This window comes from Leucoraja erinacea, chromosome 10, assembly GCF_028641065.1.
Source record: "Leucoraja erinacea ecotype New England chromosome 10, Leri_hhj_1, whole genome shotgun sequence".
NCBI classification, from domain to species: Eukaryota; Metazoa; Chordata; class Chondrichthyes; order Rajiformes; family Rajidae; genus Leucoraja; species Leucoraja erinaceus.
In genome coordinates this window covers 50,530,499-50,674,677 of record NC_073386.1, presented here as the reverse complement: position 1 = coordinate 50,674,677, position 144,179 = coordinate 50,530,499, and the positions used below count along the sequence as shown (strand labels likewise).

Below are 144,179 nucleotides of genomic sequence, written 5' to 3'. Positions count from 1 at the left end.
ATCGAACCCAGGTCTCTGGCGCTGTGTGGCATGAAGTGCTGGAATAACTCGGTTGGGTCAAAGGTTTAGAGGGATATGGGCCTAACGCAGGGGAGGTAGGACTAGTGTGGTGGAGATGGGGCATCTTGGTTGGCATGGGCAAGTTGGGTCGAAGGGACATAGAAACATAGAAACATACAAAATAGGAGCAGGAGTAGGCCATTCGGACCCTTCGAGCCTGCACCGCCATTCAATTTGATCATGGCTGATCATCCAACTCAGTATCGTGTACCTGCCTTCTCTCCATACCCCCTGATCTCTTTAGCCACAAGGGCCACATCTAACTCCCTCTTAAATATTGCCAATGAACTGGCCTCAACTACATTCTGTGGCAGAGAATTCCACAGATTCACCACTCTCTGTGTAAAAAATTATTTTCACATCTCGGTCCTAAAAGATTTCCCTCTTATCCTTAAACTGTTTCTGTGCTGCATAAATCTATAAATCGAATAGAAAAGTGCCACCCAGCAGCCTTCAGTGCAATAGTTGCCCAGGTAATGATGTCTGATCCTTTGAGAGTGTCAGTGGAAATGAGTCCTTGGTGTAGTTTTGGAGATGCAGCGTGGAAACAGGCCTCTCAGCCCCAAGTGTGGAAAATTTACAGAAGCCAATTCACCTACAAACCTGTGCGTCCTGAATGTGGGAGGAAACCGGAGCACTGAGGAAAACCACGCAGTTACAGGGAGAGCGTACAAACTCCGTACAGACAGCAGTCCACCGCTGCGCCACTGTGCAGTCTAGTGCAATAATAAGCAGCAGAATTTGGTGCTATGATTCAAATTTCACCCTGATATCTCTAAAGGATGTTGCTTTCCTCACGCATCCTCTTCACAATTCATAAGTTCATATTCATAGGTTATAGGAGCAGAATTAGGCCATTCAGCCCATCGAGTCTACTCTGCCATTCAATCATGGCTGATCTATCTTTCCCTCAACCCCATTCTCCTGCCTTCTCCCCATAACCACTGACTACTAATCAAGAATCTGTGAATATCAGCCTTAAAAATATCATGGCAACATAGAAATAGGTGCAGGAGTAAGCCATTTGGCCCTTCGACCCATTCAATATGATCATGGCTGATCATCCAAAATCAGTACCCGTTCTGGCTTTCCCCCCATATCCCTTGATTCCCTTAGCCCTAAGAGCTAAATCTAACTCCATTGACTTGGCCTCCACAGCCGTCTGTGGCAATGATTCACCACCCTCTGATAAAATAAATTCCTCCTCATCTCCTTTCTCAAGGTATGTCCTTTTATTCTGAGGCTGTGCCCTCTGGTCCTCGACTCTCCCACTAGTGGAAACATCCTCTCCACATCCACTCTATCCAGGCCTTTCATTATTCGGTAAACTTCCTTTTCTTCACCATTGGTGATATTTAAGATGAGTTTGGGAACTCCCAGGCAAACTCGCCCCTCCCTGTACAAGGCAATCTGTAATTAGACCATGATTCTTTGGCCACCGTAACCTCTCTTTACACTGTTCAATGTCTAATTTTGGCTGGCGGTAGTCCTGTGAAGTTTCTTGCAGGATTTCACAGTGTTGACTGCAGTATGTTCAACAGCTTCAGGTACAGTTTCTCCCAACCTGTTATCAGACCACTGAACGGTCTTGCACTGTATGGTCACAACTCTCCCACTCTGCCACTATGCCGTCTCTGAAGGATGTTATATCGATCTTCCAACCTACTCAATTGCAGACCTGACATTTTTGAAAAAACCTGCACTTTCTTCTTCTTCTTCTCCTTCTTAGGCCCCCTTCGGTCATGGCTGACCATGGGTGTCTCCGGGGTGCTATTCCCTATACGTAGGACACGGTGCGTGACTTTGTTTAACATGGGGAGACTGGTGCACAGACACCCAGATCTGGGTCAGGATCCAGTGGCATGGAGTCCAAGACGACCGGAGACCCTTTTCTGCTGCAGCCTTCATCCGCCATCCCAGCCGTTGTGACGCTCCACTTAGGTCAGCCATCATTCTCCGCTTGTTCCACCGTTGAGGTCTTGGTTGGATTGCTCTTTGTCAGGGACCTCCCCCTCGACCTTTCTCTGTGACTGTAACACTCTAACTCTCACACAGTATATTCTGCGTTCTGATTTTTTTCTCTTTGCACGACCCAATGTACTTGTGTATGGCTACATTGTTCTCATGTATGGTGTGATGTGACCATATAGCATGCAAATAAACCCCTTCACAATTTCTCAGTACTTGTGGCAATATTAAACCAATACCAATTCCGATGTTATTGCGAATGTAATTGCTGCCTCTATATTGGATGGATCATTAAGAGTATATTTGATGGACGTTTCGACAATTGGTTCTTCCACTGCATGGTGGCGCAGCGGTAGTGTTGCTGCCTTACAGCGCCAGAGACCCAGGATCGATCCTGACTACGGGTGCTGTCTGCACGGAGTTTGTACGTTCCCTCCGTGACCTGCGTGGGTTTTCTCCAGGATCTCCGGTTTCCTCACACACTCCAAAGACGTGCAGGTTTGTAGGTTAATTGCCTTTGTTAAGAAAAATTGCAACTTGTTCCACATGTGTAGGATAGTGCCAGTGTATGGTTGGTAGCTGGTCAGCATGGACGTGGTGGGCCGAAGGGTCTGTTTTCGCACTGTATGCCTAAAGCAAAGTCTAGAGTCTAATCGAATGTGGAATAGAGAATAGAGATAGGAGAATAGAGTGTGTCACAGCACTAGGGTTGCCAACTGTCCCGTATTAGCCGGGACATCCCGTATATTTGGGCTAAATTGGTTTGTCCCGTACGGGACCGCCCTTGTCCCGTATTTGACTGCTACTACTCGGGTCGAGGGGACTGTCGGGTCGGAGCGCCGCGTCCAGCCCCGCCTCACCCGTCCCGACGTAGTGCAGCCCATGGAGCGCAGCAGCAGCGCCTCGCCCGTGGCCCCGTCGGTCGGCAGCCCAGCCAGCTGTCCGATCCTCGAACCTTCGCTTACTGCCGACACCACCACCCCTCCTTCTCATGGCCGATCATCGGTTCATGAGTTGGACGGGATGCCGGACTTTGCGGCCCGGGCCAAAACTCCTCAGCTGGCCCGCCGGCTGGGCTTTGTGTGCAGTCCAGCACCCGGGCCAACTCATCATTCACCCAGCCACGAGGAGTCGGTCAACAGATTGCCGTCGGGAAATTGTTTCGTATTCTGTCCTTTTGTCCCTTATTTGGGAGAGAGAAAGTTGGCAACCTTACTTAGTACCCTATAGACTGCTGTCTAGAATGAGGGAGTTTTTAAGTGTAGGATGCCTAAGGATCACTTATATTCACTTTATTAATCAGGTTTACATCTCATTGATACTGTGCTAATGATGCTGGGTGCAAATGCAGCAACTTTGCAAATTTCCAAAGGTTTCTCCGTGAAGTAGAGTGCTCTGCTGAGAAGAAGTGTGCCACCTTGTGGACAGGAGGTCACCTCTCCCATCTGTTCCAAAATATGTCTGAGGCAGTTGGACAATCTAGGACTTTATTCCTTGGAGCGCAGGAGGCTGAGAGGTGATCTTATAGAGATGGGCAAAATCATTACCGGAATGTCTTTTTCCCAGGGCAGGGGGATCAGGAAGTAGAGGGCATGGGTTTAAGGGAAGAGGGGAATGGGTTAGGGACAACTTTTTCACACTGAGGGTACTGGGTATATGGATCAAGCTGCCAGAGGAGGTAGTTGAGGCAGGTACTATCACAATATTTAAGTCATTTGGACAGGAACATGGATAGGAAAGGTTTAGAAGGATAGGGCCAAATGTGGGCAAAATGGGTATAACACAAAGTGCTGGAGTAACTCAGCGGGTCAGGCAGCATCTCTGGATGTCATGGATAGGCGACGCTTCAGGTCAGGACCCTACTTCAGTCTCCAGAGATGCTGCCTGACCCACTGAGTTCCTCCAGCACTGTGTTCTTGGCAAGAATCCAGCATCTGCAGTTCCTGTGCCTACACTGTGGGGAAGTGAGACTAGCTGTGAAGGGGCATGTTGGTCAGCATGGATGGGTCGGACTGAAGGCCCTGTTTCCATGCTGTATGACTCTACCTAATTGTAGATCAGTGTGAAGAGAACCCAACGACACTAATTGCATGTTGGATAAGGGGGAAATCAAGTTTGTTGTGCATAGAATCACAACACAAATACATTGAAGAGAGAATGTTCCATGTTTAAAGACTTTAAACCCAGCATGCCACCTCAGTCTGAAGAAGGGTCTCGACCTGAAACAGCACCCATTCCGTCTCTCCAGAGATGCTGCCAGTCCCGCTGAGTTACGCCAGCATTTTGTATCTATCTTATGCCACCACAATGCTGTGTCGCATAAATGATCCAAGCGACTAATAGGTCCAGTGGCTAAATCGCCTCTTGATTAATGATCCTCATTTGCATTATTGAGCTCTGTCCCAGGCAGTCTGAAGACCCGGACGCACCAGTTCTGCTTTCCAACGCTCTCATCCACTCCCTACACACTATAGGGCACTTTCGGAGTGCAATTAGCCTACAGACCTGCACGTCTTTGGGATGTGGGAGGAAACCGGAGCACCCGGAGGAAACCCACGCTGTCACAGTCTACACACAGTCTATCTAGTCTTAAGATCGCATGTATCAACCCCTTGTTCTTGTTTTAGAGGCAGTGTTTTACCCCAGGAGACGAACTGAAGTATGAAGTCCTTCACGAGATAGAACGAATGAGGAGTCTACTAAGTGGCCAGAGGCCTGTTTGTGAGAGGCATCGTGTGGCTGGTCAGCTGCTCAAAGCCAGGTATGTCGCACCAAGACCCCCCCCCCCCCCCCCCCCCCCCCCCCCCCACCCCCCCCCACTCTCATGGGATCTTGTTTCAATTTTAGTTTCTTGTCACGTGTACTGAGGTAGTGTGTAAAGCAGTAACTATCTATTGATACAGGTACCACTATTGTTGGACGAATAATAGGCAGGGATATTGTTAATGTGATTGAATGGTGCCAGGGCAATAATCTTGCTGTCAATGTTTGCAAGACTGAGGAACTGATTGTTCAGTTCAGTTCAGTTTAGTTTAGTTTATTGTCATGTGTACTGAGGTACAGTGAAAAGCTTTTGTTGCGTGCTAACCAGTCAGCGGAAAGACTATACATAATTACAATCGAGCCATTCACAGTGTACAGATACATGATGAGGGAATAACGTTTAGTGCAAGGTAAAGCCAGCAAAGTCCAGTCCGAGAGTCACCAATGAGGTAGATAGTAGTTCAACACTGCTCTCTGGTTGTGGTAGGATGATTCAGGAAGAAACTGTCTCTGAATCTGGAGGTGTGCGTTTTCACACTTCTATACCTTTGACCCGATGGGAGAGGGGAGAAGAGGGAGTGGGAAGGGTGCGACTCGTCCTTGATTGTGCTGCTGGCCTTGCCCAGGCAGCGTGAGGTATAAATGGAGTCAATGGAAGGGAGGTTGGTTTGTGTGTAAGAAAGAACTGCAGATGCTGGTTTAAACCAAAGTTCTGCACAAAAAGCTGGAGTAACTCAGCGGGACAGGCAGCATCTCTGGTGAGAAGGAATGGGTGACATTTCAGTGTCGAGACCCTTCTTCAGATTTGTGTGATGCTCAGGGCTGTGACCACAATTTGCTGCAATTTCTTGTGGTCTTGGACGGAGCTGTTCGCAAACCGAGCTGTGATGCATCCTGATAAAATGTTGTCTGCGGCGCATCTGTGGAAGTTGGTGAGAGTTGTCGGGGACATGCCAAACTTCCTGAGCCTTCTAAGGAAGCGGAGGCGTTGTTGTGCTTTCTTGGTCGTCGCTTCAATATGGGTGGTCCAGGAGAAGTTGTTGGTGATATTGACTCCAGGGATTTTCTCAACCATCTCTACTTCAGCGTCATCATTGCAAACTGGGATATGCGTATGGCTTCATGTGTAAAGGATATATTACTGCATAGAAACATAGCAAATAGGTGCAGGAGTAGGCCATTCGGCCCTTCGAGCCTGCACCGCCATTCAATATGATCATGGCTGATCATCCAACTCAGTATCCTGTACCTGCCTTCTCTCCATACCCCCTGATCCCTTTTACCACAAGGGCCACATCTAACTCCATCTTAAATATAGCCAATGAACTGGCCTCAACTACCTTCTGCAGCAGATTCGCCACTCTCTGTGTGAAAAATGTTTTTCTCATCTCAGTCCTAAAAGATTTCCCCCTTATCCTTAAACTGTGACCCCTTGTTCTGGACTTCCCCAACATCGGGAATAATCTTCCTGCATCTAGCCTGTCCAACCCCTTAAGAATTTTGTACGTTTCTATAAGATCCCCCCTCAATCTTCTTTTTTATTACACATTTATTATGCATTTATTATGCATTTAAGTTACCTCTACAGATATTTATTTATTTGCTCAGTACTATGGAATGACTAGAGATTGTGAGGAGTGCTGTGTGAATTCTGGTTCTGGGACGTCATTCATTGATTGAAAGGTACAGCACGGAAACAGGCCCTTCGGCCCATTGTGTCCACTCCGACCATCGATCACCCGTTCACACCAGTTCTGCTTTATCACTTTCTCATCCATAGGCATGGGCCATCATATTGTTGTGAAGTGGGAGGAAACTCCACGCAGGCAGCACCCGAGGTCATGATAGAACCCGGGACTCTGGCGCTGTGAGGCAGAGGCTCTACCGGCTGCACCACTGTGCCGCACAAATTTAGAAATGTGAATGGGAATGATACATTTTGGCAAAGGAACGTTTTTCCCAAGAGCACAAAGTGCTGGAGTTTCTCAATGTGACAGGCAGCATCTCTGGTGGACATGGATAGGCAACATTTTGCGTCGGGATCCTTGTTCAGAGATACTGCCTGACTTACTGAGTTACCCCAGCACTTAGTATTCTATGCAAGATTCCAGCTTTTACATTGCATCTCCATGCTTTGTGTCTAGCAGTTGTCAAATGGCTGTTAGTTACCTCCAATCAAAAGGACAGAGAGTCATAGAGACATAGGGTGGCATGGTGGCGCAACGATAGAGTTGCTGCCTTGAGGGCCTGCCCCAAGTCACGAGGATTTGTGTCGCTGGTCAACGTGGCTTGTCGTAGCTTGTCGTAGCTTGTCATCGACTAGGTGGTAGCTTGTCGCAGACATTGTTTTGGGGGGGGGGTCCAGAGACGCCGTCACACTACGACTGTGACTGTTGACAGCAGTTGCCTAAAAATCACCTAAGTGGGACAGGCCCTTTACAGCATCACAGACCCGGGTTAAATCCTAACTCCAGGTACTGTCTGTACTGAGTTTATACGTTCTTTCCTGTGACCGCGTGAGTTTTCTCCGGGTGCTCCAGTTTTCTCCTCCAACACTTGAATTACGTGCATGTTTGTAGTTTAATTGTCCTCTGTAAATTGAAAATTTGAGTGTGTAGGATAGTGCTGGTACAGTGGGCTATCGTTGGTCGGCGTGGACTCAGTGGGCCGAAGGGCCTGTTTCCACACTGTATCTCTAAAGTAAAGTCTAAAAGTAAAAGTCATAGAGTCATACAGCACGGAGACGGCCCGACTTGCCCTTGCCGACCAAGTTGTCCCATCTACAATAGTCCCACCTGCCCATATGTGACCCATATCCCTCACAACCTTTCCTGTCCATGTACCTGCCCAATGTATGTTCATTTATTAGTGACATGAGAGTTTAGTTAGTTTAGTCAGAGGGTGGTGAATCTGTGGAATTCTTTGCCTCTGAAGGCTGTTGTAGGCCAAGTCAGTGGATATTTTTAAGGCGGAGATAGACAGATTCTTGATTAGTGCGGGTGTCAGGGGTTATGGGGAGAAGGCAGGAGAATGGGGTTAGGAGGGAGATCAGCCAAGATTGAATGGCGGAGTAGACATGATGGGCCGAATGGCCTAATTCTGCTCCTAGCATGTGGGGGGTGCTAATAAAATTGGTGCAGCAATGAGATGATTTGATGTGGGACGGGTCCTGGATTAGACATTAGCTGGTCCTGTATTGCCTAACCATCTTCTCCTGAATGGCAGACTGCAGGAGTGGAGCGCCATTGTGTATCGCAGCTCTCCCTGCAGTCCCCCCTTTCACCCTTCTTTATTTTTATTTTTAGTCCTGTCAAAAAACAAATGTTAGTTGGAGGTCTTTTATGTGGTGGGTGGGGGAGGGGAAGGGGGAAACTTTATTTCTTAGTCCCTACCTGGTCGGAGAGGCGGCTTCCCTCCGAGCTGCTTCTTTGCCTCTTCCTCACGGCCTACCGTCGGGCTGGAGCGGCGTTTCCTGTAGTGACCGGCCGGGACTACAGCTTCGGTGGCAGCACAGCACTGGGATACCAACACGGAGCGGGCGATGCCTTAACTGGTCGCCGTGCGGTAAGATCCGGAGTGCGGTGAGTGCCGACTCCAACATCGAGGAGCTGTGGCTGCGGATTTAAAACACCGCGGAGCCTGGGATCCTGGGATCCGGATCGCCAGAGTTGGCCTGAGGACTACAGGTGCCGCGATCTCCGGGGGGGAGCGGCCGCTCCAGACATTTTCCAAGCAGCTGAGGAGTGTTTACCCGACGCCGGAGTTCCAGCTTTCCAGCAAAGAGGGCCTGAAAACATCGGACTGGCTGTGGAGGCCACAAATAGGCCCCGACCTCGGGTGATTAACAGAGGAAGAAGACTTATCTTTTTGTTGCCTTTCCCCACAGTGAAAAATTTTGATTCTATTGTGGGGGGACGTTCTTGTTGAATTCTATAATGTGTTATGTCATTTTTCAGATTTTTTAATTTTTCTATGGATGTACGGAAACTTTATTATTTCTTTTATTTATTTTATGTAAAGCACTTTGGTTTCAACGCGAGTTGATTTAAACGTGCTATATAAATACAATTTACTTACTTACTTACTTACTGAATATTCTTGTTCATCAGACTGAAGCCACTTCTCCCAACAACTGCTGATGGACCAAGTATCGATCAGTGCACGGGCATTTTACCAGGTTGGTTCCACATAGTTTGGTTCAGTTTAGTTTATTGTCACGTGAGCCGATGTGCGGTGAAAAGCCTTTTTTTCTTTTATTTTCTCTCTCTTTTCTATTTTTTTTGTCGCGTTACTATACATGATTATTATACACAACTCTGGCAGGTTGAGTTCAGTCCTGATCTTAAATGCTGTCTGCGCGGAGTTTGCATGTTCACCCTGTGACCGCATGGGTTTCCCCTGGGTTTCGTCCCACATCCCAAAGACATGCAGGTTGGCAGGTTCATTGATATCTGGAAATTGCACCTAGTGTGTATGTATGTGTGTGTGTGTGTGTATGTGTGTGTGTGGGAGTGTGTGTGTGTGTGTGTGTGTGTGTGTGTGTGTGTGTGTGTGTGTGTGTGTGTGTGTGTGTGTGTGTGTGTGTGTGTGTGTGTGTGTGTGTGTGTGTGCATGTGAAGAGAGTGTGTGTGTATGTGAGTGCGTGTCTGTGCGAGTGTGGTGTCTGTGCGAGTGTGTGTGTCTGCGCGAGCGTGTGTGTGTGTGCGATTGTGTGTGTATATGTGTGGGAGTGTGTATGTCTGTGCGAGTGTGCGTGTCTGTGCGAATGTGTGTGTGTGTGTGTGCGTGTATGTGTGTGCGAGTGTGTGTGTGTGTGTGTGTGTGTGTGTGTGTGTGTGTGTGTGTGTGTGTGTGTGTGTGTGTGTGTGTGAGTGTGTGTGTGTGTGTGTGTGTGTGTGTGTGTGTGTCAGTGTGTGTGTGTGTGTGTGTGTGTGTGTGTGTCTGCGAATGTGTGTGTGTGTATGTGAATGTATGTGTGCGAGTGTGTTGTCTGCGAGTGTGTGTGTGTGTCTGTGCGAGCGTGTGTGAGTGGTAGAAACTGGGGAAAGTAATGGGAATGTGGGGGAACAGGTTACAGGGAATTGCTACGTGAGCTCATTGTCTTAGTTTAGTTTAGTTTAGTTTAAAGATACAGCATAGTTCAGAAGGATGAGGGGCAAACTTCATTACAACATGAATAGTGAAAGTGGATAAAGTGGATGCGGGGATAATGTTTCCACTGGTGGGAGAGTCTAGGACTAGAGGTCATAACCTCAGAATAAAAGGATGTTCCTTTGGGAAAGATATTTCTTTAGTCAGAGGGTGGTGAATCTGTGGAATTCTTTGCCACAGAAGGCTGTGGAGGCCGTCAATGGAATTTTTTAAGGCACAGATTGATATATTCTTGATTTGTATGGGTGTCAGGGGTTACGGGAAGAATGGAGGAAAATGCGGTTGAGAGGGAACGATAGATCAGCCATGAATGAATGGCAGAGTAGACTCGATGGGCCGAATGGCCAAATGCTACTCTTGGAACTTATGAACATATTGAATTGAATAAATTTTATTGGCCAAGTACGTATACATACAAGGAATTTGCCTTGGTGCTTTGACAATAGACAATAGGTGCAGGAGTAGGCCATTCGGCCCTTCGAGCCAGCACCGCTATTCAATGCGATCATGGATGATCATCCACAATCAGTACCCCATTCCTGCCTTCTCCCCATATCCCCTGATTCCGCTATCTTTAAGTGCTCTCTCTTGAAAGCATCCAGAGAACCGGCCTCCACCGCCCTCTGAGGCAGAGGATTCCACAGACTAAGAACTCTCTGTGTGAAAAGGTTTTTCCTCATCTCCTTTCTAAATGGCTTACCCCTTATTCTTAAACTGTGGCCCCTGGTTCTGGACTCCCCCAACATCGGGAACATGTTTCCTGCCTCTGGGTGTGTCTGAGGAGTTAACCATATACTTTGTATTTCCAGCATCCTGGCCCTAGAATGTCAATGGAGACAACGAGATTGCTGCAAGGAAATCGACACTGAAGATCTCAAGTACTCCTCTCTCAGTATCTCTGATATCCCCCTCAACCCCAATGCTTGTTGCATGGTGCACACTTAATACTGAGGTGCAGAGACCCTGGTTTCACAGACTGTGGGATTCTTGGTTTCTCTACCAGAAAACTTAACTGAGAATAGTTTCATTTAGATTAGTTTATTATTTTACTATTATTATTAGCTTAGTTTATTTTTAGTTTAGAGATACAGTGCAGAAACAGGTCCTTCGGCCCACCAAGCCCTCGCCAGCCAGCGATCACCCTGTACTCTAGCACTACCCTGCACACTAGGGACAATTTACAATCTTAACTGGCTACCTGCCCTACAAACCTATACAATGTGGCTTTGGAGTGTGGGAGGAAACCGGAGCACCAGCAGAAAACTCATGCAGTCACGAGGAGAACGTGCAGACTCCATACAGACAGCAAACTTGGTCAGGATCGAACCAGGTTTCTGGCCCTGTAAGGCTGCAAGTGGAGCAAGGAGATAATTAACCACAAATGTTTTTGGTTTAGAAGTACCCCCTCTTCTCCCCTCTCCCATCGGGCAAATGGTATCAAAATGTGAAAACGCACACCTCCATATTTAGGGACCTTATCAGGGACCTGAGCCATCCTACCAACAACTAGAGAGCGGTCCTGAGCTACCATCTACCCCATTGGAGACCTTTGGACTATCATTGTACAGACTTTATCTTGCACTAAACGTTATTCCCTTCAACATGTATCTGTACACTGGGCACGGCTCGATTGTAATCATGTATTGTCTTTCTACTGACTGGATAGCACGCAACAAAAGCTTTTCACTGTACTTCAACAATAAACTAAACAAATTAAATAAATGACAAGGAAAAGAAACAAGTCTATCGGCATCTTAAGGTTGAAGTTCAACAGGAAAGCTAGGATGTATAGAACAGTGGAGTCAGCACCAAGCTCTGCGGCACTCTGCTGGACTCAGACATCGAATCAGAATGATACTGAACCTGGACTAGGGTTGCTAACTTTCTCACTCCCAAATAAGGGACAAACGGTCAAAATATGGGACAAGTTCCCGACGGCAATTCATTGACTGACTCGGCCATGGCTGGGTGAATGATGAGTTGGCCCGGGTGCTGGACTGCACACAAAGCCCAGCCGGCGGGCCAGCTGAGGAGTTTAAGCCTGCGCGACGTCGCTCGCAAAGTCCGGCACCCCGTCCAACTCATGAACCGATGATCGGCCATGAGAAGGTGGGGAGGTGGTGTCGGTGGTAAGCGAAGGTCAGAAGGTTGGACAGCTGGCCGGGTTGCCGACCAACGGGGCCACGGGCGAGGAGCTGCTGCTGCGCTCCATGGGCTGCACTATGTTGGGACGGGTGAGGCAGAGCCGGACGTGGCGCTCCGACCCGAGAGTCCCCTCGACCCGAGTAGTAGCAGTCAAATACGGGACAAGGGCGGTCCCATATGGGACAAACCAATTTAGCCCAATATACGGGATGTCCCGGCTAATACGGGACAGTTGGCAACCCTAGAGTTCGGTGAGTCGAGGATAGGCTGAGTGGGTGTTGAAGGTCGGTGGGTCGAGGACGGGCCGCATGGGTGGGAGACGTCGGTCGGTCCTGGATGGGCTGCATGTGCCGGAAGTCGGCCGAGGATGGGTTGTCAAGAGAACACAGATGGGCCCGGCGGTGGGGGGGGGGGGGGGGGGGGGGGGGGGGGCACTGGACAAAGAGGGACCATCAGGACCCCAGTGAATACTTTAGTAACTTTGTCAGCATCCTACAGCATCCTATAAGTGGTGACCCTACATACTTGTGCAATGTACGCAAAACAAAGAATTGCACTGAACCTAGGTACAGGTGGCAATAAAGTTTCTTTAATTCATTCATTCATTCAATCATTCATTCATTCATTCATTCAATCATTCATTCATCCATTCATTCATTGAGTATTTCTTGTCCCATTTATTTAACTGTGTCAAGGCATTTTAGATTCTCATGTGATATTGGGATTATTGATCTTGGTTAGACATTTAAACACTTAGCTTGTGTGTTTGTTAACATGTAGATAGCTTATTCCTGAATATGAAGTTAGTTATTGTCCTCTTGTACAGTATGTATAGGTAGTTATGCTGGAGGACAACAACTGACTTCATATTCATACGGGTAGTTTAGATACTACTTTGGCTTTGGGCTTGGTTGGCTTGTTTGATCGCTTATCCTGGTGTTACAGCTCAAGTTCATTTGTGTTTTAGCAGTAATTCGAACTGAAACTATGCTGACCCCCTTTGGTAGATCGTTGAGTGAAACTGAGCAACACAGACCGGACATAATACAAATATAGAAACAGTGACTCTCACTAATCTACTCATTCCCTTTCCCAGTGTGACGTCTATTTCGATCTGTGGTCACCAGTTGATTTTAGTTCGTGCCTGTAACATAGACACATAGAAAAATAAGTGCAGGAGTAGGACATTCGGCCCTTTGTGCCAGCACCGTCATTCAATATTATCATGGCTGATCGTCCAAAATCAGTATCCCCCCATTTCTGCTTTTCCCCAATATCCCTTGATTCCTTTAGCCCTAAGAGTTAAATCTAACTCTCTCTTGAAAACATCCAGTGAATTGGCCTCCACTGCCTTCTGTGGCAGAGATTTCCACAGATTCACAACTCTCTGGGTGAAAACGTTTTTCCTTTTCTCAGTCCGAAATGTCTGACCCCTTATTCTTAAACTGTGACCCCTGGCTCTGGACTCCCCCAGTGAGGGGGACTGACTACTATCAGGGAAATTTGCTCTCCTGAAACGTCTTACCAATTCCATTGCCCTAATTAAAATCTGCAAGGAGGAATAACAATTATTTAAAATGTAGATAGACAGGGCTTGAGGCCTATATATATATATATATATATATCTCACATATATGTATAAACATATATAACACACACACACACACACACACACACACACACACACACACACACACACACACACACACACACACACACACACACACACACACACACACACACACACACACACACACACACACACACACACACACACACATATAATATACATTTATAGAGCCATTAGTTTAGAATATAACAAGTCTAGGTTCATTTGGCATGATTCCTACAAAGGCATTAATTTCAGGTTATAAATTTCCTTCAGATTTTTTGTGTCATTATCACACTAAAAATAAATGCCCGGTTCAAGTATCCTCTGTCATTTATCTGGTATTTGTGCGGAGTGTATCCTGTAGGTTTGCTCACAGGATGCGTTCTATCCCCTGCCAAGTCTTTCCGGAATGCCACTGGAATTTGAGCCGTGATACTCCTCAGATTTAGTCAGCGCGTTGAATCTGCTGCCGGATCTGCTGAAGGATTAGATGTTTCCGCTGCACCACCTGACCTCACCCATTTGCACATAGTACCAGTGTGAGTCAAATGACACCACCAACAAACCGTGATAATGAATCGATAGAAAGCTTCCTGTTTGAGATATGGTGCAAAAGATGATTGCTAAAGGTTACTCTTTCGCTCTAGTTGGCATGGAAGAATACCCTGTATTTAGTCATAGTCACACAAACATACAGATGTACAGCACGCGGGGGGGGGGGGGTCGGGGCAGCATGGAGGTGCAACGGTAGAGTTGCTACCTCACAGCACCAGAGACCCGGGTTCGATCCTGACTACGGGTGCTGTCTGTATGGAGTTTGTACGTTCTCCCTGTGACCACGTGTATTTTCCCGGGGTGCTCCGGTTTCCTCCCAAATTCCGAAGACATGCAGGTTTGCAGGTTAATTGGCATCTGTAGGAATTGTCCTTAATGTGTAGAATGGAAATAGTGTACGGCTGATCGCTGGTCGGTGTGGATTCGGTATGCTAAAGGGCCCGTTTCCACGCTGTATCTCTAAACTAAACCAAACTAAAGCATAGAAACAGGCCCTTCGGTCAAACTTGTCCATGCTGAATAAGATGCCCCATTTGCCTTCATTTGGCCCATATCCCTGCAAACCTTCCCTGTCCAAGTATATTTTATATGAAAGATATACACAAAATGCCAGAGTAACTCAGCGGGACAGGCAGCATCTTATTATATACAAGATTGTTTACCTATCTCAACCACTTCATCTGTCAACTTGTTCCATATATCCATCACCCTCTGTGTGAAGAGGTTGACCCTCAGATTCTTTTAAAAACTCTCCTCTCTCACAAACCCATGCCTTCTACTTTTCCATTCCCCTTCCCTGGGTCTATAATATAAGGGACTATGCTATTCACCTTATATTAATAATAATAATAATAATAATATTTATAATAAACCTTTATTGTCATTGTACTTAGAAATACAATGAAATTAGGAGAGCTACTCCTGATCAGTGAAACGAAAACAAGTCCAAACAAGACAAAAGCACAAGCAATACATTATTTAAGGTACACAAAAAAGGTGGAGAAACTCACTGGGTGCAGCAGCATCTATGGAGTGAAGGAAATAGGCAACGTTTCGGGCCGAAACCCTTCTTCAGACTTCATACATTATTTAACTGCTTAAAATAGTAGATACATTGTATTTGTCACACCTAGGTAGAACATTGCACTGGGAGAATATTACACTTTAAAATTTAATAAATACTTTAAAATATTTTTTTAAAAAAGAAGAAATATTAGCTGTGGTCTGTTTTATAGTGGAATGGATGACAGCATCTCTCATGTCGTGTGGATATTTGAGGAACTTAAAAGCTCTGATGGCCCAGGGAAAGAAACTGTTCTTGAGTCTGTGTGCCCGGCTTTTGACACACCTGTATCGCCTACCAGAGGGCAGCAGATTGAATAGGAACTATCCAGGATGGGAGGGGTCTTTGATTATTTTCCTGCCTCTACAGATGCACCGAGAGCTGGAGATTGTCTTCCATGGAAGGCAGAGGGCAGCCGATGATTTTCTGGGCAGTTTTGATCTCTCTTGCCCCTCATGGTTTCATACACCTCCAAAAGGCCAGCCCTCAGTCTTCTACACTCAATGTCAATTTTCCACAGTTAAAGGGCTTTCTCACGGTGTGACCTGACCCAGGACTTAACAAGAGTTTAACATCGTGGGAACCTCCTGCGATAACAGTACGGCATTCGTGGACCACCGAGGACCTCCGTGGCGCTAACGGCAGGTAGTCGTGGAACTTTGTAAGGTCGGGAGAAAATTCAAACATTTTTTAATTTCTCCAAGAGTGACTTGAGCACTTTGTGGTGAGCGTTGCAACATTGTATGAACGCAGATGCCAGTACGATATCTGTGCGATATCAGTAATGACTCTTGCGGGTATCGTGGGAACTCCTGCGAACGGTAAACCCGGAAGCTTGACAGAGGGGACATAAGGTGAGTAAAAAAGGTGGTCTCAATATCGCCAATGGACCATGTGTCCATCGAGGACGTCCCACCTAATTGTCATTGTTTGAGAATCTTTTTCACAGTAAGACTTGCAGATAAATTAATAGTTTAAGAATGCATTTCGTTGTCTAATGCATTTCGTTGTCTCTGTACTGTACACTGACAATGACAATTAAAATTGAATCTGAATCTGAATCTGAACTCAGGATAGCAAACTGAAAACAAAACTGCAGGGTAGAGAAACCATAGGGATTAGCAATATATTCATGTCATTGTAACATTCTCTATATATGTTTTTGTTGCAACATAGGAATAACAATATACACTTATGAGTTACTGAGTAAAACGGCGACTCTCTCTTGATCAGAAAAGCCAACGTTTCTGAGATGAATTGGTTCACTGTATCTAAGAGCAGAAAGCCTGAATCTGGCAAAATGAATAAATTCACAGTTGTTTTTGAGACTTACAACAGAGAAAGTTGCAAACTGTATTAAAGAGTATAATTGGACATATACTGCAAAGAATTAGGCTGAATGTATTATTTTGTTTGTGCAGCAGATGCCCTTGGAAGCTGTATGCTCTCAGTAATTTTCATATTTCCTTAGCTCATCTCAAATCTGTCAGCATATGTGGAATGTAAAAATGTTGTTTTTTTAAGCTGTTTGAGTATGTACTGTATATGGATAAGTGAGGGTGTAATTTCCTACACACTGATTTAAATATATACGCTTAATTCCAATGTAGATTTGTGTGTTTTTTTACTTTTAAAACCATATGCAAAATGTTGTAGTTGGAATAAGGGGATCTTGTAAGCTTTTACAAGACCCAACGATGCACACCATTGTTTTTCAAAGACAAAATGTGTAGGAAGGAACTGCAGATGCTGGTTTAAATCGAAGATAAACATGAAATGCTGGAGTAATTCGGCGGGACAGGCAGCATCTCTGGAGAGAAGGAATGGGTGACGTTTAGGCTTGCGACCCTGGGTCTAGACCCAAAATTTTCTCAATGGTCTTAAACTGAATACTGAAGAGGGGTCTCGACCCGAAACATCACCCAATCCTTCCCCAGAGATGCTGCCTGTCCTGCTGAGTTACTCCAGCATTTTGTATCTATTTTTCAATAACATTTTGTTATAGGATTCTTCTGTCAATAACCATATGAAACACATAGTTGAAAGCAGGCATCTCATTGAAGCTTCGACAGATACCTGCAGGGATTTCTGGATCAAGGATATTATCAATGCCACCTTTATATTCTTTAACTGTTAAATATCTCGCCTCATACAACGTTTTCATCTGTACATTGAGTATATGTTCCAGTATATAGATCATTCCAATACAACCCACTGTTTGCAAGCAGTTTCAGTTTAATCTCATGAAACAGTGATATGATAAAAGTTGATTGCTGAGTATATTTAAAATAGTGCCAAGGCTTGCTGCATAAATCTTGCCCAAGGGAAAGACGCTGGCTTCTTTTTTTATTTGCTGACTATGTTATTTTGCTGCACCAACACACTGCAGTATTTTGTCCATCTGGGTTATTCTTCATTTAACCCCCGGCGAACGCATTACATGATTACATCCTGCAGCATTCTGCGGAGATCTAATATTATGGAGGGGCAAATTGCAAGTTTATTTTTGGACAATTTGTTTTGATATCACCAAATATTTATCGTGCTGCAGGTCGCAGATTGTCTTACATGACTCAATGGGCTTGGAGATACCTTGTTATGTGAATAAATGTATAATGTGCTTCTATGTTTGAATGCCTTCCTTGCATCTATTTGCACTGTGCTGCATTAATACTATTGCCATGTCTTCTAGAAAAGTACTAAAATTACATTTACAAATGAAGTAATTGATTTAATATAATGTAAATCGTAACACCCAACGATCAATATTTGAATGAACGTATTTCAAGTATAAAAGTAATCTTTTTTTTGCATTTTGTGACAGGAGCACAGCAACGCTAATAAAACATGGAACTTATTGTTTCCTTCAGTGTTTGTTATTGTGTTATGTTATCAAAAGAAATACTGCGCGGTCCATTGGCGATATTAAGACCACCTTTTTTACTCACCTTATGTCCCCTCTGTCAAGGGGATGACCTTACAAAGTTCTCGACTATCTGCCGTTAGCGCCAGTCTTGGGTCAGGTCGCGCAGGAGGTTCCCACGATGTTAAACTCTTGTTAAGTCTTGGGTCAGGTCGCACCATGAGAATGCCCCATTAACGACCCCTGTAAAACACTTCAAAACATTTTACTTGTTGAAGGCATTATATGAATATACGCTATGGCTTGAATATCTATTGATACCACTATTGTTCGACGAATAATAGGCAGGGATATTGATAATGTGATTGAATGGTGCTAGGGCAATAATCTTGCTGTCAATGTTAGCAAGACCAAGTAACTGATTGTTCAGTTCAGTTCAGTTTAGTTTATTGTCATGTGTACCGAGGTACAGTGAAAAGCTTTTGTTGCGTGCTATCCAGTCAGCAGAAAGACAATACATGATTACAATCGATCTATTTACAGTGTATAGATTACACGATAAGGGAATAACCTTTAGTGCAAGGTAAATCCAGTAAAGTCCAATCAAGGATAATCCGTGGGTCACCAATGAGGTAGACAGTAGTTCAGCACTGCTCTCTGGTTGTGGTATGATGGGAGGTTGGTTTGTGTGACGGTCGGGGCTACATCCTCAATTTGCTGCAAATTCCTGCGGTCTTGGATGGAGCTGTTCCCAAACCAAGTTGCGATGCATCCCGATAAAATGCTTTCGATGGTGCACTTCAATTTCATCTATGTTGACTTCACGAAGCAAAATTCATGAACCTGTCTTCATCGGTGGTGGAGAGTCAACAGCTTCAAGTTCCTGTGCATGATCTGTTCTGGGCCCAGGATGCAATCATAACGAAAGCTCATCAACGCCTCTACTTAGAAGATGGAAGGGGATTGGGTGTGTCAGCCTCCACAGGTGTCCAGTGGAGAGCACACTGACATTTTATCGGAATGCATCACAGCTTGGTTTGGGAACAGCTCCATTCAAGACCGCAAGAAATTGCAGAGAATTGTGGACGCAGTCCAAAACAACATTTCTTCCATCGAATCCATTTATCGAATCCTTACTCTGCCTCGGCAAGGCCAACAGCATAATCAAGGACGAGTCACACCCCGATCACTCCCGCTTCTCCCCTCTCCCATCAGGCAAAAGGTATAGAAGTGTGAAAACGCACACCTCCAGATTCAGGGACAGTTTCTTCCCAGCTGTTACCAGGCAACTGAACCATCCTACCACAAGTAGAGAGCAGTCATGAACTACTATCACTGGTGACCCTCGGACTATCGTTGATTGGACTTTGCTGACTTTACTGGGGTGGCCTGTGCTCACCACTCTCTGCAGGATCAATAGTCAAGTGGCCCAATGTCAACCATCAGCAAGAATTGTGGGATATGCACAAGAAAAATAAATTGTTGAAACATAATTTGGTATTCAATAAAAATGTTCCAAGTTCCTAGATAGATTGGCTACAAGGATGAGCAAATTTAGATTGTTTTCTGTGGAGCATTGGATGTTGAGGTGAGACATGATAGAAGTATATAAAACTAGGAGAGGAATAGGTAAGGCAGACAGAACCTTTCTCCCATGTGGAAACGTCAAAGATTAGGGAGCGTAACTGTGAGAGGGGCTAAGTTTAAAAGAGATGAGCGGGACATGTTTTTTTTTCCAGATTGGTGGGTGTCTGGAATGTGCTGTCAGGGTTAGTGGTGGTGGTGACCAGAGAGCAGTGCTGAACTACTATCTACCTCATTGGTGACCTTCGGACTATCCTTGATCGGACTTTGTTTGCTTTATCTTGCACTGATTGTTATTCCCTTGTCATGTATCTATACACTGTAAATGGCTCGATTGTAATCATGTCTTGTCTTTCCGCTGACTATAGCTCGCAACAAAGGTGTACCTCGGTACACATGACAATAAACTGAACTGTAACTCAAAGCAGATATGATAGTGGTGTTTAAGAGGCTTTTATGTAGGGAAGGAAGCCGCTGAGGTTGTTCTCCCGTTCCGACGTCGGAGTTCCACCATCCCGGCAAGCGGGCGGGCCTGAGCATCGGGCCACACATAGCAGCGACAGCGAGGGGTTCGGGAGCCCCCCTGACCACGAGTGAACAACAGAGGACAACAGAGGAGGAGGACTGGACTTTGGTGCCTTCCCTCACAGTGGGAAACTTTGATTCCACTGTGTGGGGATGTTTATGTTAAAGACTATCGTGTTCTATGTTCTTTATTTTATTCATATGGCTGTATGGTGACAAATTTCACTATACCAATTGGTACATGTGACAATAAATGTCTCTTGTCTCTTGTCTTGAAGGGCTATAGATCACATGCAGGAAGAGGAAATTAGATAATTAGGCATCGTGTTCAGCACAGCCATTGTGGGCTGAAGGGCCTGTTACTGTTCTACGTTCTATGAAAGCTATTTGGTGGCTTCAGAAATACTAGCATTTGGGAAAACATGGATTGTGCTGCCACCTAGTGCCATTAACATTAAATTACAGATTTAAAAGATAGTTGAAAACTCTTAAGTCTGAACCAATTGGGATTGAAAGTTATTAGGAGGTGGCTAGCTCAGATTTCAAAACACGTTTGAATTGAAGTGAACTTGTCTTATTCTTGCAACAGGGTGAGCCCATTTCCAAATGCTGTCTGAAGAAACCAAACCCTTTTGGGTGATCACTTTGCCCGTGTTCAGTCAACAGGAGTGACCCAACCTGCAACTTTGATGCACCAGCCCACTCCCATTTTGAACGTCGTGTTCAGTTTTGTCACCCTATTACAAGAACGATGTTGTTAAGCTGGACAGAGCGCAGAGAAGATTTCTGAGGATGTTGCCAGGACTCGAGGGTCTGAGCTATAGGGAGTGGTTGAGCAGGCTGGGACTCTATTCCCTGGAGTGCAGGAGGATGAGGTGTACAAGATCATGAGGGATAGCTAGGGTAAATGCACAGATTTGTTTACTCAGAGTAGGGGAATCAAGAACCAGAGGACATAGGTTTAAAATGATGGGGGTGGGAAGATTTAAAAGGAACCCGAGCGACCATTTTTGTTTTAACACTAAGGGTGTTAGATGCACGGAATAAGCCACCAGAGGAGGAATTTGTGGCAGGTACTATCACAATGTTTAAGAAACATTTAGACAGGTACATGGATAGGACAGGTTTAAAGGGATATGGGCCAAACAAAGGCAGGTGGGACTAGCATAGACGGTGCACGTTGGTCAGTGTCGGCAAGTTGGGCCGAAGGGCCTGTTGCTATGCTGCATGATTCTATGACTCCTCCACTATCATGGGTCTCTCAGAGCTCCAACGATGAAGAATGTGAACCTCTCTTCATAATGCCAGCAGTGACGAAGAGGAGAATTTACATTGATATTCAGTGATATAAACTAAAACAAGAAACATAGAAAAATATAGGAGTAGGCCTTTCGGCCCTTCAAGTCAGCACCGCCATTCAATATGATTATGACAGGGCTGCCAACTCTCATGCTTTGAGCGTGAGACTCACGCCCTCAAGCAAACTCTCACGCTCATCAGAAATTTCTCACGCTCAGTGGTGAGAAATTTTGTGATCAACGAAAATTTCAAAACTCGGTTAAACTGCATGCGTTGGAGAGCAGGGGCTGCGGGAGGGATGGGAGCTGAACCAGCGGCGGGAACAGATGCGGGGAATCGGGACTTGCGAGTGTTTGCGGCGCTGTCGAGTGTTTGCGGCGCTGCGAGTCGCTCGCTGCAGCTCCGGCCATGGAGCACTCTGGACAGTGCGAGTGTCCCGGGCCGTCAGAGGCGTTGTACCGCTGCCGCGAGAGTCTCTGTGCCGAAGGGACAGACTCTCAAAGGGAGGTGGAGAGAAAGAGAGGTGGAGAGAGAGGGGAGAGAGAGAGAGGAGAGAGGGGGAGAGAGGGGTGAGAGGGATAGAGAGGCAGGGCTGCCAACTCCCATGCATTGAGCGTGAGAATCACGCATTTCACCAAATTCTCACGCTGATCACAAATTTCTCTCGCTCTGTTGTGAGAAATTCTGTGATCAACGAAAATTTAAAAACTCATATCAACTGCATGGGCCGCGGGTGTTGGAAGCGGAAGCAGCGGCGGGGACAGATGCGGACGGGGAGCGGGGCTGGAGAGTATTTTCCAGGCTGGCGAGTCGCTCACTGCAGCTCTGGCCATGGTCCCGGGCATGAGTCCCGGGCCGTCGGAGGTGTCGAAGCGTTGCGCCGCTGCCGTGAGAGTCTCTGTGCCGAATTCGCCCAGGTGACCAGCATGGATCAGGCTGCGGTTCGGTGCATCCTGGAGGACAACCAGTGGCTGCTGAAAGTAAGTATCAAGCACTGGGTAGATACGGTGGAAGATAGTGGACTTCAAATGGGGGTGGTTGGTGAAAGCATCCTGCTTGCCTGCTAGATTTTCACTTACTGTAACTGCAGGAAAAATGTTCCCGATGTTGGGGGCGCTCAGAACCATGGGTCACAGTTTAAGAATAAAGGGGGGGCCAGTTAGGACTGAGATGAGAACAAACTTTCTTCACACAGAGAGTTGTGAATCTGTGGAATTCTCTGCCACAAAAGGCAGTGCAGGCCAATTCACTGGATGTTTTCAAGAGAGAGTTACATTTAGTTCTTGGGGCTAACGACATCAAGGGATATGGGGAAAAAACAGGAAAGAGGTACTGATTTTAGATGAATAGCCATGATCATATTGAATGGCAGTGCTGGCTCGAAGGGCCGATGGCCTATTCCTGCACCTATTTTCTATGTTTCTATGCTTGAGTATATGGCAATAAAACTCGATCACTTGATTTTGAAGCATTCATGCATGGTGGAGGTATAATGTAGTCATAGAGTGATACAGTGTGAAAACAGGCCCTTCGGTGCAACTTGCCCACACCCGCCAACATGTCCCAGCTACGCTACCTGCTTTTGGTCCATACCTCCAAACCTGTCCTATCCATGTATCAGTCTAACTTTTTCTTAAATGTTGGGATGGTCCCTGCCTCAACTACCTCCTCTGGCAGCTTGTTCCATACACCCATCACCCTTTGTGTGGATAAAGTTACCCCTTAAAAAGTTACCTCTTAAAAATACTTCATACAAAAAACATTGAAATCATACTTCTACAGTGCACTAAAACATGATTTTAATACATCAAATTTCAAAAGGTTCCTACCATGGGAGGGGGGACACCCTTCTTCCACACCCTCTCCCCACTCGGTTGCTCCACTCCCTCACCAGGTACCCCCAAGGCCAGTGATCGCACAGCCTCCCCCCTTTCAAAAACGCTCCAATCCAATTTAAAGCATATATATTGCATTCAAGTGTAAGTTAAAAGACTCGTTACAGTATGCACCATATTGCACAATTTCAAGCTGAAAAATGCAAATGTTCCGTACCAATGGGAGGTGGACACTCCCCTCCCCCCGGTCGCTATGCTCCCTCGGGCTTGGTCTCTCGCAATTTCTCACTCCCAACTGTCACTCAATGTTGGCAGCCCTGTTATGATCACCCTAAATCAGTACCCCGTTCCTGCTTTCTCCCTTGATTCCGTTAGCCTTGAGAGCTGTATCTAACTCTCTCTTGAAAACATCCAGTGAATTGGCTTCCACTGCCTGCTGTGGCAGAGAATTCCATGAAACTATTGCGACAGTGGGCAAACTAGCCAGGGCACTGTTATTTGCAAGACCACTCAAGTACCAGTAACGTCAGGAACACTGCTGTTACAGTTGCAGACCACAATTAGTGCCAATGGGTGTGTTACAGTGTACGTTGCTGCAAGTAAAAATGTTGTTTTGTTCAACAATTGAATTACAATTAAACACTGTTGACTCTTGATTCATACTGCATGGTGGCGCAGCGGTAGACTTGCTGCATTACAGCGTCAGAGACCCGGGTTCAATCCCAACTGCAGGTGGTGACTGTTCGGAGTTTGTACGTTCTCCCAGTGACTACGTGGGTTTTCTCCGGGTGCTCTGGTTCCAGCCCCCACTCGAAAGACATACAAGTTTGCAGATTAATTGGCTTCTGCAAAAATTGTAAATTGACCCTAGTATGTAGGATAGTGCTAGTGTACGGGGTAATCGTTTCCACGCAGTGTCTCTAGAGTCTAAATTACTAAAAGGAATCAACAAGCACCACTAAGTGGCTGCCTTTCCAGAGAAAAAAACTGCTTAAGCACCCGTCTGTCCATCTCTCTCCACGGATGCTGCCTGACCCGATGCGTTTCCCCAGCAGTTTCTTCACTCAAGATTTCAGCATCTGCAGTCGCTTGTGCCATAGAACTTGGCTGAACTGTTTCTATGTGAAATAAATGATTGAAATTATTCTGCTGGGGCTGTCCATAGCAATGAAGGTATAAGAGACTGAAAGCTGTTACTTCCACGTTGAGGAACAGCTTCTTCCCTACACCCATTAGGCTATTAAACACTGCAATATCCAACTAGGCTCCAAACTATAGACTTAGGAGCATTTATTTTTACTTATTGAAAAAAAAATTGTTGTTGTTGTTTATTGTGAGTTTTTACAGAGTACCATGTTTAAATGTTAGTTGTGCGGCTGTAAGAATTTCATTATGTATGAAGGAACTGGAGATGCTGGTTTACACAGAGGATAGACATAACTGCTGGAGTAACCCAGTGAGTCAGGAATAGGTGACGTTTCAGGTTGAGAAGAAGTCTCAACGCGAAACGTCACCTATTCCTTTTCTCCAGAGATGCTGCCTGACCTGCTAAGTCACTCCAGTAAGAATTTCATTGTTCCATTTCAGGGCATAAAAATAAAACATTCTTGACATATAATCAAGAAACCCACTGTACAATAAACCAGTTTTTAGCTCTGAATTTCTTTTTATTAAAATTGTACACAAAGGTCAAACAGGATTAAGTCACTTTATTTGAAATGCTTGAACTCTTACAAACAGTGCATTTTGTTCATTTACCACAAAGCACACGGTCAAAAGATTTGTACATGGCAGTGAACAATTTTGTTGGTGTTAATGGCTCAGTCTAATTAACAATGCTTCAGGGCACCGTCTGCAATTTATGAACTTGCATTTATGGACAAACATCAGAAATGTTCTGAAACAAACATTTCGAACTTGTGGAGGTGGGCTTCACAAATTCAAAGCTGTAATTACACCTGCAAATGTACATAACATGTTAAACAATTAACGGTTTTAAATGGAGAAAGAGAAAAAAATGCCAGGCTTTGTTCAGTTTTCTACGTTAATGGTGCAAAACACACACGAGATGCAAGAATCTCTCGATCTGTCAAGTGTGATTAATGGAAACTGGCAAATAGCACTTGCATGGGTTACTAGCAAATTTATAATTACATGTCACAGTACTTGGTCAATCACATATCGATTTGGGGAGATTATTGCCTGATATACCTTTTAAATATTTAAACCGATTCATTCCAGGTAACAAATTCATTCGTTCGTTGATCATTCCACTCTAAATGTATTTCCATCCCTCTGGTTTGACTACATTTAACATGATTCCATTTAATGATTCAATGAATGAGGAATTTTCACTCCTCTGGTTTCAATACATTTAACATGATTTGGTTGAGTCATATGTAGATGTCAGATATATTCCATGATACCAACTCTATGCTTGCCGATTATTTAGCGGACATGTTGCACAAAACGGATCTCTGGAATAAATCTACAATATTTATAAACATGTGCAAAGTCTTCTGTGGACTTCCAGCCAATCAGTTGCACCTAATGAATGGAGGATTCGATCTAGTTCCAAAGCATCAACAGGATCATTTAAAAAAGTTAGTTCAGATAATAAAACATCACAATCTCAGAAGTTTAGTTAAGGTTCGGGCAGCTTTTCAATGTAGGCTACTGGTCCAATTATGTCGTTGGACAGAGGGAGCTTTTAGGCAAACAGGGCAATTGGGAAAGTTGGCACATTGCGAAAAAAAGTGCTGAAACTACGATCACATGGAACTTTGAAATGTTAGCTGCAATTGTGTTCTATGAAGATGCTGCTGGCTATCAGAACCCATCAGATAGTTTTGTTCAGCATGGATCTGTATGTGGCAAAATGGCAACTGGATTGTAGATTTGACGATGCATTTTCCATCCCATTACACTTCACACCAATCAATGATCGGTGTAAAGTGATATTATAGGTTCTTTTCGGGAAATTGGGGTCACATTGTCCCAGGACCTAACCATGTTGCATTCATGCCGCGTGGGATGAGACCGCGGTAGGTCCATACATTTTGATCCAGACCGGACCGGACCAGATCCACGTGGAATGGATCCAACCACCTATCCCTCGTCCCCACACCCCCAGGTTGCCCGTCTGACTCTTGATCGCACCATCACAGTGTATCACAAAACCCCAGCCACATCCCCTAGGTTTGGTATGTACCCCGTCCTCCCATTCACAAACTCTCCCCCCCCAACTTCACCAAGAGCCTTCACGGACTTCCAAACAGCTTTAGTCAACCGCCTTCAGTGCTTCCCAATATAAATATGTTAGGGTTCCAACCTAACCCGTAGGCCCATCACATCACTTGATTTGTATACTGCTACCGTGACATTCTCCAAAAACTGGGCTAAGATTTTTTTTTTTAAACCTGTACATAGCACAACCGTGCCCTTTTATAGCCCTAACTGTCCTCATAAGTAGTACTGCTACATGGACATTATGTATGGACAAGAGTTTCTTTTTATACAGTCATTAGTTAGTCTGATACAAACCATTTGTTTTCGAGTAGTGGATTGTGCAGCTGTAAACGTTCAATTAAACAAAACTATGCACGAGTAGACTGTCAATTTGTTAATTTGTGGCTTGCTTTCCTTGGTCAGGAGGAGAGATGACACCAGTGAAAAGTGCCCCAAAGATGTTTAAACCAGTACATTTAATAGCTCTACCATCTAGTTCCATTGTTCAAATTGGTTGCTAGATCATTAATGAGGTGGGGGGGTGGGGGAGAATTTGGTTTAATCACATCAAAATTATTATAGCGATGCTTTGAGGTGGCCAAGAAAAATGTTTCAACATTTTTTCATGGGAACAAGAACAAAGATATTTATAAATAATCCTGCTTCTACAAATATGCACATATACTTAAGACGAGTGTCTATGAAACTACAATACTGCTCTGAAGCCACAATTTATGGGATTGAAACACTCTAAAGCATTTCTGATAAGTAAGGCAGATTCTAATAATAATAACAACCATCTCGCCAACCAACAATTTGCAAGATAGTTGCAGAAAGTATGCCCATAACAAATAAACTCAGATTATTGTGGGCTTCTCGATGATGGATCATAGAATAGAGTACTCCTGCTGTCCTGTTCACTCTGTACGTCCACTTTATGTTAGTTTCCTTATATTTTGTCTTCAAGTCTTTTTATTACTTTACTTTAGAGATACAGCACGGAAACAGGCCCTTCGGCCCACCGATTCCGTGCCGACCAGCGATCAGCCTGTATACTAACACTATCCTACACACTTGGACAATTTTACCAAAGCCAATTAACCAACAATCCTGCACGTCTTTGTAGTGTGGGAGAAACCGGAGCACCCGGAGAAAACCCACGCGGCCACAGGGTAAACATGAAAATTCTGCCCCTGTGTCAGTGTGCCGCCCTTTTTTTATGTGAAAGAATGGACAGTCAGGAATTGAAATGAATTGAATTATTAAATTACTGCGAATCACTGGATCATATTATAAACATTTACAAATTCTACCATAACAGGTCATTATGAATTCAGTATCCTGTTTGCTCTGCATGAAAGCTAGATGAAACATATCACATGATTTCTACATTGTGTAAACTTAGTTTGCAAAACACTTCATAAACAAAAAGGCGGACCCAGTGATTAGAAAGATGATTTGTTCTTTGGACCACGTCACCACATATTGTCACTGTGGACTATGAAACGTTCATGTACAACTCAGTACACTATTGCTCATACATAACAATGCACCGGCCTTTGTACTTTAGTTGTCTATCACACGTCTTAAAAAGCTCAGACATACAAGTCCAAATACGTTGCTGACAGAAACAAACTTGTGGCATAACACCACAACCTTGAAAAGTAGTGAGATAAATCACCTGTCCAAAGTAACTTTCAGGATATAGCACAGGGTGACTAGCTAGGGTCCAGCATTATTTCATTTATTTCTGTGTTATCACCAGCTTGTTCGGCAGTGAGTTTAAGGCATTAAGTTCTTAGGTTGCGTCACCAACAGTATTAAAGTTCAGATGTACCCAATCAATTTTTTTTTTTACCGTGTTGCTTAGCTGCAGCCCTATAGAATATTATTTTTTTAATATAAAATAATCTCGTAAAGGAAATCCCCGCATACATGATTTTTAATAAATGCAGTGCACTTGCAGATGCCACCTGGGCTGTGAACCAACAACTTTCCGGGCACTACGTTCGGCTTCTTCTGTTGTCGTTGAATAAATGTTTCAGCATGTATACCTGCAGACACGACACTGTGAGCATCACAGCAAGGTTCACTATCGACCAGAAAGTCACACGATCATAGTTGCCTTCTTGGAGGTTCCGATCACGTGCCTCAAAGGCTCGGAGCAGCCCCTGTATCTGGTTGCTTTTACTAAGTCTCCCTTTCACGCTGTTTATCGTATCCTGAAAAAGCGTCCCAAAAGAAAAAAAAAATCACATTTCACAACAAAGAGATCCAAGCTGAGCAAAGAGTTAAAACAGTGGCAGTTGGTGGGCATTCAAGAGCAGCAGACTTTAATAGCAGCAGAGTTTTTGAACGTTGAATATTCTGCTTTAAGATGAAATGCCTAATGATCTATAATACTTTGTATTATATTCATTGTATAGACACACAGTTTCTCTCCAAGAAATCAGTTGATCCAATTCTCCTTACTGTAGAACCGCGGATGCTGGTTTACAAAAGAAAGACACAAAATGCTGGAATAACCCAGCAGGTCAGGCAGCATCTCTGGAGAACAAGAATAGGTGACGTTTCGGGTCGGGGCCCATCAGTCAGGAGAAGGGTCCCAACTGGAAAAGTGATGCTTCCTGACCTGTGGAGTTATTCCAGCTCCTTGTGTACTTCTCCTTTCTGGTGGGCTGAATACTACCTGTAATAGTGGACATCACCACAACTGAATTAGTCATGGTGAACTTACTTCCCTCCCAATTAAAGTATGTAGAACAAGAGACTTGTAACATTTACATAATTCCACTTATTTATGAAAGAAAAAGCTCCCAAAAACCCAGCTAACACAAATTCTACCCTTTCTGGTATGCAAATCCAATCATTTCATTATTACCCCTTTTTGTAATTTCCCCTCACATTCCCATTGCCAATGGCAAACAGAAATAGCAGAAATTTAATTCCACCTGTGATCTTATAAAGTTGTACAAAATCAGGTCAGGTCAGCAGGGGGGGGGGGGGGGGGGGGGGGGGGGGGAGTTTCCCCCTGCCACGGGTACCATGTAACCCCGTGCTACCTGCTCCATGGTCGGATAGTCAGCGACTAAACCGTCTCCCCCACCTGGTTTGCCACGTGAGGAGGGGGCTGTGGACCCCCAGCAGGACCAAAAACAAGACCTGTCAAAGGGCGGATGAGCTCCTAGCGAGCCAACGGCCATCCACACTTCAGTAGAAGTTGCGATCACTGTCGTACATAGCATTGTAAGGAATAATGATAAAGCACACACACCAAAATCCTATACTTCCAGCAGCGGAAAACCGCAGGAACTGCAGGACAGAGATGTGTGGTGCGTCCGTCACCGTTCCCGCTGGAAACCAGAATCACTGTGTCAATAATGTTTTCAACGATGATGCATGAATAACAAAATCATGAGAGGAGAATCTCTTGCCAAAAGTGGGGGAATCAAGAACCAGAGGACATGAGTTAAAGGTGAGGGGGGAAAGATTTAATAGGAAACCGAAGGATACCTATTTCACACAAAGGGTGGTGGGTGTATGGAATGAGCTGCCGGAGGTGGTAGTTGAGGCAGGGACTATCGCAACATTAAAGAAACATTTAGACAGGTACATGGATAGGACAGGTTCAGAGGGATGGGGGCCAAATGCAGGCAGGTGGGACTAATGTGGATGGCACATGTTGGTAGGTGTGGGCAAGTTAGGCCAAAAGGCCTGTTTCCACACTGTATGACAATGCATATTGCCTTCCTATTGATCTGAGTGACAAAGGGTGTGAGGCCAATACGCAAGTGATATGTAGCTCAAGGTTGAGCCGTATTGAAAGCAGGGAAAGCCAAAAGCTGAAGTGATTTGGATTATGAAATGTAAGTATCTGTACTGCATTGGTTTAAGTAGACTAACAAGATGCGTATCAGGACTGGCTGTTAAATAGCTAATTGATTTTTGTTGTACACCCTTTCCCCTACCTGCCTCCGATTTTCTCAATCCATTCCTAATTTAGTATCACACTAGTGATTTTGATCAGAAAAAAAGACACATGCAAGTTGCCACCTACCAGAATATCTTCCAGTTTCATATCAAGTAGCTCTCCTCCTGGTAGAATATCGTTCCACTTGGTTGAGTCACCCTCAGGTTCCATGTTGTCCAGAATAAGCTCAAAGAACACTATCTTTTCTGATATGGAACTAAACGAGTTGTCGAAACAAAACATGTAGTCTCCATTCTCAGTTTCGATGCTAAAAATGATAGAGAAACTAGTCAATTTGAAATGAATGGAGATAGTGGAGGTAGCAGCTAAATGGAACTATTTTATACATTTGTAACTATTTATAAAATAGGCTACGAATGTCACTGCTTTGCAAGTCGACTATATACAGTGCCCTCCATAATGTTTGGGACAAAGACCCATCATTTATTTATGTGCCTCTGTACTCCACAATTTGAGATTTGCAATAGAAAAAAAAATCACACGTGGTTTAAGTGCACATTGTCAGATTTTAATAAAGGCCATTTTTATACATTTTGGTTTCACCATGTAGAAATTACAGCAGTGTTTATACATAGTCCCCCCATTTCAGGGCACCATAATGTTTGGGACACAGCAATGTCAAGTAAATGAAAGTAGTCATGTTTAGTATTTTGTTGCATATCCTTTGCATGCAATGACTGCTTGAAGTCTGCGATTCATGGACATCACCAGTTGCTGGGTGTCTTCTCTGGTGATGCTCTGCCAGGCCGGTATTGCAGCCATCTTTAGCTTATGCTTGTTTTAGGGGCTAGTCCCCTTCAGTTTTCTCTTCAGCATATAAAAGGCATGCTCAATTGGGTTCAGATCGGGTGATTGACTTGGTCACTCAAGAATTGAACATTTTTTTTAGCTTTGAAAAACTCCTTTGTTGCTTCAGCAATAGGTTTGCGATCATTGTCTTGCTGTAGTATGAACTTCTGGCCAATGAATTTTGAGGCATTTGTTTAAACTTGAGCAGATATGATGTGTCTATACACTTCAGACTTCATTTCGCTACTGCCATCAGCAAGTGTAATATCAATTAAGATAAGTGAGCCAGTACCTTCAGCAGCCATACATGCCCAGGCCATAACACCCCCACCACCGTGTTTCACAGATGAGGTGGTAGGCTTTGGATCTTGGGCAGTTCCTTCTCTCCTCTATACTTTGGTGTGGTGGGGGGGGGGGGGGGGGGGGGGAGAGACAATGTATAAATACAGCAGTCATTTCTACATGGTGAAACCAAAATGTATAAAAATGGCCTTTAATAAAATCTGACAATGTGCACTTTAACATGTGATTTTTTTTCTATTACAAATCTCAAATTGTCGAGTACAGTGGCAAATAAATAAATGATGGGTCTTTGTCCCAAACATTATGGAGGGCACCGTATGTATTAGGAGGAGAAGGGGGCACAGGCAATTGAACCATCCTATCACCAACTAGAGAGCGATCCTGGCCTTCAGAGTATTTTTTTAAATGACTCTTTACTGGACATTATCTTGCACTAAATGTTATTCCCTATATCTGTACACGCCGGCTGGTTGTAACCATGTATAATCTTTCCGCTGACTGGATAGCATGCAACAAAAGGCTTTTCACTGTACCTCAGTCCACAGGACAGTAAGCTAAACTATTACAGATGCACAGCCCTAAGTCAAAAGGCAGTGAAACTTTAAAAAATAATAATTAAAATAATAGATAGATCCTTTAATTGTCATTCAGCACAGACGGAGGCAGAGAAGGGGGATACGACACGGAAAAGTCGCATTCCCCCGAAGGAAGAGACAGAGGAACATGTTTCACCCCCTCTAACACAACCCAACAAACTAAAACTTAACCAAAACAAGACAAAAGAAACAACAGAAAAAAAGTAAAGACAGATGGACTGCAGGCGAGCCGCAGCTGTTAACAGCGCCGCCACTTCCGGAGTATCAATATTCCTCATTATTTTATCGCTGCAAAAAGGCCAGAGATTTAATTTCTGCAAGCTACCTGCCTTTAAAACTGAGAACATAGAAATCATTGTTAGCATTCAACTTGTGTACAATTGCAACATGCATGCACATTTCTGCAAAATCACTGATCTTCAGTCATCTCTGAAATGCATTCTGCATACTTGAACTGAAGAAGATTTATTGTAAACACAAAAAGGATTGAGCAGTTTGTGACCAGGAACAGTTTATTTTCTGTAGTTGAACATTTCTCTCTGGTGCTCTCTTTAGTTTAGTTAGGTTTAGAGATACACCATGGAAACGGGCCCACGCCGACCAGTGATCCTCGCACATTAACACTATCCTACACACATTAGAGCCAATTTATACATACAACAAGACAATTTACCTACAAACCTGTACATCATTGGAGTGTGGGAGGAAACTGGAGATCTCGGAGAAAACCCATGCAGGTCATGGGGAGAAGTTACAAACTCCGTACAGACAGCACCCGTAGACGGGATCGAACATGGGCCTCTGGCGCTGCAAGCACTGAAAGGCAGCAACTCTGCCACTGCGCCACCCTGCCGCCCCATGACAGTTACCTATTCTGTTTTGGACATCTCATCTTACATCCTCTATGGCTCTCCCCAAATTCACCCAGCATCCCTTTTCTTTCTTATTTCCCATCCATATACCAAGTCAAGTCGTTTATTTGTCACATACACATACGAGATGTGCAGTGAAATGAAAGTGGCAATGCTCGTGGACTTTTGTGCAAAAGACAAACAACCAAACAAACTATAAACACAATCATAACACGCATATTCTTTTACATAATAAATAATGGAAGGAAAACCGTTCAGTAGAGTTAGTCCCTGGTGAGATAGGCATTTACAGTCCGAATGGCCTCTGGGAAGAAACTCCTTCTCAACCTCTCCGTTCTCACCGCATGGCAACAGAGGCGTTTGCCTGACCGTAGCAGCTGGAACAGTTCGTTGCAGGGGTGGAAGGGGTTTCTCATGATATTGTTGGCTCTGGAGTTGCACCTCCTGATGTATAGTTCCTGCAGGGGGGCAAGTGAAGTTCCCATGGTGCGTTCGGCCGAACGCACTACTCTCTGCAGAGCCTTCTTGTCCTTGGCAGAGCAATTCCCAAACCAGATGGTAATGTTCCCGGACAAGATGCTTTCCACCGCCGCTGCGTAGAAGCACTGGAGGATCCTCTTTAGGTTTGCCCTTCCACACATTGCACTTCGCATCTTGTCCTGTAAACTGGCCACCACCTATGCTGCGCTGATGTCAAAGAGTCAGTGTCACGAGGTTGTGATAGCAGAGGAGTATTCAGGTCTGTCACTGTTTCGGGTTGGGACCCTTCTTCAGACACTTCGGAACTACTCTGAAGGGCCCTAATCAGAAACCTTATCTATCCATTCCCTCCACAGATGTTGCCTGACCAGCTTTTTGTGATTTGCTCAAGATTCCAGCATCTGCAGCATCTTGTGTCTACTGTCAGTGCTGTACTTGTCCAGGCAGATCCTGGTATTCCAGGTCCTGAACCTCATAAAATGGAGTGAAACTTGCCTGTGCATGCTTTCTTTTACCCATGGGGCAGCCATAGCATAATAGATTCATAAGGATAGTGTTAATGGAGTTTAATAGCCCTGTCCCACGGTACGAGTTCATTCCAAGAGCTTTCCCGAGTTTTAAAAAAATCGAGCTTGTGGCAAGCACGGAGAATGAACGTAGCGGGCACGTCTGAGCTTGGGAACGTCTCTTAGCGGCTCGTAACGCTAACGGCAGGTACTCGGGAAGACTCGCTAACAGCAGGTAAGCACGGGAAGACTCGTGAAGATTTTTCAACATGTTGAAAAATGTTCACGAGAGCCCAGAGTAACGACGAGTGGTCATTACCGTAAATCTCCGAGTTCGAATCAGAGCAAACTCGGGAGAGCTCTTGGAATTAACACGTACTGTGGGTCAGGGCTTTAAGACAATTGGAGTCAAGGCCCTGTGGCATGGAATTTATGACTTGGCCACTGTTTTAGTTTAGAGATACAGCGTGGAAACAGGCCCATTGGCCCACCAGGTCCACGATGACCAGCGACCCCTGTACTCTAGCACTATCCTACACACTTGGGACAGTTTTCAATTTTTACCAAAACCATAGACTGCTTTTTGACACAATTGCACTTCTCCCCGTGTCTGCACAGGTTTCCTCCGGGTGCTCCAGTTTCCTCCCACAACCCAAAGACGTGTGGGTTTGTAGGTTAATTGACCTCTCAATAAAATTGTCACTTGTGTGTAGAGAGTGGATGTGAAAATGGGATAACATAGAACTAGTGTGAATGGGTGACCGATAATCGGCTAGGTCGGACGAAGGACTGACTTTCATGCTGTATCGCTAAACTAAAATAAGCCCACAATTATTATTTACATAATTCAACTTTGGTTCTTGCTCATCATTTGAAATTTATTTAAAACTGTTTAAACACATAATTGTCATTATATGAGCATTCTCTCAAAATGTTGAAAAACAAACACCAGGTATATCACAAATCACATGCAATTCAAATGAATGCTTTGCAGCAGTATCAATAAACACCTGCTTATTTATAATTCACTTTTGCAATTCAATAGTTTAAGCCTCCATGAATTGTTTTTAAATACACACGCCCACATTTGTAAAGGAATCTGTCATCATTTAATTAATACAATTGCTACCTGTGATGGATCTTTGGCAGCCTCTTGGCCAGTCCCGAACAGAAATCTGCTGGGCAGGGATAGTGCGGGTTGGGAAGAGGTGGGGATTGGTTTGTGGGGTATTAGAAATTCATTTGCCTTCTGGCAATCAAATACATTGATAAATGCCTGCCAAAACACATAACACTAACCAACCGATAAATATAGAAAGAAGGAACTACTGATTTTGCTTTACACTAAAGGACACAAAAGGTCCTGACCTGAAACGTCACTTATTTTGTGACCATGTAGGCTTTTTCTGGGTGCTCCGGTTTCCTTCCACATTCCAAAGACATACAGGTTTGTAGGTTAAGTGGCTTTGGTAAGATTGTAAATTGTCCCTAGTGTGCAGGACGGTGCTCGTGTATGGGGTGATCGCTGGCCGGCGCGATCTCGTAGGGCCAAAGGGCATGTTTCCGTGCTGTATCTCAACAGTCTAAAGATGCTGCCTGATCTGCTGAATTACGCTAGCACTCTGTGTCATTCCATGAATGTATTAATAACTTGACGATGTTACCTGCTGCAAGGCAAACAAGACATGTGGAAATAATACGTTATTATGGTTGTTATGTTGATTCAGATTCTGTTCACTGCTGTCGGTAATTTAGGTCACAGCAGTTTTTCTGCTGATATGCACTCATTTCTTTGGCATCTGTGGAACATGGGGCTGCACAATTTTACAGCCATGTTTCCTGCATTACACAATAGCTAAACAGCGAAAAATAATTAATTACCATTAGAATCCGAAATATTTGAAGCTGCTGGAGCCTCTCTTTACAGTCTCTTTGATCCAGATAATTGTGGGAGCGAGCTATCTGTAAACTAAGTTCCAGATTTTATGTTATCATTCTGTATAGCATAACACCATTTGATAGCACATATTACTAGGAGCAGGGACCATGTACATGAGTGCACATAACATTCAATGTGTTCACAAATTATTCAATGTGCGCACAACTGCAATGTTTATTTTAGTATTCGATGGATTCAGAGCAATAAGCTGGAGTAACACAGAAAATAGTGGATGGCTCGGCTTGCCCTCTATAGAACCGGGAGAGGGAAGCCGCCGAGTTTGGCCCCTGAAGTCAGGAACCAGGGAGAAGGTGGAAGGTGTTGGCGATGGTGGCGGATGCTGGACAAAAGGTCCAACCTTCTTGTGCCTCACCTCGCACCACTATTCTGCCACAAAACAAATGTGCTAGTCAGTTTAAAGTTCAAATGGAATCCAATGAAAAAGCATGTTTGATGTTTTTCAACAAGAGTAACTCCCATGACGAATAATGAACATTACAAAGTCTGTCACTCACCTGTGTACTCCGTCAGACTTTCTTTGATCAAAATAGAGAACCTTTCCATTTGGGGATGAAATGTAGAAATCCACATCTAATCCCGCCCCATCGATCACCTAGAGGGCAGGGGATAATATTAGTTTTGTCCAAAATTGTACAATGGATTCACTTGGTCACTGTCAAATTGATCTTTTCATAATAATTTATAGTAATAAAGAAATTTAAATAAATGCACACCTCCAGATTCAGGAACATTTTTTTCCACAGCTGTAATCAGGCAACTGAGCCATCCTATCACCACCTAGAGCTACTATCTACCTTAGTGGAGATCCTTGGACTATCTTTGATCGGACTTTACTGGACTTTTTCTTGCACTAAATGTTATACACTTTATTCCCCTTATCATGTATCTGTACACTATAGATGGCTCGATTGCAATCATGTATTGTCTTTCTGCTGACTGATTAGCACGCAACAAAAGCTTATCACTGTACCTCAGTACATGTGACAATAAACTAAACTCATAATTAAATCCAGCTGAAAACAATAATAGTTTTTAAATATTTAATTAGTATTTAAATACATAAAACTGCAGATGCTGGTTTACAGAAAAGGACACAAAGTTCTGGAGAAGGGTCCTAACTTGAAACGTCGCCTGTCCATGTTCTCCAGAGATGCTACCTGACCCACTGAGTTACTCCAGCATGTTGTGTGCTTTTCAATTTCATTAAATTGCCGCTAACGTCAGCAAATATTATGGATCATTAAATTATCAGTAGAAAATCTGCAAGGCAAAACCTCCTACAACAATTGCAACTGGTGGGTTTTAACATTTTGTGTTGCAGGTAAAATATTGGCACAGAATTCTGTGCTACCATCTCATTGCTTCAAAGGCCCAGAGATGATGCTAACCTCAAGAGTGCGGAGCTTCTCATGGTTTCATGGATTTTACCGGGTGCTCTAGTTTCACCCCAAATTCGACATTTATGCTGGTAGGTCAATTGGCTACTGTAAAATTAACCCTCAGTATAGTTATGAAGCAAATGAATCAGCAGAGAGTTGATGAGCAAGGCTACAGGGAAATAAGCAGAGGGGAAAGAGGACTGGTAGGTTTCTTTGGGGGGGTGATGGAAATCAGGCATAAGACCTTATGACACAGCAGCATAAGGCCATTCAACCCATCGAGTTTACTCTGTTATTGATCTATTTTCCCCTCGTAACTCCATTCTATGCCTTCTCCCCAGAATCTTTGACGCCCTTCCTACTCAAGAACCTATCAATATCTGCCGTAAAAATACTCAAAGTCGATTGCGGCAATGAATTCCTCAGATTCACTGCCCTCTGGCTAAATAAATTCCTCCTTATCTCCATTATGAAGCTACATCCTTCTCGTCTGAGGCTGTGCCCTCTGGTCCTAGACTCTCCCATTACTGGAAACATCCTTTTCACATCCATTCTAACTGGACCTTTAATTATTCAGTAGGTTTCAATGAGAACCCCCTCATCCTTCTAAACTCCAGTGAGTACAGGTCCAGTAGAGGCCTTCAAACGCTCCTTGTACGTTAACCCAATCATCTCTGAGATCATTCTCGTAAACCTACTCTGTATCCTCTCCAAAGCCAGCACATCCATCCACAGATATGGGGCCCACAACTGCTCACAATATTCCAAATGTGGCCTCACCAACCTCTGATAAAGCCTCAGTATTACATTCTTGCTTTTATATTCTAGTCAGCATTGCCTTCTTTACTACTGACTCACAAATTAACCTTTCGGCAATCAAGCACTGGCACTCCCAAATCCCTTTATACCTCTGATTTTTGAATCCTCTCCTCATTTAGAAAGTAGTCTACATTGTCCTTCTACATTCTATTCTATTTGCCACTTCTTTGTCCACTCTCCTAACCCATCCAAGTCCTTCTGCAGCTTTTCTGCTTCCTGAACATTACCTGGTCCTCCACCTATCTTTGTATCATCTGCAAACTTGGCCACAAAGCCATCAATTCCCTCATCCAGATCATTAACATGTAATGTGAAATGTAGCGGACACAACACCGGTTCCTGCAGAACACCACTAGTCACTGGCAACCAACCAGAAAAGGCCCCTTTATTCTCACTCTTTGTCTCCAATCTTCTATTGACTCTTCTTCAGTTTGGAAGGGCTTGCAAGAAATTACCAGCTACAAGGGAAAAGCCCCCCGCTCTTTGGACAATCGTCAGCTGACCAACGACCTGAATGAGTTTTACTGTAGGTTTGAAAATCAGAAACGTAACCCTGGTACCCACTCCCGCCCTCCCCAACCAACACAGCCAGACCCCAGTCTGCAAAGAATGGACCCTGCACCCTCTCCCTGCCATTCACCGCTTCACACCTACTTAAGGCAAGACTCCAGTATGAAAAGACCACGCCAACCAACACTTCACACCCACTGACCTCAGTCTGCAAAGACTAGGCCCTTCTACACCCACCCCCCCTCCAATTACCACTTCACACCCAATTACCCACACCCTCCTTGCTGAACAACATCACTTCATCAACAATAAAAATAGAGGAGGTGGAGAGGCTTTTCAGAAGACAGAAAAGCCGGAAATCTCCAGGACCTGACAATGTTTCCTCCTCTACTCTCAAGCTCTGTGCCAAACAACTGGCACCGATCTATACAGACATTTTTTTATTTATTTAAAAAAAAAAAATTATTAGCAGTACAGAAACTTACATTAATACACATCACAAATATCTTATTACATTATGTTGTACCACTTCATTTTTTGAGCTTTAAAAAAGATAGAAATAAAAGAAGTAAGGAAAGTAAGCAAGAATCGTGAAGGTTACAGACATTTTTAACCAGTCCCTGCAAACATGTACTCTCCCTGCCTGCTTCAAAGTCTCCACTTTTGGCCCTGTACCCAAAAAGGCAAGGATTACTTGTCTTAATGACTACAGGCCTGTCGCACTGACCTCTGTAGTCACGAAGACACTTGAAAGGCTTGTGCTGGCCAAGCTGAAAAATATCACAATCCCCCTGCTGGACCCTATGCAGTTTACATATCGGGCCAATAGATCTGTGGATGATGCAGTGAACCTGGGCCTGCACTTCATCCTACAGCACCTAAACGGCCAGGGGACCAATGTGAGAATTTTGTTCGTTGATTTTAGCTTTGTATTCAACACCATTGTGCCATAGCTACTACACCTCAAACTTTCCGAGTTGACTGTGCGTGAACCCCCTCTGTCGGTGGATCTCCAGCTTCTTGACAGGAAGCAGCATGTGAGGCTGGGAAAGCACATCTCGGACCCGCAAACGCTCAGCATAGGAGCACCGCAAGACTGCGTACTCTCTCCTCTCCACTACTCTCTCTACACCAACGATTGTACATCCACAGACACCTCTGTCAAGCTTCTCATGTTTGCAGACGACACAACCCTGATTGGACTGATCCAGGATGGGGAGGAATCTGCCTACAGACAGGAAGTGCCACAGCTGGCATCCTGGTGCTATCGCAACAACCTAGAGCTCAATGCTCTTAAGACAGTGGAATTGATTGCACACTTTAGGAGAGCTCCCCCTCCCCTCACCCCACTCACCATCAACAACACCACAGTGACATCTGTGGAGTCTTTTAAGTTCCTGGGAACCATCATCTCCAAGGACCTTAAGTGGGGGACTACCATCGACTCCACAGTCAAAAAGGCACAACAGAGGATGTACTTCCTACGGCAGCTGAGGAAGCACAATCTGCCACAGGCAATGATGGTCCAATTCTACACGGCCATCGTAGAGTCTGTTCTCACCTCCATCATGGTCTAGTTTGGCTCAACCACCAAGCACGACACCTGGAGACTGCAGTGAATCGTCCGATCAGCAGAGAAGATTATTGGCTGCAACCTTCCCTCCATTGATGAACTGTACACTGCAAGGGCCAGGAAGCGAGCGGGCAAGATCATCTCTGACCCCCTCTCACCCTGGCCACAAAACACTTTGAATCACTTCCCTCTGGAAGGCTACTCCGGACTGTCAAAGCTGTCACAGCTAGACATAAAAACAGTTTTTATCCACGAGTAGTTGATCTACTCAACAGCCAAAAATCTGTAGGCTCCCTTTGATGTGGTATTTTGTTGGTTCACATCAAGTCAAGTCGTCAAGTCAAGTTTATTCGTCACATATGCATACGAGATGTGCAGTGAAATGAAAAGTGGCAATGCTTGCGGATTGTGCAGAAAAACTACAAAACTTGATCAATTGATCAATGGTGTTTTATCATTAATGTTTTATTATTATTAATCTTTAGTGTTTTCTGAGTCATTCTTAACTGTCACTGTATGTCATGTTGTTATTTATGGGCGGAGCACCAAGGCAAATTCCTTGCATGTGAATATTTGGTCAATAAACTTACTTACTTACTTACCTACCCATGCTTGTACTTTGCCTATAATAAATACCATGGACTATCATCTTTCTTAACAGCCTCACGTATGGCAACTTGTCAAAGGCCTTCGGAAAATCCAAGTGAACAACATCCACTGACTCTTCTTTGTCTATCCTGTTTGTTAGCTCCTCAAAAAACAGATTTGTCAGGCAGGTTCTCCCCTAAGCAAAACCATAAAGGGAGAGGAGGGCAATGGGGGAGGTGAGGTGGGATAAGCAAAACCGTGCTGAAGTCCGCCTATAATATCAAGTGCTTCCAAGTACCTAGAAACCTCTTTAATAATGAACTAGACTAAGTGTGACCCATTGGAGGCTTGGTCCCCCAACGCAATGTTCCACCACTCACCCATAGTCCCCAACTGCACAGGCGCAGCTCATTTCCCCTCATCCCTAGCACTCTCTCCCCTTCCTCCCTCTTCTTTCCTCTCTCCTCCTCCCCTCCCCCAACACTCTCTTCCTCTCCTTTCCCCTACCGTCAGTCATTCCCTCCCTCCATAACTCCTCTCCCCTCCCTACCCCCCTATCGCTCGATCCCACATCTCACCCACTCCTCACCCCCTATCCCCCCCACTATCCCTCCTCACCTCCCCACTGCCCTCTTCTCCCTCTATTCCCCACTCCCTACCTCCCCCACTCCTCTCCCTCTATTCCCCCTCCTACCTCAATCTCCCTCCTCACCTCAGCCCTCTTCTTTTCCCTCTCCTCCTCCACTCCCTAAATCTATCCCTCACCTCTCCCTCCCGCTCCTTTCCCCTACCCTCAGTCACTCCCTCCCTCCCACCATAACTCCTCTCCCATCCCTACTCCCCTCCTCTTCCTCTATCCCCTCTCCTCCCCCACTCTCCCTCCCCAGAATCTCGAGGTTGCCGCTCCTCTCCTTTCTTGCGTGCCCTGGAGGAGTATCAGCTGTCGGCGCCCTCAGAGCCAGGCCTCAGTTCGGCCCAGAAGCACCAGCAGCTACGGCCGCGCCGGCGTGTGAGCGGGAGGGGGGGGGGAAGAACCCGGAGAAAAGATGGGGGAAGACCCACGGGGGAGAGGGGGGTATCACGGGGTAGGGGGCAGGAGCCAGAGAAGGGGACCAGAGGGGAAAGGGGTGGAGCTGTGGGCCGTTGCGTTTGGGACCGACAGCAGGAGCTAGATGCTCTCCTCCGCTGGGATCAGACTGCCGCTTTCCGTTTGGTGACATTGCCGCGATGCTGGGCTGCTGCTTGGGGCAGGGCTGCTTCGGGTCCCTCCGAAAGTCCGGTTGAAAATCTCCGCCGGCTTTCCTCAGATCCAGTAAAGACGCAATGGCGCAGGAAGGAGCGGACCGTCCCGGGGAGTGACAGGGGAAGAGACTAATCCGCGCGGCGCTGGAAGGCAGAAGAGATCGATCTGCACATGCGCGGTTTTTAAGGTTTTTAAACCTCGCTAACTGTGACGACATTCAACCGATCGGAACGAAACTTGATGGACTCGGAGCATAGGATGAACGGTGAGTGAACTGGTGGAAAATCGTAGCGCTTTCGCGAACCGTTTTTGCGCTAATAGAATGACCGCCAAACCGGAAGATAACAAGATCAGAGTTTTAGTTATGTATAGATTCTAAAATGTTTACCAACCACAGAAGTCAGACTAACTAGCTTATCATTTTCTTTCTTTTGCTTTGCTCACTTCTAAAACATTGAAGATAGACACAAAACTGCGATTTTCCAGTCCTCTGGAACAATATTCTTGAAAGATCACTGCTAATGCTTCCACAATCTCAACAGCTACCTCTTGTTGAACCCTAGAGTATAGCCCATCTGATCCAGGTGACTCATCCACCTTCAGTCCTTTCAGCTTCCCAAGCACCATCTCTTCAGTAATAGCAACTACACTCACTTTTGCTCCCCTGACTTACATAGACCAGAGAGGCCGAGTGGCTCTGTGTTACAATAAGAAAATGAGGAAATGAATACTGTGCGCATCTGGAGATTGCAGTACATTCTTCCTCTAACGTACAAATGCAAGGTTGTTCTTTCCACTGAATGCTCCTCGTCACTGCCAATTTGAAAGCTAAACAAAGAAGGGTATTTCCATATCTAGCAATGCACAGTTGATTCCTTTATGCAAGGTCAAACAGAATCTGGTAAATTTGGGTTGCAACCTGTTCACCAACAGAACTCCGCACCAAGAACTCACAACTCTGTATCAAGGATCCAAAGGCATCGCACAGGAAATAGTAAAGCTCCAGGGAGCAATCTGCCAGAGTCTGTCCTATAAGTAATTGGATAATGTACAGTGAAAACAGCACAGCAACAGAAGGGTCTCGAGCCGAACCGTCACCTATCCATGTTCTCTAGAAAAGCTGCCTGACCTGCTGAGTCACTCCAGCACTCTGTGTCCTTCGGCACATCTTGTGACATTTACCGGCACAATGATTTTTTTAATATGCATTTGCAAATCTATAGGAGTGAAGTAAGGTCTCAATCAGCATTTTACACATTTGAATTGAATTGAATTTCTTTGTCATTCAAAAACAAGTTTGAACGAAATTTCGTTACCATGCAGTCATAACAGTAAGAAGGCAAAAAACACTCAATTAAACACAATTTAACACAAGCATCCATCACAGTGACTCTCCTCCAGGCACCTCACAGTGATGGAAGGTAAAAAAAGTCATCTCTTCCTTGCTTCTTCTCCCACGGTCAGGCAGTCAAACTGCTGCGTCGAGGCGATCGAGGCTCCTGATGTTGAAGCCCCCGCCGGACGATGGAAGATGTCACAGTCCACATGGGCCCGCGGCCGAAGCCTCCAAATTCAGGTTGCAGCTGCAGCACCACCACAGCCTCCAAAGACAGCCAGCTCTGCGATGGTAAGTCCACAGGCTCTGCGACCGGAGCCCTCAAGGTTGATTCCAGTTGGAGGTCACCAGCTCCTCGTGGTTAGGCCACAGCGCAAACGGAGATATGACACGGAAAAAGGTTGCATCTCCGTTGAAGAAAGAGATAAAAGTCTCCCCCCCCCCCCCCCATATACAACTAAAGACTATAACATACATCTAACATTAACAATAAGACAAAGAAGGAAAAAAAGAGACAGACGGACTGTAGGCGAGCCGCAGCTGTAACAGAGCACCTTAAAATCAGGTATAAAGAGCAAACAAACAGAAGATCATCCAACCTCCTAAAAGCCTGCCTCACTATTTAATTAAGTCTGCAAATCCATCTTTTCCTTAGTTATAGAGCTTTGCAGCATTAAAACCGCCCTTTTGGCTCAATTCATCTATGGCAACCGAGTTGTCTGACAAAGTCCCACTTGCCTGCGTCTGCCCATATCCCTCCAAACTTCCCTACACATGTACCTGTCCCAGTATCTTTCAAATGCTGTAATTGTTCATACTTCCATCACTTCCTCCACCAGCATGTGTCATCTATGCATCTTCTGAATAATGTATAACAGACCCATATATTAACAGTTAACTAAAATATATTCATTTAAAGTATAAAGTTATTTATGAATGTTTTCCATATTTCTTCCAATCTTTCCCAACTTTATTCTTAGTTTGAATAGGTCTACCTGTTCTAGATTTCACAATCAACAGAAGTAATTTCTCCTTATCTTCCGTCAGTTCCCCTTAAGATCTTGAAAAGCAATCTCGACTGTCTACATTTCAACTTAATAATCTGTTGTCTCTTCTCGAAACTTGACCTTCAAGAAAATATGTCATTCGAGCTGCATTTCCAAAGCCAATATATCCTTTTGATGCCTAAGCTGTGATGCCTAAACTGCTCGAACTATCCAAGTGAAATCTCAGAAGTCTGAAGAAGGGTCCTGACCCTAAACATCATTGTCCATGTTTGCCAGAGATGTTGCCCGATCTGCTGAGTTACTCCAGCACTTTGTTTTTTTTTCCAAGTGAAATCTAAGTTGGGTTTTATACTGTGCATCCGCAGAACATTAAAAAAAAATAAAGGTCCCCCCATTTGGATTATTTTCTATATTCAGGAGATAACTAAATTGTTTGCCTTTAATGATCTACAGATACCTCTCCAAGCTTTCACAAACCTTACCCACTTCATGTACATTATCCAGTTCTGATCAGGTCCATGTTGACATTCACATTTTGCTCACATTAAAATCTATTTTGCCCAAATCCTGCCCATTCTCCCAAGTTAATAATGTCTTTACAATTTAATGTTGCCATCCACACTGCTTATAATGCTGCCTATCTTTGTCTCATTGGCAATGGTGCAAAGGTAGATTTTTGTGCTATTATCCAGGTTATTTATAAATACATCAAACAGTTTCAATTCCACCTGCCACAATTTTATAACTTAAGACACAAAAAGTTATTCAGCGGATTAGATAGCATCTCTGGAAAAAAGGAATAAGAAACATTTCGGGTTTGAGGAAGGGTCTCGAGCCGAAACGTTACCTATTCTTTTATTCCCCAGAGATGCTGAGTTATTCCAGCTTTCTGAGTCTATCTTTGGTTTAAACCAACATCTGCAGTTTCTTCCCACACAATTCTCTAACTACTTGCATATTATTACTGCCTTATACCATAATTTCCCAATCGTGTCAATAACCTTGTACTAATGGACTCTGATTACTAGTATCCATTAACATTGCCCTGTTCATCATTTTTGTCACCTTTGCACAGAATCTTGTTTTATCAGGCATACAAAATATACCTATCAAGCAAAAACTTACGGTCACTCTGTCTTTAATTATAAGCTTAGCAATCTCTCAACAATATGGCTAATTAGGCCATAGCAGCTTCCCTCCTTCACCTTTTTGAGATCTTTCCACGTGTGAGAGTCTCAAAAAAGTGTAGATGGTTACAAGATATGAAGACAGCCATTTATAATAGAGACATGTAGAAAACTATTCTCCTAGAAGACCGTGAATCTTTGGAATTCTTTATCTTGGAAGATTGTGGAAGCTAGTGCACTTTAAGAAGTTGATACATTTTTGAAATATTTGGGAATTGAGGGCCATGAAGGGGGGTTGAAGCCTGGATCAGATCAGCCATGATGGTAGTGAAGAGCAGGGCAGGTTGTAGGGGCGAGGTGTCAACTCCTGTTCCCATTTCCCGATCCTGGCACAATCATCAGATTTGGATGTCAAACACCAGAACTATGATGAATTTTCCAGCCAAACATTAGTGGAAATATTGATTATTACTCTTAAAGGATTACACTCAATTTTCTTAATAAACAATGACAAAAATAACTGTTTTGATTACAGGGCAAGTGATATTTGCAAGGTAATGGCATGTAAACTTGCTTGGATTGGATTAACTCCATTACTCAAAGACCAAATTACATCAAATCTACCCAGCTATTTCTCCATTATGTAACAGATGCAAAGGTGCAGATGGGTCTTTAACACACATTTTTTGGTCCTGTCCTCATATACAAAGATACTGGTCTGAAATATTTAAGTGGTTCTCTGGGGTCTATGGAAAAGATATTCCCCCTGAACATTTTTCACACAGAGAGTGGTAAATCTCTGGAACTCTGCCACAGAAGGTAGTTGAGGCCAGTTCATTGGCTATATTTAAGAGGGAGTTAGATGTGGCCCTTGTGGCTAAAGGGATCAGGGGGCATGGAGAGAAGGCAGGTACAGGATACCGAGTTGGATGATCAGCCATGATCATATTGAATGGTGGTGCAGGCTCAAAGGGCCGAATGGCCTACTCTTGCACCTATTTTCTATGTTTCTATGATCCAGAACTGGCACTTTTTGGATGCTCAGAGACTGCTTTGTACTTCACGTCTGAAGAACAACAAGCACTGATGCTTGGTATGGTGGCAGCCAAGAAAATGATCCTAACAGACTGGAAATCATCCACACCCACCTGCTTCGAAAAATGGCTCAATGAAATGATAATAGTCATACAGATGGAAAGGATGTGCTTCTACAACTCCAAGGTACCCAACAACGTTTTAAGTGATGGGGACCATTTATCAACCATCTCAAAGACCAATAATTTCATAATTTCATATTATCTGTAGAGATGTAGTCCTGTGCTCTTTACTTATGCTCTTGCAATGCCCGACTGTGTAGCACCATGTGGATTGCACCAATACTGTTATGTCTGGTGGCTTTTTTCTGTTGTCTTTTGTTTCTTTCTTTTCTTTCTCTTTTTTGTGTTGTTGTGTTAAATAAATCATCGAAAAATAATAATAAATAAATAAATAAATAAATAAAGCACATGGTAAAAATAATTGGATTAACAAATAACTTTGCAAATCACAAGTTCGAAGCCCGTTCTGCCTTTTCACAGAATTGCTACAGAATATTGCGAGAAAGAACGAGAAATAGGTATCTGGTAATATCACTGTTACACTGTTTCAATTGTTTGGGAGAGCAGATAGATATGTCAATTTAAAACGATGAAACTGCTTTTAAAAATCTTTGATGAGCTCCAAGTCATTGTTTGCAGACAAACAGAACTTTGACATGACATTTTTAAACCTCACCAGCTGAAGATATAGGTTGCAAAATTTTGTGGCTCATTACAAGCTAAATATCAAAGTTCAAAACGGGAACACCCTTGACCTATTGGCCCATCCAAATTAATTTACAACAGATGGTTAGGTCATAATAACCCATTCAATTTAAAGTTCAGCACCTCATAGTTCGCTTGGGCAGCTTACAACCCAGCGGTATGAGTATTGATTCCTCTAACTTCAAGTAACCCTTGCTTTCCAGCTCTCTCCATCCCTCCGCCACCTTAATTCTCCAATTAGTTTAACTGTCCTCCTGATTAATTTTACTGTTTGTATGTCTTGTTGTCATCTTCCCCATAGCCAACAACGAATTACATAGCCAACAACTACATTTGCTTGATCATTGTCTGCTTTGATCTGTCGTTCTCACACCTTGTCCATCCACATCTCTAGTTTCCCTCACCCCTGACTCTCAGTCTGAAGAAGGGTCTCAACCCAAAATGCCACCCATTCTTTCTCTCCAGAGATGCTACCTGTCCCGATGAGTTACTCCAGCATTTTGATGTATCTTTGGTGTAACCAGCATCTTCCAGTTTCTTCCTACACATTCACAATTTCAGACTGAATGCAATCGTTTTTTTTTCCACATAGAAACAAGGAATAGTAGATATTGATTAATACACAAAGGGACACAAAGTGCTGGAGTAACTAAGGTCAGATAGCATCTCTGGATGACATGGATTAGGTGAGGTTTCGAGGAGAGGTGCCGCCTCTCTTCTATGGCTTTGTGGCAGCCTAAGAGAATTGCTTGTTTGGGAGACCTTCTGTAAAGAATATTGAATGAGCACCAATGTTTTATAGATATGGTCTTTTTAAAATTGTTTGTCATTTGCCTGCTTATTGGCTGTGGTCCTCTAAAAAGTGGCATTTTTAGTTTAAAAGAAAAATGTGATTGTATGTCTATTTTCCATTCATTTCATAAGTCCCTGACATGCCTCAGACACAGTTGCAAACACAAAGCTAGTAAATTGAATAACCTAGCTTAGGTAAAGTCTAATTGTAAAGGCTGACAGAATCTGGGTGTTCTGTTGAGCTCAAGACCATGAGGAGATCTTGCAGAACAGACACAATGGCCTGGATGTTCAACTCAAGCTCCTAAACCTTATGTTGGAATAATCCCATGAGGAGTTATAACATCCTGTCTAGAAAGTGATAGCTTGAATGAAGTAGTGCTCCCAGAATACTTAAGAGTCATACAGCATGGAAACAGGCGCTTTAGCCCAACTCACCCAGGCCGACCAAGATACCCCATCTAAACTAGTCCCATTTGCTGCTTTTGGCCCATATCCTTCTAAACCTTTCATATCCGTGTACCTGTCCAAATGTCTTTTAAATGCTCTTATGCTACCTGCCTCAAAAACTTCCTCTGGCAGCTTGTTCCATATACCCAGCACTGAGTCCAGACCAAAAGGATACAAAGTGCTGGAGCAACTCAGCAGGTCAGGCAGCATCTCTGGAAAACACGGATAGGTGAGGTTGAGGCTCTGTGTGTGTGAGATGTGTGTGTGTGTGACATGTGTGTGCGAGATGTGTGTGTGACGTGTGTGTGTGTGAGTGTGTGTGACGTGTGTGTGTGACGTGTGTGTGACGTGTGTGTGTGAGACGTGTGTGTGTGTGTGACATGTGTGTGTGACGTGTAATTACGTGTGGTTGAGAATGCATGTGCATACGCACATGTGTGGTTCGCACACACGTGGGATAGATAGATGGATCAACAAGATAACTTTGAGCAGGGAAACAACCCAGTGGCCAACCTGATACTCGATCTCCAGGGTGGCATCTTTCTTCATAGTTTGGTAGAAACATTCCTTCTGCCCCGCCGGCAGAGTGAAGGTGAAGTCGCTGTCAAAGGACTGAGAGAAGCCGAAGCAGAGCGGGGCCCAGCAGCAGCAGCACAGGAGGAGGAGGGGGGGCAGCCCCAGCCCCAACATGTCCGTGGGTCGCTCTCTCGCTCGCTCGCTCGGCGGGACCGTTGGTGAACGGACGGACAGACGCCGGCCCGCGAGGCTCAGGCGCGCTCACCGGACACCGCGCGTCATCACGTCACTACGTCCGTCAGCTGGCCCAGGCCGTCATTACGTCACTGCGTCCGTCAGCTGGCCCAGGCCGTCACACGTCACACCCCCCTTGTCCGCAACTTCCAACCAAAGATCCTATAGGATCTTTGCTTCATTCAATCAATCAATCAATCTTCCAACTTTTCCCACGACTGTCTGTCATTTAACAAAAAACAAACGAAGTCATGATCCGTCACATCGATCAAAACCAAAATGCAATAAAATCACACTGCCAATTCACCGCAGACGTGTCAATGGAGAGCTCAGGCCTCGCCCTTTCCCCCACGTGGAGCCCCGCTGGCCGCAGTGGAACTACAACCCCCAGACTGCATTGCGGCAGGATGGGGGTGAGGGGGAGCTGACGTAACAGTGGGGGAGATTGCTGAGTGGCTGCTTGTCGTATGACGTCAGGCGTTAAGGAGGGGGGCGGGTGACTTGAATTCCATCCTCCCCTTCCCTCCGCTGCTCCTTTTATTCGCTTCCGACTTCAATGCGGAGACGTCCGCGATGCTGGCGGCGGAGGAGGAGGCGGGGCCGGATGGAGGTGAGGGAGGGGGAGGTGGGCGTGGCCTGGGGAGGGGGCGTGGCCGCGGGTTTGAATACTAATGAGGTTCTAACTCGACAGCGAGAAGAGTCGGCGGCGGCGGCGGAGGACGCGGCTCCCGCTCCCTCCATGTGCGGCCCGGCCTCCCTGGCTGCCGGCCTCAGCCCAGGCCCCGGCCTCGGCCCAGGCCACCGCCTTCATGGAGGCCGCTGATCGCACCCAAGGCGACTGAACCCGGCGAGCGCGGCGCACCGAGCCACCAAGGCCAGGAGAATGTCAATTGCTGTGAGAAGATGAACCAGCGCCGCTTCTTGTTTGTATGTCTGATTATCTCCGTGTTATACTGGTAAGTGTCCTCGATCAACCCCCTCCCCTCCATCCCCATCTCGGTTAGGCCCCGGGACGCCCTTTCCTCCCCACTAGCTCTCCACCTCTTTTTAAAAAAAACACACAGGACGAGCCCTCACATGGTGGAAGTTTCATGGCGTGACTGGGGGCTTTCTGTTGGGGGAGGATAAATCCGCAGTTCCTTCCCGCACAAATATAAATCTAGCCTTGGCAATAAATCTAATCTCTTCAGTGGCTTTCACTCCTTGTCATGAAGAGGGTTGTCTCATTCTGACAGCCCCTGTGATATCTTCTTCTTCACCATCTCCCTCCCCATCCCCCCCCCCCCCCCCCCCCCCCAATTCTGATTCAGTAGTATTTTCTTAAACATCTCTTTAACGTTGCCTTCCCTGTGTACAGTTGTTTCCATTGTTATGGAATAATAGTGGGTACTTAGAACATATAACAGTACACAAGGTAGACTGGAATAACTCAGTGGGTCGGGCGGCATCGGGTGACTGAAGAAGGGTTCTGACATGAAGTGTCACCGATTACTTTTCTCCAGAGATGCTGCATGACCAACTGACTTCTCCAGCATTTTGTGTTTATCGTTGGTGTAAACCATCATCTGCGTTTCCTTCCTACACAGAACAGCAGAGGAGCAGGCCCTTTGCCCCGCAATGTCTATGCTGAACATGATGTCAAACCAGACTTATCTGCTTGTACATGATACAACCCTGCATAATTCATGTGCCTTTCAAAAGCCCTCTTAAAGACCACTCACTATTGTATCTGCCTCCGCCACTGCCCTCTGGCAGTGTGATCCAGGCACACCACCCTCTGCATAAAGAAACAAGTACTGCCCTTCTCCTTTAAACTTTGTCCCTCTTAATGCTATGTATGCACTCTTAGTATTTGTTATTTCAATCCTTGGTAAAATTTTCTGATTGGGTCCAGGCGTTGCTTTCAATGGTGTACAACGCTCACAATCTACCTTCTTTATGTATTTCACACTGGCATATTAACTTGTAAGTCACTATTTGAAAGAATTGTTTTATATTTACAGTAGCTTCCTAAGGAGTTATTGACATCTGTTTACAGGTTAAGAATAGGTTTGTTTCACAGTGTCAAATTATAGTTGGCATCTTCAGTTTCTGTGCTGTGGCTTTCACTTCTTGTTCTGGAGGTTTTCTTTCTTTCTGACAACTCTTTTAATTTTTCTCCTGACAGCTTGTAGTTTGTCATTCTTCATTATCTTTCCCTCCCCCATTCTGATATCCTAGCTTATTACTGTCTTTAAAATGTATAGGTACTACTGGCATTCAAGTCCTGTGCATCTTTTCTGGCCTCTGATGAAATGCAATGCCACTACTTTTTTACTCCGAATCAAACCTTCTGCAAATAGACACAAAATGTGTGGAGTAACTCAGCGGGACAGGCAGCATCTCTAGAGGGAAGGAATGGATGATGTTTTGGGTCGAAACCTTCTGCAATCTTGATATGGTTATCAAAAACTAATTCCTGTGGAATATACTGTAAATATAAAAATAGCTTTTCAATAGCGTCTTGTGTGATAGCATGCCATTGTGTGATAAGTGGGTAAGAAGATATGCTGTGAGAATTGTATGCCTCTTAAAAATAGTCCGTTCGTGCTGTTATATCATGTAGAAGCCGAGAGTGGTGAATGAGGCAAATAGATTGCATACTACCCTTGAGCAAGAAAACACTTGGATCCTTGACTGTCGTGTCAACATTGCCAATTGCATTCAAGGTCACCTAGCTTAACTTTCTTGCCTCTGACTCTTTCCAGGCTGACATATATCATCTGCAGTGTCAGCTTGTTTGTGGCCCAGATCAAACAAGTGACCGATTGTTGAGCAAGGCCATCGGCTTCATATCTTTTTTTTCTCTTGAATAGCTGCTTAATTTCCCAGTGCTGTTGAATTTTCCAACAGTGAGCCTTGCATTATTTAAGCATTGCCCTTTGGGCCTGCATTAGCAGAAGTGGTACACAGGTTACACAGTGTTAGCTTTAAATTGCTGTTCAAATCGAACGTGTTGTAAAATATTGTTTGTATAGTTTTGAATTTTTTATTAGAGAGCACAAGAACTGTGCATAAACTAATGTTTTGGTTAAAGGTCTGGAAGGTGGTTAGATTTGTAACTTTTCAACCCTCTTTCCTTTTACACCTCAACAGGGTATTTTTAATTGTCCTATTTTAATACGAAGGCTTCAATTCTTAATTTTGATTTGAGATGTGAATTAGTATTTCAGTAATTCAGAAAGTGCCATGGAAATTCCTCAAGAAAATATATAAATGTTAATTAGCATACAGCGGTTATGGTGTAAAGAAGTTAGTAATGTAGTTTGAGTTTAGTTTATTGAGGTTTTGTTGCGTGCTAACCAGTCAGCCGAAAGACTTTGAGATGGATGTTATTAATACAATATTGAATAGTTGTCAATGAGTGATTTGACATTTTAGCTAATTAAAATTTTAGCAAAACTATGTTTTTATTACCGAATTGGCAGTGAGGCAAATGATCCTTGCAATTAAGTACGAATGGGAGAACAACTATAAACAAGGGAGCAATGTGTGGATAAAAGTAACTTCCAGAGGTTGTTGAAATAATTGAAGCATTCCACATTTGGTTTCTGAATATTTCAACTCACTGACCATCTTGAAATGCATTGAATTGCTGAAGTTGCAAAGTTATTTTAATTTAACCTTCTGGTGATTGTATTACGATGCATATATTACTCAGATACTGCAAATTGACCATTATAATTGTTTCTATGTCCCAAGTTTTTAACGTGTATTTTTCTCCCTCCATATTCTTCCCCTTTTTTTTTAAATCTTTCTGTATCTGATTTGAACTGAATTTGTCCAATTAAGTTTGCACACATCATCATGACATTTGATGCAGCTAATTCAGTTGCTGCCACACGCTTCCAGTGATCCTGATTCAATGCTAACCTCTGGTGCCATTTGTGTGGAGTTTGCATGTTCTCTCTGACTGTTTGGAAATGTTTATAATACCTTGCTTTACAGAAAGAGTAATAAAGCAAAAGATGTTCATGAGGGTAAACCAAGAGAAGTATAAATGATTTAAACTTTCCTTGGAAAGGAAAGAACTACAACATGGTGTCCAATGCCCAACTGTGACATGAGTAATAAAAAAGAAACTGCTGGTTTAAATCAAAGATAGGCACAAAATGCTGGAGTAACTCAGCAAATCATGCAGCGTCTCTGGACAACATGGATACATGTTTTAGATTGATTTTCAGATTTTTACCTGAAATGTCACCCTTCCATTTTCTCCAGAAATGCTGCCTGACCTGCTGAGCTACTCCAGCATTTTATGTCGACCTGTGATACGAGTCATTTGTGTAGTTTTTAAGACTTCCCAGTGGAGATTCTAAGTGGCCCAGTAAAAAAACAGTTGTATCCAAAAATTTACAATCTTCACTTGCTATTTTTCTTAAAGGTTGGCAGAGATTTAAACTGGAATATACTGAGAAAGTTGGTATATTCTGATTTGATATTTAAAATTGCATTGTATTTTCTGATTTCTTACAGGTAATCCATTACAATACGTCATAGTGGCTTGTTATTTTAGTTTGTTAGTGCAAGATTTTCATGCTTTATAATTGGTGTACATTTGGACCGAACTCGGCCATCTTCCATGACCTACGTGAGACTCGAGTCCTTTGCTGCTTAATAATTTGTAGGATTTCATTGCTCAAAGAGCCAGCATTCTGTGGCCTTTCTAGCTGCCCTTAAGTTGACAGTGAGGCATTTTTAATGCATGTAGTTAATGATATTCAGGATCATAGTGGTAATAAATAGTTTAAAAAAGATTATCGAGATGGTCTGTATCTTGGGGTGCTTGGAGATTGTAAGATTCCCACTAGCCTGTTATTGTTTGATTTTCTAGGTGGTAGGTGGCTTTGGCAGATGCCATTGATGTCTTGGTGAGTTTGCTTTAGTGATGCCCTGTGGGAACAAGCCTTTCGGCCCACCGGGTCTGTGCTGACCAACGATCCCCGTGCACTAATACGATCCTACACACTAGGGCCAATTAGCGTACAAACCTGTACGTCTTGGTGTGTGGGAAGAAATCCTGAGCTCCCGGAAAACGCCCACGCGGTCAGTCGGAGAAAATACAAATCCATACAGACGTAGTCAGGATTGAACCCGGGTCTCTGGCGCTGTGAGACAGCAACTCTACCGCTGTGCCACAGTGCCGCCTGCCTGTGCAGCTTGTAAAGAAACAGTAATAATGCTGTGGTTTCGGAGAGTGTCAATTTTGGGGCAGTAGATGAAATGACAATCCAAGGTTGAAAATGTAATTGTTCATGGAAGTGGAAGGAACATTCCAACTCTCTCCTGACTTCTAGATGGTGGTTCAGTGGTACAGGTCCATCACTGATTTTCTGGCAACTGGTGGTCCGGCACCTCCTTTAATTCCCACAAGATTATCAGAGTGCACTTGAAATTTCCCCCCTTGGAAGTTCCCCCTAAAATGTTGCGCCTAGGCCAGGTGAGGCGACTAATCTCAACCTAATCGGGACTTCATTTGGCCCTTCGGCTGGGGCTCTGGTATTCTGGCCTGGCCAGAGCTGGCAGATCCATTCCCATAGCCAACTTCCATGGCTAATTGACTGGTCACATTTGTTTCCTGTGGCTGGGGCTCTGGAACTCTGGCCTGGCTGGAACTGGCAGATCTGCTCCTATAGCCAACTTTGCGGGCCGGTATCTCTGCCCCTGGGCGGCCTAGTACAGCTTCAGTACCGCTGGACTCCTCTCGGAGGCTGTGACCTCTCTTGGTACAGCAAAACGGGTTATCCAGAAAGGCTCTGGATCCAAGTGTGCCGGACAATCGGTTGGACTTGTGGGCCTGTGCTTTATTATCACGTACTGAGGTATAGCAAATTTATTTTGCATATAGTTCTGCAACAATATTACTATACATTAGGCACAATCTAACAGAGTATAGTAGATTACACTGAGGCAGTATACAAGTTTGGCGTCATCTTGTATAGAAAAAGAATAGCATGCCACAGGATAGCCCCTTATTTGCTGGAGTTGAGTAATTGGTGGAGCTAAGCTTCATTCCAGTGGTCAATTGATAAACCACCACTCTCCATGAAACTTCTCCTTCCCCAACTGCCAAAATGTGTTTGTAACTGTTAAGACTGTGGCAACAACTGTTGGCAACAAGACATTAAATCCAGTGCGTATAATCGGGTGATCTTAACTGTTCATGGATTATTGGTTATAATTTTGCTGCGCTTCACTGAATTCGTACCCAAATGTTTCTTGGCTTCTTTACCTTTTGAATTGAAGTTTTTTTTTTATTTTTATTTTTTAAACTGGGGTTTACTAGTTGATATGAATGTATCCTTGAGTCGGTCTCCTGACCCTGAGAACAACAAAAGGTGTCTCAGTCACTTTTCACATGGGCAACATTACCAGAATGGTTCTCTCTACAAATGCCAGCCACGTTGCAGCTCTTTGTATCGGCTTTTTAGCAGCTTCCTGCTCTAAGATTCTGCACCCTTTTTAGTTCTGTTGGCCATGTATAGTTAATTTAAAGAAACAATAATGACAAACTTTTTTTAGTTTAGAGATACTGCATGGAAATGGGCCCTTTGGCCCGCCGAGTCCACGCCAACCAGCGATCACCCCGTACACTAACACAATCCTCCACACTAGGGACAATTTACAATCTTTTCTGAAGCCGATTAACCTACAAATGTTTACACCTTTGGAGTGTGGAAGGAAACCATAATACCTGAGGAAAACCCACGTGGTCACAGGAAGAATGTACAAACTCTGTGCAGATAGCACCCGTAGTCTGGCTTGGACCGGTGTCTCTGGTGTTGTGAGGCAGTAACTCTACCACTGCCACCGTGCAGCCCCAAAACTTTCTCAAAAAGATTTTTGAGTTCTGATGTTTTATTTAAATTTTTTTTGTTTTTAATCTGATTAAAGACAACTCATTCAATGATTGAAGAATAGAAACAGCAAACAAGACAGCCATTTGATCATTTGTGATCGCACTAGCCCTTCCTGGTAGAGCTATCCAGTCAGTTCCCCTCCACCCTTTTCGCTCAGACCCTTGTAAAGTATTGGCTTCCAATAAAAGACTTCATATTTGTGTTAGAGTAGTGATAAATATGGCCAGGGTGTAGCTCAATGCTGATTATTTTTTTTTAAGTTGAATGCTTTACTGCTCTAGAGATGATATTGAAAGTTTATAGTTCATTTATGCAAGATAAGATATCATGGGTATGAAATGTGTTGAACCAGGACTGTGGCTTGCAGTTCATCTGCCATCTAACCTGCCTAATGTGCCTTCTGCATTTAAAGTCCAGCAGAACGGTACGAGTAAAGATCGGGTTGTGCAAGGCAAATGTCCTGACAGGATTTCACAGCCAGCAAAGTCAGGGGTGGAGCATTGCCAGGTGTGAAGACTGTAAATAGTTTTAAATGTCAAGTTTACAAAGTAGTATTAAGGCAAACAGTTGTAAATCATGTAGTTCAATGCATTGAACTGAGGCAAATCTAAACAAAACAAAACTTTGCTACCGACTCCTTTGCCTCAGAATCCATGTTTCAGAATTAATGTTGTCTGATGGTGCAAAATCCAGAACTGTTGGTCCACCTCGTCTCCTCTTGGTATAATATTGGTAGAACCTCAGTAAGACTGGCAGAACCACTAACTGCCATTCAAAAGGTTAGTGAAGTTTTCTAAGTTTGCAAGCACTATTGAGACAAAGTATTTAAAATGGTTGATTTCCAGACCTTTTTGGTTGGAACTGCCTGCAAAACTCAATGAGACCCAATTCTTGAACATTTGTGGCTGAGAAGGAGGCTGATTGTCCACCATGTCCCTCCCTGTTGTAGGTATGTGGTCCCTTGATCATCTCCTTGAGGATTCCAATCCACAGCAGTTGTTGTTCTATGAACAGAGAGCTGTTTTAAATAATCTTGTGCAATTTGCTGCTACTTTTATACTATAGCCTGTTATTTTATTCATTAACATTTAAACTGTTTAAATATCACCTTTTAAACATATTTAAATATCACATACTTTCAAAACAAACAATAAAGGTTGTAAAGAAGATCGACACAAAGCTGAAGTAACTCTGCAGGACAGGCAGCACTTGATAAATGGCCCAAAATGAATAAAATATTTGTTTTTAAGTCTACTGCATTTATGGGGGAATTTGCCAGTTTTATTGTAGGAAAAATAAGGAATAATCACTCAATTTCTGTGGTAATTAAGGCATAGAAGAACTAAACACACTTTTAAAGAATGAGCCAGGTATAGATTAAACTAATGGGAACATTTTAAATGCTCAAACATGCCAGCACTAAGGTTTAGACACCTGTGTATGCTGAAGTACATTCTAAGGTACCCACTTTGTAGCTTGTTAAATCTTGACATGGAAAATTCCAGCACAGGAACCGGCCATTTGGCCTTCGTACAATGTTAATGCTGACCACGATGCCTTTTAAATTAATCTTATCTGCCTAATAATACCATCTGTGGTCAATATTCTTCCATCCCTGCCTGATCATGTGCCTGTTTAAATGCTTCTTAAACATTGCTGTTGTATCTGCTTCTACCAATACCCTCTTGTATTTTACATTTCTGTGCTGGGGAAAAAGACTCTGTCTACCTACCTATGCCTCGCATAATTTACTTCCATCTGGTTGCTCCTCGATCTCTGATGCTCCAGAGAGAAAACAATCCAACCTCTCTGGAGCTAGTTCCCTCTGAACCAGGTAACATCCTGGTGAGCCTTTTCTGCCCCGTCACCAAAGCGACTGTGTTCTTCTTGTAATCCTCTTTGTGATTGTGCACAGTACTCCAAGTGAGTCATTATAATTTTATAGGGAGTCAGACGGGCTTGTGTAGACGAGGTGCCACTGTGCCACGCACCTGCACTCTGGGTGCAAAGTCCACCTGGCAAGGGATCCTTTTTTATTTCCCATCCCATTTTCACACCTTGGCTAAACAAAACAAACCAGTGGTTTCTCCACTGCCAGAGTGAAGCCAACGCAATCATACACCTCGAACGCCACCTGGGTAGTCTACAACCCAATGGTATGAACATAGATTTTTCTAATTTCAGGTAACCATTATCTCTTGTGTTTTTCCCCTGTCTCTGTCCTGCTGATTCAACTCTGGTCCTTTCATCTTTGTTCCCTTTTTGATGCCCTTCCTCCAGCCTCATCACCTATTTGTCTCCTCCTTGGTTTCATTTACCGACTATATATGCACCTCACCCATTGGATCCCCTCTCTATGTGGTTGCAGCTGCCCTTCACCTCTGTCTTTATTGTTCCATTGTCACCTTCCTTGCAAATTCCAGTACTTACTGCCATTGTGTCGCTGCTTATCACCCTTGAGCCCCTGTCTCCATCTTCACCCTTCTCCCCCATTTGCCTTTTTTAATGTCTGCTTCCACCTATCAACTTCAGGCCTCTCCACTCCAACCCTCATGCTTCCCCACTTTGTTCCTTCTGCCCATGATCACCTGCCCCTCTGTCCACTAATCGTCTACCGGCTTGTCCCTCGACTCTTTATCCATCTCCTTTTTTTAATACTTATATTTTCTCTCCAATCCTAATGCAGAGTCACCAATTTCTCTCTCTCCCCCCCCCCCCCCCCCCCCCCTCCTCCTATAGTTGCTTAACCTGCTGAATTCTTCCAATATCTGCCTTTTAACTCCAGATTCCATCATCTGCAGTCTCTATTGTTTCCTGATTATTAACTGTACCTTCTCCTGTCTGCTTACTGTGAACATTTAGTTCTGTACTAAATCCTGCTGATGGAAACAAAATGAAAACAGTAGAAATCTATCAATGCGATGATTACATTTATATAATGGACCAAATTTTGCTGGTACAAGCTCGGAATTGGACTCTTCTCTTTTGGCTTGAAGAGATTTGCAGCGTAAATTATTATTTTTTAAGTCTCAATTTGATTTTGTGGGCCTCTGGAACCTTTGGTGAAATACAGGATCAATGGTACATGTATCTCAACTAGTGAGGTTTAAATAGTGAGTAGGATCTGCTAATGATTATGATGGAAATAGATAATTAAATCTAAATTAGAGATGGATAGCAAATGGACACACAGGAAAAACTAAGGGTTGGGGATGGAGAAAGAATTGGTCTCCTTGGAGTAATTTGCTATTTGCAGGTGAGGCTCTAGTTTTAATACTTCCCTTCATGGGGCCCATGGGACAGTGATGTTGCAGGTGCATATGTTTTGTCACTTAAAGATATCCTCGAATTAACAGAATAGAACCAGGTGGGGAATTTAGTTCATATTAATGTTGCCTATTCTGTTATTCATTGAAAATAGTGAAGATGTCAATAGTGAGATCATGTTTTAGTGAAGTTGTTGACACTGTTCCAGATCCTTTTGCAAGTTGTATTGATTTACTGATATGTGTCTGCTCCATGCAGGAAGCATGTGATTTCATCTATCCATTTCATCTATCCATGTGATTTCATCTATCCATTTCTGGGTCGTATATTTTTTGCACAATGGATAATAAATGAACAAGGTTATTTAAATTCTCTCTTCAATTAAATCAAATTTACAGCACACTGATCTTTATTCACTGCAGCCCACTCTACTTCATTCAACCTATTATTTTTCCTGCTAGTATGTAGCTTCTCCATTGCTACTTGCTCTTGAATTTGATTTGTTTTATGATTTGATCTAAAGCAGTTTGATATGTATTTCCAAGATAGATACAAAAAACTGGAGTAACTCAGCGGGATAGGCAGCATCTCTGGAGAGAAGGAATGGGTGACATTTCGGGTCGAGACCCTTCTTCAGACCCTTCCCAATGTTTTCAGTCTGAAGAAGGGTCTCTACCCGAAACGTCACCCATTCCATCTCTCCAGAGATGCTGCCTGTCCTGCTGAGTTACTCCAGCTTTTTGTGTCTATCTTCGGTTTAAACCAGCATCTGCAGTTCCTTCCTACACATAGCTGGGGGCAGAATGCATCTGCAGATTCCTAAGAAGCAAGGAGATGTAGTGCATAAATGTTGCATTTAAATTGATTTGCAACTTTCTTTGTGGACATAAATGGAAATATTTTCAGTGTGGAAGATAAAATTCCCGTTCACTGAAAATTTGTGCGTTTAATATAAAATCTGGAAATCCTATCCCTGATGTTTGTGCTAAGCCAAACTGTTTTAAATTTAAAGACAAATGTGCATGTATTAACATTTTCTTATGGTTATTGTGCACTTGGCAACTGTAAAAAATTAAAATTTCCCAAGTATGCATTATTTCAATGTTTCCCACTTGCTTAAACATCATTTGAGAAATGTGAAGTAAGTTTTTAAATATACATTGGTGCTCCAATTGCAATACTTGTTTACCAGTTGTAGAAACTGCCATCTCCCGTGATTTGAGACTTTTATGTTCAGAGGGATTTGAACATTTTAAGGCCTCTGGTGTGTTTCTTTGCACATCCATGTATTGTGGCCTGAGTTTGCACAACATAATAAAACATTGGTTAGGCAGCATTTGGATGATTGGGTACAGTGTTGGTCACCCCTTTGCAGGAAGGATGAGGCTTTGGAGAGCGTGCATGAGAGGTTTACCTGAATGCTGCCTGGATTAGAGGGTATTAGCTGCAAGGAGAGTTTAAACAAACTTGGACACACTGATCTGTTCTGTATTCATGCCTACTATATTCTGTTGTGCTGAAGCAAAGCAAGAATTTCATTGTCCTATCTGGGACATATGACAATAAACTCTCTTGAATCTTGAGCGTTGGTGGTTGAGGGGAGACTTGATAGAATGTATTAAAAAAATATATCTAAGGCCTAGATAGAACAGACAGTCAGAACATTTTGGTGGGTGCCTGGAATATGATGTAGGGATGGTGCAAGAGGCAGATTAGATAATAGCATTTAAGAGGATTCTAGATAGGCCCATGCATATGCAGGGAATGGAAGCATATGGATCATGTGTAGGCAGAGGAGATGACTTTAACTTGGCATCATGTTCGTCGTTGACATTGTGGGCCTACGGTCTTGTTCCTGTGCTGAATGCTCGATGTTCCAAGTTCAAATACTGAATGCAGCTTAATTTTTGTAAACTGTGCAGCTTTGTATCCTTATTTGCATTTGCCTTGCTTTATCAAATCCATAATTGTTGGAAAACTTAAATTACTTCACGACTAGTGAGTGTTAACTGAAATGCAGCAAATTCATATCTATATTAATTTGATGTGCCCACATTATTTTTCAATTGTTTTTGGTATTTGTATTATAATTCTTAAATTATTTTTCTGCAATTGTTTCTCCTTTAATTAATTTGAAAAATAGCTCTTCCTGCATTTGCCTTAAAACTATCTAGATCTGTTGAGAGAGCCCCCACATGTTCTACACACAGTAAAGCATTGTGCTATCTTCCTTCACAGTTGCCGTGCCTGAAAATTGGTTAAGCTGTTAGTCTGCGTTTTTTAGCTGTAATGAAGTGTCTAATGGGTCAGGACAGATTGCTAGTAATTACTTTTTACAGTACATAATGTGGATTCATTCTTATAATTAATGTTCTGATGCCAGTAAACATTGCGCACTTTTTATTTCTGTTTGGTGCCCATGTCTGTTTCTTCATCAAGATTTAATTTATTTATGTAATTTACTGTGGTGCACCCATGTATTAACAATTCTAAATTGTGGTACTTGGAGTTGTGTGCACAATTAGTCTTGGTGGTGAATAAAATTGAGGAAATGCTTTGCCCAGCTTTTTATGCCAATGTTGATGTCTGAGCCTCGTTGTGTTTTTCCTGACTTTTTGCTATCTTGCAAATTATAATTTCTTCTAAGTAAAAGTTAAGTTTGCAAAGCAATTGAACCATCAAAATGCATACTGTTTCTGGGACTTGTTGTCATTTTTTAAGGATTTGAATGCAGGTTTGACTCCCCAGGGCTGGGTACTGAATGTGCCTGTACCCAAATAGGTTGATTAGCCTTAACTTGTTTTGAATTTTAATTTTTTGCATTAGTAGTTTTTTTTTTACTGTGAATTAGCTCTCGTACACCTTGGGTTTAATAATTATAAACTGTGGTACTGAGTAGAGCACATGCAGTACTCAATTTTTTTTTCTCGTCTTCTCCATGTAAACAAGATACTTTTAGCAAAACTACGGAAACAATATTAAATATTAAGTTTGCCGGAATAGTGATGAGTAACTTTAAGATGTGACATTTCAGTTATGTTAGTTGGAATTTGTTGATCCAGCGAAAAGATTCTTGGCTGCTAAGCTGCTTGTATGGCTGCTAAGATTTTTTTTTATATAGTGGAGATGGTGAGGAGGCTTTTTCATTATTCCAACATGGCTTTGTTAAGCCCTTGTTCCAGAGACAATGGCATGAATAATGTCGTCAATAAACCAAAGTGCAATTGTTTTGCTGAATAACAAATTCTGTTCCTTGCAGTTTATATTTTAAATGTGAATTCACAGATTTTTTAAATTATTTTTTTTTAAATGCTGGTTTACCAACGTGAAGAAGGGTCTCGACCCGAATGGTCACCCATTCCTTCTCTCCATAGATGATGCCGGTCCTGCTGAGTCACTCCAGCATTTTGTGTCTACCTAGTTTTTTAAAAAACAACCCAACATGATATATTTAAAATGCAATGCAAATAATCAAAAATTGGAAGAATTAGTAACAACATTGTTTGGCTATATTGAAATGTAAAGTCAAACTAAAGGGATTGAATATGGTGGCATAGCCCTTCAGCTCGTATGTATTTTCAGACTGCGGGGCTGTTCATTTTGAGAGAAAAAATGAACGTCTCAATTTTGCAGTTGTTACAACCCGGGAACAGCAAATAACCCCTCAAGAGACTAACTCACCTTTTATACATTCCCTTCGGTCAGTCGAGCTGTTGCCTGTTGGGAATAATTTCTTCCTTCTGAGAAGCCTAAAGATTGGAATAAATGAATGCTATAGAGGTGTATGTCAGAGACGGCCTGGTTTTTATTATTTATTTGATTTGATCTCCTGCGACATTGCAGATAGTTGGTCGGGTGATTTGTTTTATAAAGGGAGCTCTATTCTGTCGTTTGGGAATATATTCTCCATTTGATTTTTGATGGAACTTTAAATGGGATTTTCTGAAGTTTTACTGCTTATGTATGTAAATTGACAGTGCTTGTAAACTTCTAGCCAGAAGAAATACGTATTGAGTGCTTTTCCTTTTAAATATTTTTAAATATGTCCACGTTGCAGCCAAAAGCGTGGCACCAGCATGTGTGTCTCCACGAATGCTTCCTTAGTGCTGGCTGCTGAAGTGACATATTATGTTAGAAGAAAGCTGGCTGTGTTCTTTATTAGATGTTTTCAGTACATTTTGATATTTGCTGTTGGTTACATGATTACAAATTAATAATTGAGTTTGACTAGGCTACATGGGAATTTATGTACACAGGCATTTTTGTTTTTGGCCGTGCAAATGTTACCTCTATGGGCCCTACTTTTACTGGTAACTTCTCTTTCCTCCTGGAACTGATGAATTGTTGCTCTTATTGAGGATGGTGATGGTATTTTTGGTAGGAATGGTGTCATATTATGAGATATCAAGTTTTGTATTAAACTCATTGCAGCCACAATATTAAATGTATGAAGGAGATTAGAGTGGCCCCCTTAATTCCTATTCTTAACGTTACTCTTCGTTATTGCTGAACAGAAGAAAGCTTGCAAACTGGTTGAGCGCATTCTATATTAATCCATGCATATGGAAAGCCCAGAAGGCATCTGCACTGTACAGTGACAGTCTTGTGAATCTGGACAGGATATTATCTTTGACAGTTGCCTCAGGGGCTGCCGTTAAAATGTAATTTTTCTAGCATATCCCGTTTAATTGCATTACAGTGAAATGCTTTCACAAAATGTGGGAAGCAAAGATTATTTTCTTCACCATGTTTTTTTCATTTTTGGGGATAAAATCATTCACTTGGATAACCCCGATGACTTAACCCCAGAATTCTTGTTGGATGATAAAATATTTGGAAATAAATAGTGTTTGGTTGATTCACTCTTAGCGAATGAGCTATAATTTACCAAATAGTTGCTCCCCAAATGCTGGGCAATGTCACAGAATTTGTAGAACCAGTTTGTCGGGACCAATTGACACTTGGGAATAGTGCCTGTTACGAGAGGAGAACAAAAATGGCATTAAAATGCAGTCATTAGGATTGATATATTTAATGCAAACTATTTCTTAGGATCTTTGAATATGGTATCTTGTTTTTGACACTTCCTTTAATGCATCTGGTAAACACTTGACTGGAAATCAAATGCATCTTGTGTGAGATTTAAACATCAATGCACATTGTCACTGTACCAATGAAAGGCCTTTACTGAGTGATCAATATTGCATGCATGGAGGAAATGGCCCAGAGTTCTCAACCTTTTCTGCAGTCCCATTTTCATTTGTATAGAAATAATGATTTTCTTTTTGTGACATGCATGCTTGGGACAAAAATTGGGACAGCAGCAATTCACTGCTGTTAAAGTTTGCTTAACACTCAGCACGAATTCTTATCCAGGGTAATATCTGATTGACTGATTCTTCCAGTACTCTGTGAATTTATGCTGGTGACCTTATTCCTTCATCTGGATCCATTGGGTTGTGTTGGCCAGGCCTAATCACTAATTGGCCTAATCTTGGTTACCATGACAATAGCTATATTCCCTATCTGCCGAGAGGTCCTGGGTGCCTCTGAGATGTCTCTGAAATGAGCCCATCGTGCCTTATCTTCCCCGCTGTTTATTTTGCTTGGATAACCTGTCTTGATAATCCCTCCAACCGCCTAATTTATTACTGCTGGCGTAACCTTGGCCCTTAATGGAGAACCAAGTGGGCAGATAGCACAGTGGCGCATTGTCTCTTATCTCAGAGTTCAACTGCTCGTGTGCAGTCTTGCTGACTTCAGCTTTTGTACGCAGCAAACCTTCATAGATGATCTTAACCCTTGATTGCCCTTGCTGATGATGCTCCCTTACAAATGTCCCAGTACACTGCCCTCCCCACTTGGCCCTTGAGTACGAACTCGAGGAAGCCACAACTAAATCTCTACTGCTTTGAAGTGTCCACCCTGACACCTGTGATCAGGCACCAGTGAAGAAGGGTCTCGACCTGCAATATCACCCATTCCTTTTCTCCAAAGATGCTGTCTGTCCCGCTGAGTTACTCCAGCTTTTTGTGTCTACGGTTTAAACCAGCATCTGCAGTTCCTTCCCTCACACGTCAGTTCTTCTGCGGCATCTCCCGATACTTGTGCTGATTTCTAAGTGGGAAGATCAATGCCTTTTACTAACTCATGATTGCTTTTTTTTTTTTTTTGCTAGTTCTTGACTAATAATGTACAAATGACAAACCCTATTCAATACATTCTGAAAACTGTTATGTACACACCACCAACGTTGCGGCCCGATGGATAACGGGAAACCTGCCTTTATGACCAGCTGATGCTCCTGGAGGGCACAGGCAGGCATAGCAACATAAATCGCAAAGCATTTTCCCTCTGCTTTCTTCTGCTCATTCACTCTTATGGTAAGTCAAGTCTGAGCCAGGAGCTAATATGTGTGATATTAAGCATTCCCACTTCGACATTAAGACTCTCGTTCCTAAGTGATAAGACCAGAATTACACCATTCGACCCATCAAGTCGACTCCGCCATTCAATCAGGGCTGATCTAGCTCTCCCTCTTAGCCCCATTCTCCTGCCTTCTCCCCATAACCCTTGACTCTCTGATGCCACCCCTCCAACTGGTGGGTTGAATCTTTACCATCCTGCACTCTGGACCTAGTTGCTACCTGGTGGATTGCGTCTAGGTGCACCTGGTGCACCCTCTTGTAATATTATCTATGAGGATAATGTACTATTGACGATCTCTAACTCACCATTCAGTTCTTAGGGGGTAGAACTTTTCAAAGTTGTAAAGATCTTGCCTCAGAAGTTTTGTGTGTTCGGTACCATGTATTGAGGCCCAGATAGGAACTAGTTGGCAAGACCAATATGGTTTAAAAACATGGGTTTCAAACCCAAGTAGGTGATTGTACAGGGGAGACCTCCTTGTACAAAGGCTGCTTCTGTGGCAGTGAGACATTATTCTCCCTTTCTTCAGTATGGATGAAATGGTGGGAGGAGTGGAATATTTCCAGGCTGTTTCTTGGAAAAGGAAACTTCCTTGCACCAAAATTCCCTAGGGGATACCCTGCAATGTCCCTGCTGGAAACCACCTGTCATTCTTTGGGTTCCTGCAGACATGTGTGAAATGTCTTGCGAACTGTAAGGACGCTGCATTACTGGATTTGCAGGCCTCTGGTGCATTAAATGGTCATAAAGTTGTAGGTCCAGTTAAAGTTTACAGTCTAATCATTACCAGGAATCGTCGCGGGTCAATGCTATTGGGGAGCTGCGTTCTATGGAGGGCTAGGTTGTTCCACTGACAATGTCGATGGACTGGGCACTCAGATGCGGGAAAACCCATGGTTGTGTTACATTTATTTGAAACATTTGGGCGGTCACATTTAGAGTATTGTGTTCGGGGGGGTGGAAGGAACGAGCCTCCTGAGGAATAGTTTAGGCAGGTACTATCGTGACATTTAAGAAGCATTTGGACAGGTACATGGATAGGATAGGATTAGAGGGATATGGGCCAAATGCAGGCAGGTTGGACTGGTGTGGTTGGGGCATATTGGTAAGGTTGGGCTGAAGGGCCTGTTTCCATATGATATCTCTGCCTCTACAACACATAAGTGGATGTTCTTCAGTTGGGAGAGTGATGCGGAGGAATTGACCTCTCCTGAAGGACTTGCCCATGTGGGAATGCTGAATTCCGGCAGAATTGTTAAAATGTCTGATGGAATGTGGAGTGGGAGAGATGAGCGGAGCTTGAGCTCTGGGTCATCTTCTGTGCTGATTGCTTGAACCATATCGTGTTTGTTGTTGGAAATGCAACAATCAGTTTTGAGTGCATTAACCTAGAAACTAAAACCAGTTTCCATAATACATATTGTGTTTTGAAATGCCACTGGAAATTTAGTCCATGTCATTATTTTGTCAAATTTTGATATTCAATATATGTGACAAAACACAAATAATCAAGAATCCTAAATCGTGATGAAATGCAGCATTCCATTGATAAGTAGCAAGGGAATGTAGGCCACCAGGTTACGGATAAAATTAGTGGTGGTATGCAGTTAGTCTATGTTGGCATTGACTGACATGGGACAAATGGCAACACAAGTATGGAGATGACTTCTGTGCTTTTATTTTCCCAATTGTTAGTCTGTAAACAGCCTCCAGCAACATGAACCCTTCTTGAAATTCATGTATCCGATCCTCTAATTTCTACAGGGATTTTCCTGATGGTCTGTTGTAACAGCTGAATCGTACACCACCTGGGTCTACCGCAAATGGTGCGCCCAAACTGTAGGATCCTCATCTGTGGAAATTATATCCTGCAATGCACAAAATACCTTGTGGCAATTTCCAACTTAGAATCTCTTAATCGATGCATGACTGTGTTGTATGTTAGATGTTTCTCAGGTGGAATAGGATGAAAAAGTGTGAAGAATGAAAAAAACTTGCAGGCAGGTGGGACTGGTGTAGACGAGGCATGTACTGTTTACTTGGTGTTGCAACCTTAGTATTTCCCTGGTGTTCTCATCTCGGGCACTCTCTCTTCTCCCATCAAGCACGAGGTACAGAAATGTGAAAACATGCCTCCAGATTCAGGGATAATTCCCCAGCTGTTATTGGGCAACTCAACTACCCTATCACCAACTTGTGAGGGTGGTCCTGAGCTACCATCTACCTCAGTGGAGACCCTTGGACTATATTTAATCAAGTCAAGTCAGGAGAGTTTATTGTCATGTGTCCCAGATAGGACAATAAAACTCTTGCTTTGCGTCAGCACAACAGAATATGGTAGGCATGATTACAGAACATATCAGTGAGTCCATATACCATTATAAAAAATATATACACACATCAATAAATTAACAGATAAAGTGCAAATAAACAGATCATTATTATTATCTATTAATGTTCAGAGATTTGTTTCAGTTGAGTTTAATAGCCTGATGGCTGTGGGGGAGTAGCTATTTCTGAACCTGGACTTTGCAGTCTTCAGGCTCCTCACCTTCTACCTGAAGGTAGCGGGGAGATGAGTATGTGGCCAGGGTGGTGAGGGTCCTTGATGATGCTGCCAGCCGTTTTGAGGCAGCGACTGCGATAGATCCCCTCGATGGTAGGGAGGTCAGAGCCGATGATGGACTGGACAGTGTTTACTACTTTTTGTAGTCTTTTTCGCTCCTGGGCATTCAAGTTGCCGAACCAAGCCACGATGCAACCGGTCAGCATGCTCTCTACTGTGCACCTGTAGAAGTTAGAGTCCTCCTTGACATACCGACTCTCCGTAATCTTCCCAGGAAGTAGAGACGCTGATGTGCTTTCTTAATAATTGCATCAGTGTTCTGGGACCAGGAGAGATCTTCAGAAATATGCATGCTCAGAAATTTGAAGCTCTTGACCCTTTCAACGATCGACCCATTGATATAAACGGGACTGTGGGTCCCATCCTACCCCTTCCAAAGTCCACAATCAGTTCCTTGGTTTTGCTGGTGTTGAGGGCCAGGACCTTACTGGACTTTATCTTGCACTAAACATTATTCCTGGTACCCAGTAACTCAACACTGTGGAAGGCCTGATTGTATCATGCATTATCTTTCAGCTGACTGGATTACACGCAACACAAAGCTTTAAAATGTACCTCGGTATAAGTGACAATAAACTGAATTAAAAAAAAAAAAATTTTGTAGAGCTTGGCTATAAAATTAGAAATAATATTTTGTAAATTGCACCGGTGGAAGGATCTTTTTTCAGAGCAAGGAACTTTAAGTTAACTGGCAAAAGTCATTTTGCAAAGAAATTGTGTGGAGGGATAGGGAAAGGAAATGAGGGTGAGGCCGTGGAGTGAAGTGAATGCTTATGAGTTTGGAGAAATCTGTCTGCAGCTTGTACCGTAAACTCTGGTCTGGTTTTATTCCTTCCACAGCATTTTGAAGTCTAGAGGCATGATGACATAAACATAAGGTGGACAAAAATGCTGGAGAAAGTCTGGGGGTGAGGCAGCATCTATTCCTTCGCTCCATAGATGCAGCCTCACCCGCTGAGTTTCTCCAGCATTTTTGTCCACCTTCGATTTTTCCAGCATCTGCAGTTCTTTCTTAAACATGACATAAACATATGTTGCTTTTCTTAACTCTAGCCCTGTATTCATTAGGTAATAAAGGTGCACTTAAGTTTGGAGTATGTGCTGGATCCTTCAGAGAATAAGAAATATATAAATAAATCATGAACACTACTTTGAGGCATCTTCTTTGCTAGTTTTCCTGGGAATTTACTGAGAAAATTTGGGCCCCATATTTGAGAAAGGATGTGCTGGCTCTGGAGAGGCTCCAACAGAGGTTTACAAGAATGATTCCAGGAATGAGTGGGTTAGCATATGATGAGTGTTTGACAACACTGGGTTCTACTCGCTGGAGTTTAGAAGGTTGAGGGAGGGACCTCATTGAAACTTACAGAATAATGAGTGTGGCCACAAAATGCTGGAGTAACTCAGCAGGACAGGCAGCATGTATGGAGAGAAGGAATGGGCAATGTTTCGGGTCAAGACCCTTTTTCAGACTTTTGATTTAAACTAGCATCTGCAGTTCTTTCCTATGCATAGATAGAGTGGATGTTTCCACTGGTGGGAGAGTCTAGGATCAGAATTAAAGAAAGCTCTTTTGGAAAGGAGGTGAGGAGGAACTACTTTAGTCAGAGGGTAGTTAATCTGTGGAACCCATTGTCACAGAAGGCGGTTGTGGAGGCCAAGTCAGTGGATGTTTTTAAGGCAGGGATAAAGAAATTCTTGATTAGAACGGTTGTCGAGTGTTATGGGGAGAAGGTGGGAAAATGGAATTAGGAGGCAGAAATCAGCCATGATTGAATGGCGGAGTAGACTCGATGGGCTGACTGGCCTAATTTTACTCCTCTAACTTGTGAATTTGTGAAATGCATAACATGGTCAAGACATTGTTAATTTGACTATTTACTAATGTTAGGATACTTCTGACAATCATATCTACTCTCGAGGCGCAAGAATTACTTGCTGGAAAATTTGTTAACAAATAGTTAATTTTTGAGGTAAACAAAATAGAATTATATGCTTCACTTCTTTGGTGTAGTTTATTCAAAGTCGGGGAAGCAAATGCAAATCGTGGTGACATTTTAAATTCGAATTATGTGCGGCTTGCATGATCTTTTGCTGTAATTTTTTTTAAATCGTCATTGTACAAACTGGCCAGGTGAAAATAATCACAACGTGAAAAATCACTAAGTACCAGTTGGCAGCAACCTTTTTGCATATAGGTATTTAATGAGTATGTTTAACCACTTTGAATGCCAAATTTTCTTAAAGTGACTGCAGTACTCCAATCCAACTGCCATTGTTCTACCTGCTCTTTTTTAAATTGCGAAGAGTTTTTAAAACTAGGTCGATTTGTGTTGAATAGATTGCCAAGATTGTTATTTTCCAACATGCCACATATCTGTGTTTTTGTTGCAAATGTTTAAAGCATATTGTATTTTCTAATTCGTTTAACAACACTAGTCTAAACTTGGCTTCAATGTAATTTGTACCAGTTCTGCTGAGGGCTTTTAAAAGTGCACCTTCAAATCATCGGCTGAAACAAGTCAATAATCCAAGCCGTGACTTCAGTCATCTTTGCCCCAAGTGTGGGTGCATCCATGGAAACTCCAAACATCCTGGAGTTGTGCAGTCGAGCTATTATTAAGGTGCAAAGTTACCTGTGCGTCATTAGGACATCCGATGTATCATCTTGTTCTTTTTGTCCAATTTATATTAACCCTTAAACTATCATTGACCAACACAGGTGGCATTTTTATTTTTACTTAAATCATTAATTTAATTCCAAATGAGCAATTCAGAAATTTCAACATCCAATTCAGTCATAGATGTAGCCCTTAAATCACTTCTCTACAAAAGCTTTTAACATTTGGAATTAATTGAATGGAGCAATGAATGTATTATTCGGTAATCTATATTTCTTTAGTGGCTTACACCCCTGTCTGCAGTTGGTTGTAGTTTTCAACCTGGTATTGCTTTCAATTGCACAAAAGATGCAAAAACGTTGACGTAATATGTGTTAAGAGAACAATATTATGACGTTCCACATTCTAGCAGGTACTTGGCACCTATTTATTAAACATTAGTTGACAAAATCCAAACCTCATTGTCTTTGATCAAGTGGTATCTAAATTGCATGCACCTTAAATCAACAGTGGTCTGTTATTATTTTTGTTACATCTATGAATTTATGACATTAATGAATGAGTATTTTAGCTATGTTCAAGATAGTTTTTGGGGCAGTTGAAATTATAATTAATATTTGTCATTATTAATTGTGAAAAAGCCTTTTAGGATGGTCTCTAACCGTTTATCCTGCATAATTAGAAATATTAATTTGTTTTTGGAGTAAAGCGAACATAACCCATGTACATATTTTTTTCACATGGTGTAACTTGTTTTAAACTTTGATTATAAAAGAATTGATCATATTATGCAACGTTAATTGATTGCCCATCATTTTGTAATGTGTTTGTATAACAAAGAGCAGTTTGAATCGGCTACTCTGGATATAATTGTTCCTGCTTGCTCTAAGATGTAGCCATTGACCCTACTCGGCTGCAGTTTAGTTTAATTTATTATTGTCACGTGCACCGAGGTACAATGAAAAGCTTTTGTTCCGTGCTACTCGGTCAGTAGAAAGACTATACACGATTACAATCGAGCCATTTACAGTGTATAAATATCAGAGTTAAAGTAAAAAATGCTGCTCTAAGAATGGAGATTGAAGAGTGTGGAGCTATTGTAATATGTGTTTGCTGATCTGCTTCTGTGGCTAGCACGTAAAGCAGTGGTTCTTATCCTTTGAGGAAAGATTGAAAAGACTAGGCTTGAATTCACTGGAGTTTAGAAGGATGAGGGGCATCTTATAGAAACTTATAAAGACTGGACAACCTAGATGCAGGGGAAATGTTCCCAATGTTGGGCGAGTCCAGAACCAGGGGAGGCCATTTAAGACTGAGGTGAGGAAAAAAAGTTTTCACCCAGAGAGTTGTGAATTTGTTGAATTCCCTGCCACAGAGGGCAGTGGAGGCTAAATCACTGGATGGATTTAAGAGAGAGTTAGATAGAGCTCTAGGGGCTTGTGGAATCAAGGGATATGGGGTTAGAAGGCAGGCACAGGTTATTGAATGGGGACGATCAGCCATGATCACAATGAATAGCGGTGCTGGCTTGAAGGGCCGAATGGCCTCCTCCTGCACCTATTTTCTGTTTCTATGTTAAGAACCGCTGACGTAAATAGTCGCCTGGGTTGGGTGCCATTCTTTCATTAAGAGATTAGTGAGATTTTAAAAATGGTTTTGCTTACTCTGCTCTTGGATTTTTCTTGGTAGCGGTTTTGATCAGTAAGCAGGTACTTGGTTACTGCGGTGATTTCGTAATTGTATTTCTGATAGCAAGCCAGTGCAGTAGGAGGGGACTTTTGATTCCTGCAGCAAGTTCTAAATTAGAATGGGAGACACGTGGAACTGTGGATAGTGGAATCTTGAATAAATGAACGGTGTTGGAGTAACAGTGGGCCAAGCAGCATCTCTGGAGGACATGGATAGGTGACATTTTGGGTCAGGACCCTTCTTGAGAACGATCCCCACCCAAAACGGCACTATCTACGTCCTCCAGAGATGCTATCGGACCCACTGAGTTACTCCTGCACTTTGTGTTCTAAATTAGAATAGTGTTGGGCTTGTAGCATTTATTGTGATTGTCCTTATTCATATATTTCATATGTTGTTAACTCTGATATAACCAATGTTAACTCCGAAATAGCCAATGTAGCAATTTTCTAGGATTTTTTTTGGTTTGACCTTGAGAAAATTATTAAAGTTAAAATGTATCTTTACCTGCTGGGCTAAAATGGAGACATTAAACCAGAAAATGTGAATGGACAGAGCATTCCTAATCTGATGTATAGATGTTATATCTGTAACTTTTTAGAGATATGAGAGGAATAGATTGGGTGGATGCAGAGTCTCTTGTCCAGAATTGGAGAACTAGACATGCGTTCAAGGTGAAGGGGAAAAGATTTAATAGGAATCTGAGGGGTAACTTTTTCAACAAAGACTTGTGGGGGTGTGGAACAAGCGCCAGAAGAGGTAGTTGAGGCAGGGACTATCATGGTGTTTAAGAAATTATTAGATGGGTACATGGTGATGAAGCCAACCCTTTAATAACTCATAATCACACTTATAATCATCATCTTTTTATTTATTTATTTTTATTAGAAGTACAAGGTGTACAAAAGTATAAACGGCGGCATATGACATACATTTATTGTACAGCTTCAATTTTAATTTTTAGCTAAGATGAAAGAGAAAAAGCAAGAAAGAGAAAATGAAAGAAAGTGGATGTGTAAGAATAGAACCCCTAGACTACCAAATAGGTGTAGTCGATGAGTGCGTAAGTAAAAGAAATGAGAAAAACGTAAAGAAATAAAAAGACACAAACAGAAAGAAAAACAAAGTGATGATATACCTGCTTCATATCTCTCCCCACCATCACCCAACCCGCAAGTCGGTTTAATTCCGAAGTTGTGTTGCACCATACTATCCTTGTGATGAATCAATGAATGGAATCCATGTCTACGAAAATTGCTCTGGTTTTCCTGCTAAGCCAAGTCTCATATTTTCAAGATGTAGCGTCTCAGACATGTTTGTAATCCACATTTTAAGAGTTGGGGCAGATGTATTTTTCCAAAATTTAAGTATTATTTTTTTTGTCGTTATCATGCCATAATTAAGGAAACGTCTTTGAAATAACACTTATAGTCTTTATTAGCCAAGTGCTTTATTAGCCAAGTATGTTTTGCAACATACGAGGAATTTGATTTGCCATAGTCATACCAATAAAATGCAACAGAACACACAAAATACATTTTAACATGAACATCCACCACAGTGATTCCTCCACATTCCTCACCATGATGGAAGGTGAAAAAAATTCAGTCTCTCCCTTCTTTGTCCTCCCACGGTCGGGGGCCTCTAACCTTCCGTTGACAGGACGATCTTATTCCCGTAGCTGGCGACGGGCCTTCTTCGTTGGTGCGATCAAGCTCCTGCATTTGGGGGGGGGGGGGGGGGGGGGGAGGAGAGAGAGAATCTCAGCTCCCCCGCACTGGGTGATCTACCCTGGGTCGGTGCTAGTCGATTGTGGTGTGGCTTTTGGAGCTCCCGACGTTGGTCTCAACCCGTGACTGCGAGTTCCTCGACGTTAAAGTCCGCAGGCCGCGGTGGGAGCGTCGATCCCAGGCAAAGGATCGGCTTTGATTGCAAGTTCACGTCCCCACGGTGAGGCTCAAAGTCAGTCCCGAGCAAGGCCTCCAGCTCCACGATGTTAGGCCGCAGAGCGACCGGAGATACGATCCGGAAAACAATCGCATTTCAGGCAAGGTAAGAGATTGAATAAACGTTTCCCCCGACCCCCTCCTCCACCCCCACAAAAAACAAACCATAAAACATTAACACATACTTTTTAAACGCACTAAAAATAACAAAAGCCAAAAAGGACAGACAGACTGTAGGCGAGGCTGCCATTGAAGTGTCACCTGGTGGAATGCTATATAGTTCCTTGAGGAGCTATATAAGATTACCCATCAGCAGTGGGTTTTATTTGCACAAGGAGAGAAGTGTCTCGGTCAAAGGCTGTGATCGCAACTCCAAAGTTAAGTTGGTGCAGCAGGACATTGATACACCAAAAAGAGATAGCATCTGAGGAAGCACAGATGTGAGACGGATTGATGTTAATTACAGGAATTGTGCTTTACTCTTACATTGTACAAAAGTCCGCATGCAACAAGGTACAAAGGTAAGCATATGTTAATAATTTGACACTGGATCACGACTTTTTGGGTCTTGGCTTAACGGGGTACACGGGTAAGGAAGTAAATGTGTTTAATCGCAAATACCAGCTGGCGGCTTTTGCGTGCCGCATGTGTCGAGGTAAGGACAATGAGTATGTTATCAACAGTTGCTAACTGGCGTCTTTTGGGCTCCGCATACAACGGTACAAAGGTAATGTCAATGAAGATGTTCATGGCGAGTCTGCGAGAACTGGGATGTAGTGGAACTAACAGATAGTATGTTACGTGATAGATGCTGACGGGCATCTTATGGACTCTGCACGCAACGGCGTACAAGGGACGCAGCAGAGTACAAAGGCGAGGGAAATGAACGTGATAATGGCAGATGCTCGCTGGCAACTTGAGCTAATGTATTTAAACACCTCCAACAGTTTTTGGGACTTCAACACTGGATTGGGCAGGTTTAGTGGGATATGGGCCAAATGTAGGCGGTTGGGACTGATGTAGATGGGACATGTTGGTTAGTGTGGGCAAGTTAGGCTGAAGGGCCTGTTTCCACACTGTGTGACTATGATAATTCTCTTGTATATATGTATGGCCCCGCTGTATCTCAATGCCAGTGTTGAAGGTTTGTTTTATTTATTGGTCTCTCAACGTTTCTTCTGCCACAGTGAGATGCAACATTCAAATACAGAAAACCTGTTTCATGTTGCTAATCCATTGACTTTCAGATTTCTCACGCTGTGGGTAAATTGAAACCATCGCACAGTGCTAACCACTTATGCATGATATCAACTGTGAGATCCACAGTGGGATCTTGACAAAACTGCCACTAGCCTTAAGACTTTGCTAAACAATTAAAAATGTATTCTTAAAAATCAGAAAAAAGAAAATGCTGTGAATACTCAGCAGGATAGTGGGAAGAGAAATGGAACCAATGTTTCAGGTCAATGACCCTTCTTGAGGATTGGGAAAATGGGTGAAGGGAGATGGCCCTGGGGTAAAACCAAGGTGACCCTAGGGATCACCTGTATGTAACCAAGTTCATCTCGTCACTGAGTAAGTGGGAGAATGAGAATGTCGACAAAGCAATGCAAGTTACAAAATGCAGGGCAGAAATGTGTACCTGGCCAGTTAGGTGGGTATGTTCTCCACTTGCATTGAAAATGGAGAGGTGGGGAAAACTGGGTGGATGGGGTGGAAAAGCAGCATTCAAGATAAGCTTATATTATTCTCAGTGATACAGACCCAGGAAGTCAACTTTTGGGTTCCTGGGTCAAAAACCACAAAAAACTAGATTACTTCTAGATGCGCTGGGATGCATCCTCATTGATGTGACCTGGGGTCATCGGGTGTTTCGGGTCTCACAACATCGGACTCCCTCGCCCAGGCGACCCAGCCGGGGTTGACCAGGCCCCGACTTGCGTCCCAGCAGCAACTGCCCACGGATCAGCCCTCTCTTTGAGTATTATTCTCAGTGATACAGACACAGGGAAGTCAACTTTTCAAATAATGACACATAAAATCTTTTTATGTATTGCAGTGCTTTTAAGTTGTGTGTTCAAATTCCACATTTGGTAATTTTTGTTATTCATTTAATCCATTTGCTGCCTCCAGACTCAGTTTCATAGACTGGCACAATGTACGATGCCATGAATTGTCAACTTTTCTTTCCAGATGAGTACTTTGTTCAATGTAGTGGAACACTTAAAGAAAATTAATTTTGAAAATATTGTGTTAGAGTGCGGTGGCACGGTAGCAGTAGAGTTGCTGCCTTACAGTGCCAGAGACACTGTAAGGCAGCATTGAGGCCTCAAATTGAGGCAGTGCAGCGTAGGTTCACTAGATTGATCCCTGGGATGGCGGGACTGTCATGTGAGGAAAGATTGAAAAGACTCGGCTTGTATTCACTGGAGTTTAGAAGGATGAGGGGGTTCTTACAGAAAATTATAAAAGGACTGGACAAGCAAATGCAGGAAAAATGTTCCCAATGTGGGGCGAGTCCAGAACCAGGGGCCACAGTCTTAGAATAAAGGGGAGATCATTTAAGACTGAGGTGAGAAAACGTTTTCACCCAGTTGTAAATTCATGGAATTCCCTGCCGCAGAGGGCAGTGGAAGCCAAGTCACTGGATGGATTTAAGAGAGAATTAGCAGAGCTCTAGGGGCTAGTGGAGTCGAGGGATATGGGGAGAAGGCAGGCATGGGTTATTGATAGGGGACGATCAGCCATGATCACAATGAATGGTGGTGCTGGCTTGAAGCACCGAATGGTCTCCTCCTGCACCTATTTTCTATGTTTCTATGTTTTGGACCCAGGTTCAATCCTGACTACGGGTGCTGTTTGTACGGATTATATACATTCTCCCCGTGACCTGCGTGGGTTTGCCCCAGGATCTCCGGTTTCCTCCCACTCAAAAGACGTACAGGGTTGTAGATTAATTGGCTTTGGTAAAATTGTAAGTAGTCACTAGTGCGTGTAGGGTAGTGTTTGTTTACGGGGATCAGTGGCTGGCGTGGACTCGCTGAGCCACAGGGTCTGTTTCTGTGTTGTATCTCTAATCTGCCGCGCAACCGTGACCGCCCTAAGTTGTATCGTATGACACAGAGGTTGGGCCTTGCATGTCGGGTTTCTTTCAAAATTTCTATTTTACAGTAAGAAATTCCACGGTAAGTAATTGTGTAATAGGTTGGTCAGTTTAAAAAATTGTTCTGTTAAAACTGGTGGGACCAGTTCTACATTTTTGATCCGTGTATTCTGCTATATCTAGTCGGAATGCTGCCTTTATTTCGGTTCAGATGACTTGTTACTGTGTAAGGTTGCATTTTACTTGGAGAGAATGGGCGGTCATGGTGGCGCAGCGGTAGAGTTACTGCCTTGCAGCGAATGCTGCGCCGGAGACCCGGGTTTGATCCCGACTACGGGTGCTGTCTGTACGGAGTTTGTACGTTCTCCCCATGATCTGCGTGGGTTTTCTCTGAGATCTTCGGTTTCCTCCCACACTCCAAAGACGTACAGGTTTGTAGGTTAATTGGCTTGGTAGATGTAAAAATTGTCCCTAGAAGGTGTAGAATAGTGTAAATGTGCGGGGATCGCTGGTTGGCACGGACCCGGTGGGGCGAAGGGCCTGTTTCTGCGCTGTATCTCTAAACTAAAACTAAAAATGAGTCCGTTGTATTTTGCTGATGTTCACAATATCCTGATAAAAGCTGTGATATTTAGGAATGTAGAAAACGTTCTAGTCAGCATCAAAGTCGCCATGGGTTTAATGTGCTAATCCAATGTTTAACTTACCATGTCTCTATTGATGGTCTGAAAATGTTGATGTCATTGTCAATGCATTATTAAGGGATTATTCCAAAGTACAGCATGGTCTGTTCCTCCAAGCTCTTTTCCTTTCATCCTATTTCATTTTTCTCTGATTAACTGATTGATATCCATTTGCTAAAGTCTTCTTCTTATCGAGTCCACACACAAGATTAGAAGTTGTTCAGCCAGAGCTGAACACACTTCTCGGCATCTGCACAATGGTGTCTGTCTTGCGCTTCTTGTGCGTCTTGTGCGTGGTGGTGGAAAGATTGGTTGAAACAGGGCCGCGACGTGAACGCTCTTTCCTTGACCCCTTTGCTAAAGTGAGTTACGGTTTTGATTTTAATTTAGTTGAGAGATACAGCGCGGAAACGCCCTTCGGCTCACCAAGTCCGCACCGACCAACGACCTCGACACGCTAACACTTTCTTACACACACTTGGGACAGTTTACATTTTATACCAAGCCAATTAACCTAGCAACCTGTGTCTTTGGAGTGTGGTGGGGTGGGGGGGGGGGGGGACTGCAGATCTCGAAGAATATCCAGGCAGCTCACAGGTAAAACGTACAAGCACCCATAGTCGGGATCAAACCTGGGTCTCTGGTGCTGTAAGGCAGTAGATTTGGTGATTTATGTGAAACTGCTAGGGGTGGCAAACTGTTGATATGCTTTAAAGACGTCAAGGCTACTAATGGGCATTGATGCAAGGAACTGTAGTTGCTGGTTTACAAAAAGAGAGGGTTCTTGGGTAACGGGTCAGGCAGCTTCTCTGGAGAACCTCCATGGGTGATGTTTTGGGTTGGGGCCCTTGTTCAGACTGATTGTAGTTGGGTGGAAGAAAGTTGGAAAAGAGGTGGAGGGGGGGGGGGGGGGGAACAAAAGCAGGCGAGAATTATGTATTGAAAGGACAGATGAGGAATGAAAAGCACTCCGTAGTCTGACACAGTGAATAGTGCATCAAGTGCGACCATAGAGTGGTAATGCCTACTGGTGTGGGATATGATAGTCAGAGGGTTAATTCCTCCCAGAGCAGAAGCATAGACAGTGTTTTCATTGTACAAATGAACATGCACAAGGATGGGTAATGGTCTGGAAATTATCTGAGAATGACCAGTCCAGACTAGTTTGAAGAAGTGTCACAACCCAAAACATGACCTATCTGTCTTCCAGAGATGCTGCCTGACCCACTGAGTTACTCCAGCACTTGTTCATGAATAGTAATGAGGCCGAAGAAAGAATAATCTTAAATAATTTCTACACTGCGAAAGAGCTAACTTTAAGGGAGGAGGGCCAGAATAGCAGATTCAAGAGCTAGAGGACATGGGTTTAAGGTGAGGGGGTGAGGGAAACATAATAAGGAATCTGAGGGGCAACTTTTCTATGTAAAGGGTGGTGGGTATATAAGTTGAGCTGCCAAAAGAGGTAGTTGAGGCAGGCACTATCGCAATGTTTAAAAGACATTTGGACAGGTACATGGGTAGGATAGGTTCAGAGCGATATGGGCCAAACGCAGGCAGGTGGGACTAGTGTAGATGCGGCATGTTGAGCGGTGTGTGGAATTGGATTTTTGCCAGGTTTAGATAAGCTTAAGTTTTCCAAGTATTTAGATGGAGGACATTTCAGTCGGATAAAGAGTCTGGTAATTTGAGCATGACGGTAGTTTGGTAGAACTGGGTATGTTGCTAAAATATGATGAAGGTTGACTACTTTCATAATCCATAATCTAGGTAATAGTTTGGAGGCAATTTGCTCATAAACCTGTTGGAAGGGACTGCAGATAACTCAAATATCACTGTACCTTAATTGGTGCATGTGACAATAAATGTGAATCAGATGCTGGTTCTCGACCTGAAACGTCACCCATTGCTTCTCTCCATAGATGCTACCTGTCCCACTGAGTTACTCCAGCTTTTTGCATCTATCTTGACCTATTGACCTACATACCTGTAAATCTTTTGAGTGGGAGGAATTCCAAAGATGTACATGTTTAGACGTACAGACATCCCACATTCCAAAGATATACAGATTTGTAGGTTAATTGGCTTGGTAAAATGTTAAAAAAAAAAGATTATCCCTAATGGATGTAGGATAGTGTTAATGTGCGGGGATCGTTGGTCGGCGCGGACCCGGTGGGTTGAAGGGCCTGTTTCCACGCTGTATCTCTAAACTAAACTAATCCGAAGACCTAAACCCACGCACGTCTCGGGGAGAACACACAAACTCCGTACAGACAGCACTGGTAGTCGGGAACTAATGTCATGAAATAACAATCACAATAATACTTTATTAGCCAAGTATGGTTTGCAGCATGTACGAAGAATTTCATTTGCCAAGTCAGTCATATAATTAAAAGCAACGGAACGCACAAAATACATTTTAACATAAACATCCACCACAGTGACCCCCCACATTCCTCACTCTGATGGAAGGTGAAAAAAGTTCAAATCTTTTCCCTTCTTTGCTCTCCCACGGTTCGGGGGCCTCGAGTCCTCTGACGGGACGATCTTGACTCCTGTAGCCGGCAGCGTAAACCTACCTCGTAAACCTTTTCTCTGTCTGTTTGTCAGGTGCCCCCATTGGAATGTAGGTTGTACTGGGCAACAGGAACCAACATCCACGCAAACACATATTGCACAAAATGAGCACTTTGAAGAAAAGGTAAGACAGTTTTAATATTTAAAATTTGAAATTGCTTAGTGGATCATGATAACATGAATACTTTTTCAGGTGCAAAAATGTTGTTTTAAAGTAAAAAGATTAAACTTGTATAAATGAAAGGAGACTGGCACGTTAGTTTAGTTTATTGTCCCGTGTACTGAGGTACAGTGAAAAGCTTTTGTTGGGTGCTAACCAGTCAGCGGAAAGACAATACATGATTACAAACAGTGTACAGATCTGAGAGGAGATTAGATCATAGCTAAAGTAAAAATGCTGCTGTTGGAGCAGAGATTTAAGAGTGGAGTGATTGTAATGCATGATCGCAGGTCCACTTCTGTGACCATCACACAGTCGCCTGGGTTGGGCATCTTGGATCAATTTATTTTGTGCTATTTAAAAAGTCAATTTTTAATAAGTTTAGCAATTGGTGGTCAGTGTCTTTTCATTCATTTTCACAGAGCATAAATTGAGTGGGTGTACTTTCCCCCCCCCCCCCCCCCCCCCCCCGTTGTGTTATGTTACTGTTTGCTTGGATTTGTCTATAACAGCTAGAATTTCATTTACCTGCAAATTGTATGTTAATATAATCTAGCTCAAACAGGATGTGTCTGATGAGTCTGCAGATGTGAAGCATTCGCATATTAGCCGCCAGCTAGATCCCCTCCTAGAACAGTACACGCATGCAAACCAACAGGTAAGGTTATGTAAATTCTGAATGGCTATTTCAAACTTTCCCATTTGTAAAATGTGCCACGTTAAATGTTTTAATTTGTGGTTCTTAAGGTGCAATAGCTACCATTCACCAGGATATTTGCATGTTTTGAATTAAACATTTTGGCCGTTTGAATAGACCTGTTCTCAATATTGGGTCATTAATTATTTGTCTTGTCATTGTGACGTGGTAGTCATTGCACAAACCATATAAAACATTTATTGCAGTTAGTTCCTCCTAAAGGAGACTATGGGGATAACATTGTCATACTAGTTGAGTTAGTTTTTTAAAGAAATAATCCTTTTGCATATTCTGACCAGAAGCAAAGATCTGAGAGATAAATTTAATAGTACAGTATTTATAACAGGAGGGGAAGTATGGTTTTTGCTGTGAAAACTTATAAGCAACTTATTTTTAGACTGGAAAAGATACTTTTGCTCTGGTATTTTATTTCATTCACGTGTTTAAACTATGATGTTTTATTCTTAATTGTTTACTGTATGTTGTGTTACTTGCGGGCGGAGCAAAAGGCAAATTCCTTGTATGTGTACATACTTGGCCAATATAAGTTTATTCATTCATGCTTTCTCTTGGACCGTGCAGTTGAATTCATCTCTTCAATGATTTCTTACTGCTTTTTAAAAAAAAACAAGTTTACCCCAAGGGTTTTTTTCACTTCATGCCATTTTTGTTAAGCATTTTAAGTATTGGCATCATTCTCCACTTGAAGGTATTTTTGTTTTAAACATACAGCGTGGCCCTTCGGCCCACAGAGTGCGTTGCTGACCAGCGATCCCTGCAGACTAATGCAATTCTCTGCACACTAGGGACAATTTACAATCTTACCTAGCTAATTAACCTACAAACCTGTACGTCTTTGGAATGTGGGAGGAAACCACAGGAGATCCTGGAGAAAATCCACGCAGGTCACGGAGAACGTACAGACAAGCACCAGTAGCCCGGATTGAACCCTGGTCCTTGGTGTAGGGCAGCAACTCTACCGCTGCACCATTATTTGGCCGTTCAATAACTGCTTTTTGGATGTTCTCTCATACCTTGTCCAATAGGTACATTATTTGCATGTAAACCATGACAGTAAGAAGGTAAAGTACACAAAAGCTTTTTTGTGTACCTTCGATTCTCCAGCATCTGCAATTCCTTCTTAAACACAGTAAGAAGGTAGTTTGGTCAAATCATGGTTGATTGCGATATTGCCCACTGGTAGCTCTATAGAGTTTAATCATTTTTGCTACCACCTTTTTAAAAAACTCTTATCAGCCTGGAGACACGAAGGACGTTTGTATATTTTCTTGGATTAATTGGAGTTGTGATTTAAAAAAAAAAAAACCTGAGCTGTAGCACTGCTTATTATTTAATGTTTATTGACCAAGCCTAATTCTTTATAAAAGTAGCAGTTCCATCTTCTCTAACTGATACAATTTATGAGTTGAAAGTTCTATCAGTTATTTGTTATTTACTCTAAAGACAAAGGAAGGGCGATATTTTTTCTATGCGAAACAACGTGATGTGGAGGGCTAGTTGGAAATGTGGAGTTTTAGTTAATATTTTGGAATGATTATTTGTGGCATACAGTTGATGATTTGAGATGCTCGTCATGAAATGTGTTATACAGGTTACTTAGTAAGCTGCCGGGTTTTCAAATACTGGAATGCTCTCCCTCCCCCTCCCATTCCCAATCTGTCCTTTCTGTCCTGGGCTTCCTCCACTGTCAGAGTGGGGCCCAGCGCAAATTGTTTCGGACCAGTCTAATTATCTCCCGATTATATTTTATCAATGTCACCTCCCCTAGCTAACAATGATCTATTCTACATTTTCCTTGAACTACATCTCATTTGATGTCTCGTTTTCACATTTTACCCTTCGTTATCTCTATGTCACCTTCTCCCCGACTCTCGCTCTGAAGAAGGGTCTCGACCTGAAATGTCACCTATTCCTTCTATCCAGAGAAGCTGCCTGTCCTGCTGAGTTACTCCTGCATTTTGTGTCTTTCATCTGAAATGGGAAATATTAAATGTAATAAATGCGATACATTGATGCTTGCAGTCTCACGCCAAGTTCATTGTTCCCATTTGTTTGTTGATTGTTGAGAAAGGCTGTTCCATTTGTGGACAATGATGTTCAAAGTAAGCGTAACAATGTTCTGGCAGAAATGCCAAATGGCTGATCCATCTCGACATTGTCCTGACAATCAAAGCCATCGCAAAAGTCTGTTTCCTGCCAATTCAATTTGCTGCATGTGAAATCAAGTTGCGTCTACGTATACCGCATATAACAAAGGCGGACAACATCGCATCTGTAGCTCTGAAGACTGATGTTCCAGAACTAACAGAGTCTCCAAGCTGTCTGTTCTGGTACAGAGAAAGCACTATTGACCTGACGATGTGGAAAAGCTATGCACATCTAATCTAGCTAATTATTAGAACATAGAACAGTACAGCACAGGAACCCAGTCCACAATGTCTGTGCCAAACATGATGCAGAATACAAATCTTACCTGCCTGCATATAATCCATATCCCTGCCTAGCCATTTCCCTTCACAGATGCTGCCTGACCCGTTGAGTTACTCTAGTACTCTATGTCATTTGAAGTAATAAGTGTCCTGCTCTTAACTGATTGTGTTGTTTTACCTTTTAACAAGAACAACTTTCTTTATATACAGCATGTGAAATCTGAACAGTCTGCCTTTCCTCACCCTGGACTCGAGCCTTCTGTAGAACTAGTGGAACCACCTGCTAGCGTAGCTGCTAGTATTGATGACATTTCCAGTCTGACTACCTCAGAGAACACATCCTTTCAACACAGGCAAGTGTTCTGCACTATCCAACAACCTACCTTGACTCGCCAATTATATTGGTAATTTAAATTTAACGCTGTGACATTTGCTCTAAATGATTTAAAGGTTTATCGTGACAGACTAAAATTATATATTTCAAAATACAGTAATGCCTGTAATGGCAGATTATTATATCGTTCAAGGAATCTTTCCTCTAGCCACTATGATTGAACACGGGGGTAAGGAGATAGTTTTGTTACGCATGCGAGCTCTCCACGAGACATTCAAAGCCGTCCAAAGATAAATCTTCAAAACACAATCTCTTGAATAATAGTTTATTTATTGTGGTAGTAAAAACAGTAAGATATTAATCCAAACGTTTTCTTGTTTAAGTACATTTTGATCTTGCTCGTAGTCAAACTCGTGCATGGTCTGAAACTACTGTCACTACATTGCTCACGCGCATGAATGAGAAACAACAAGAACGGTTGAATCGATCAACTTCACCCACTCGAGCTGTAAAGCATGGCACACAGTCAACCGCCTGACCGGCAGAGCTACATCCAAACCCGGCAAATGCACAGTGACTGCCAACACAATCGCATCTCAACTAGTCAAGAATGGTCGATTCACAAACTCTGACCGTGATTTCTCGTGCGAAGTGAGCAAAGAGGTGGCCGATTCATGGAAAACTTACTGAGTGGATACGAACCTAACAACGGCTTTCACCTCTGAGGAAATGGCTACAGCACTCAAGATGCTGAAAGCAGGAAAGGCCCCCGGATCTGACAGCATACACCTGGAGTTTTTACTTCATTCTGGAGACGCTGCTACCAACTAGATCTGACAGTACCTGTCGACCTCCATGGAGAAGTGTAAAATACCATAGATCTGGCGTCATGCAACAGTCATCGCTCTCCTGAAACTGAATAAGATAAAGGATCCTAAAAGCTACTGGCCCATCTCGCTCCTCATCTCGCTCCTCTGTATCCCATACAAACTCTTTGAGAGGCTGATCCATGGGCCTATCAACCCCATCATAGACCCTCAACTACCCCACGAGCAGGCTGGTTTCCGCCAAGGTCGATCTACTGCGGACCAGGTAACCCTCATCACCCAAGACATCGAGGATTGCTTTGAGGCAAATGAGAAGGCAGGAGCTGTTCTTATAGATCTGACAGCTGCCTATGACACCGTGTGGCACTGGGGACTAACTGCAAAGCTACTTCGGGTGCTTGGTACGCTACATCATGGAGCTGATATCAAACCGCAGCTTTGTGCTTAAGACCAGTGATGGACAGTAGAGTAGGCAACGTAGACTGAAGAATGGCGTCCCACAGGGATCCGTCTAGGCTCCACTGTTTTTCAACGTGTACATCCATGACCTCCCAGAGACCATCGCTGGAAAATATGGGTATGCTGACGATCTAGCCATCCTGATGAGACACAAAGAGTGGAAGACAATCGAAAGCTTCTTGAGTCAAGACTTGGGGACTTTGGCAGTATACCTACGACAGTGGCGTCTAAAGCTGAGCGAAGGCAAAACAGTGTCAACAGCATTCCATCTAAACAACAAGGAAGCTAAGCGAGAGCTAGCTGTCTTCGTTAACGACAGGCGCTTGGACTGCCAACAAACACCCACTTACCACGGCGTAAAGCTGGACAGGTCACTTGCATTTCGTCAACACCTGGCTGGTCTCCGCGACAAGGTCATGGCACGTAGCGGCCTCATCCGACGGCAGCAGGAACCAGTTGGGGAGCCAGTCCATCAACTCTTCGCACCTCTGCCTTAGCTCTTGTGTATGCCCCAGCTGAGTACTGCACACCCGTATGGAGTAGAAGTAATACCAGCCTGGTAGACACAAGCCTGAACAGCACCTTGCGATCCATCACTGGGTGCCTCCAACCTACTCCAGTCGAGCAGCTCCCTATACTTGCAGGCATTCCGCCTGCAGGGATCCGAAGGCAAGCAGCAACTCTGGCACTATCTCGTTGTGCCATAGACCCAGATCACCTCCTCCATCAGGCTATTAGCAGAGAGCAGAGGCCGCCCTGACTGAAGTCTCTTCACCCCTTTGCTCCACATGGAAAACAACTCCCAACATCCATCCAGCCAACTGAGACAAAAGCACACTGGATAGCCACCAGTGGTCACAGGAGTGGGAGGCAACCTCATCTCCATTACACAGCTACATCTCTTCACCAGTCTCTTGTCCAGGGTCTGGCCTCCCCAGCGGAGCATGGGTGAAGCTCAACAGACTTGGTACTGGAGTTGGGCGTTTCAATGCCAGCATGTGGAGATGGGGACTCCGCCAGAGCCCAGCCTGTGAATGCGGAGCAGAACAACAGACAGCCAACCATGTCATCTCTGGGTGCCTGTTCTACCACCCACCAAATGGAGTTCAGGGCCTGGCAGACATTGACGCAGAGACAACAACCTGGCTGCTCAACACCTGGCTTGAGATCTAACTATCCCTTTGGTTTATGAAGGAACTGTAGATGCTGGAAAAATCGAAGGTAGAAAAAATGCTGGAGAAACTCAGCGGGTGAGGCAACATCTATGGAGTGCAGAAATGGGTGACGTTTCGGGTTGAGACCCTCCTCCTCGGTCTGAAGAAGGGTCGACCCGAAACGTCACCTATTCCTTCACTCCATAGATGCTGCCTCACCTGCTGAGTTTCTCCTGCATTCCTTTGGTTTGTTTCATTCGAAAGAAGAAGAGGAGAATGTGGTCGAAAGCTGTGCCTTCTCCCCCATGCTTCCTCCAACTAACACTAAAAACTACTAGCATGTCTGTGAAAATCCTCGCCGCAAACAAGCCTCCACCTACGTTATAAATCCCACCCACATAATTACAGGCAGATAAAATTTAAAGGTAACTGGTTATAACATACTGAGTTAAGCTAAATGGCTACTACATTGCCAATGTGATTTATTTCTTAGGAATGTGTAGCCATAAGAATGAAAGCAAGCATTTGTACTTGACAATTATTAAAATTGAGTTCATATTTTGTAAAAACGTTGATTAGTTCAGGGTGCGTGTTTTAATTTTTAAGTTTCTTAAAGTTGTTGGGGAAGGACTTAATTGAAACAATTTGTTAAATTTGTGTCATTTTTTTTCTTTCTCTTAGTGTAACCGAAAATTCCAGTGATGATACTCCTGAAATAAGCTATGAACCATCGAAAGCTGACTGTGACGCTGGAGGGGAAAGTGAGGCCATTCCTCAAAGCAAGCCATCCTCCTATCCCAGTCTGATTGAGAGGTGAGTGTGTTTACAAAACCATGTTGCTTTGTCTGGTGTGCAGTACCTGGCTGCTTCATGCTCTGCTTGGTTCACATTACTGTACGTGCATGAGTGTCAATAGTCATATACACTGACAGCAGAACAACAAAGTTCTTGCTTGTATGCAGCATTGCTATGGTATAAATAACACAATGGTATAAATAACAAAATGTACCAACACCTATTATGTTTCTGGCTGCACAACGAAGCATTAAATAGAAAAAAAGAAAACCCCAAAAAAACCATGTTCCTATATTATAGTCCTCAGGAAAAACCTAATGATGAGGAATCTTCTTCAAATGGCAAGGAAAACGTGCCCATTTCTAGTTCCGAACCTGAGCTTACTGAGATTCCAAAGACTGTTTTGCCTGAAGCTGACCAAGAGAAGCCAGCAGTAGATCAAAAATCCAACACAACACAGGCCTTGCAGACGGAAGAGTTGGCAGAGGTAAGAATGACTTAATATCTTCATGCCAGATGCGCATTTTTTTTTTGTGTGTGCCAAGTTGGTCAAATTTCCAGTCTCTTGGGCTACCATCCAAGTATCCAAAAACATCATGTTTTAGCAAAAGCCACGTGGTGTGATAACTTCTTAAACAAAAAACACCTTTTTTAAATTGTAAATCCATACTTCCCAGCCTTTGGGTCACGAGGATGTCTCGGAAATCTGATATAGCTCAACAGTTTTTTTTTTTTTTAAGTACCTATCAGAACTGCTTTGCAATCCCTTCATGGCAGTGACAGTCTTTCGTAATGGAAGAATTAGAGGCCCAAATAGAGGCCTAAACTACATTTTCCATCGGCTTCAACAGTACAGCGGATCACAATTAAATCAAGGAGATTACGTTATAAATTAAGTTGATTGACTAAAAGCTGTAAAAGAGGGCATTTTTTCAATGTGTTTTTCTTGGAGAGTTTATTAATCTTGGAGTCATTAATCTTCATTTAAATAATGACAAGCGATTGTTAAAGTTTTTAATAACTACAAACAAATCTGTGGATGGCGTTCGATTGCTGAAACTTTAATCCAATTTGAAGTGTTTCCAACTTTCATTTTCAATGTCAATTGCAAAATCTGATATTAACCAGTGAGAAATTGGCTGTTTAGTTGTTTAAAAAAAAAAAATAGTTTAAAACTTATGACTGGTTGTTACTTGTTACTTTAATTGAGGAATTGAGTTGAAAATGTGATTTGTTTACCAAGAACGTTTCAAAGTAGTGGCAAAGTTGCGCAGCAATAGAGTGCTGTCTTCCTGCGCCAGAGACCCAGGTTCAATCCTGACTACGGGTACTGTCTGTACAGAGTTTGTATGCTCTCCCTGTGACTGCGTGGGTTTTCTCCGGGTGCACAGGTTTCCCCCCACATTCCAAAGACGTGCAAGGTTTGCAGGTTAATTGGCTTGGTATAATTGTAAATTATCCCTGGTGTGTGTAGGATAGTGTTAGTGTGCGGGGATCGCTGAGCGGACTTGGTGGGCCGAAGGGCCTGCTTCTGCACTGAATCTCTAACCTTGCTGCGGTTTCCTCCCACATTCCAAGATGTACAGGTTTGTAAGTTAATTGGCTTTGGTAAAGATTGTCTCTCGTCCAGGATAGAACTAGTGTGCGGGTGATCGCTGATCAGCATGGACTTGGTTGGTCAAAGGGCCTGGTTCCATGCTGTATTATCTAAACTTAGCTAAAGTAATACTTGTGAGCAGAAAGGGAGGAAAAATAGTAATCGCTGGTTGCACTGGATTTGGTTTTGCTTTTAAAATTGCATGACTTTACACTAATTCTGCCGATAGCTGATTAATTGGGCTGACGTTGCTCTTGAGGTTAGAATTATAAGGGTTTGTGATCTGCTGAGAGTCTTGTTTGAATCTTTAAAATGTTTTTTTGAGCTAGTCAAGTATCAACAATATTTTAAATGCAAGCTGATATGAATTTCACTTTGATATAGGACGCTGAAGTTCCAAGAGAACCTCCGATTCCATCTAAAGATTCGGGAGACATTCCCTCGTTTGATGAATGGAAGAAGAAAGTCATGGAAGAAGAGAAGGAGAAAAGTATGCATTGGAAAGCTTGAGAGATGACCTGAGTGAATGGAAACATTGGTGGTACAGAGGCTAGAGCTGTAGGGGTGGGGTGGCGCAGCGGTAGAGTTGCTGTCTTTCAGCACCAGAGACCAGAGTTTGATCCTGACTACGGGTGCTGTCTGTACCGAGTTTGTACATTCTCCCTGCGTGCGTCTTCTCCGGGTGCTCTGGTTTCCTCCCACACTCCAAAATCGTACAGGTTTCTTAGGTTAATTGGCTTGGTAAAATGCCCCTAGTGTGTGTAAGATAGAGTTAATGTGCAGCGATTGCTGGTCGGCACAGGCAGGGTGGGCCGAAGGGTCCATTTCCACGCTGTATCTCTAAACTAAATCTGGGTTCAATCCTGACCTGCGTGGAGTTTGCGCATTCTTCATTTATAACCACATGGGTTCCTCATGAATACACAGGTTTCCTCTCGATTACCTCTGTTGTGAGATGTGTGAATAGGAATACAATGTCAGGACCAGAAGAAGCACTGGAGTCACATTGTCTGGTTCCTAGAATGTTGTTGTTCAGTCACCAAATCAAATTCAGTTCTCCTTAACTTTTTCCACATTATCTGCCTCTAAGTATCTTCTGAGATTTACTTTTATGGTTGAACAATTTCGTTGTGCATTGATCAACTCAGAATTATAAGTGGACCAGCTTTTTAAACTTGCATCAGTTTTCCATTGTTTAAGAAGGAACTACAGATGCTGGAAAATCGAAGGTAGACAAAAATGGAAGGTAGACAAAAATGCTGGAGAAACTCAGCGGGTGAGGCAGCATCTATGGAGCGAAGGAAATAGGCAAAGTTTTGGGCTGAAACCCTTCTTCGGACTCCAGCATTTTTGTCTATCAGTTTTCCATTGTTGATTCTGGAGAATACATTTTTCACAGCTTGCTTCAAATCCTAGAAAGCGACAACTGTTTGAATTTTATAAACATTCGAATATTCTGGATGAATAGTTTGCTTATATAACAGTACCATATTTAATTGATGAGACTCCTTGTCAAATATAGTGTTTGTGAACTGGAAAAAATGCTTCTGTTTTCTTTTTAAAATATTGACCCGTTGGGGGCCAAAGCAATGTTTCTGTAATCTGGATGGGTTTTTTTTTCAGGCCAGTCATTACATACTTCCAGTGGTGGGCTTCATTCTTCAAAAAAACTACAGAAAAACTTCAATAACTATGCATCTGTGGAGTGTGGAGCAAAAATTCTCGCTGCTAATCCAGAAGCAAAGGTATTACATTCTTTATTCAAGGATTGTAAAGGGCCTGTCCCACTTTCACGACCTAATTCACGACCTCTGCCGAGTTTGCCCTTGACTCGTACTCGCAGCATGGTCGTCACGAGGTCGTAGGTGGGTCGTAGCAGGCCGTGATGCTAGTCGTAGGTACTCGTGGCATCAAGTAGGTCGGGGCCTTTTTTCTAGACTGATGAAAAATATCCACGAGTAAAAAAGGTTGTGAATTAGGTTGTGAAAGTGGGACATGCCCTTTACTTGTCATTTATAGTAAGCACATTATTTTTATTGAACTGTTATTGTGCTTCTGTCTTGGTGTGTCTCTGTTAAAGAATAGAATTCTAAAAAGCTAGACCTGTCTGTCAGGGATGGAATAATGGGGCCATGTTCTTGGCAATTATTTATATGGATGTGCATGTGTGTATAATGTATGTGCCCATATAAAACGGGTCAAATTATAATTCCTCCAGATGTGTCGGTGCTGCTGTGGCAAGGCTAAGCAGCAACTGGCTTAAGTTTATGCTGTGCACTTAATCTTTAAAAAGACACCAATACACTTGCCGGATGAAGATGACAAAAACGTTGTTAAAGCAATGCTCAATGTGTGCATCACTCATTGGGCATTCAGAGCTCATTTTCCTTTTTTCTTAAATGCTATGTATGCATAATTTTAAATCTGAACCTTCTAAAGTAAGTTCTGGTCCATTGCAACAGTCCTTGAACAGATGGACCATAAGAGTGGGAGCAGATAGATTTGTGCATGAGACGTGTGCACGCCTATGCTAGTATTTATTGTTCCTTTGTCCATAACCAAGTGCCTTTGGAGGTGTGTGGGTGGGAACTCACAATAGTGAGACATTGTGCTGCAGTACAAGTGCTCTTTGTTGTTTGGTTAGAGCTTTCTCGAGTTTTACCCAGTGATGACAAAATGGTGATCCACTCCCAGGCTTGACTAGTGTGTGACTTAAAGGGAGCTGCAGTTGCTGGGGTAAAAAACCTTGTTCCTTAGGCATCCAAGGCCATTAATTTCATTCTCGGTGGTCAATGGGTTTTTTATTGTCACGTGTACCAGATTCAGTGAAATACCTTTTTTTTGCCTACTGCTCAGCAAGACTATCCCCGTACATAAGCACAATCCCCGGTTAGTACAGTACGCACAGAGTGCCCACAGAGTCCATGTGCAAGAGTTGCCATTTGGCATCATTTTATAGTTCCAGCTGCAGCTGGCCACAAAGGCCCGGTGCAGCTGTCGCCTCCATTTGCAGTCGTCCCGCGAACCATCGTCCCTCTCCACGCCTTGCCCTCTTCAGCCATCGTTTCCCCAGTGGGCGCCTCCTGCAGCGGACCTTGAGGGCCCAGAAGGAAAGTATGCCCGGCTCCTCTCCTCAGGGCCATTTGTCTGGCATCTGCCACTGTCGCAGTCTGCTTCCATCCCCTCTCCAAATCCCGATCCAAGGAGCGAGCAGGGACCAGACACGGCAGCCTTTCCTCTCCAGGCGAGCCGGGCCTGCTGTTGGGATACAACTGCAGGCCGTGCTCCACTCTGCTGCAGGGCTTCCTTCTCCATCATTGAGGCCCTGCACTGTATCCCACTTCCGGACTGCTTACCAGCCCTCTGTTCCTCTCTGGGGGGGGGGGGGGGGGGGGGGGGGTCAGGTCACCGGGCTCAGTGCCTGGCAGGCCGTGCTCAGTGAGCCAGGCCTGTTGTTGGGGGCTGCTGCAGGGCCTTCGGGAAGCGACTCTGTTGAAGTCAAGATCGTTTTTGAGGTCAGCACAGTGGCCAACAGAACAGCACTTCGATCCTCCCTGTCTGTTTGGACTTTCTCCCTGTGACCTCTTGTGGGATTTCTTCGAGTGCTCCGGTTTCCTCCCACACTCCAAAGAAGTGCAAGCATGTAGGTTAATTGGCTTTGGTTTAAAAAAAAAATTGTAAGTTCCTAGTGTGTAGGATAGTGCTAGCCTACCAGGTGATCGCTGATCAGCGTGGGCTGAAGTGCCTGTTTCCACACTATTTCTAAAATCTGAAGGCTTGTTGGTATACACTGCAGTCACTGGTTGTCATGGTGAAGAATCAGCATTTGGGATGGTGGGTAGGGTGCTATTAAAACAGGCTGTATTGGCCTGGATGTTTTTGGTCCTTGAATGCTGTTGGAGTGGCATTTAATCACGCAAGTGAAAAGTAGCTTTCTACTTGGGGGACTCGTCTTCTGTGAAGTCAGAAGATGAGTTGATCTTTGTAGAAGGCCCAGTTTCTCACCTTTTTGGGTTGCTGGCCTATAGCTTTTGATTAAAGTGGTGTAAATGTGAGATGTGATGACAGTGTCAAGGGGTGGTGTTTAGATCCCATTGGAGATGGCCATTGTCTAGCAAACATGCATTCCACTTCTTTAGTTCAAGGCGGGATAGTGTCTGGGTCTGAAGAATCATCTCGACCCGAAACGTCACCTTTTCCTTTTCTCCAGAGATGCTGCCTGACCTGCTGAGTTACTCAGCTTTTTGTGTCTCTCCTTGGTTTAAACCAGCATCTACAATTCCTTGGTAGACACAAAATGCTGGAGTAACGCAGTGGGTTCCTTCCTACACATAGCGTCTGGATTTACTGTATTCAGGCACCATCTATCGAGTTATGGATGTTGAGCTGGCAGTGGTGTGCATCCACTTTTCTGGCCTAATGGGAAAGAGAAGGAAAGTTATTAAGCAGCTGAAGATGTCCAGCGTTAGTGCATTACTTTGAGCTCCTGTTATGACATCCTGGGGCTTAATTAAAGGCCTGCAATGACCTCCGTGAGACTTAATTGTCTGTGATGTATTTTGGTCATGGAAAGTTTCGCATTAATACTTGATGACCAAGTTTAATGAATCAATTCAATGATACTTGATTGTCACATATACCTAGGTACGGAGAAATGCTTTGTTTTGCGTACAACCTGGTAAAATCCGATAGCATATCGCCGAACAATCCTACCTGCTGCTGGTAACAGGCCCCATGCTACCAGCAGTAGTTCCCCATCAGTAAAGTGTCTTGACTGATCCTTTGATTTTTGCAGCAGTTATTCACATCTGATCCTTAGAATTTAGCACTATTGTACCTCTTGTATGGGATCTGGAGCTGAGTAAAACAATTAAGTGGGGTTTGTTGCCACTGTTTACTATTCCTTGAATGACCAGGGATAGATTGATAAAATGTAATTTGACATGATTGATTTGCTGGGTGTATTTATACAATGTTCCATTATGTCGGGTAGATAATTGCATTTTGGAACAGCACTGGAACAGCTAGTTCCAGAGAGAGAATGCATTGATTGGCACGGCATCCAGAATGTTTGCTTTTGAGATTTGCTACATTAGATACAATCGGCTACCTGATATTAAATGAGGCAAATTAAATTGATTTAAGATTGGCTTTGGTGCCAATGTAAGGGTACAATAAAAAAAACCAAATTATTTTGATGTGAGCAAAGGTGAAAGTAAGATTAATGTTAATCCTGTGTACAGCATCCAGAAATAAAGACAAGTGTTTGTCAGGTTTCTAGGGTGGAAACATGAAAGGTGAGATTAAAACTTAAGACTTTTGCGTTTCTTTTTTGCTGTTTTGAGATAAGTAGGGAGTTGTAGGGTGGCACAGCAGTAGAGCTGCTGCCTTACACTGCCGGATCCTAACTATGGATGCTGTACGTTCTCCCACACTCCAAAGATGTACAGGTTTGTGGGTTAAGTGGCTTCAGTAGAATTGTAAATTGTCTGTGGTGTGTAGGTTAGTAAATTGTCTGTAGTGTGCAGGTTTACGGGGTGATCGTTAGTTGGCGTGGACTAGGGCTGAAGGGCCTGTTTCCGCGCTGTATCTCAAAACATCTGCATGCATTTATCGCAGTAGAGCATTTCAGTCCTAAAGGTGTTTATTACAATTTTGCCTTGCAGAGCAATTCAGCAATTCTAATGGAAAATATGGACTTGTACATGTTAAATCCATGCAGCGCCAAAATTTGGTAAGTTGTAAACCCAGGTCAACAATTTATGAAAATTAAAGGAAATCTCTTCATTTGATACCATTGGCAGAAAACAATCACAGGTAGAATAACGTCCTGATTTAATAGTTTCCTATGATACAGCAAAATGGCATTTTTTTTTTTTGCAGGTTTGTAATTGAGTTGTGTGAACCTATTCAAGTCAGACAGCTTGATGTCGCAAACTTTGAATTATTTTCATCTACGCCAAAGGACTTTCTAGTTTCCATCAGTGATAGGTATGTTTTAGTTACCACTGTTTAAAGGTTTTATTCCATACTTTGTTTTTAGTCCAATGGAAAAATCATCAGTGTTGGTCCAAGATGATTTTATTTTCTTGATAGCCCTGTCCCACTGTACGAGTTCATTCAAGTGCCCTCCCGAGTTTAAAAAAAAAAAAAAAAAATCTAACTTGTGGTAAGCGCCTGGAATGAACGTAGCTGGTACGTCAGAGTTCGGGGATGTCTCTTAGCGGCACATAACACTAACGGCAGGTACTCGGGAAACGTGATAAACTCGGGAAGACTCGTGAAGATTTTTCAACATGTTGAAAAATGTCCACGAGAGCCCCGAGTACCAACTAGCGGCCATTACCGTAAATCTCCGAGCAAAATCTCAAATTTATGTAAGGGGTAAAGCAAAAGTAAGACGTTGAAAATCTGAGGTAAAATTGAAAATACTAGAAGTAGTTTGGGTAAATGGAGCATCTGGAGAACTGAAATGAGTTGCTGTCGCCAACCTAAAACAATAATTCTTTCAGTCCGAAGATGCAGTTTGATCTATTTACGGCATTTAAAAAAAAAAAGAAAAAGTTTTTGATAAAATAGTCTACTTACAAACTATTTTATTCTGTTAGCAAAACCAGATATTGTTCTGTTTGTGGCAATAGTCTAATATTAAACAACTCCTAACAACTTTTATATTTGCCGCTTTTATATTCAGATATCCCACCAATAAATGGGTTAAACTCGGCACATTCCATGCTCTGGATGAGAGAACAGTACAGAGCTTTCCTTTAGATGAGCAAATGTATGCCAAGTATGTCAAGGTAAATGTGCATGTTTCTTTAAATTGGAAGGTATGACATCACCACTGGTTAAATCATCTGTTTACAGGAATATTTTATATAATCTGATATTAAGTGTGACCATTGCTGCTTGCATTATCTGTTCGATTCGCCAGAGGTATCCTCCGTACTAACTTGTGCAATAATAGTACTCTAACTACAAGGTGTTATCTGTTTTACGTAACATGTCTTAAGTGGGTGTGTGCACTTCATTTCTTAAACACCTGAGAAATCTTCTTGCATAAATTTGCTGCAAAGGACTCGTAGTTCAAACCATTATTGAAAACCAGTCTTCATTCAAATGTTTAATTTTTTTTTTTTTTAATTTCCATGCGATTATTTGTAGCCACTGGTTTCATTTCTTCACTTAAGGATTCTTTGCTTTGGAGTTTTTTTTAAGGATTGGTTTCTTTCCCCCATTTCTGACGAACAAATCTTGCGTAGCTAGAAGGAGCCCCAAAGTTATCAATTTGAACTGAATTTGGGCACTTGCATCTCTTAAACAAAAATACATTTCCCAATATGTGATCTTTAAAGAATCTGGCAAGTTTATATTGCAATTGGTGCTAGGTATTTGAGACATGTGAGAACTAGCCAAAGAGAGAGCATTCATCCTGAAAGGATGTCTTAAAACAGCTCATACTTTTCCTCTGTGCTGCCTACATGTTACTTATATTCATCATGATTACTGCTCAATAACTTTTTAAAGGGACTTCATCCCAACATCTGGGATTTACAGACCTAAACAACTTTGGATGGAGAAACTGGAACCTATCCTAAAGTAATCCAAGGTTGCTTGGGCTTGTTAGACTTCATCTAGAACGTCAAGAGAGTGGAAATGGGTGAACTTAAACCTGGTGGCGTCTGTTGTTGGGAGACCGGTGATGGTGCCTTTCAATGCCCAGCAAGGTGTTAATTTTGAATTGTGAATTGCAATGCTTTACCAAAGGGGTGCTTTTATTCAGCATAATGCTTGTACTGCCATTACTGCATAATGATTGCATGTCAAAGGTCCTGTAATTTAAAATATTGTGCCAATAAAACTAATACTATGTATCAAAGGTGGTTTGATCACATGTATTTGTGTCATTGCTTTATTAAGTAGTTTAAGGCGGATAAATATTTAGTATGGTTGAATCCTACTATATTTCGAAGGCAACAATCGTGAATTAATTTGTTCATAATTTTTTATAACTCATCCAATTTACCTGCAATGCAGACTTAGGAATATTTGGTTTTTTTTGTTTGTTTTTTTCTTAACTGTAGGATACAACCCCTCTCTTTGCCACCTGTTTCTTTCCTCTCAATAAAATGGTGCACTCTAGTGCTATATGGTGATTTCCTTCTTCCCACTTGGTTGAAAGGATGAGAGCTTTGTGTTAATAGACATAATGTTGGAGCAACTCAGCACGACGGGCACCATCTCTGGAGAGAAGGAATGTGTGACGTTTCATGTGGAAAAAATCTTCACTCCGAAGAAGGGTCTCGACCTGATACGTCACCCATTCCTTCTCTCCAGAGATGGTGCTTGTCCTGCTGAGTTACCCCAGCATTTTGTGTCTATCTTCGGTTCAAACCAGCATCTGCAGTTCCATCCTACACAGAACTTTGTGTTAGTTGACTTGAACATCTGTTGCTTTGCTTTGGCCTCAGTTTTGTTATTTTTTTCACTAAACTATAACCCGAATGCTCATGAGCAGTCTGTTTTTTCCTTAAATAGCTGAAATTAGTGAAGGCGTGGAGTGCTTTTGTTAACGTAAAATAAAATTGAAATTAATTGATTAATCCTGGCTGAAAATATCCTGCAAAAATTCAACAGTATCTTTACAAAAGATCAAGCTATGGCTTATTTTACCTGGAAAGCTTTTGTGTTTTGCTATTTAAATTCTTCTGAGCACAGTGTTTGGAGAAAGATTTTACTTGCAAACTGTTTGAAAGTATTGGAACTGTGACCTTTTTTTAATAGCGTGTAGTATTCGACCTTGCTGTTACTACTCTTACTGACATCTTTTTCTCCCTTTCTCTTGCTTCAGATGTTCATCAAATACATAAAGGTTAGCATTAATAGAAGTTAATCATGGATTGGAAGTTTCCTTTCTGGAGACACTGCAAGCATGCATGAAGTATAACCTTGCATGCCTTTATCAATGAAGTAACGTGCACTGGTGAAACTAACCAAATAAATCAAACTTAAACGCCAAACCACTCCAACTGGGATCATTAATTCATTGCGCTGTTTCTGTCAACAAATATCACTGTTTGAATATATTAAGAACCTTTCATGAAGTTTGGTGAAAATTTAATAAGTGTAATCCTCTCAAAAAAATCTGCTCCCACTATAGCAAAGTTTGTAACTTAACATTGGTGTTTGTTATGCTATGACTAGAGTTGTAGCACATACGAATGGTCGCCTGCTACACTACATGTTCCTTCCGTTATTTTACAATGAGTCCACAGCAAAAGAGGGTTGTTATATAGCTGGTTTTAAGCCTTGTTTTTTTAATAAAGGAAAGGTTAGTCTTTTGATTATTGTTCATATAGCTTATTACAATTGGCTTAGTATCATTAGTTTATTACCATTATCTCTAGCTTGAAAACAAACTCAAGAATATCAACATCTAAAGGTGATAAATATCTCCAATACCTCGGCATTGTTTCCATATCTATTGGATTTTCATCAAACTTGTATTCACATAATTGTGTATCCATATTCCTCTGTTTTCAATTTTTAAAACCAGTCACTCTTGGGACCAATATGATATCTGACTATACTACTGAAACAAATTCATAACCTTCACAAATACTACTTATAATTGTATATTTTCAGCTGTGCTTCTGTATTCCTTTTGTTTTTTGTCGGGAAGCAGGTTTTGGTTAAAGAAACAAATTCTTAACCTAAATGTGTTTAATTATGAGCTTATTAATAATGAAGTCATTAATGTCAAATGAATGTGGAGTCTTGCCATCCTTGTATTTCTGTGTTAAATTGAATCATGCAAAGCTTTCATAAATTACTGATTTGTAATGGTGTTCTGATTTCCACTGTATGCAGTTTTCAGTTAACTCTTAACATGTTGTATGTCTTGTAATACCGAGATGACAAAGTCCTAATCGCATTGTAAAAGATACTTTCTATTGCTCAGGTCTTGCAGCTTTCTGTGAATGTTTTTTTGGATTATTTTCATGGGTTCTTGCGTGTTCACATCTAATTATGGATGAGTGCAGTCATTTACAAAAACCTTTGACTGATTGCATGAAGAGTATTGTGCGTCTCCCTCCATTAATGTGCGAGTGTGAATGTTGATGCTGCTTGACTTGGGCAAATGTGCCAAGAAACAAGTATTCATTTGTTAACAAGTGACTTTAAAAAAATTGTTGTTCAGAATATATTTTATTTGCATATTTACTAGCTACATTGTGCACACTTATTATTAAAAATTGCAGAACTAGTTCATTATAAACCTGTATTTTTATCTTGAAAGGTAACAAACCATCAGTTTTTAAATTTACCACTATTTCTCCGTTATATAAATACTTGTCTGCACTACTTGTTGAATGAGTTTTCTGAAAGTTTCACCCATGTTTTTCTTAACTTGACCAATTAAATGACTTGTGTTCATTCAGTATTTGCTCTTTTGTAGGTGGAACTGGTATCACACTTCGGATCAGAACACTTTTGTCCCCTTAGCCTTATAAGGTATAGTTGAGGTTTACTGAATGCATCAATCGGTGTTCCCTTTCAAGTATATAAATAAGACAACCACATTTTCACTTTGTGCGTTTCCCAAAACCATGCTCTGGAATGTTATTAGATGGAAGATGGAAGACTGGCGAATACAGAATCGAAGTTGAGATAGTTTGCAAAGGCAAATCGCACAAATTTTTGTTTGAACTATTTTGCTGTCTTTTTAAAAAAACTAATCAAGATACAATATATAGAATACATGCAGTAAAATCAGAAAGACCAACCATTCTCCAGCCAAATATGTGGCAAATATTGAGAATTATTAACTTCAGGCTTCAGATATGCTGTTTTTCAACAAACCAACTAAAAGTTGTTTGAGGTCAATTATATTTTGAATACTCTCTACTATTGTAAATCCCAAAAGCCAAGCTGATTAATTTTGGAGGTATTGTCTGCTCATAATGCGAAACATACTATTGAAAGCTCACCAAACTAAAGCCATTGAAGGCCTTTGAGGAGCTGGCCCTTGCAAAAGTAAATTATCAAACCTCAAATGCAAAAAGTGGCAAACTGAAATAAAGCAATGAACAATTGCTTCATTAAAAACAATCAGTTTGATCTTTTATGTCACAGGAGCTAGGTTAGTATTTCAGTGTAATGTTTTTTTTTAGTGGCAAACTAATGGAGAGCAAGAGATAACACTAGTGGAGCTCCATGTTTGCTGATATTTTTAAATATACATTTATTTTGTTGCTTTTAAAATATAACTTCAAGTATTTTTGTGTTAGGGTGTTTGGTACCAGCATGGTGGAGGAATATGAAGAAATTGCTGAATCTCAGTACAATACCGAGCGCCTGGAATATCTTGATGAAGATTATGGTATGGATATTTTAGTGGTCTTCTCTTTGTAGATATTATTGTTGGTTGCCTCCAGCAGGAAGGGATCTAGAAGATAGACACAAAATGCTGGAGTAACTCAGCGGGGCAGGTAGCAAAGGAGAGAAGGAATGGGTGACGTTTCGGATTGAGACCATTCAGACTATCTAGGAGATGGATCAGTATTTAGCAGAGCAGTTTGTTCAGTGTCAATTTCCTGCATAATGTCATTGTGTGACTAGCCAAGAGTTTGTAATGTCAAATTAACAATTCTATCTCCATTTCAGCCTAGCAACTTGAGATAAGGTTGAACAAGTTAGGGCTTTATTCTTTGGAGCGCAGAAGGTTAAGGGGGGACTTGATAGAGGTCTATAAAATGATGAGAGGGATAGACAGAGTTGACATGGATAAGCTTTTCCCACTGAGAGTAGGGAAGATTCAAACAAGGGGACATGACTTGAGAATTAAGGGACAGAAGTTTAGGGGTAGCATGAGGGGGAACTTCTTTACTCAGAGTGGTGGCTGTGTGGAATGAGCTTCCATGTGAATGTGGTGGAGGCAGGTTAGTTTTTATCGTTTAAAAATAAATTGGATAGTTATATGGAAAGGAATGGAGGGTTATGGTCTAAGCGCAGGTATATGGGACTAGGGGAGAATACGTGTTCGGCACGGACTAGAAGGGTCGAGATGGCCTGTTTCTGTGCTGTAATTGTTATATGGTTATAAGCTCAAACGTGGATGGGTATCTTGACCATATTTTTATTGCTTTCACAAGAGGACAGTGGGCAGGTGTTATAGACCTGCACGGGAAGGTAGACGCTCCCACCCCCACGAGCCTCGGGCAGATGGGGGTCGTCAGCATGGGAAGGCAGTCCATCTAGGAGAGGGAAAACTCTGATTTAAAACCTCCACTGCCTTGTGGCCATATCCAGTCATGGAAAAGGCTCCCGGAGTAAACCCCAAGAAAATCCGGAGTTGGAGCCCCTAAGGCAGGTCGTCGTTGTCTACAACCTCGCTCTGGCAGCTCCTGCGACGGCGCTGGTGCCAAACTGTAACGGCCCTGCTGTTCCTTTGGATTGATCAGCGACATGGAGTGGGGGAACGTACTGCATGGGCAACAGCCTGTCCTCCATATGACATCGCCCAGGCATACATCCGACCACACATCATCTGCAAGCTAGGATGCATCACCCATGGTCACTCACAAGAGGACTTCATTACATTTCTCAGTATCCCTGTTTTGTCTCGTTCATTTAACAATGCCACCTTTTTAACCAGTGCTGCTGATGTGCCTCTTTATTAGACCAAATATTTGTCACAAGCTATATCTGGGTCTTTTCCATTGACTACATCTCTACTCTAGCTGTCTAGGATGCTCTCTTGGCTGTTCTAAACTTTCCTCTGCGTGGTTTTCCCACTCCTCGAGTTCTTGCTTTTCTCCCCCAGTGTCCTCCATGTTCCACATTTTCCAGGTGAACAGAGATGAAACAATTCGGGTCTGTTCCTTGGTGTTTAGAAAAATGGCGACCATATTCAAACAATAAAGATCCTAGCAGGGATTGACGGTAGATTTCACAACTGGGAGAGTCATAAGGCAGGAGACCTGCCTACAAAATAAGGGGCAACGCCTATAAAGCTGAGGTGCATAGAAATTTTTTAGGATAGGGAATCTCTAGAATTCTGAGCTCGAGGCGGAGGTGGAGGCCAGATCGTGTTTCAAAGGTCTTTTATTGTATTCGATTTACTGTTTAAGGTGGAGACAGATAAATAACTGAAAGATAAAAGAATTAAAGGACATGGGGTAGTTGGCATACAAGGAGTTGAGGTCAGCATAAATTAGTCATGGCAGCATTGAGTGGTGGGCAGGCTTGATGGCTACTATTCTTATTATATTGTATTCTTGTACTTCTCCACTTCCGCATTATATCTTTAAACTTGTTTATTTCTAATCTTTTTATTGACTTGAAATGTGTTTCCAATTTTTGTTGGCCGTATTTTCAGCATCTTCCATGGTTTGTCATTTCCTCCACTCTAAGCCATCGGCAACTGTACCAATGACCTGGAAAACGAGAGGCGGCGTATTCTGTTCAAAGGCATTCTCATAGAATTAAAATGCTGTTCCTGCAGTGTAGGAAATCTTTAACTAGAATACAAATGCAAGGATTACAGGAACGTGGAATACATTAAACACAGAACAGAAACAAGTGGGTGGTCTTACTGTTCAAGCCACCTCTCATTCTGTACACCTCATTCCAAGTTATTTGAAATGTCTTGCAATGTTTTTCTATATAATGGTCTTGTTTTGTTATGCAAGCAACATAGCTGTACATAGTATTTGAAGATTGACAAACTCTGCAATTATCATAGATGCTTTTTACTTTTTAGCACAACACATTTTGCTAAATACAACATTACATTTTGCAACTTTCTAAACTAGGTATTCATTGAATATTCTGTAACATATTTTGATGGTTCACCTTTTTGCTGGGCGATTTGAAGCTATAATGGGATCCGCTTTAACAATTTAAATTGCAAATTTATAGTTTTTGCATCCTGGCATAAAATATTTGTGGGGCGAGGAGGAAAATAATTTAAAAATGAGTGTTTTGTGAATAGGAAGGAAATGTAAAGAATCGAGGCTTAAAGTAAAAAAATGGAAATTGCATGAGGCACTGAAAAAGAATGATGAACAGTCTGGGTTTTATTTTTATAATGACTAATGAGTTCAAAACAAAAACATGCTTGGAGATTTTCTTCAATGTCTCCACCGCCATTTTGTGTTCAGCTTGGTGCTGAAATGTACTTGCTCCCATGTACATTTTCGGGCTTCCATACCAGTCTTTCAAATGGTGTACACGTGTACTGGTTTCATACCAGAACTGTCGGTTACTATAAGCTGGCTGAATCGAGTGTGTTCCCCATCGCTCTCCCCACATCCAAACCTATTTGTCATTGCAGGTTCCAAAAATTAGGAAGATGAATTAAACCTCAAATCAGAGGATTACTAGCATTGAGACAAACTTGCATTATTATGTTTTTTGGTTGGATTTATCCTATGAAGGTGTTGTCCCTATAGAAAGACTTTCTCAGCAACACTGGGACAGGTTAGATTCGATGCCACAAAATGTTCTTAGTGCCTTTACTTGTACTTCAGTCTCAGTAATCGGCTAAGGTGTGCCAATTATATGAGAAGCAATTCCCTAGGAAATTGTAGGTGGCAGCACATTGAGTCTTTCAATGATTGGTGCAACCTAAAAGGTCTTTAAAGAAAATTTGGCTTACTTGCAAAGTAGACTGTTCTTGATTTAATGTTTCAAAACGCAGCTTTCTTTTATTTCCTGTTTGCGCTTGGTTTTTGGCAGTGTATGATTGCACTGCTTTCCGGAGATTCTGCATAGAGTTTGGGCTCATAAACCAAAATCGCCGTAAGCATTGTTTTCCCAGAAGGACCAGAATGGCTTTGGACGTGTATTGTTTCCACAGTATGGAAATCGGCAATCTTGAAACAGTTTTGACAGCTGTTTTCTGCAAACAACATTTGGTGCGCACATTGCTGTTTAATGTTTGCATGTAGCTTTTGTGAAAATGTCTGTATGTCATTGCTATTAAACAGATTATCCGCTGGATTATGGTAGCCGAGAAGAAAAATCATCAAAAAATCTACTGGGCTCAGCCACAAGTGAGTTTTTAATACTTTTTTAAATTCCTCATTTTGAACTAAGGATGGATTACAAACTACAGATCACAGCCATTGACTCTAATGCCTCTCTATTTCTCTTGCCCTGCCCAAACCTGATCTGTGCTTAATCAAGCTGCCTATTTTCAATCCCTCGTTCTGTTTATTATGCTAAACCTTCCAGCCTTTGAATTGTTAACTGAAATCATGATTGCAATTTGAGTGTCCCATGTTGTTTGATGGTGGATGCAAAACATGTTCTAGTGTTCACTTGATCTGTAACAAATTATGATAGCTATTACTTAGTGATTTTCAGTTGACTAAGAAAGATTTGCATTTTTATGGAAATGGAGGGAGAAGAAATAGTCCATCCAAATTGCTTAACCAAATGTTTGGATGTTGGAGATAAAGCAAAACACTTAGTGTCTGTCCCAAAATGTAGAAACGAGGTACTACAGATACTGGTTTACAAAAAAGGGACAAAGTGCTGGAGTAACTTGAGGATTCTTGATATGATTCAAGTCCGGATGGTTTTTAAATTACAGGGAACCTACAGTTCATGGAGTTTCCTACATGTTTGAACACGATCCATTGTTTCAAAGTGTGTTGTGCAGGAATCACTGTCCAATATATGCAATTGGGAACTGTTTTAATTCTAACAGCGGTAACATTGGACCTCAAGAACCTAATATGCAGATTTTGATTAAGATCTCAGTAATTTGAGATCACTCTAAAGAGATGACAGCTGTCATATGTCACTAATGCTGAACACAGCATTTTTTTTTAGCTTGGGGTTATCAATGTGAGCAAGTTGTCTCGTCAGACATTAGACTTTTTGATTTTAGAGACACAACGGTAAGTGGGCCCTTTGGCCCACCGAGTCCTTGCCAATCAGTGATTACTCCAGGCACGTGCCGTGAGTAATTCCTCGGGGTAGGCACTCAGTCGGCTTTTTATTAAAAATGCGCAGATTGTTCTCCGTAAAAATAAAAAATAAAAATAGAGATAGTAACAATTCAATTTGTCCAAGGCTTCCAAGTCTCCTTTATTCTGAATTACTAAATGGGTGGGGGGTGAAGGGTGATGGCAGGTGGTGAGATGGTGGGGAAAAACGGGAGCACAGGGAAAAGTTGAATCGGTTGTCATCTAATTGAATGACAACACTTATTCAAGGGACCAATTGGGGGGAGAGTTCCTTTCACAGCATGTGGAGAGTCTGTGCCAGGAGTGAAGTTGCGGGGAGGGCAGGAGTGTTGAGAAGGAGGGGGTCGGGTTAATGCCAGTAACTCGCTCACTCACCGCTGCCGCGGTGCTCCCGGCGTGGAGCCACCGCATTGTAGCCGTGGATAGAAGCAGCTCGGGTAGCTGCGAGCGGCCGCCGGGACCCGACAGCAGAACTGGCTGCCACTTCAGCGCCTTCTGCCGGCCCGCTCACCTCTGGCAGTGCCCTCCGTCTGAACACCTCACACCTGACTTTGCTCATGTCAGCCGCTTCCGCAAATCCTCAAATTCCCACAGCCGAGTAACCTCAATCGCGCTGTCGGAATTTAAGGACATGAGTGAGGCCAGCGAGCGGCAGGAGAGAGGTTTTTAGATGGAGAGCTGCCAGAGGTGAGCGGGGTCCGGCAGAAGGCGCTGAAGGCGGTTCCGCTGTCCGGCCCGGCAGCTGCTCACAGCCACCCGAGCTACTTCTCTTCTTTCCCACCCCCACCCCCCACCTGGCCTCAATGCGCTGGCTCCGTGCAAGGAGCGTCGCAAGTGGCATGATCCCAATCTCTTCCTTCACAACATTCGTGCCCTCCCTGCAACTTTACCCCGGGCCAGACTCCCCAAACGCTGTGAAAGGAGCTCTTCCCACTCCCCACACCCTGGGACATACGGTATTTAAAAACATAAACACAAAATGTACTTACCACATTATCGGTACACAAACTCCATTCTTCTCTCTTTGTTTCCTAAGATACACTTAAAATAATGACAATCCATATTTGCAAACCCCGCCAAGAAACCAGTAGGCTGCAGCGCATGTTTTCTGTTTCTCATTACATGTTTTTAAAAAGAACTGAAAGAAAGGGATTGGAAAGGGGTTGGTTTGAAAAGATAAAATCTCATGCTCTTTCTGTAATGCTGCCCTGTGATCGCACATGTGTGTGCATGCTGCATTGTAAGTGTGAGCAAGATAACAACACAACTGCTATGGAGCCAAAAGCTGACAAGTATGTGCGATCCGGGGAAGAGCAAAGGTAGAAATGTGAAAGAAAATGGGATTGTTTAACATTTTTATGTTTCTGACAAAACATAGCATAACTAATGTGTTGGAAGGAATTGCAGATGAAATGTGTAGGAAGGATCTGCAGATGCTGGTTTAAACCAAAGATAAACACAAAGGAGTAACTCAGCAGGACAGGCAGCATCTCTGGAGAGAAGGAATAGGTGATGTTTCTGGTCCTTCAGCAGACCCTTCAGAAGAAGGGTGTCGACCAGAAATGTCACCATTCCTTCTCTCCAGAGATGCTGCCTGTCCCGCTGAGTTGCTCCAGCTTCTTGTATCTGTATTCTATACTATAACTAATGCTTTCCCAGATCAGTTGTGATCTAGCTGAATAGTGGAGTGTTTTCAAAAGCGCAGATGGCCTACTTACACTATTTTCTATTGCATTCTTGTTCTGTAGCATGGTACTTGCACTATTTAGTATGCACGTAGTTCTGTGTAATGGCTTTTACCGGATTAGATGTTGATTTGTTGTTCATCTGATTCTGGTTCTGGCATGCTCCGTGTTATTATAGCTTTTTCTCTGTTGGGTTCTCATAAAACATGGTTTTCTGCTGCCTAATAACATAGCACACATGGCTATTAACATGTGTAATGTGGGCTACAGATGTTTGTTTTATCTTCCTTTATTCCTTTGAGCTGCAGTCTGTATAGAATAGGTTGCTGAACAAGTTCTCTTGATTTTCGTTATCTACAATCACATTTTCATAGTTTTAGTTAAATGCTCACTCAAGTTATTGTAGCAACCATGCTGATAATGAGGTCCGACCCAGTTTCAGTTGGAGTGCCCTGAGGTACACTGAACATGCCAAAGGCCATAAAATTGCAAATATAAAAAAAGTATAGTGAGCAGGGAACATTTTTCTCATATGTGTCCTGAGGTAATGTGGTCATATTTAATGTATTCACAGAATTCTGGCTCTGAAATTAATGATTTTTTGAGTTGGAACCCACTCGGTAGGATTGGATTGTATAGGATTTGCCAAGTTCACAAAAAACGCAACTTGTTTTTGAATACTGAATTTACTTTTCGTGGGAAATGTTTTCTTGTTTGGATTCTACACAAAGTTCTAAACCCGATGCTTTCTTAATTTCAAGGAAAGTCATTTTTTAAATGCATGCACCATATGAAGTTCATGCAGCTATTTACTAGTAGGAATGTTTTTCTGGAAGTTCTCAAAAGGTGAGGTGTGTGTGTGTTCCAGCAAAATAGAAGCACCTTTAAGATTTTGTGCACTGTTTCTGTGTAGTACAGAGGCAAATAAATAAATGATGGGTCTTTGTCCCAAACATTATGGAGGGCACTAGGGTTGGTTTGCTCTTTCCCAGCTGACATGTACACAAAGTTTTTGTCCTACATTGTAATTTTTCTGTGATTCTAAACATCTTAATTTTATTTCCGAACTTTCCTGACTTTAAGTATAATTTATGCTGTTTCTGTTTTTTTAAATAACTTCTTGTCTGAGTTCATTTTTTTAGTATCTGAAAGAGCAATAAGAATTTAGTATTTGTATCATAGAAGAAGGCTCAAAAGCATCTTAGTACAAATTATTGGTGTTTGAGTTTGAGCTTTTACTTGTTTACATTGATTAGTATAAATTTCATGTGGGGGGGGGGGGGAAATTTGACTGAAAATAATTACATTTTAGTTTGCTTTATACTACTAGTCCAAAACTGCTTTGGGGCATATTAAAATGATTTGGTTTGGTTTCAATTGGATTGGGAAATACTTGACATTGGACAAGAAATATGAAATTTCACATTTTGTTGCATTTACTTACAGCCTTGCGTGATACTTTTGAATGTCCCAAAATAATTTGCAGCCAACAAAGTCATTATGATGTGTATCCACCATAGCGGGGGATGTTGCTTCAAAAATCATTCCAAAAGTTTGAAGATGTCAGTCTCATTTTGATATTGAACGTATTAATTATCGACATACTTGAGGTTTATTGCTTTCAGTTGGGGAGGGAAGGGAACACTAAAATATCAATTTGAAATAAAACTTTTTGATTCATTGGGACTTTTTTTTAAACTTGTTTTTAAATCTTCTCTGCAAATTCTCTGGATTCAAACATTAACAGCCTGTCTGGCGAAGCCTTCATAAAAGTCTCTTTGCAAATACTGTTGTTTCTTTACAGATGCTATTTTGAACATGGTCAACATAGCGGCCAATATGCTTGGTGCCAAGAAGGGAGAAGAGGAAATGTCTCGAACAGAAGGTAAGGTTTAATGTGGATTTAAAGGCCCTTTACAATGGCATGCATTTTATGAAATATTTTTGTTCTGAATTCTATTGTGACTATGTCAATATTGGCATTCTTTGCATTACACAGAGGGTGGAAAGATTGATTTTAGTCATGGCATTACATAAATTAATGACATAAGGTGGTTGTTTGGCTGACTAGTCAATGTGGGTTGAAGTACAACTGATCCCATTTTCCGCTCTCCTCTCACCCCCACCCCGCCCTCGGTCTTCTACAGTGTTTTAATGTTCATCTTGCTGCCTCTTAATTATAGCGAGGATTCCTGCCTCCATGAGAAATGTAGGCAGTGAATTCAAGAGCTCTCTAACTTACAATTATTTGGTGCTTTTCAGATCTTTGTTTTGTCTGAGAAATGCACCCCTTAACAATTTTTTTAAAATGTGTTGTTAAGTATCTAATGGCCTTGTGGTGGTGCTAGTGATTCCAAATGTATTGCCTAGGTTATTCTGCACTATTTCCTCTGCTTTTATATTGGAATTATTTTGCAGTTAATGGAAGTATGATACCTGAGAATGAAACTACAAAATCGAACAGTTCTGTTCCTGAGCTAAGTCCTAGCCCAACCTCTTTAATGCCCGAGTAAGTATATAACCTTGTTTGTTACTGTGCAGAATACTTAGTCACTGCTGCATCTGTCTGTGCGATTTGACTGAGTTTCAAGTAAGCTTGGACTTTTGAAGCTTTAATTTTTAAGATTGCAAATGGAACTCTAATCTGAAACATTAAATTATTTTTTTCATGTTGCATTACTGAGAATAATTTTTATTCTGTGGTTGAATGTAGTAATGAACATTTCTGATTTCAATGCCAGCAAGCTACTTGATAAAGGCATGCCTTATGCTGTGTTTCTTTTGGAGCATTGAAGGGACTTAGCCACTGCCAGGGCAATGTGGTCCAGTGTTGGATATATCCGAGGACAACGTGGTCTTGCATGCACAGAACAAGGCTGGGATATTGGCCAAACAATTGAATGAAGTACTTTCATTCTGCAAATCCCCACACCTATCCATCAATTATACCATGCTCAACCATTGAAAATATCAGTGTGATTTTTTTTTCCCCCCCTTTCACACCTCCACTCTATAATCCATGCTTTCTCTCTGTCAGGCATTTATTGCAAAACTTGCCTGTGTCCCCCTCCCGTGCCAGCCTATGCTCCTCTTTGGTTTAATTGCAAGTCTAAGCACTTTATCAATTATAGTACTTAAGACTTAAAGGGAGTGGCATTCCATCAAAATTTACCATGTTCACTCATTCTAATTTCAGCGTTTGTGTTCTCTTTCTCCCCCCCCCCCCCCCCCCCCCCCCCTGTTTAAATTACAGGATGTAAGGCAGACTGGTTATCATTCACATGAAGATTTGGAAGGCAAATAAGAAGCAGTTGTGAAAGATTGCTTGCTTTGGGGTGTGGTGATTATGAAGTAGAAATGAACACATAAACAAAATCACTGGTTTGGGGTAGTCATAGTTGTGCAGCACAGAAGCAGTTCTGATCAGTCATTGCAGATCATTCCGACCTGTGGAATGGACTGGAACTGCAAGAGGCTTCCTGAGGCCTCAACAACCACATATGCTCTGGAATGGAGAAGCTCAGTGTTGGAGTTTGAATAATAGCTGAAGTCAGATGAGTTGAGATAAAATGGATGATGAGGATTGAAAAAAAAAATGGAATTAGTGTTTCTTTCACCTATATAGGCCAACAAACAGGAGACAAAGATTAAAGAAATCAGTAGAAAGATTGAAGGCAGTATGAGGTGGGGGGAAATGAGTCATAGTCATTTGGCACAGAATCAGGTCCTTGTAGCCCAACATCCATTCCGACCAAGAGGACTCATCTAGGCTAGTCCCACTGGCCGCCTTTGGCCCATATTCCATAAAACCTTTATTATTCAGGTATGTACTTGTCTTTTAAATGCCTTAACTGCATCAACTCTGGCACTTTGTTACATATACCCACCCCCCACTGGTGGTTGTAAATGTGGTTTTATCTTATCCATGTTGTCTTGATCATCTTGTATTGTGCTTGCAATTTTTCTGTATGGATTGCACATTCTCCAAGGCGAAGGATAATGCAAATTGAAATTGGCAGCAATATCAACATCGCCGTGAACATAATCGTGTCAGAATTGTTACAAAGCTATAGGATAATACAGTTATAAGATGGATAATATGCAGCATGTGACTGCTAATAAATTATTCCAAACTGATCCCAGAGGTGACTGGGTTAACATATGAGTGTTTGACGGCACTGGGCCTGTACTCGCTGGGGTTTATAAGGATGAGGGGAGAAACATCATTTGAAATTTGCTGAATAGTGAAAGGCCTGGATAGAGCGGTTGTGGAGAGCATGTTTCCACTGGTGGGAGAGTCTAGAACTGGAAGGCACAGCCACAGAATAAAAGGACCTACTTTGAGAAAGGAGATTGGGAGGAATTTCTTTAGACAGATGGTGGTGAATCTGTGGAATTAGTTGCCACAGCAGCCAAGTCATTGTGAAGGCCATATCATTGGGTGTTTTTATAGCAGAGATTGACAGATGTTTGATTGGTAAAGGGTATCAAGGATTATGGGGAGGTCGGGAGAATGGGGTTGAAAAGGAAAGATAAATTTAGAAGATTTAGAAATCTAGAATTTAGAAGATTGAGGGGGGATCTTATAGAAACTTACTTACAAAATTCTTAAGGGGTTGGACAGGCTAGATGCAGGAAGATTATTCCCGATGTTGGGGAAGTCCAGAACAAGGGGTCACAGTTTAAGGACAAGAGGGAAGTCTTTTTGGACCGAAATGAGAAAATCATTTTTTACACAGTGGTGAATCTCTGGAATTCTCTGCCACAGAAGGTAGTTGAGGCCAGTTCATTGGCTATATTTAAGAGGGAGTTAGATGGGGCCCTTGTGGCTAAAGGGATCAGGGGGTATGGAGAGAAGGCAGGTACAGGATACTGAGTTGGATGATCAGCCATGATCATATTGAATGGCCGAAGGGCCTAATGGCCTACTCCTGCACCTATTTTCTATGTTTCTATGTAAATCAGCCACGATTGAATGGCAGAAAAGTCAATAGGCTGAATGGTCTAATTTTGCTCCTATGACTGATGAAACTCTCTCTGCTTCTTTTTAGGGTGGATTTGGTGGTTGCTTCTGTTATTGAGGAAGAGCCAGAGCCAGAGCCTTCGGACTCGAGTAGTCAAACGGAAATGTTAATCGTGCAGCTGGTACATGAGGATGATGAGGAATTAGTGAACCGAATGTCTACTGTCATTCTTCTAAAACCTGAAGATGACTATGATATTGGAGCCAGTTGGTATGATGCAGAAACTCTGATATACTGCAGCGAGCTGCCTCGGATTTCTTGCATTGCATGCTTTGCGGAGTATGTTTCTAAATGGTGTTCCATTAATGCCGCCCTGCAGCGGCAATGCAGCATAACACACACTGATGAGCAAAAAGTTGAACTGGTTCCCAACATTGACCCGGTTCCAACTGGGCAGCAGGAAACCCTTCTTGTAAATGTAACTAACGAGACGATAGAGGATGAACCGACGGAAAGTGTGCCGACTGAAAAAGTGTCTAAAGTTTCCAGTGAAAGTCAGCCCAGCACTCATTCATCCGAGAACGTGGTCAATCTGACGGACTCTGTGGAGTTGGAGCCCAGTCATCCTCCCCTCGCTTCACATTCTCCTGAAGTCAGCACATTTGATACCAAGTATGATGTGCAATGTACTGCTGTTCTTCAGAGTTCTGATGATGCCGCTGACAAAATGGCCGACCAGGCCCAGTTGCACCCAGAGCTCACTGTACTCATTCTGGATCAAAGTACAGAAACTAAACTGGAGACCGTACAAAAGCAAGCAGCTGAAGAGTCTGAGGAAACTTCACTTGTGTTAGAAACCGAAGCTGCTAATGGCCCAGACTTGAGTATTTCAGTCAATGGGTCCATAAATGAAAATGGAGGTGTTATTCCGGTGTCAATAATTCCTACGGAACCCTTGCAAGCAACTGGTAGTGTGGATGAATATCCGGTGACTGAAATTCAGAATGAAACTACTGGAGCAAAAGGGACTGTGGCGGACGTGGAAGAACCTTTGTTACCTTCGGGTTCAGATGTACCTGCCTCCTCCGTAACCGAGACGAAAGATGAATATCAGGCTGCAGAGGAAATCCTCCTGTCTGTTCCATCCTCGAATGGATTGAATCGAACAGCTACCGATTTCTATGCAGAGCTGCACAATGTAACTGACCTGGGATACACTAATGGGAATCAAGTACATGGATCCAACCAAAAGGAATCTGTGTTTATGCGCCTCAATAACCGTATTAAGGCGTTAGAAATGAATATGTCCCTGAGTAGTCGGTATCTTGAAGAACTGAGCCAACGGTGTGTACAATTGTCTTTGGTGGTCTTTGTATCATCTTTGCAAAGGAATATCTGAATCTGAATTTGTTTTATCAAATTATTTCTGTTTCAAATAATGTGTATTGCAATGGGAGAAAAAAACAAAATTGTAGCTATGATTAGGTTTATTGTTGTCACATGTACCAAGGGTACAGTGAAATGCTTTGTTTTCATTCTTTCCAAACAGATCAGATAAAACTATACACAAGTACACTCGTCAAACTCCTATACCATAGGTAAAGCAAAAGGGAAGATACAGAGTGCAGCATATAGTTCTCAGCATTGTAGCACATCAGTTTCATAGACAAAGTCCAATGCCCGCAATGGGTGAAGAATCGGACAATACCCTAGCTTATGGAAGGACTGTTCTGAAGCCTGATGGAGGGAAAGTAGCTGTTCCTGAGTCTGGTGGTGCGCTCTTTCAAGCTTCTGTATCTTCTGCCAGACGGGAGCAGGGAGAAGGAGGAATGACCAGGGTGGGACAAATCTTTGATTATGTTGGCTGCTTTTTCGAAGTGGAGATGGAGTCCATGATCTGGGTTGCATCTACAACTCTCCATTTATTTTGCGTTGGGCAGAGCTGTTCAGAAACCGAGCTGATGCAACCCCACATATGCTTTCCATGGTGCATCTATAGAAGTTAATAAGAACCATTGGAGAAGAGCTGAATGCCCTCAGGAAGTAGATGTGTTGTTGTGCTGCCTCGGCTGTCACATCAATGTGTTGGGTCCAGGGCAGATCATTGGTAATATTAATGCCAAGGAACTTTAAGCTGTCAACTACATTCACTTTGGCGCCATTGTTGATTTGGGCATGACCTCCTCCATCTACTTCATTAAGTCAATAACTAGCTCCTTTGTCTTGCTGACATTAAGTGGTGGGTTATTGTCCTGACACCATGTTCTTAAATTCTCTATCTTCTTCCTGTACTTTGTCTTGTCATTGTTCATGATTAAGCCCACTACAGTGATGTCATCTGCAAGCTTGTTGTAGTTAGAGCCGAATATGGGTGAAGATTTTTCTGAGTATAGTAGGGGACTGAGAATGTGTCTGGTGTTAGGAAGGTGTGGAGGAGGTGTTGCCACCTATCCTCATGTCTGTTGGTCAGAAAGTAGAGGATTCAGTGGCAGAGGGGGAAAGGGGGGTGGTGGTAATACTAAGATTTCCAATTTCCAGGACTTTGGAGATGAGTTTGGCTGGGATTATGGAGTTGCAGGTGGATCGATAGCCGATAAATAGGATTGTAATGGAGTAGTCCTTGTTATCCCGGTGTTGCTGGGATGTGTTTAAAGCCCTGACCCACGGTACGAGTTCATTCCAAGAGCTCTCCCGAGTTTGCCCTGATTCGAACTCGGTGATTTACGGTAATGACCACTCGTCAGTACTCGGGGTTCTCGTGGAGATTTTTCAACATGTTCAACATGTTGAAAAATCTTCACGAATCTTCCCGTGTTTACCTGCCGTTAGCGAGTCTTCCCGAGTTCCTGCCATTAGCGTTATGAGCCGCTAAGAGACGTCCCCGAGCTCTGACGTGCCAGCTACGATGAGGGAGGGATGGGGAGAGAGAGGGGATGAAAGGGTTACTTGAAGTTGGAGAAGTCAATATTCATACCACTGGGTTGTAAGCGGTCCAAGTGAAATATGAGGTGCTGTTCCTTCAATTTGTGTTTGGCCTCACTCTGACAATGGAGGAAGCCCCAGGAAGAAAAGTCAGGATGGGAATGGGAGTTAAGGTGTTTGGCAACCGGGAGATCATATAGGCCCAGGCGGACTGAGTGAAGGCATTCAGCCAAACTAGCGCCCAGTCTACGCTTGATGTCGCCGCTGTATAGGAGTAACGGATACTGTAAATGAGGTTTGAGGAGGTGGAAGTGAACCGCTGCCTAACCGGAAAAGACTGTCGGGGTCCCTGGACAGAGTCGCAGCAGGAGATATAGGGACGGGTGTTGACAGGTGACTGGAGTTAATGGGGCCATCACCAGTCTTTCAAAGTGCTTCATGATGGATGTTAATGCGTTTCTTGTTTTTCTTTATGCAGCGTAGGAAATATAGTCAAGGTATTGTAATTAAAAAATATATATAGTTCAAAATGAACGTCTTGGAGTAGGTTACATTTGTGTGATTACATGGTTAATTCTTTATCCATTGGTTTTCTGATGATTGAGAGAAGTTGAATCTATTGTGTTTTTTTTGTATGGCTATGGTAGATATCTTGTTTATTGTGAATAGGTTAATGGGGCACTTCTCCATCTCTGGTTGAATGGCAGTGTGGAAGTTGTACTCTAAATGCATTGCGTAGTTAATAGATCCAAAGCAGGTCTTCAGGACGACAACTGGGATATATTCAAGGTGCCACTCGCTATCCTGCAAAGTGAACAGACTTATCTGCTGGACACCAGAGTTTTATTTTAGCATCATGACATGCAAATGGTTCATGAGCAGGTGTATATTCGTACTTTACAAAACAAAAGCTCAAAAGCTATCAATGTTGCAGTTGAGGGGAATTACAGCAGCTAATTTGTCATTGTATCAGCAACTGAATTGTAATAATATCTGGATTAAATGTTGATAGAAGGTTCAATGCTGTTTGGAGCATTAGAAGAGCCAACAAAACTGTGCATCGCGCCTTAATCCCCTGCATCATGTGCACCAACTGGGCTGCAACCAGTCCCAGGACAAGTCTTAGCACTGAGCTGAGGTCTTCATTACTTTTGTGCGGCAGGTATTTAGTTTTAGTTTAGAGATACAGCGCAGAAACAGGCACTTTGTTTCCACTGAGTCTACGTTAACCAACGATTGCCCCATACAGGAGCACTATCCAACACACAAGGGACAATTTACAATTTTTACCAAAGCAAAGTAACCTACGTCTTTGTGGAGTGTGGGAAGAAACTGGAGCACCCGGATAAAACCCACAGGGAGAATGTACAAATTCCGTACAGACAGCGCCTGTAGTAAGGCAGCAACTCTACTGCTGCCCCACCGTGCCGCCCTGTATTTTACTCAGAATCTACCCAGTTGTCCACCCCATTCTTTACTAAAGGGTTATAGGGCTTTTGTACATGTTGCTATAGTTGGCCTGTGATGATATTTTGTCACACTCCATGGTTGGTGCATTTTCAAATTTTAAGCATTGAGCGCAGTTTATTATTATTGTTACATGTACAATGAAAAGCTGTTTTTGTGTGCTATCCAGTCAGGGAAAAGACTATATGTGAATGCAATCAAGCTGTCCACAATGCACAGGTAAAAAGGGTACAACATTTAGTGCAAGATATAACATTGAAGCCCAATTAAAGATGGTTCAAAGGGCTTTAAATTGCATACCGTCATTTGGAAACTTGCTTTCCCTAAAGATGCCCCCCACCCCCCCATATAGTTAAGTTGAGTGAAGTTTACATCATTATGTTTTGTGCCAGTCTGCCTTCTGTGCCTGGCTATTATTTCTGTAGTGGGGGGTAGTGCATCAGGTCAGCTGACTGCAAGGAGACCCACTGCCAAACTCAGTTTGAGAGCTGTGATTGCCATGAACAGAGAGACAGTCTAATTTCCACCCCTTCTTCCACCTTCCCTGATCTGCTTGGAATCCAATGATAGGACACTACCATACAGATGGTCAGAGTTGGTTCACTTGACTAGCGATTATATCAGCCTGAGATGTATGTAGGAAGGAACAACAGATGCTGGTTTAAACTAAAGATGGACACCAGAAACTGGAGTAACTCAATAGGTCTGAAGAAAAGGAATACTGGGTGACGTTTCGGGTCGAGACCTTCAGATGACTAAAGAATGATCTCAACCCGAAATGTCACTAATCCTTTTCTCCAGATATGCTGTCTGACCCGCTGAGTTACTCCAGCTTTTTGTGTCGATCTTCAACCTGCGATCTTCCTAGTTGTTGTGATGCTGTTTACTGGATGAAGCCATTGGTGAAGCATGACACAACTTTATTACACTTTCCATATGCTCCTCATCCTCCGGAACCCAAGAATGTCATCAGTTGCGTGAATAAATTATTGATCTTTAACTTGGCATTTATCGGAATCAGATTGTTTCATCCCGTTTTGGGGGCTATTTATTGAACTCTCCTGGTGTCACAGGAACCTCTAACCATTGACTAAAAGTTTGGACAGTGGGCTACAATTTATGAACTGTAAATGTTGCCAATCAAATATGTGCTACTTTCTGTTATATAAATGTGTCATCTATATAACTAGTTGTGCGAGTGTATTAGTTTAATTAATTCTACAGTTATGCCGATTGATATACTTTTAGGTGCCTTGCGCTGCAAGTTTTGCAGATGCTATTCATTTGAACTGTAGAATTGTCTTTGTATTGAGAAATATGTTGGTTTCTAGGTATCGCAAACAAATGGAGGAAATGCAGAAAGCGTTTAACAAGACCATAATTAAACTACAGAACACTTCCAGGATAGCAGAGGAAAAGGTACTTTTCACCGCATTTCTCAAAGACCATGTGAATCGGAAGGTTGTAGACACAAAGAACTGTACATGCTGAAATCTTGAGCAAAACAAAATGCTGGTGGAATGTCTGGAGACTTCACCCTTCCATGCCCTCCACATATGCTGCATGACCTGCTGAGTTACTCCAGCACTTTGTCTTTTTTTTGGTAAACCTCCATCTGCAGTTCCTTGTCTCTGAGTAATTCTAGGTCTCAGTTCTGCGTTTTCCTATTTGCCACCATTTTGCAAAGGGTCAAAACATATAATTTGTATTGTATCTTTCAGATTTTCTATGGTCATATAATATAGAAAATCTGAAAGATACAATACAAATTAATTTAAATATCCTGTGAGGAAGAAGATCCCAAAACAATGTATCCTTTATGGGCCTATCCCACTTGGGCAATCTTTTAGGCGACTAGGCTGTTGTCGTCAGGGTGGCGCCTGTGTGGTCGTGAGTTGTCTCTTCAGTCGCCCAAAGAGTCGCAGTGTCTTTCTGGTCGCCACTGGATTTTCAACATGTTGAAACATTTTCGGAGACAGTCGGTGACAGTGGGTTTGACACCAATGAGTGTAGCTTGACTTCTCCTGACGTAGGTGCTGTCGTAGTTGTCGCCAGGTTAACGTAGGTTGTCGCCGGTGCTGATTTTGGTTTTTTTTTTGTTGTTGTTAAAGTTATGGTTTTATTTCAAATTTTATGTCGATGGGGGGGGGGGGGGGGGGGGGTGGTCCAGTCACCGTTTTTTTTTGGCGATCTGCTATGACTGACAGTCGCCGAAAAATAGCCTATGTGGGATGGGCCCTTTTTTAATATGAGAACTGTTGGGATTGTTTGCTTCGATAATGCATTATAACTATAGGTTGCTAATCACTGAAATTTTTGTAGTTCACTACTTAATGCTTTCACCTAAGGAGTTTTAACACTTTGAGAACATGTCCATTAATGTTTTTAATAAATTTAGTGATTTCTTGCAAATGGCTATTGATCAAACGTGACTTGCAGATATTATTCAACATTAACATGACTGACGTCACCTCTACTGTATGCGGTTTGTACTCAGACCCATCAAATGACATTTCACACAGGAAGTTTAGTTTTCAGCATTTAGAAATTGTTTGCACTTTAATAGTTGTGGGTTGCATGGAACGAGGATGGGTTTTTCCCCTCCCCGCCCCCCCATTATAATTGGGCGAAACGTTGAACTGTTAAACTGGTATTTAAGACAAATGAGTGCATTTGCAATTTTTGTAAATTGTACATTGCAAGTTTTCAACTTTAACTTTAAAATGAGACAACTGAATTCGGAAAAGTCCCGCAATTTGAGGTTCATTTATTTGGAGAGCAATTATTTATTTGTTGATTCATCATCTTTTTTGTGCTTGCAGGACCAGCGACAAACTGAAACAATTGGTTTACTCCAGGGGCAGCTTGCAAATCTCACTGAGCTGGTGGGAAATCTAACGCAAATGGTGGAAAGACTGGACCATGAGGTAACTGGTTGCAAAATCATGTGATGACCATCCAATCGTTTACTTAGCCGTGACTGATTGCTAAAAGTGCATTGTGTAATTGTGAATTGAGGATAAAATCCAGTTGAGTGGCATTTGTTATACATAAATGCTGCCATAGACACTTCACATATTGAATGGCGGTGCAGGCTCGAAGGGCCGAATGGCCTACTCCTGCACCTAATTTCTATGTTTCACTGGATGTTCCCCTTGATTTTTAACCTGTACTGAAGAACAAATTGCGCTTCCTTTATTAGAAACCACTGCTTATTATTGATAGAAAGGTTATATTTATACAGCACATGCCCTTCGGCACAACTTGCCTGCCGACTATGGTACCCCATCTATGCTAGTCCCACTTGGCTGCGTTTGGCCCATATCCCTCAAAACCTTGCCTATCCATGTATCTATCTAAGTATCTTTTAAATGCTGTTGTAGTACCTGCCTCAACTACCTCCTCTGGCAGCTCATTCCATGTACCCACCACCCTCCAAGTGAAAAACTTCCCCTTCTGGTTCCAATTAAATCTTCCCTCTCTTGCCTTAAACCTTTGTCTTCTGATGCTTCATTCCCCGACCCTGTATAACGATGCAGTGCATTCAACATACCCCCTCATGATTCTATACATCTCTGTAAGATCACGTCTAAGCCCCCTGTACCTCAAGGAATAAAGTCTTAGCCTGCTCAACCCCTCGATACAGCACAGGTCATTACTGAACAGTTTTGCATGTTTTTCCTTCAACTGTAAATAGGTGGCAGTGTTGAGTTTTGCAAAGAGCTAACGTAAAGCATCATCCTAGACGTACATACAGTGTGGAAACTGGCCCTTTGGCCCAACTTTCCCACACCGACCAACATGTCCCATCTACACTAGCCCCACCTGCCTGCATTTGGCCCATAGCCTTCTAAACCTGTCCTATCCATGTACCTGTCTAATTGCTTCTTAAAAGTTACGATAGGTCCTGCCTTAACTACCTCCTCTAGCAGCTCATTCCATACACCCACCACCCTTTGTGTGGAAAAAGTTACCCCTCGGATTCCTATAAAGTCTTTCCCCCCCCCTCACCTTAAACCTATGCCCTCTGATTCTCGATTTCCCCCTACTCTGGGCAAGAGATTCTGTGCATCTACCCAATCTATTCCTGTTATGATTTTATACACAGTTGAAAAAGTTAATGTAAATCAGAGACTAGCTGGTGTAGGCGATGGAGCATTGTCTGATGTTAACTTTCCATCACTTTGAACTTCGATAACAAGGAATACACCAGCTCTGTTAGGTGCCTGATTCATAAAAGAAAAGAGTTGTGGCTTTCTGTGCACAGGCGTTTGCACCACTGACAACTATAATAGATTCCTATGAAATCTTTTCCCCATCGCCTTAAACCTATGCCCTCTGATTCTCGATTTGCCCTTCTCTGGGCAAGAGACCCTGTATGTGTGTGTGTATATATCGACTTATTCCTCTTGGATGTTGTCTCTGATTAGTTCATTGCTTTTCCTCATAGGTTTCTGACCGCCAGAGTTACCTGGTAATCTCTTTGGCTCTCTGTGTGATTCTGGCTGCGCTGCTGTGTGCACAGAGATGCTGGAACAATGCAACATACCGGGATGTTCACTCGCCCACTGTTCCTAAAAGCATTCACTACCCCAGCCCCAAAAGGTAAGGGGCATTTTACTTTGTACTATTTAATCACATAAATAACATCCATAAGTTCACAAGTGATAGAAACAGAATTAGGCCAGTCCGCCCTTCAAGTCTACTCTGCCATTAGTCATGGCTGATCTACCTTTCCCTCTTGACCACATCCCCATGCCTTCTCCTTATACCCCCTGACTCCGCTGTTATTGGAGTTGTTGTCTGGAAGTTTTACTTGAGGGGAAAAAATCCTCTAAACAGCACTCTCCTGGAAGGAACTGCAGATGCTGATTTAAAACAAAGATAGACACAAAAAGCTGGAGTAACTCAGCGGGTCAGACAGCATCTCTGGAGAAAAGGAATAGGTGACGTTTCGGGTCGAGACCCTTCAGATTGAGAGTCGGGGGGGATAGGGAAAAGAGAGATATAGACCATGTTGTGGAGAAATAGAGATGCAGAACAAATGCAAAAAAAAACAATGGTAAAGGAAACGGGTGCTCGGTTAGCTGTGTGCTCGGTGAAAACGAGTTACAGACAATGAGACTCAACAAGACGACTTTGAAGCATGTTCCTTCAATTTGTGTTTAGCCCCACTCTGCAACGGAGGACGTCTAGGACCGGAAGGTCAGTGTGGGAATGGGAAGTGGAATTAAACTGCTTGGCAACTGGGAGATCGGGTAGGCCCAGGTGGACTGAGCGAAGGTGTTCGGTGACGGTCACTGCAGTCTTTATTTCAGTGGATGAAGCTAGTGACAAAAGCTGATTTTGATATTTTAAAAAACAAAACTGATTCGTACTTCAAAAATAATCTGGAACTAGCATGTTCATGGATTCCATATTTGTGATATATCAATATAAGATCATAACTCACAAGCCATTCCGACAACCAAGTCTACTCCACCATTCAATCATGGCTGATCTATCTTTCCTTCTCAACCCCATTCTCCTGCCTTCTCCCCATAACCCTTGATATTCTTGTATTCACATTAGTTACAATCTATAATGTGTTTTAGACTTTTAAAATTCCCACCCAAGTCTTAAAGCTGCGACTTTTAAGAATCCTGAAGGTGTTTTTTTTTTTTTTTTGGAAAAATGATTTAACAATGGCCTTGCATTTGGCTTGCATTCGTAGACAGTCCAGAAGGACGATTTGTGTAAATGTGTTGAGGGTGATAAATAGAATAATTTATTGAACTCTATCTGCTTTTTTTCCTGAGCCGCAAGCCACTCCCAGCTGAGAATTATTAGCTATGCCACTTGAAGTACTTTATTCTTGTCTAGGAAGGGACTGCAGATGCTGGCTTTCACCGAAGATAGACACAAAATGCTGGAGTAACTCAGCGCGACAGGCAGCATCTCTGGATAGAAGGAATGGATGACGTTTTTTGTGTCGAGACCCTCCTTCAGACTGAAAGTCACCCATTCCTTCTATCCAGAGATGCTGCAGAGTTACTCCAGCATTTTGTGTCTATCTTAAGTACGTTGGTTCTAGTTCGGTCCTTTACTTCCCATGCCATGGCATGGTTTATGCTCTGAAACTATGAACCTCAGAATAGAAGGACATACCTTTAGAATGGAGATGAGGAGGAATATCTTTAGCCAGTGGGTGGTGAATCTGTGGAATTCATTGCCACAGACTGCACGGGAGGCCAAGTCATTGGATATTCTTAAAGTGGAGATTGACCGGTTCTGCGTTAGTAAAGATGTCAATGGTTCCGGGGAGAAGACAGGAGAATGGGATTGAGAGGGAAAGATAGATTGGCCATGAATGAATGGAGAAATAGACTCAATGGGCCGAATGGCCTAATTATGCCCCAGTGACGTGAACTTATGAACAAATATTATACACTGATTATTTATTCAGCATCATGACAAGGTCTTTTGTTGGCCTTTATTTTGATTTTTTAAATTAAAAAAAAAAGGAGAAATAATTTTTAAATCTATTGCTGGAATGTTTTGTATCATTAGTAATGCACTGTACATATTTTCAATTTACCTTACAAAACAACACGCATTGACCTATGTAGAAAAAGTTACTCTCTGCCTTTCTTTGTCTTGCTCGTCACCTGGTGACTTGAAAGTAAAATTCAAACCCCAAGTTTTTTCAGTTTGTAGTTGAAAGTTAATGTTGAAATTTAATAAACATAAATGACATCTCTTGTAACAAATTATTTTGTTCTATAAAGGTGTTTTTCTTCTTATGATGATATGAATCTCCTCAGAAGAACATCATTTCCTCTTGTTCGTTCCAAATCTTTTCATCTGCCCACAACTGAAGGTAGGTATCTTGGCTGCTACTATTTTAACTAGTTTATGAAAGCTTTTGCTGAATTTGAACATTTGAACAGTATATGTAGCATGTTTAAGCATCACAGATTTCTACCTTGTGGCTTATTTTGGTGTTTTTCTTCCCCCGTTATTTGTTAGCACTTGATAATCAACGAGAGACGAGTGTATCATCTCCAGAGGAAAGGTTCAGGGTCCAGAGCAATAAGTCAGTCAGTGACGCTAACCCATCGGAAGGCAGTGCATTGCAAGGCAACTCAGTGCAAGCAGAATCATCTTAATTGTACTGTTGAATTAGTCACACCAGAGATTTAACCACAAGGCATGTGAAAGGATTTTAGTATCAATAACCTTCTTAGCCATAAGTGAGATGTGCTTTCTTATAGATTTCAAGACAATTCTTATAGATTTCAAGACAATTTATTAAAATACCTAATATGTTGCATTCCGCAAAATAACCACTAGTTTAGAGAACACGCACACGTGCGCACACATATGTACACATGTACACACACATACACATATCTACACACACATGTACACACATACACATGTACACACGCATATGTACGCAGGCGCACACGCACCCATATATTTAGGAGTTATTGAATATTCAAGAGGGCTTCATGATTTGGAAAACATCCAATGTGTCAGAGTTGAGGGTGTTGATTATGTTATTGCACTAGGAAGCAAGAAGCCTGGACTTGAAAAATAGAAAATGTGAATTAATATCTCTCCATTGGTGGGGAATAGTTGTGTATACTGTATATTTTTAAATATATAGTGTTGGGAAAACAGCTGCTATTTTACTTCCAATGGGGAAGGAAAATGTCACCCAATTTGGCTTGATAGTTGTCAATAATGGAGGAATATGAATACTTTATTGCCACATGTGACTAGGCACGGTGACATTCTTTGCTTGCATACTTAACTTTCAACTAAATGGCTTTCTAATATTATTAACCTTTCCTAAGAATGTGGGCTTGTGTAATTGTGCCATGCAGCATGAAAACTGGACTTCAACCCAACTCATCCATGCTGTCCAAGATGCTATAGACAATAGGTGCAGGAGTAGGCCATTCGGCCCCTCGAATCAGCACCGCTATTCAATGTGATCATGGCTGATTAGCCACAATCAGCACCACGTTCCGGCCTTCTCCCCATATCCATTGTCACTGCTATCTTTAAGAGCTCTGTCTAGCTCTCTCTTGAAAGCATCCAGAGAACCAGCCTCCACTGCCCTCTGAGGCAGAGAACTCCACAGACTCACAACTATGTGAACATTTTTTTCCTCATCTCCGTTCTAATTGGCTTACCACTTATTCCACTGGACTCCCCCAACATCGGAACATGTTTCCTGCCTCAAGCGTGTCCAAACTCTTAATCTTACGTTTCAATAAGTTTTCCTCTCGTCCCTCTAAATTCCAGAGTATACAAGCCCAGCCGCTCCATTCTATCAACATATGACAGTCCTGCCATCCCGGGAATTAACCTGGTGAATCTACACTGCATTCCCTCAATAGCAAGAATGTCCTTCCTCAAATTGGGATACCAAAATTGCACACCATACTCCAGGTGTTGTCTTACTAGGGCTCTGTACAACTACAGAAGGACCACTTTGCTCCTATACTCAACACCTCTTGTTATGAAGGACAACATGCCATTTGCTTTCTTCACTGCCTGCTGTACCTTCATGCTTACTCTCGGTGACTGATGAGCAAGCACCCCCCAGATCACGCTGTACTTCCCCTTTTCCCAATTTGACTCCATTTGGATAATAATCTGCCTCCCTATTCTTGCCGCCAAAGTGGATAACCTCCCATTTATCCACATTAAACTTCATCTGCCATGCATCTGCCCACTCACCCAACCTGTCCACTAGTCACTGCCTGCCATTCTGAAAGGGACTCGTTAATCCTTACTCTTTGTTTCCTGTCTGCCAACCAATTTTCTATCAATGTTGGCACCCTACCCCCAATACCATGTGCTCTAATTTTGCCCTCTAATCTCCTATGTGGGACCTTATCAAATGCTTTCTGAAAGTCCAGGGACACTACATCCACTGGCTCTCCCTTGTCCATTTTCCTAGTTACATCCTCAAAAAATCCCAGAAGATTAGTCAAGCACGATTTCCCCTTCATAAATTCATGCTGACTCGGAACGATCCTGCTACTGCTATCCAAATGTGCCGCGATTTCATCTTTTATAATTGACTCTATCATCTTCCCCACTGCCAATGTCAGGCTAACTGGTCTATAATTCCCTGTTTTCTCTCTCCCGCCTTTCTTAAAAAGTGGGATAACATTAGCTACCCTCCAATCACCAATGCGTCCACAATTTCTAGAGCCACTTTCTTAAGTACCCTGGGATGTAGACCATCAGGCCCTGGGGATTTATCTGCCTTCAGTCCCATCAGTCTACTTGACACCATTTCCTGTCTAATGTTAATTTCCTTCGGTTTCTCTGTCACCCTAGATCCTCTGGCCATTAGTACATCAGGAAGATTGTTTGTGTCCTTGGTGAAGACGGATCCAAAGTACCTGTTCAACTCATCTGCCATTTCCTTGTTCCCCATAATAAATTCACCTTTCCCAGTCTTCAAGTGTGCAACTTTGGGCTTAACTAATGTATTCCTCTTCACATACCTAAAGAAGCTTTTACTATCCTTTATTCTTGGCTAGCTTACCTTCGTACCTCATCTTTTCTCCCCCTATTGCTTGTTGAGATGTTCTGTTCTTTAAAAGTTGCCCAATCCTCTGGCTTCCTGCTCATCTTTGCCATGTTATACTTCTCCTTTATTTTTATACTGTCCCTGACGTCCCTTGTCTTACTCCCCTTGGAATCTTTCTTCCTCTTTGGAATGAACTGATCCTGCATCTTCTGTATTATTCCCAGAAATACCTGCCATTGTTGTTCCGTCAATAATGCTCCGTCTCAGCCAGTCCCATTTGCCTGCGTTTGGCCCATATCCCTCGAAACTTGTCCTATTCATGTACCTGGCTAAATCATGAATGTTGTTATTGCACCTGTTCCTCTGGCAGCTCATTCCATATCTTGCATGGAAAAAGGAGAGAGATTTGTTAATTTGCTGATTTTTAATATGCAAGTCATGAATTTAATTGCATAAGCTTTTATTCGGTTCCAAGTTTGCCACTGTAAGGTATGCTGTAAAATATAAAGCCTTGTTTTATCTATTTCACTGCTAATATTTATGATGCTTTGTTTTTTCAAGTGGGACCAGATGACTTGTACATTGTAGAACCACTAAAATTTTTACAAGACAATAAGAAGGTACAATTCTTTTAACAAAAGTTTACTATTCGTGTATTATTGTCATGGGTACTGAGGTACAGTGTGTTATCCAATTATGTTGGACCATGTTATATATGAATGCAATTAAGCCATCCACAAGTACAACTGGTAGTTCACAGAGAAATACCAGAGCACAGGATATAGTTAGCACTATTTGAGAATTACAGGTGCAGATAAAATGTCAATTGTCAGCAAAGAGGTAGGTTGGAAGATTGGAGCTGCATCCTAGCCTATGGAAGGACTGTCAGTGGTCTGACAGCCAAAGGGAAAAAGCTGATCCTGAATCTGGTGATGTGTGCTTGTATCTTCTGCCCGATGGGAGTGGGATGAAGAGGGAATGACCTGGGTGAAAAAAAAAACTCTACTTAGTTGGCAGCTTTCCTGAGGCAGCGTGAAGTACAGATGGAGTCGTTGGTGGGGAGTCTGGCCTGTGCAGTGGGCTGGGCTAGATCCACAACTCTCGCAGTCTTCGATACAGCTGTTCCCAAACCATGCTGTAATCCGATAGGCTGCTTTCTGCCGTGCATCTGTAGACGTTTGCAAGAGTCATTTGGAGAAATGCCCAAGTTCCTCAGTTTCCTAAGGAAGTAAAGGCATTGATATGCTGCCTCAGTGTGGCTGGTTCATGGCAGATCATTGCCACCTTCCACACAGGCGAGTCCATGTGAGTAGGGGCCACAAGCAGTGATTCCTGGCAGTGGGGGGGCCAGACCAGTATTATTCAGTAGGTGTAGGAAAGAACTGCAGTTGCTGGATTAAATCGAAGGAAGACACAAAAAAACAGCGGGACAGGCAGCATCTCTGGAGGGAAGGAATGGGTGATGTTTCGGGTCGAGCCCCTCCAGCATTTTGTGCCTACCATTATTATTCAGGCTTGGTCAAATCTGTTGGAGCTGTACAGAATTTCCTTTAGTCTATGGTTCCCTCTCGATCATGTCATAATTCTAGCGGAACAATAATTAATCTGATTATCTAATGATAAAATATGTAATAATGTTTCTCTTTGAAGCTTGCAATAGCTAACAGCATTTATTTTTTACATTTTATGTACTTAATAGAAAAAGCGATGCCGAATAAAGATTGAGAAGGTTGAAACGGTGAAACCAACAGAGTCTGTAATCCCAATGGTTAATGGAGGAGTAAAATCTTGCAAAGGTCCTTCAGAGCCAAGTGATTTTTCGAACACTGTCTACGGTTCTTCGCTCAAAGGTCCCCCGTCTGAAGGGGGCTCAGAGACCTCGTCACAGTCGGAGGAGTCCTATTTTTGTGGCATCGCAGCATGCACAAACCTCTGCAACGGACAAACGCAGAAGCCTAAAACTGAAAAGCGATCTTTGAAAAAGAAAAAATCAAAGGTGACCGATCAAGGGAAGTTCATCAGTAACTTGATACAGACTAAATCAGGATCAATGCCAAGTTTGCAGGACATAATAAAAGGAAACAAGGATATCACAGTTGGGGCATTTGGTGTCACCACAGTTTCGGGCCACGTGTGATTGTGATTTATGGACTTTGAATGGGGGGCCGCCTCTGTTTTTTCGTGTTTATGGTTTACAAGGCACTTTTGGCCTTGCAATGCCAAAAACTTCAAAATAATAATCTGCTGGTGTGCGAGTCTGCCTTCAGGGTCTGTTTGAAGCAGGAGGAGCTTTATACTTGACTTCCATGGCGAGCAACATTCTACAAGCCATCTCCACATGAATTTTGAAGAAGGTATACAAGTCGTGCAAGAGGAATCTCCCAGGAGGATATGCGGTGCAATTAGTTGGATTAAGAATCTGTTTCATTGGATACAGATGGAATGAATGCACAATTTCTGCATTTAGCTGTATTCCTCCAACTTGCACCTTTTTCCATATTTGTGCCTTTTGTATATTTATAATGTAGCTGAAAATGGAGTGGTTCTGTCTCCAATTTACCTTGTGTTCATCTCTTTTCCTTTCGATCGTATGGGGGTTTGATACTGTAACACTAGAGTTCTGTAAAGATCTGTGCACAGTCAGGTCCATGCTCCAAAGAAATTGAATAAGAAAGATATGGGAGGGGAGAGAGTCCTTTTGAAATTCTCTTTTAATATTGCAATTCAACTATAAATCTGGCAGCCCCGTTGTGCATTAGTTGCAATTTCTAAATTGGCTAGAGTGCAGATTTTATATGCCTCTCAATTGGTACTTTCACATCACAATACAGTGTTTTTATTTCCGAGGCATGTGTTGGAAAGTTCACGTTGAAAATGAGGGGGTTTTGTTTTAGAATGTATATATGTGTGAGTGAAGGAGAGAATTCCTTAATGACAGAACACCTAATGTCAAATTGTTAACTTATAGATCAATGTGCACTTTCACTTTTAAAAATTCCAATGCTTTTTGCTATGTTGAAGTTCGTCATAGTTTGTCAAGTAATTTAATGGTGAATTTCATGTTTTGTTTGTTTTCTCCCACCCTCTCCCACCCCTTTGCCCCCTCAGCATAGAGTTTGACTTGTGGTACACTTCCCTGCTGATCTGCACAGTAGCCAGTCACAGGACTTGAGGACAGTTGTGATGTGGGCCTCTGTGAAAGGGTCCAAACTTGAGCAACCTATTATTTATATGTTTTTAAACGTGTATTGTGTGCTATGCACAACACTGTGGAACACAAGGATAATGTGACTGCAGAGCTGTAGTGCCATTAGGAAACTGTGAATTTCTAAATAAAATGGAACACTTTACTGTCTTTAATCAGTTCACATGTTTAATAGATTACTTTTTTAAATTATATGGGCACACAGTGGCTTGGTGGGGGGTTGCTATATGCAGTTTGCACATTATCTATGTGACTGCGTGGGTTTTCTCCGGGTGCTCTGGTTTCCTCCCACATCCCAAAGATGTGTAGGTTTGCAGGAAGGAACTGCAGATGCTGGTTTACACCGAAGATAGACGCAAGAAGCTGGAGTAACTCAGCGGGTCAGGCAGCAACTCTGGAGAAAAGGAATAGGTGACTTTTCGGGTCAAGTCTGAAGAAGGGTCTCGATCTGAGATGTCACATTCCTTTTCTCCAAAGTCACAGTCTGACCCGCTGACTTACTCCGGCTTTTAGTGTCTAGCTTCAGGTCTGTAGGTTATTGGCTTCTGTAAATTGCCCCGAGTGTAGAGGGAGTGGATGAGAGAGTGCGATAACATAGAACTAGTGTTCGGTGGTCATCTTGGCCTTGGTGGGCCAAAGGGCTTGTTTCCCCGCTGTATCTCTAAACTAAACTAGAGAATCTAATAAAGGATTAACATGTGTATCTTTTTGTTTAATGATGCATGGACAGGTAAATGGATAGGAAAGGTTTGGAGAAATGCGGGCAGATGGGTATCCACTGGTATAAAGAAGGGTCTGGCCTGAAACATCACCTATCCATGTTCTCCAGAGATGTTGCCTGACCCGCTGAATTACACCAGCACTTTGCATCTCTTTTTGTGGGCAAATGGGACTAGCTTAGATAGAATATCTAGCAGCATGGTGCGCTGACAGCAACCTGGCCCTTAACTCCACGAAGACCAAGGAGCTCATTGTAGACTTCAGGAAGTCTAGGGGCGGCATGCACACCCCCATCCACATTAACGGGACAGAGGTGGAACGTGTTTCCAGCTTCAGGGTCCTGGGGGTCAACATCTCCGATGACCTCTTTGGACCCACAATACCTCAACTCTGGTCAAGAAGGCTCACCAGCGTCTCTTCTTCCTGAGGAGACTGAAGTAGGTCCATCTGTCTCCTCAGATTCTGGTGAACTTCTACAGCTGCACCATCGAGAGCATCCTTACCAACTGTATCACAGTATGGTATGGCAACTGCTCTGTCTCCGACCGGAAAGCACTGCAGAGGGTGGTGAAAATTGCCGAACGCATCACCGGTTCCTCGCTCCCCTCCATTGAGTCTGTCCAAAGCAAGCGTTGTCTGCGAAGGGCGCTCAGCATTGCCAAGGACTGCTATCACCCCAACCATGGACTGTTTACACTCCTACCATCCGGGAGGCGCTACAGGTCTCTCCGTTGCCGGAACAGCAGGTCCAGGAACAGCTTCTACCCTGCGGCTGTCTCACTACTCAACAACGTACCTCGGTGACTGCCAATCACCCCCTCGGACACTCCTCCCACAGGAAAAACACTATGACTATCCATGTAAATAGATTTATTTATTGAAATCATATTCTATGTCGCTCTTCCAGGGAGATGCTAACTGCATTTCGTTATCTGTACTTACAACTGACAATGACAATTAAAGTTGAATCTGAATCTGATCTGAATATCATGTTCAACATAGACGCATGGGCCTGTTTCCTTGCTGTACGAGTCCAACTCTACGCTGATCAAACCAAAACATGTAGTATTTCATGAATGAAGCACGGGAAAGAACCATCGTCTGGTTTATGTCCTATGTACTATTGTCCAGTACACTGTTAGGGCCTGTCCCACTTGGGCGACCTAATCCGCAAGTTCTGGCGAGTTTGCCCTCGACTCTTACTTGCAACATGGTCGACATGAGGTTGTAGGAGGTCTTCGTAACTCTTTCATGCTCGAGAGCTCTCCGATTACTCGAGGCCTCGGCTAGGTTGCAGCGTTTTTTTCAATATGTTAAAAAATGCCTGCGAGTAAAAAAAAAAAGGTCGCCATGGGAAAAAAATCCATATTTTTTTTTACTCTTAGGTTTAGGCGTAGTAGATCATAGTAGGTTGGCATGTTAGTCGTAGGTAATCGAGAGTAGTCGAAGGTAGTCGTAAATTGTCTTCATCATAGTCGAAGGAGGTCGTCTTCACTCTCCAATATTCGGTGTCCAATTTTCCTGAAGTTAGTCGTAGCTAGTTGAAGCTGGTCTTCAACATAGTCGAAAGAGGTGGAAGGAGGTCTTCTACATAGTCGAAGGTGGTCTTCAACATGTAATTTTTTCAAACTCTCCTAAACTCGCCAATTAGGTCGCCCAAGTGGGACAGCCCCTTTTACCTTCAAAGATTTGCAAACCCATTCTCCTGGTGTCTGTTCCTGTATGGCTTTTTTAATTGAGCATTATATTTTATCTCCTTCTTAACATCACTTTGCAATTATTGATATTAAACTTCATCTGCCCCTGTCCTCCCGTCACCTCGTCAGAATAGGTGACATTTTGGGTCGGAACCCTTCTTTAGACTTCTGAAGAAGGGCTTCGACCCGAAACGTCACCTACACATGTCCTCCGGACAAACTGCCTGCCTGACCCACTGAGTTACTCAGCACTTTTGTTCAAGATTTCATGAGGGCATGTCTCATGGCCTTGCCGTTAATAATACATTGCACGGATTAGGAGTTTAATGTAGACACAAGGAACTGCAGATGCTGGAATTTTGAGCAGAACCCAAAATGCTGCAGTAACTCAGCGGGTCAGGCAACACCTCTAGAGGACATGGATACATTATCAAAAGCTTTTTGAAAGTATGTGTACATCATCCCTCTTGGTTACAGAATCAGAAAAAAACTTTAATTAAAATCTAATTGTCTCTTCAAACAAAAACATGCTAACGTTCCTTTAATTCACTCTTTTTAATATGATCATTAATTTTTACCTGATTATGGTTTTTGGTGCTTTTTTCCCCTCTCAAGCCTACAATTGCAGCACGGTGGCGCAGTGATAGAGCTACTGCCTTACTGTGCCAGAGACCCTGGTTTGATCCTGACTACGGGTGCTGTCTGTCTGGAGTTTGTACACTCTCCCCGTGGCCAGCGTGGGCTTTCTCCGACATCTTCGGTTTCCTCCTGCACTCCAAAGACGTGCAGGTTTATTTGTTTTAACTGTCGTTTGTGCATAATAAAAAGACGACGACTGACTCAAACTCCAACTCCATCTCCAACTCACACTCGATCTTAATATAACGACTACGTACACTAACTCAACCACAAACTCAAACTCAAACTCAAACTCAAACTCAAACTGTCGTTTGTGCATAATAAAAAGACGACGGACTCAAACTCAAACTCAAACTCAAACTCAAACTCAAACTCAAACTCAAACTGTCGCTGGTGCATAATAAAAAGACGACGCACTCAAACTCAAACTCAAACTCAAACTCAAACTCAAACTGTCGTTTGTGCATAATAAAAAGACGACGGACTCAAACTCAAACTCAAACTCAAACTCAAACTCAAACACAAACTCAAACTGTCGTTTGTGCATAATAAAAAGACGACGGACTCAAACTCAAACTCAAACTCAAACTCAAACTCAAACTCAAACTGTCGTTTGTGCATAATAAAAAGACGACGGACTCAAACTCAAACTCAAACTCAAACTCAAACTCAAACTGTCGTTTGTGCATAATAAAAAGACGACGGACTCAAACTCAAACTCAAACTCAAACTCAAACTCAAACTCAAACTCAAACTGTCGTTTGTGCATAATAAAACACGACCAACGGAAACTCAAACTCAAACTCAAACTCAAACTCAAACTCAAACTCAAACTGTCGTTTGTGCATAATAAAGATGACGACATACTCAAAAACTCAAACTCAAACTCAAACTCAAACTCAAACTCAAACTCAAACTCAAACTGTCGTTTGTGCATAATAAAAAGACGACGGACTCAAACTCAAACTCAAACTCAAACTCAAACTCAAACTGTCGTTTGTGCATAATAAAAAGACGACGGACTCAAACTCAAACTCAAACTCAAACTCAAACTGTCGTTTGTGCATAATAAAAAGACGACGGACTCAAACTCAAACTCAAACTCAAACTCAAACTCAAACTCAAACTCAAACTGTCGTTTGTGCATAATAAAAAGACGACGGACTCAAACTCAAACTCAAACTCAAACTCAAACTCAAACTCAAATCAAAAGACGACTTATCAAAAAGAAGAAACTCAAACAAACTCAAACTCAAACTCAAACTGTCGTTTGTGCATAATAAAAAGACGACGGACTCAAACTCAAACTCAAACTCAAACTCAAACTCAAACTCGTTTGTGCATAATAAAAAGACGACGGACTCAAACTCAAACTCAAACTCAAACTCAAACTCAAACTCAAACTCAAACTGTCGTTTGTGCATAATAAAAAGACGACGGACTCAAACTCAAACTCAAACTCAAACTCAAACTCAAACTCAAACTCAAACTCAAACTGAAGCTTGTGCATAATAAAAAGACGACGGACTCAAACTCAAACTCAAACTCAAACTCAAAATCAAACTCAAACTCAAACTCAAACTCGTTTGTGCATAATAAAAAGAAGACGACTCAAACTCAAACTCAAACTCAAACTCAAACTCAAACTCAAACTCAAACTGTCGTTTGTGCATAATAAAAAGACGACGGACTCAAACTCAAACTCAAACTCAAACTCAAACTCAAACTCAAACTCAAACTGTCGTTTGTGCATAATAAAAAGACGACGGACTCAAACTCAAACTCAAACTCAAACTCAAACTCAAACTCAAACTGTCGTTTGTGCATAATAAAAAGACGACGGACTCAAACTCAAACTCAAACTCAAACTCAAACTCAAACTCAAACTCAAACTCAAACTGTCGTTTGTGCATAATAAAAAGACGACGGACTCAAACTCAAACTCAAACTCAAACTCAAACTCAAACTCAAACTCAAACTCAAACTCAGACTCAACTCCAAACTCCCTCTCTAGCATACTCATAAGACAACGAACTCTAACTCAAACTCAAAAACTCAAACTCAAACTCAAACTCAAACTCAAACTCAAACTGTCGTTTGTGCATAATAAAAAGACGACGGACTCAAACTCAACTCAAACTCAAACTCAAACTCAAACTCAAACTCAAACTGTCGTTTGTGCATAATAAAAAGACGACGGACTCAAACTCAAACTCAAACTCAAACTCAAACTCAAACTCAAACTGTCGTTTGTGCATAATAAAAAGACGACGGACTCAAACTCAAACTCAAACTCAAACTCAAACTGTCGTTTGTGCATAATAAAAAGACGACGGACTCAAACTCAAACTCAAACTCAAACTCAAACTCAAACTCAAACTCAAACTGTCGTTTGTGCATAATAAAAAGACGACGGACTCAAACTCAAACTCAAACTCAAACTCAAACTCAAACTCAAACTCAAACTGTCGTTTGTGCATAATAAAAAGACGACGGACTCAAACTCAAACTCAAACTCAAACTCAAACTCAAACTGTCGTTTGTGCATAATAAAAAGACGACGGACTCAAACTCAAACTCAAACTCAAACTCAAACTCAAACTCAAACTGTCGCTTGTGCATAATAAAAAGACGACGGACTCAAACTCAAAATCAAACTCAAACTCAAACTCAAACTCAAACTCAAACTCAAACTCAAACTCAAACTCAAACTCAAACTCAAACTCAAACTGTCGTTTGTGCATAATAAAAAGACGACGGACTCAAACTCAAACTCAAACTCAAACTCAAACTCAAACTCAAACTCAAACTGTCGTTTGTGCATAATAAAAAGACGACGGACTCAAACTCAAACTCAAACTCAAACTCAAACTGTCAAACTCAAACTCAAACTGTCGTTTGTGCATAATAAAAAGAACTCAAACTGAAACTCAAACTCAAACTCAAACTTAAACTGGCGGTTGTGCATAATAAAAAGACTACGACTCACTCAAACTCAAACTCAAACTCAAACTCAAACTCAAACTCAAACTCAAACTCAAACTGTCGTTTGTGCATAATAAAAAGACGACGGACTCAAACTCAAACTCAAACTCAAACTCAAACTCAAACTGTCGTTTGTGCATAATAAAAAGACGACGGACTCAAACTCAAACTCAAACTCAAACTCAAACTCAAACTGTCGTTTGTGCATAATAAAAAGACGACGGACTCAAACTCAAACTCAAACTCAAACTCAAACTCAAACTGTCGTTTGTGCATAATAAAAAGACGACGGACTCAAACTCAAACTCAAACTCAAACTCAAACTCAAACTCAAACTCAAACTCAAACTGTCGTTTGTGCATAATAAAAAGACGACGGACTCAAACTCAAACTCAAACTCAAACTCAAACTCAAACTCAAACTCAAACTCAAACTGTCGTTTGTGCATAATAAAAAGACGACGGACTCAAACTCAAACTCAAACTCAAACTCAAACTCAAACTCAAACTCAAACTGTCGTTTGTGCATAATAAAAAGACGACGGACTCAAACTCAAACTCAAACTCAAACTCAAACTCAAACTCAAACTCAAACTGTCGTTTGTGCATAATAAAAAGACGACGGACTCAAACTCAAACTCAAACTCAAACTCAAACTCAAACTCAAACTGTCGTTTGTGCATAATAAAAAGACGACGGACTCAAACTCAAACTCAAACTCAAACTCAAACTGTCGTTTGTGCATAATAAAAAGACGACGGACTCAAACTCAAACTCAAACTCAAACTCAAACTCAAACTCAAACTCAAACTCAAACTGTTTTTCAAACTTAAACTCAAACTCAAACTCAAACTCAAACTCAAGTGCAAACTAAACTCGACCTGTCGACGGTGCTTAAAAAACACTACGAACTCAAACTCAAACTCAAACTCAAACAAACTCAAACTGTCGTTTGTGCATAATAAAATAACGACAGACTCAACACAAACTCAAACTCAAACTCAAACTCAAACTCAAACTCAAACCTGTCGTTTGTGCATAATAAAAAGACGACGGACTCAAACTCAAACTCAAACTCAAACTCAAACTCAAACTCAAACTCAAACTGTCGTTTGTGCATAATAAAAAGACGACGGACTCAAACTCAAACTCAAACTCAAACTGTCGTTTGTGCATAATAAAAAGACGACGGACTCAAACTCAAACTCAAACTCAAACTCAAACTCAAACTCAAACTCAAACTGTCGTTTGTGCATAATAAAAAGACGACGGACTCAAACTCAAACTCAAACTCAAACTCAAACTCAAACTCAAACTCAAACTGTCGTTTGTGCATAATAAAAAGACGACGGACTCAAACTCAAACTCAAACTCAAACTCAAACTCAAACTCAAACTGTCGTTTGTGCATAATAAAAAGACGACTCAAACTCAAACTCAAACTCAAACTCAAACTCAAACTCAAACTCAAACTGTCGTTTGTGCATAATAAAAAGACGACGGACTCAAACAAACTCAAACTCAAACTCAAACTCAAACTCAAACTCAAACTGGCGTTTGAGCATAAGAAAAAGACGACGGAAACTGAAACTCAAACTCAAACTCAAACTCAAACTCAAACTCAAAACTCAAACTGTCGTTTGTGCATAATAAAAAGACGACGGACTCAAACTCAAACTCAAACTCAAACTCAAACTCAAACTCAAACTCAAACTCAAACTGTCGTTTGTGCATAATAAAAAGACGACGGACTCAAACTCAAACTCAAACTCAAACTCAAACTCAAACTCAAACTCAAACTGTCGTTTGTGCATAATAAAAAGACGACTCACTCAAACTCAAACTCAAACTCAACTCAAACTCAAACTCAAACTCAAACTCAAACTCAACTGTCGTTTGTGCATAATAAAAACGACGACGGACTCAAAAACTCAAACTCAAACTCAAACTCAAACTCAAACTCAAACTCAAACTGTCGTTTGTGCATAATAAAAACGACGACGGACTCAAACTCAAACTCAAACTCAAACTCAACTCAAACTCAAACTGTCAAACTGCATAATAAAAAAGACGTTTGTGCATAATAAAACTCAACGGACTCAAACTCAAACTCAAACTCAAACTCAAAAACTCAAACTCAAACTGTCGTTTGTGCATAATAAAAAGACGACGGACTCAAACTCAAAACTCAAACTCAAACTCAAACTCAAACTCAAACTCAAACTGTCGTTTGTGCATAATAAAAAGACGACGGACTCAAACTCAAACTCGTTTGTGCATACTCAAAAACTCAAACTCAAACTCAAAAACTCAAACTCAAACTCAAACGTTTGTGTGCATAATAAAAAGACGACGACGGACTCAAACTCAAACTCAAACTCAAACAACTCAACTCAAACTCAAACTCAAACTGTCGTTTGTGCATAATAAAAAAACGACGACGGACTCAAACTCAAACTCAAACTCAAACTCAACTGTCGTTTGTGCAAAAAGACTCAAACTCAAACTCAAACTCAAACTCAAACTCAAACTCAAGCCCAAACTGTCGTTTGTGCATAATAACACGAACACAAACTCAAACTCAAACTCAAACTGACGTTTGTGCATAATAAAAAGACGACGGACTCAAACTCAAACTCAAACAAACTCAAACTCAACTCAACTCAAACTGTCGTTTGTGCATAATCAAAAGACGACGGACTCACTCAAAACTCAAACTCAAACTCAAACTCAAACTGTCGTTTGTGCATAATAAAAAGACGACGACGGACTCAAAAACTCAAAAACTCAAACTCAAACTCAAACTGTGCATAATAAAAAAAACGACGAACTCAAACTCAAAAACTCAAACTCAAACTCAAACGTCGTTTGTGCATAATAAAAACGACGACGGACTCAAACTCAAAACTCAAACAAACTCAAACTCAAACTCAAAACTCAAACTCAAAACTGTCGTTTGTGCATAATAAAAAGACGACGGACTCAACTCAAACTCAAACTCAAACTCAAACTCAAACTCAAACTCAAACTCAAACTCAAACTCAAACTCAAACTCAAACTCTGTCGTTTGTGCATAATAAAAAGACGACGGACTCAAAACTCAAAACTCAAACTCAAACTCAAACTCAAAAACTCAAACTGTCGTTTGTGCATAATAAAAAGACGACGGACTCAAACTCAAACTCAAACTCAAACTCAAACTCAAACTCAAACTCAAACTGTCGTTTGTGCATAATAAAAAGACGACGGACAAACTCAAACTCAAACTCAAACTCAAGCTCAAACTGTCGTTTGAGCATAATAATAAGACGTTTGTGCATAATAAAAAGACGACGGACTCAAACTCAAACTCAAACTCAAACTCAAACTCAAACTCAAACTGTCGTTTGTGCATAATAAAAAGACGACGGACTCAAACTCAAACTCAAACTCAAACTCAAACTCAAACTCAAACTGTCGTTTGTGCATAATAAAAAGACGACGGACTCAAACTCAAACTCAAACTCAAACTCAAACTCAAACTCAAACTCAAACTGTCGATTGTGCATAATAAAAAGACGACGGACTCAAACTCAAACTCAAACTCAAACTCAAACTCAAACTCAAACTCAAAACTCAAACTGTCGTTTGTGCATAATAAAAAGACCACGGACTCAAACTCAACTCAAACTCAAACTCAAACTCAAACTCAAACTGTCGTTTGTGCATAATAAAAAGACGACGGACTCAAACTCAAACTCAAACTCAAACTCAAACTCAAACTCAAACTCAAACTGTCGTTTGTGCATAATAAAAAGACGACGGACTCAAACTCAAACTCAAACTCAAACTCAAACTCAAACTCAAACTCAAACTCAAACTGTCGTTTGTGCATAATAAAAAGACGACGGACTCAAACTCAAACTCAAACTCAAACTCAAACTCAAACTCAAACTCAAACTGTCGTTTGTGCATAATAAAAAGACGACGGACTCAAACTCAAACTCAAACTCAAACTCAAACTCAAACTCAAACTCAAACTGACGCATGTGCATAATAAAAAGACGACGGACTCAAACTCAAACTCAAACTCAAACTCAAACTCAAACTCAAACTCAAACTGTCGTTTGTGCATAATAAAAAGACGACGGACTCAAAAAACTCAAACTCAAACTCAAACTGTCGTTTGTGCATAATAAAAAGACGACGGACTCAAACTCAAACTCAAACTCAAACTCAAACTCAAACTCAAACTGTCGTTTGTGCATAATAAAAAGACGACGGACTCAAACTCAAACTCAAAACTCAAACTCAAACTCAAACTCAAACTCAAACTCAAACTGTCGTTTGTGCATAATAAAAAGACGACGGACTCAAACTCAAACTCAAACTCAAACTCAAACTCAAACTGTCGTTTGTGCATAATAAAAAGACGACGGACTCAAACTCAAACTCAAACTCAAACTCAAACTCAAACTCAAACTCAAACTGTCGTTTGTGCATAATAAAAAGACGACGGACTCAAACTCAAACTCAAACTCAAACTCAAACTCAAACTCAAACTCTCAAACTCAAACTGTCGTTTGTGCATAATAAAAAGACGACGGACTCAAACTCAAACTCAAACTCAAACTCAAACTCAAACTCAAACTGTCGTTTGTGCATAATAAAAAGACGACGGACTCAAACTCAAACTCAAACTCAAACTCAAACTCAAACTCAAACTGTCGTTTGTGCATAATAAAAAGACGACGGACTCAAACTCAAACTCAAACTCAAACTCAAACTCAAACTCAAACTCAAACTGTCGTTTGTGCATAATAAAAAGACGACGGACTCAAACTCAAACTCAAACTCAAACTCAAACTCAAACTCAAACTCAAACTTTAGTGCATAATAAAAAGACGACGGACTCAAACTCAAACTCAAACTCAAACTCAAACTCAAACTCAAACTCAAACTCACTCTCAAACTGTCGTTTGTGCATAATAAAAAGACGACGGACTCAAACTCAAACTCAAACTCAAACTCAAACTCAAACTCAAACTCAAACTGTCGTTTGTGCATAATAAAAAGACGACGGACTCAAACTCAAACTCAAACTCAAACTCAAACTCAAACTCAAACTGTCGTTTGTGCATAATAAAAAGACGACGGACTGAAACTCAAACTCAAACTCAAACTCAAACTCAAACTCAAACTCAAACTCAAACTCAAAACTGACGTTTATGCATAATAAAAAGACGACGGACTCAAACTCAAACTCAAACTCAAACTCAAACTCAAACTCAAACTCAAACTGTCGTTTGTGCATAATAAAAAGACGACGGACTCAAACTCAAACTCAAACTCAAACTCAAACTCAAACTCAAACTCAAACTCAAACTGTTGTTTGTGCATAATAAAAAAACGACGGACTCAAACTCAAACTCAAACTCAAACTCAAACTCAAACTCAAACTCAAACTGTCGTTTGTGCATAATAAAAAGACGACGGACTCAAACTCAAACTCAAACTCAAACTCAAACTCAAACTCAAACTCAAACTGTCGTTTGTGCATAATAAAAAGACGACGGACTCAAACTCAAACTCAAACTCAAACTCAAACTCAAACTCAAACTCAAACTCAAACTGTCGTTTGTGCATAATAAAAAGACGACGGACTCAAACTCAAACTCAAACTCAAACTCAAACTCAAACTCAAACTCAAACTGTCGTTTGTGCATAATAAAAAGACGACGAACTCAAACTCAAACTCAAAACTCAAACTCAAACTGTCGTTTGTGCATAATAAAAAGACGACGGACTCAAACTCAAACTCAAACTCAAACTCAAACTCAAACTCAAACTCAAACTCAAACTGTCGTTTGTGCATAATAAAAAGACGACGGAAAACTCAAACTCAAACTCAAACTCAAACTCAAACTCAAACTCAAACTCAAACTCAAACTCAAACTGTCGTTTGTGCATAATAAAAAGACGACGGACTCAAACTCAAACTCAAACTCAAACTCAAACTCAAACTCAAACTGTCGTTTGTGCATAATAAAAAGACGACGGACTCAAACTCAAACTCAAACTCAAACTCAAACTCAAACTCAAACTCAAACTCAAACTGTCGTTTGTGCATAATAAAAAGACGACGGACTCAAACTCAAACTCAAACTCAAACTCAAACTCAAACTCAAACTCAAACTGTCGTTTGTGCATAATAAAAAGACGACGGACTCAAACTCAAACTCAAACTCAAACTCAAACTCAAACTCAAACTGTCGTTTGTGCATAATAAAAAGACGACGGACTCAAACTCAAACTCAAACTCAAACTCAAACTCAAACTCAAACTGTCGTTTGTGCATAATAAAAAGACGACGGACTCAAACTCAAACTCAAACTCAAACTCAAACTCAAACTCAAACTCAAACTGTCGTTTGTGCATAATAAAAAGACGACGGACTCAAACTCAAACTCAAACTCAAACTCAAACTCAAACTGTCAAACTGTGCATAATAAAAAGACGACGGACTCAAACTCAAACTCAAACTCAAACTCAAACTGTCGTTTGTGCATAATAAAAAGACGACGGACTCAAACTCAAACTCAAACTCAAACTCAAACTCAAACTCAAACTGTCGTTTGTGCATAATAAAAAGACGACGGACTCAAACTCAAACTCAAACTCAAACTCAAACTCAAACTCAAACTGTCGTTTGTGCATAATAAAAAGACGACGGACTCAAACTCAAACTCAAACTCAAACTCAAACTCAAACTCAAACTCAAACTTGTGCATAATAAAAAGACTACGAACTCAAACTCAAACTCTCAAACTCAAACTCAAACTTTCGTTTGTGCATAATAAAACTAACGACGTGACTCAAACTCAAACTCAAACTCAAACTCAAACTCAAACTCAAACTCAAACTGTCGTTTGTGCATAATAAAAAGACGACGGACTCAAACTCAAACTCAAACTCAAACTCAAACTCAAACTCAAACTGTCGTTTGTGCATAATAAAAAGACGACGGACTCAAACTCAAACTCAAACTCAAACTCAAACTCAAACTCAAACTGTCGTTTGTGCATAATAAAAAGACGACGGACTCAAACTCAAACTCAAACTCAAACTCAAACTCAAACTCAAACTGTCGTTTGTGCATAATAAAAAGACGACGGACTCAAACTCAAACTCAAACTCAAACTCAAACTCAAACTCAAACTCAAACTCAAACTGTCGTTTGTGCATAATAAAAAGACGACGGACTCAAACTCAAACTCAAACTCAAACTCAAACTCAAACTCAAACTGAAACTGACGTTTGTGCATAATAAAAAGACGACGGACTCAAACTCAAACTCAAACTCAAACTCAAACTCAAACTCAAACTCAAACGATCAAGCATAATAAAAAGACGACGGACTCAAACTCAAACTCTCAAACTCAAACTCAAACTCAAACTCAAACTCAAACTGTCGTTTGTGCATAATAAAAAAGACGACGGACTCAAACTCAAACTCAAACTCAAACTCAAACTCAAAAACTCAAACTCAAACTGTCGTTTGTGCATAATAAAAAGACGACGGACTCAAACTCAAACTCAAACTCAAACTCAAACTCAAACTCAAACTCAAACTCAAACTGTCGTTTGTGCATAATAAAAAGACGACGGACTCAAACTCAAACTCAAACTCAAACTCAAACTCAAACTCAAACTGTCGTTTGTGCATAATAAAAAGACGACGGACTCAAACTCAAACTCAAACTCAAACTCAAACTCAAACTCAAACTGTCACTTGTGCATAAACTGACGACGAACTCAAAAAAACTCAAACGGACTCAAACTCAAACTCAAACTCAAACTCAAACTCAAACTCAAACTGTCGTTTGTGCATAATAAAAAGACGACGGACTCAAACTCAAACTCAAACTCAAACTCAAACTCAAACTCAAACTGTCGTTTGTGCATAATAAAAAGACGACGGACTCAAACTCAAACTCAAAAACTCAAACTCAAACTCAAACTCAAACTCAAACTGTCGCTTGTGCATAATAAAAAGACGACGGACTCAAACTCAAACTCAAACTCAAACTCAAACTCAAACTCAAACTCAAACTGTCGTTTGTGCATAATAAAAAGACGACGGACTCAAACTCAAACTCAAACTCAAACTCAAACTCAAACTCAAACTGTCGTTTGTGCATAATAAAAAGACGACGGACTCAAACTCAAAAACTCAAACTCAAACTCAAACTGTCGTTTGTGCATAATAAAAAGACGACGGACTCAAACTCAAACTCAAACTCAAACTCAAACTCAAACTCAAACTCAAACTGTCGTTTGTGCATAATAAAAAGACGACGGACTGAAACTCAAACTCAAACTCAAACTCAAACTCAAACTCAAACTCAAACTGTCGTTTGTGCATAATAAAAAGACGACGGACGGAAACTCAAACTCAAAAACTCAAACTCAAACTCAAAAACTCAAACTCAAAAACTGTCGTTTGTGCATAATAAAAAGACGACGACGACTCAAACTCAAACTCAAACTCAAACTCAAACTCAAC

General features: G+C 42.2%; 2 protein-coding genes across 3 annotated transcripts; one reads left to right on the top strand and one right to left on the bottom strand.

Annotated features, from left to right (window-relative positions):
• Positions 1-25,117: 25,117 nt before the first annotated feature.
• Positions 25,118-49,783, bottom strand: tmed5 (transmembrane p24 trafficking protein 5). Its single transcript, XM_055642253.1, has 4 exons — positions 49,288-49,783; positions 36,643-36,740; positions 30,709-30,889; positions 25,118-28,873 (listed from the first exon to the last, which is right to left on the bottom strand). The coding sequence occupies exons 1-4, from the start codon at positions 49,462-49,464 to the stop codon at positions 28,655-28,657; spliced, it is 675 nt and encodes a 224-aa protein (XP_055498228.1). The 5' UTR covers positions 49,465-49,783; the 3' UTR covers positions 25,118-28,654.
• Positions 49,784-50,188: 405 nt separating this feature from the next.
• Positions 50,189-129,750, top strand: suco (SUN domain containing ossification factor). 2 transcript variants are annotated; one of them, XM_055642251.1, is made up of 24 exons: positions 50,189-50,480; positions 81,395-81,485; positions 82,078-82,179; positions 84,879-85,021; positions 88,124-88,255; positions 88,538-88,724; positions 90,219-90,324; positions 91,458-91,579; positions 95,501-95,568; positions 95,718-95,825; positions 96,529-96,634; positions 98,686-98,706; positions 100,294-100,349; positions 101,126-101,217; positions 104,828-104,893; positions 109,304-109,384; positions 109,918-110,008; positions 112,551-113,807; positions 118,184-118,271; positions 119,675-119,779; positions 121,303-121,457; positions 123,620-123,711; positions 126,952-127,010; positions 128,090-129,750. In XM_055642251.1, exons 1-24 carry the CDS (start codon positions 50,428-50,430, stop codon positions 128,525-128,527), a joined length of 3,819 nt encoding a protein of 1,272 aa, XP_055498226.1. In that variant the 5' UTR covers positions 50,189-50,427; the 3' UTR covers positions 128,528-129,750. The 2 variants fall into 2 exon arrangements, with proteins under 2 accessions (XP_055498226.1, XP_055498227.1); XM_055642252.1 differs by lacking the exon at positions 98,686-98,706.
• Positions 129,751-144,179: the final 14,429 nt, after the last annotated feature.

Coding starts and splice junctions, on each gene's coding strand:
- suco (XM_055642251.1), top strand. CDS start 50,428: ATGAACCAGCGCCGCTTCTTGTTTGTATGTCTGATTATCTCCGTGTTA. Junction 110,009..112,550: donor CCAACCTCTTTAATGCCCGA/GTAAGTATATAA, acceptor GCTTCTTTTTAG/GGTGGATTTGGTGGTTGCTT. Junction 123,712..126,951: donor TCATCTGCCCACAACTGAAG/GTAGGTATCTTG, acceptor TGTTTTTTCAAG/TGGGACCAGATGACTTGTAC.
- tmed5 (XM_055642253.1), bottom strand. CDS start 49,464: ATGTTGGGGCTGGGGCTGCCCCCCCTCCTCCTCCTGTGCTGCTGCTGC. Junction 36,741..49,287: donor CCCTGGAGATCGAGTATCAG/GTTGGCCACTGG, acceptor CCTGCCCTCTAG/GTGATCGATGGGGCGGGATT. Junction 28,874..30,708: donor TGAAACTGGAAGATATTCTG/GTAGGTGGCAAC, acceptor ACGCTTTTTCAG/GATACGATAAACAGCGTGAA.